At 46.4% G+C, this 127,797-nt stretch overlaps 1 protein-coding gene across 1 annotated transcript; it reads left to right on the top strand.

The window, feature by feature from the left end:
• The first annotated feature begins 9,751 nt into the window (after window positions 1-9,751).
• ULK2 (unc-51 like autophagy activating kinase 2) lies at window positions 9,752-87,781 on the top strand. The gene is made up of 27 exons (XM_004599306.4): window positions 9,752-10,145; window positions 11,456-11,548; window positions 12,604-12,645; window positions 29,690-29,722; window positions 29,998-30,034; window positions 33,042-33,215; window positions 34,312-34,385; window positions 36,688-36,789; window positions 37,928-37,986; window positions 38,779-38,861; window positions 46,608-46,655; window positions 47,000-47,088; window positions 55,410-55,581; window positions 62,224-62,284; window positions 68,323-68,460; window positions 69,920-70,065; window positions 71,777-71,857; window positions 73,932-74,218; window positions 74,545-74,732; window positions 75,101-75,204; window positions 77,454-77,603; window positions 78,869-79,074; window positions 80,686-80,864; window positions 81,598-81,716; window positions 82,030-82,187; window positions 85,251-85,386; window positions 87,435-87,781. The coding sequence occupies exons 1-27, from the start codon at window positions 10,035-10,037 to the stop codon at window positions 87,491-87,493; spliced, it is 3,129 nt and encodes a 1,042-aa protein (XP_004599363.2). The 5' UTR covers window positions 9,752-10,034; the 3' UTR covers window positions 87,494-87,781.
• The last annotated feature ends 40,016 nt before the right edge of the window (window positions 87,782-127,797 follow it).

Raw genomic sequence — 127,797 nt, 5'->3', positions numbered from 1 at the left:
TTTTTTTTTTTTTTTTTTAATTAATATGAGGCTTTTCACCCACCACTTCCAAGAACTTGAGAAGACTCTTCGCAGGCAAGCAGTCTAACTGCAGTAGTGCGGCTCAGCTTGCTCATCTCAGAATCCCTTCAAACTCTGGAAATGCTTGGAGGGTCCCTCTGAGCTTCGCTATATACAGGTTTTGTTTTAAACTCTATGAGAAACTGAAATAGATAAATGTAAAGAATATATTTTATTTAAGATCTATTTGATTTTATTTGAAAGACAGTTACACAGAGAGGGAAATCCTCCATCCACTAATTCACTGCCCAGTTGGCTACAACGGCCGAAGCTGGGTTGATTCAAAGCCAGGAGCCAGGAGCCAGTTGGGTGTAGGGTCCAAACACTTGGACTGTTCTCCGCTGCTTTCCCAGGCCATAAGCAGCCCAAGAATATTTATTTAGTTATTTTTGAGAAATATTTATTTTAAACTCATTTGAGAACAATAAAAAATCCAGGAATGCTAACACAAATGATAGACGAAGAATAAATACGTTTCTCAAAACAATAAGTTGGTAGATGTTGTTTTACGTGGTTGAGACTATTTTTAAGGTATATAATATTATAAGTGAGCTGGATTCTTATATTGTTTTTGCATTTAGTCAGTTTGAATATATTGTTGTAGTTGAAGATCTGGCTGCATAGGTCTCCAGCTAGGAAAATAAGGGGTATTTTAGTAGCCTTGTAGTTATTCTATTATTGCAGCTTTTTTTTTTTTTTTTTTAGGATTTATTTATTGGAAAGGCAGATTTACAAAGAGGAGAGGAGAGACAGAAAAAGATCTTCCATGTGCTAGTCCATTTCCCAAATGGCCACAAAGGCCAGAGCTGAGCCAATCTGAGGCTGGGAGCCAGGAGATTCTCCTTGGTCTCCCATGTGGATGTAGGGCCCCAAGCTTTAGGCCACCTTCCACTGCTTTTCCATGTTGGGGGATAAGGAGTTAATAGTGCTTGTTAAGCTGAGCAGTAACAGCAACTGGACTTGCGGATACAACAGAAGCACAGGCTGAACTGTTGACCCTGCAAAACACCTGGGCTCATTTTCCAGCCTGAGAAGAACTGGACTCAGCTGTATGGACTGAGCAGCATTGGGCCCAGCTGTATGAAATTTTTTTTCACTAAAGGACTTTGGGGGAAAGGTATATAAGGCGAGGTGAAGGAGTATTAAAGAGAGACTTGTACCATCACTGGTCTCCTGTTGATGCTTCGTCCCCAGACTTTTCCCTGTCCATGTTACTGGCTCTGCTAGACAGAGCATTCCAAGGCCATAAGCAGGGAGCTGGATGGCAAGTGGAGCAGCCAGAACACGAATTGGTGCCCATATGGGATGTGGTGCTTGCAGGTGGAGGATTAGCCAGTTGAACCATCATGCTGGCCATTTATTTATCTTTTAATGATTTTTTTTTTCTTTTGAGAGACAGAGAGGTAGGGATGAGAGAGAGAGAGAGAGAGAGACTTTCATTTTCTGGGTCACTCCCCAGATGACCACAATAGGGCTGGGCCAGGCAGAATCCAGGAATCTGGAACTCCATCCAGGACTCCCACATGGGTGGCACTTGGACCGTCTTCCACATATTTACCAATTGCATTAGGAGGAAGCTGAATCGGAACTGGAACAGCGGGGACTTGAACCAGTGCTTCTACATGGGATACTGGTGTTACAGGCAGCAGCTTAACCCAATGTGCCACAAAGTCAGCCCGAACTGGTTGTTTCTAAAAGTTAGTTACAAGTAGAATCCAAGCTTCAACAATAGCATAGTTGTCTTCGTTATAATGTCAATTGTAAAAAATTCACTTTATTATTGAACCACTCTAATTTATAATTTTCATTAAGCACAGTACATTTTTTAACTGATACATTTTTTAAAAACTTTTACTTATTTTATGTATTTGAAAAAAGAAGAAATAGACACACAGACAATCACAGTTCTCTCATTTCTTGGTTTATTCTCCAAATATTTGCAACAGGCCAGACAGAGCTGGACCAGGCTGAAGCCAGGAGTCTGGACATTTGGATGTCCCGTGTGAATAACAGGGACCCAAGTACTTGAGCCATCACTCACTACTTTCCAAAATTGTGCATCAGCAGGAAGCTAGATCCTAAGTAGAGTAGCCAGGACTCAAACCCAACCATTCTAATACGGATTGCAGGCATCCCAGTTGGTAGCTTAAACCATGCTGGCCCCAGTGTGCTTAACTTTTAACCATCCAAGTTTTGGGCACTATTTGTGTCTAACAGTCACCATAATGGCAAAAAAAAAAAAAAAGCCACTCATATTTTGGGTTGAAATTTAGCTGTTTTCATTTTAAAAATGTGAAGTTTAGAGTGATTCTTGCACAACATGGAAAAAATACCCTCTTGTGTCCTCATTTTTCAGAATTGGAAAATTGAAAAATTCCTAGGCTAAGTTTATTATTTATGTGACTTTGCTTATGAATTGGGTTTTTTCGTTATGTTGATTCTAAAAACTTTAATAAATATATCCAAACTTTTCTATTGCTTTTCTCTTAAGGTTATTTAAGGGCATGAGAGAGATACAGAGAGGCAGAGAGAAAGAAAAAGATCTTAACATCCCCTCATTCATTTCCCAATTGTCCACAAAAGCCAGAGCTGGGCCAGGCTGAAATCAGGAGCCTGGGACTTCATGTGGGTCTCCCACAGGCAGGCTGCATCAACAGGAAGCTGGGACAGAAGCAGAGTAAACCAGAATTCAAACCGGACGGACTCTGGTATGCCCCAAGAAGCAGCTTAGGTTGCTGTGCCGCAACACACCAACCCCACTGCCTTATGTGCTTATTTTCCATATTTTATTGTCTGTTCTTGCATCTGTAAGTTTCAGAGTGCTGTGCTTTGCAACCATCTCAAAGCACCAGCAACACGATCAGCGTCGAAACAACAGAATCCAAATGGAAGCAATAGCAAAGATGTGATTTGAAGACAACCATAAACTGTTGATTGAATCTCAGAATACCTCCTCATCTGCTAGAAATATTCCCGCCACTGACGTTCATGGGAGACACTCTACTGCTGGATCATCCTACGCCACTGGGCTGAGAAACTAAAGCTCTTGTGTCAGAACTTCAATTAGCCATTGATTAAACTTCCCATGGCAGTTATCATCATACTATTACTAAGAGTACGGAAACATTTTAATAGTCTCTCGTGATTATACATGCATAAACACACACCTACATATAGCTAATACGACAAATTAAGAACAATGAACAAAGAAACCAAACTGGCAACTTTCGAATTGAATTGAATCATTTCAAAAGCAAACAGTCCTCCTCACCTCCTTTTCTGAAATTACACCCCTAGTAAAATCTTTCTGAGACATTGCTGAAGCCCCTGTTTTGGGGCAACTGGCCCTTTGCTCCAAAACACTTGATAGGGAACAGCTAAAGGAACACGGAGACCCTGCCTTCCTCTGCTCCACTCCCTGGCTTTCGATGCCTGTTCCTTGCCAGACACCTTACCAGAGTTTGTAAGAACTGTCCCTTAAGAATTCCTCTGTCAGAACGCATTCCCTGCAAGTGAGCAGGCAGCTCAGACAGGGCCAAAATATAGTACCCACCTGCATACACGTGGGTCAGGTCTGAGAGCAGGCCAGGCTGGGCCAGTACATAACACCCACTAGCAGATCTGAGAACCAGGATGGGGTGCAACACTAGCCAGTTCATAACGAAACCAGGACTGGGGCAAATCCAGGTTGAGCTAGGCTGCATCACCCACCAGCATGAGCTGGGATTGGGGGCAGACCAGCTGACCCACAGGCAGACGCCAAGCTGGGGCAGGCCATAGCAGACTGGGCCACAGCATCCACCAGCACACATGAGGCCTGGGAAGGGTGAGGGGTTCCATGTTCACTGGTGGGAGCTGCAGCCCATCACAAAGGTATCCACTTCCATCCCAGATCTTGCATTTTCCAAGGGATTCTGCAGTCTAGCTTGACAGGACTTGCCCCAATTCGCAGCAATCGCCAGCTGATGCACTTATTCTGGCTCATGCATACGCCAGTGAGTACAGTCACTCAGCCCAGCCTGGCTCTCAGCCTAACCCAGCTCACATGCAGGTCAACAGGTGTTGTAGCCCTGCCTAGCCTGCCTCTCCCCAGTCTCAGTTCTCATGCTCACCGGCAGGAGCAGTGGCCAGCAGGGAAGTCCTTGCTGATCCCTACCAGGACTTGGGGTGGACTTGGCTGGATAGGCAGTAGCACCTGCCAGCATAAGTGTGGACTAGATAGTGGGGTCGGTTGGGCTGAGCTAGGCTGCAGCACCCACTGGTGTGTACAGAAGCCGAACAGGATGTGGGACAGACCAGACAAGTCTGATGTACATAACACATATGCAGGAACCAGGGCTGTAGATGGGCCTAGTGGGGATTATTGGGAGGGTCACTCCAACCAGGCTGCAGTTCCCACTGGTGTACATGAGGGCCAAGTGTGTGGTAGGTGGGGTTGGGCTGAGCCTCAGCCTCCATTGGTTTGTGTGAAAGATGGGGCTGGAGACAGAACTGACCCAGCAACTGCAACAACCAGAGTGTGTAGGCCGATGTGGGTGATGGACTGAGCTGAACCTTGTATCGGTTAGCACACACAGGAATCAGGTCTGAGGACACTTCGGACAAGGTTTCTTTTAGGGTCCCCCATCTGAATCACTGGACTCAGAACGCCAACCATGGGGAGAACTGTAGGATCTTTGTGCATGTGTCAGAACTGGGTCTCCTCAGCTGCTAAAGATGGTGTAGTGGACAGCATGCCCAGCTGTACATGTCTATGGGGTCCTGCAGAGGACATCTAGTACCATGGCAGAGGATGCAGGGCAGAATAAATTAGACAAGTCTCTCAGCCAAGTGTTGACAGCAAGTATCTGGATGAGTGGAGACACTAAGGTGGATTATGTCAGCCAATGGACCTTGGAAGGATCTCCTCATCCTTGGATCAACAACATCTCTGAACTACTGAAACCACTTGAGCAGAACCCTCTGAGCATGCTCCACATCAGGGACCCAGGGATGACATTGGGTGGCTATCTTCCATCCCTGGGTGCTGATGCAGTATAGCTTCTTCCCTTCTTTTCTCTCACTTTCCCAGATACGAGAGGAAGATAAAGAAAATTGGACACAATGGTCTCATTCACTTTCCTCTAGTCCTTAACCCTTTTCATCCTAATTGGTGGTCCACATGGGGATGCACCCTTCTCAACTATGTAAAAATAATCAACAATAAATCTTAGGGAAAAAAAACAACCTGTCTTAACATTTTTGGTTTAGGGGCTGGCTCTGTGGTGTAGCAGGTAAATCTGCAGCCAAGGAAAGACGTTGTTTTGAGTCCTGGCTGCTCCACTTCCAATGCAGCTCCCTGGTAATACACCTGGGAAAGCAACAGAAGATGATCCAAGTGTTTGGGCCCATGTGGGAGACCCAGGTGAAGCTCCTGGCTCCTCTCTCAACTCCGGTCCTTGTGGCTATTTGGGGAATGAACCAGTAGATGAAGAACCTCTCTCTCTGCTTCTCTCTCTCTCCTTCTCTCTCTCTCTCACTCTCTTCTATGTAATTGTCTTTCAAATAAATACATCTTAAAAAAATTTTTTTTAGGGGCTGGTGCAGTGGCATAGCACACCAATCTGCCTGTGACACCGGCATCTCACACAAGTATAGGTTTGTGTCCTGGCTTCTCCGTTTTTGATCCAGCTCCCTGTTTGTGCCCTGGGAAAGGAGCAGAGGATGGCCCAAGTCCTTGGGTCCCTGCACTCACATGGTAAACCCAGGAGAAACTCCTGCTCCTGGCTTCAGATCAGCCCAACTCTGGCTGTTGTAGCTTTCTGGGGAGTAAACCAACGGATGGGAGATTCTCTTTTTGTCTCTCCTTCTCTTTCTGCAAGTCTGCCTTTCAAACAAAAAAAAAAGTTTTTTTTTTCAAAGTAGGATAACAATGCATGACGACCATTAATCATGGACTTCAAAATAGGTAGCGGAGTGGGATTTAAATCCCAATACTCACACACAAAAAAGATAAATGTTGATGAGATAGGTGTGCCAGGTGCCCTGATCTGATCATCACATTTGATGTTGTGTATTAAAATGTCACACTGAACCCTGTAAGTATATACAGTGACTAGGTGCAAACAACAAATAAATATATGAAGGGAAAGGATTTGGTTGGAGGCTGCTGTTGTGGCCTCAGGGAAGGAGGGCTGATGAGAGGGGAGGACACAGAGATAACGACAGCCTTTGCCTTCGAGGGCCTTCTACTGGCAGCTTGCTGCTTTCTGAAAAAGATATATTTATTTATCTGAAAGAGTCACACAGAGGGACACACACACACACACACACACACACACAATCTTCCACCTGCTGGTTCACACCCCCAGAAGGCCACATGGCCAGGGCGGGACCAGGCCGAAACTGACAGCCAGCAGCTCCATCCAGCTCTCCCATATGGGTGCCAAGGGCCGAAGCACTTGGGCTGTCTTCTGCTGCTTTGCCCAGGCCATTAGCAGAGAGTTGGATGGGATGCTGTTACCAAAGGCAGTGTCTTTATCTGCTATTCCACAATGCGAGCTCCTAGTAGTTTGGTTTTTAGGCCCTAAGTGGGAACCCTGAAACATAACCTGTATTTTATCTGCACTCTATTTTTTTTTCATGTTATCATTATGGACACGGTCCCAAATAAACATTCTCTTAGCAAAGCTCCCACTACCTCCAATATGCCTTCTTAATAATGAGCTTCAAGGTCATATCTCCTTACGTGCAAGTGGCACAGGCTTGACCTGAGAACACAGGACAGGATACACGTCCACACTAGGGAACTGTAGCTGGCTTCTTAAAAACAGCTTCTGGCGGGGGCGGGGGTAGGAAGAGTGGAGCTGTTGCACAGCCAATAAGTAAGGCTATACCAACTTCAATGCTCGCATCCCATATGGGCTTGTTCCTGCTGCTCCACTTCTGATCCGGCTCCCTGTCAATACCCTGGGAGAAGCAGTGGGCATGGCCCAATTGCTTAGGCCTCTGCTCTGCATCTGGGAGATCTGGCTCCTGACTTCAGTTCAGCCCAGCCATGGCTACCGTAGCCCCTTAGGGAGTGAATCAGTGGATGGAAGACCTCTCTCTCTCTCCGTGGGCGTGTGAGTGTGTGTGTCTAAGTCTGATTTTCAAAAAGGTAAATCTTTTTCTTTTAAAGATTCATTTATTTTTATTGCAAAGTCAGATATATACAGAGAGGAGGAGAGAGAGAGGAAGATCTTCCATCTGATGATTCATTCCCCAAGTGATTGTAACTGCTGGTGCTGGCGCTGATCTGAAGCCAGGAGCCAAGAACTTCCTCCAGGTCTCCCACATGGGTGCAGGGTCCCAAGGTTTGGGGCCGTCCTCGACTGCTTTCCCAGGCCACAGGCAGGGAGCTGGATGGGAAACAGGGCTGACAGGATTAGAACCAGCGCCCACATGGGATTCTGGCGTGTTCAAGGCAAGGACTTTAGTTGCTAGGCGACTGCCCCAGAACCCAAATAGGTAAACTTTAAGGAAAAAAAAAAAAAAACAGCTCAGGGGTGGGGTGTTTCCCTTAGCTCTGTTATGACACTTAAGCCTCTTATCAGGGCACTGGTGTGGATAGTTTCTGACTCCAACTTTCCACCAATCAGACCTTTAACAAAAGGGCCTCTGACGACACCCAAAGATCCAGACCACAGCAAGGTGCTTGCAATGGTATCTCACAACAAAAGCATGCAAACGCAGATGGGTGTGCTGGGCTGGATAAGGAAGGGTACCCTTGTCCTCATCTGGACAGAGAGGGGAGCAGCAGCGGGGTCTGGGTGCTGCTCTCTCAGAGTTCTGAAGCCCACCACGGGGTTTTAGTGCACAGCCCCCAAAGCCAGCAACAGTAACCCCTTCTGGGACACCGAGCACGGCTCCTGAACACCCGTGGGGACCGCTGCCAGCCCTGCTCTTGGTCCGTTTTTTTTCCTTGCCCCATTGCCTCCCTGCCCTTCAACAATGTCACACTCCCTGCTTCTGCAAGGGAAGGTTTCTAGGAAGTGAATTCTCCAACATCTGTCGGATAAACTATCTTCAGTGGGTCTAGTGTCTCTGGTCATGGAGTTGAGAAAATTTCTTTCTATTCACCTGAAAATCACCTGTGGACTTGGTGGAAGAGTGGGGGCGAAGAACGCTGATCCAAGAAGACATTCCCTTAGAATTTCGGGACTCACTGCCTCTGGGTTGGATGTGTCAGCCTTGAGGGACTTGTCTGCCAGGTAGGTCAAGAGAGAACCGGAAGAACAAACACCTTTTAAAATAGAAAACTGTTCGGGCCCGGCGGCGTGGCCTAGCGGCTAAGGTCCTCACCTTGAACGCCCCGGGATCCCATATGGGTGCCGGTTCTAATCCCTGCAGCTCCACTTCCCATCCAGCTCTCTGCTTGTGGCCTGGGAAAGCAGTTGAGGATGGCCCAATGCATTGGGACACTGTACCCTTGTGGGAGACCCGGAAGAGGTTCCTGGTTCCCGGCTTCCAATTGGCGCGTACTGGCCCGTTGTGGTTCACTTGGGGAGTGAAACATCGGATGGAAGATCTTCCTCTCTGTCTCTCCTCCTCTCTGTATATCCAGCTTTCCAATAATAAAAAAAAAAAAAAAAAGAAAGAAAACTGTTCAAAAAGCTGAAGTACGGGGACTTGAATTTCCTACAACGCTTTTATGGCATGGTTTCACAGGACTACATCTTGAGCAAAAGTTGGAAAGTTGAACAACTTGAATACACAAAAAAGAAAGTTCTAGAACGCCTCAAACTAGCAGAATACATGAAGTAGAAGCATGGACGCTGAGTCTGTATATAAACAAGCAGCTCTCTGGGAAGAGGGCCCTGAGGATGAAATAGGCTTCTCCCAGAGGAAAGGGGAACCCACAAAACTGCTCCACCACGCCTCAAGAAAATAATAATAATAAAAAATCCCTCTCTCTTCAGGGACCTTGGACGAGAAGGGTCAGAAAAGAACAGAGGTTTGGCAGCCCCTCTGTGACCTCCGGCTTCTGGGGGCGTGGGAAAGGTTGGGCTCTGGGAGTTACTTCTTCGCCCTCCCGGGATCTTGGGGAGCTGGGGCGGATGAGGGGGGCGTCTGTCTGCCATCAGCGACACCCCAAGTCCCTTCTAGGAGCTGCAGTCCAACCCTCGGGGACCCGCCTGAGGGCGTGGCCTGGCTCGGCTTCCCAGTCGGTAGCGCGGCGGTAAAGTAGCAGTGGCCACGGCGGCTCGTCCGACTCCATCTGGGTCTCAGGGGCGACGTTCCGGGGACCCCGTCGGGAGCGCGACCGCGCCCTGAGGGGGGACGCACTCCTTTTCTCGGCGGAGGCAGCGAGCTCGCCGGGGCTTGCTGCGTCCTACAAGACGTGCTGACGTCGCGGAGGGCCGGCAGTCGGCGCGGGAGCGGCCGGCGCGCGCACGCGTGTGTGTGTGTCTGTGTGTGGTGTGCGCGCGCGCTGGCTGCCGCTTGAGGCGGTGGGGCGCGGGCAGCCGGGCTGTGCCGGTCCTAGGGCGGTGACCGCCGCAGCAGCCGGGCAGCTCCAGCGTCCCTCCCCGGGAGAAAAGGGCCTGGGCGGCCGAAACAAGCTAGGGGCTATGGGGAACACCGGACTCTACACCTCTCCCGGCCGCGCGTCTAGCTCCAGGGGCGCACAGTGACGGCGGCGGCGGCGGCGCCCCCGGCCCCTTCCCGGCAGTGCCGAGGCCGCTTCAACCAGAGACCCCCGCGGCCGGCGTCGGGCCGGGCCAGGCCATGAGGAGGGGCCGGGCCAGGCCTCGCTGACACCAGCTCCGCGCGGCGGCCTCTCTCCTCCTGCCCCTCGTTTTCCGCTCCGGCCTCTCAGCATGAGCGTCCTACCGGGCCCGGGGCCGCTGCAGCCCCATTCCCATCGCCCGCGGGCGCATTCCAGGTCCGCGGGTCCCCGGTGCTGATCACCACCAGTACCACCGCACCGTACCGCGCTGCTGCCAGCTCGCTGCATGCCCCCGGGGGGCGCGGCCATGGAGGTGGTGGGAGACTTCGAGTACAGCAAGAGGGACCTCGTGGGACACGGGGCCTTCGCCGTGGTCTTCCGGGGGCGGCATCGCCAGGTGAGCGCTTGCCTGCCCAAGCCGGCCGACCCCGGGGCGGCGAGGCCCAGGGCGCCTGGGCCCACAAGCCCGGACTGGGTGGTTTTTGAAACTCTAAGAAGCTACAGAAGCCTTGATCGCTTTTCCCCTACCCCACCCCAAACTTGGCCGGCGGCCCCGGGCCTGCCATTGTGCGCGCTGTCAGTGCCACGGGGTTTGTTTTGATCTTGGCGAGGGGGATTGTTTTGAGGCCGGAGCCGCTAGGCAGCGCTCCACCTACCGGGCCGGCCGCCGGCCCATTGATGTCCCCTGCTTGTCAAGGGTGCTGGGTAACCAGAGTGCGCCTGGAGATGGGGGCCGGGGAGTTCATCCAGTGTGGAAGTTACCCTGCACCCCAAATGACTGCATAGCTCCTTGCGCACCTCGAGGCTCGAGAGTGGCTGGACCTTTTTTTTTTCCTCCTCCGCCCTGGGCTGCCAGAGGTTGTCACCTGTGAGGTTGACCATTGCACGCCTAGTGGAGAACAGGGCCAGTGTCCCACTCGCCTCAGGCTGTTTCCAGCTAGAAGGAATCTCCCCAAAGTTGGTTGCCCTACAACCCCGACGAGTCCCAACTTCCCCCCCACCCCCCGCCGCCGCTGTTGGGTTGCGGGCTCCCAGTGGAAAAGATGGTGAATTTTTCAGGCCAAGTAAACATGAACACATGTTCAAGCCTTTGAGAAAAAAAAAATATTCTTTTTGCTGTTTCGCAAGTAGGGTCAGCCGAGGTTTTAGAATCTAAAGAATTTGAAAGGCACACCCGGAGTGGAAAATAATCTTAAAGGGCTTGGCAGTGTTGATTGGTGCCAAGGGACGTGTTGAAAGGAGGCTGTCTTTGTTGTTTATTGGATGAGGTGGTAACTGCTTCTCGTTTATGATGGGAATAACTTGGAGAGATTAAGGGACACACAATCCTGCCAGGCTTATTTCCAGTTACACATGTCACCTTCCAGATTCACATCCGCATATTCCTGTACCTTTCAAGTGGTTGTAAACTGTCTCTTCTGGTTGTCATTGAATGCTGGTCTCCCTGTGGTCTTAATGCCCGTTATTTTTACTAGCTGTATTGTGTGTGGAACATTGGCTAGCTACACTGTAATTTAGGAAATCATTGAGGTTCTGTTCCCTTTCCCCCCACCCCAGTGCTGGATGTACATTTATTTGCTAAAACCATCTGTGTGCTTACAGGGTTTTGGGTTTTTTTTTCTTTTGTTTGTCTGTTTTTTGTTTTTCCCCCTGCTGACTTGTTTCTGTGAAATAACTTCCAGGAGTAACTCTGTTTTTCCCTTTCAGAAAACAGACTGGGAGGTAGCTATTAAAAGTATTAATAAAAAGAACTTGTCAAAATCACAGATACTGCTTGGGAAGGAAATTAAAATCTTAAAGGTATGGTACCTTATGTAACATTTCATGTTGGTTTAAACCTTCTTTTAAGTTAAAGCGGTGCGTGATGACGTCCTTTGCAATGTGACAGTTGGTTCCCAGTTGGAGAGATTGAGGCTGCTGTTCATTTTTGGGTGCTCAGTTCATCGAAACATTGAGTCCTCCGAAGCTGGTTTTAAGAATAAATATTTGGCTCTTGGGCCAGATGTTGGAGGGATTCTAAGACTGCTTTTAAGTTTTTCTTTTTTTTTAAATTTTTTTTCTTTCTCCTAGTCTTGTGTTAATGTTTGACAAGAGGCACACACACTTTGTTTAGCTTTTCTATTGATTCTAATTTAAAAAAATTTGGGGGGGGCGGGGAAGATGGAGGACTCATACTCCTTTTTACTAAACTGAAGAAAGATAACTTTCCTTGGGAGTGGTGCTTTTAAATCACTCACAGAATAATCTAAATGAGATGGTTTGAGGGGAAAAACATTTCATGGTGACATAGATTTGAAAGATCCTTTTTAGTAACTACTTCTTTGACAGTCGCAAAACATTTGACTCAAATGACACCAGTCTTGGCGTTCCAGTATTTCCAAATTAATGTAATCCTGGAACCCTCATTTAACCTTTAACTGACTTTCATCAAAGCTCTATGGTGATCTCTTTGATAACAGTTATAGTTCTGAGTTAAGAATTATACTTTGTTTTCTTTTAGCCAGACAATGTGATTTTTAAAAAGTTTGGTATTTTATATCTCTGTTGTTACTAGAAAGTGAATCTTAAAATTAGCAAACTGTTAGAAAAATCAAAACCATGCTATCTATAGGACATAGTTGGTAAACAAATGTACTTAAATTGTTAGGAGTCTAAAAGCTGATGATTGTGCAAAACTGCTCAGGATCTAAGGAGTTAACCAGGCACTATGCTTGTTGTGCTTTAATAGGTTGAATTGTTACAGCCTGGGTCTAGAGGTGTACTGTGCTGTAATTGTGTTTATTTTTTTATTTTAATTTGCATATTGAAATATTAAAATGATTAGACTACAAATATTTTTTCAATTTCCTTAACAGGAACTTCAGCATGAAAATATTGTAGCACTCTATGATGTTCAGGTACCTTATTTTGATTTTTTTTTCAAATTAAAAACTTTGAAAAAATGGTTATTTCATATAGAAACAAATGAATCTTAATAGAAATAAACTACTTAGTTTTTTTGAGCAGACGTACAGCTTGATTTATGTATTTATTAATTACAGGCTTGTTTAAAATAGCACAGGACAGTGGGCTGAAACGATGTGCTGCATGAGTAAACTTACTAACAATTGCTAATGTGGGGGAATTAATGTTTGAGGCTATGTAGAGGAATATTGGTACTGGACCTCGTATTTCTGTGATAAAAGACTATTGTAGGCTCTTGAAAATTAAATAGAGCTTTTTTTCTTGTGCTGAAAGCAATACTTATAAATTGTAGAAATGCTAGAAAAGAAGATGGATAAAAGCAAGGACACTATACGTCCTCGTCACCCCGCTGTTGAGTGGCATTGTTTTCTGGAGGAAGAAGGTCTGGTTCTGTAGTCCTCTGCTGATGTAGAATTCCTCTGTTGTCCAAATAACTTGTGTAAGTCCTCTCAGGAGCCCAACTTTGGACAAAATTTACTATTTCCTGGGTGGAGCACTGCTATTAATTGTTTTAATTGTTTCGTTGCTGTAAAATGAAGTAGGAGGTGCATGGTTAGTGGCTGTAGTGTGCTCAGCAGTTCTCTGTCACATGCGAGAGTCACCCTTGGCTAGGGTGGCGGTCACCACGTGAGACCTGCTCAGGGAACAGCGGATTCATGCTTCCTCCCCAGAACACCAGGGAATGCCAGGGGGCACAACTTCCATGACTTCTTTCCTCTGATCTGACTCATCTGAACGATTGAATTCCAATAAAGGATCACTTTTTGTGATTCTTCTATATGTATTTCTAGCTGACACCTTTGCTCTATTCACTTGATAACTCAGTCCTATCCACTTTGCCAACTTTTGGGTAGCTGCTGTGTGCCCAGGGATTGTTCTGAGTATTGGAAATGAAGCAGTAAATAAAACCAAGTTCGTGCTTTCAGTGTGTCTGACTAGTGGGGTGACACAAAATAGACTAGTTTACATGACCATTTTTAAAATGTATTCAATTTCATGTGCTTTTATCGTAACACAAGCATTCAAGCTCATAAGGTGTTTAGGTTTGTCTCATAACAGACAATGCGTACTTTTTGGGCATATGCTTGCTTGTTTCAAGTTTAATTTCTAAAACTGGAATTAGCAAGTCAAATAGGATGCGCAGTTTTAAAATTTCTGACTGAAGAGTATTAAATTTTACAGAATGTGTGTGTGCTGTGGGGTATGTTTTACTGCTTGTTCAAATAGGTGTGATTCCTTCCTTTGAGAACTATAGGAAAGTTTAGAAAGAAAGGTGAGTGAGTGTTTGGCACAGTGGTTAAGACCACGGCATCCTGTATCTGCATTCCTGGGCTCCACCTCCATTCTGCTTTCGTACTAGTTCACACCTCAGAGGCAGCAGGCTCAAGTACTTGGGGTGCTACCAACCAGCCATGTGGGAGACCTGCAATGAGTTGACTTAAATAGAAAAAGGAAAAGAACTTACATCAAAACGAATCTGTCTGGTAGTCTCTGGTTGAAATGTTTGTTCTTCTTAGAGCTGTTTATGTAATTTGTCTTAGTCTCTCTATATCAAGAGCATCAAATAGTGCAAGTCCGTTCCTAGTACACTATTGTGACATAGGATTAACTTTTAATTTCCCCTTGTTGAGAATACAGAAAACTGACAAAACAGGGTGGATGTTGCTTTTAGGGCAGAAGATAGATTATTTCTATGTAATTGTAAAAATAACATAACCCATGGTGAAAATAAACATTGCAAAAATGATAAATTAAAAGAGAAATGGTGGAGTCAGCAAATTGCTGCCATGTGGGGTGTCTGTATTCCATCTCCGAGTGCCAGTTCAAGTCCTGGCTCCTTGGCTTCTGCTCGTCTTACCGCCAGTGCACTTGGAAGCAGCAAATGAAAGCTTGAGTGCTGGAGCTCCTGCCACTCTTGTAGGAGGCTTGGCTGGAGTTCATGGCTCCTGTCTTCAGCCTGGCTGTTGAATGTTGTGATCATTTGGCAAGTGAACCAGTATGAAAGATTGTCTCTGTCTTGCTGCGCCTTTAAAAAAAAGGAATAGCAGTTCTGTAAGGTAATTGCTATTTGGTGTGTTTCTTTTAGAATTTTGTAAATTAATCTGTAGCCAAATACTTAAATTTTTTTAAAGTTTTAATTTTTATTGGAAAGGCAGCTACACAGAGAGGAGGAGAGACAGAGAGGAAGATCTTCCATCTGATGGTTCAGTCCCCAAGCAGCCGCCACAGCTGGAGCTGAGCCAGTCCGAAGCCAGGAGCCAGGAGCTGCTTCTGGGTCTCCCACACAAGTGCCGGGTTCCAAGGCTTTGGGCTGTCCTCAACTGCTTTCCCAGGCCATAAGCAGGGAGCTGGATGGGAAGTGGGGCTGCCGGGATTAGAACTGGCGTTCATGTGGGATCCCGGGGCATTCAAGGCGAAGACTTCAGGTGCTGTGCTATTGCGCTGGGCCCCCAAATACTTAATTTTAAACTTCTAGTTGTTGTTAATAGTATGTATACGGAAATGCAACTTGTTAAATTAAGCTTAGTGTATCTTGGAAACCCTTTTACAATCAGTATATTAATATAGAGTTAGATGATAATTCATATACTTAAAACCCAAGTGTGGCCGTTCGGATTCTTACTTTTTACTCTTAGAAACAGTGCTTCACAGAAAACTTGTGTCTGAATCTTCCTGTCGTTGTTGAACCTGCTGTATTAGAGCTTCCACTCCTGGTTCTCAGCAGCTGGGGTTGGGCTAGGGCAAAGCCTGGAAGCTGGGACTCAATTTGGGTGTTTTAAATTGGGAGGGACTCAACTACTTCTGTTATCACCTGTTGTCTCCCAGTATGTGCACTGGAAGTAGGAAGCTGGAATCAAGGGGAAAACAGTGACAGGACTTAATCCAGGCACTCCAGTATGTCAATATCTCAACCAACCTCTTGTTTGCTTTTGTTCCTGAAGATTATATTTACATTTATTTGAAAGAGTGATGAAGAGTGGGGGGAAGAGAGATCGATTTTCTATTTGTTCATTCTTCGAGTGGATGCAGTGGTTTGAGCTGGGCCTGGCTTGAGGATGAGAGCTAGCAACTGCATCTGGGTCTCTCCTATGGGTGGCAGGGGCTTCTTCCACTGCTTTTCAAGGTGCATCAGCATGGAGCTGAGTTGGACCCAGGACCTGAACTGGACTCTAATGTGGTCTCCCATGTTGTAGGTTAAGGCTTAGCAATGCCAGTCCTTAGCCAGCTTCAGTTGAATCACTGTGTCAAATGCCTGCCTCTTTTCTTGCTTATAATTCCTGTAGAATAAAGTGCTTGAAGTGAAATTGCTCAGAGATATTACCATATTGCCTTCTAAAAGGTTAAACCAGTTTATTTTGATAATTGCATGGGGGGGAAATCTGAAGGTTTTAACCTTTAGTTTTTTGAATCAGTGCATCCTTTATCTTGTATTTTGCATTTTCATACTTCTTGCATGACTTTCCCATTGCCATTCTGTGATACTTTTGCTGTATTAATCTTTCCTACTAATGTTGTGATTAGTAATTCTTTTTTTTTTTTTTAGATTTATTTATTTTTATTGCAAAGTCAGATATACAGAGAGGAGGAGAGACAGAGAGGAAGATCTTCCATCCGATGTTTCACTCCCCAAGTGAGCCGCAACGGGCCGGTGCGCGCCGATCCGAAGCCGGGAACCAGGAACCTCTTCCGGGTCTCCCACGCGGGTGTAGGGTCCCAAAGCTTTGGGCCGTCCTCGACTGCTTTCCCAGGCCACTAGCAGGGAGCTGGATGGGAAGTGGAGCTTCCGGGATTAGAACCGGCGCCCATATGGGATCCCGGGGTGTGTTCAAGGCGAGGCCTTTAGCCACTAGACTATGCCGCCGGGCCCGTGATTAGTATTTCTTGAGCCAGTTAATAAAATGGTTATAAACCAAAGATGATCTTGCCCTTGTGACACAGTATGTTGGGGAAGACAACATTAAACAATGTGCTAAGCATTCCAAGTGGCGAAAGAAGAGTAATTGGAGAGGTTTGGCGGGCACTTGGGGCCTGGGAGTGGGTGAGTCCAGGGCAGGCTCCCTGAAGAAGTGATGTCTCAGTAGACTTGAGGCAGAACAGAAGAAGGCTTGGCTGGGGTTGGCAGGAGAAGAGCAAGCGAGCTTTCTGAGGTGATGAAGCCACAGGAGAGCTCACTCAGTGTGAGCTCCTGGCAGAAGGTCCCTGTGCCTGGACGCCAGGGGTCAGAGAGCAGGTAGGGTGATGCTATACAGTTTCACAGCGCTCACAGGGATTTTCATTCTGAACACCGTATGTGGCCATGGAAGAGGTCTGCAGTATCCTGACTGTTTTTTTCTTAAGATTTATTAATTTTTATTGGAAAGCCAGATAGAGAGGAGGAGACATAGAAAGGAAGATCTACTGTGCGCTGGTTTACTCCCCAAGTGGCCACAACAGCCAGATCCAAAGCCAGCAGCTTCTTCTGGGTCTCCCATGCGGGTGCAGGGTCCCAAGGCTTTGGGCCGTCCTCAACTGGTTTCTCAGGCCACAAACAGGGAGCTGGATGGAAAGTAGGGAGCTGGGATTAGACCTGGCACCCATATGGGATCCAGGCGCGTTCAAGGCGAGGACTTTAACTGCTATGCTATTGCTGCAGGCCCCTGATTGTTTTTCAAAAGACAGGCTTTCCTTGCATATTCTGGGCAGGAGGTAAATATCTGGTGGGTAAATATCTCCCTCCTGGTAATTTTAGTGCAGCATAAGCAAAATGATTTATTTAAATATGGTGCAGGCCAAACCAAGACATCTGAGAAAAAGTTGAAGCTCTATTTTCATCATTTTCCAAATTAATTTCCAAATGAATGAACGGTTTAAATACATCACATAAATAATAGCCATTTTGTGTAATATTTAGATGACTAAATATAACTCAAAGTATATAGAGACATTTTAAATCAGAATAATAAACCCCAATGCTACAAGATTAAGGACTTAGAAACATAAATTGTTTTATGTCACCATGTAAAACCATGAACATATTGACATGCCAAAAAGAGGCACAGTAGTATGTGTCGTGCTGTGTACGGGCCTCTTGGTGTTCTGTTAGCGAGAGGCCAGTCTGTATTGCTGCTGTGTAGCTGAGGTAGAGCCCGAACTAGCTGCAGTGATAGGAGTCGGGGAAGTGGCAGAGGGTGCCTCTGAGCAGCCGGGGTTGATCACAAGAGGCAGGAAGGAACTTTCAGGGCAGATGGAAATGTTAAACACTTGGATTGGTGGGGTAGATGCGCTGGTCTGTACCTTTGTTACAGCTCACCACGGAGTTGTATGTTTAAATCAATGTCTGTTTATGCAAATTACATCCCAGTAGATGCAAAAAGGGGCAGTTGGCAAATAATAGTTTGAAAAATACCTGCAACAAATAATAGATAGCGCTGAATCACTTAAATCCTCTGATTTTGGTGAGGAAAAGACAGTCAAAAAAGTAAGAAAAGCATGAGAATTGTCAGTTTTCAGAGTAAACATAAAGTAGCTAATAAGTGAACTAGTAGGAAAAGGTAAATTAAGATAACAGTGACACTTTTTGCTCATCTAGTTGGTGAAGGTAGCATTAGCGGATAAGGACACTGCTTGTGATGCTGGTTCCTGTATGGGTGCTGCTGGTTTGGGGCCTGGATGCTTCATTTCCTGTCCAGCACTGGAAAAGGCAGCCAAGGACACCCAAATCCTTAGACCCCTGCGACCCACGTGGGAGACCTGGACAAGACTCCTACCTTTGCCAGACCCAGCCAGCCCCAGCTATTGTAGCCATCTGGGAAGTATACCTCTCTGCCTTTCTCCTCCTCTTTCACTTTTCTTTTTAAATCAAAGCACCAAGGTGTCAGCATTTGCCTAGTTGTCAAAATTCCAATTAGGATGCCCCCATCCCATATCCTATTGCCTGGGATGAAGTACCATTTCTGCCCAGTTCCAGCTTGAGGAGTGAAATAGCAGATGGGCACACTCTCTGCATCTCAGATAAATAGAGCAAAATTTTAAATAAATGACTCCTCTGTTTTTTTAAGAACAGTAATATTTAATGGCAGAATTGGTTGGGATTCCCATGAGTATTGTATTCTGTGTCTGTCACTTGTAGAAATGTGAGTTGTTAAGCCACATCTGGAATACTGTCTGGTAATTCCATTTTCTGCCCTTTTGCTTTATTGTTCTGTAAAAATATTTCCAACTTGCCTCAAGAGGGATCCTGTTGGGGCAGGCCAGCGTGTGCTGCTCCTCCTTCTGGAGCCTTGCAGTGTTCCTCAGTTCTGTCAGAGTAAAAGCCACAGTGCTGTTACTACAGCTCAGCCGGTTCGGCAGGACTTCTCTGGCTGCTTCTGCTCAGACACCTGCCTCCCCATGGTTCCCAGGGCACCCTGGAACCTGGCCCTGTCCCTTCTCCTCCTGGAGTCCTTATCCATGTCCTGTGTTCTCAGGGAGGCCCTCTTGAGCCTGCTCAACATTGCAGTCGCCTCTTCCCGCAGCTGCCCAGCATTCTCTAGCTTTCTTCCATACTTTACCCCAAAGCACTGAGCATCCTCTAACATGCTGTATCTACTTCTTTTGTTGTTAGAATTAAAGCTTCAGGAGAACAGGGCACTTAAATTTCATCATTTATTGCTAACCAATAGCTCCTACCTAGACTAGTGTCTAGTAATATACTAGGTAATTGAAAAATAGTTGAATAAAGAGGAATATCTGTTTCCATTGAAAATGGATATCCCTTTTACTGACCTGCTATGAATTCCTGGCCATGTATTTCATAGAGATCAAAGTATGGGAGCTGTCCAGTAATCATTAGTGCAGCATTACTTAGTGTGTCCATGACTAGAAACAAGTAAATGTCCCTTAGTAAATGAATAGTTGAATAAATAGTGGAATAGCCACATACAGAAATTGAGATTAGCAGATATGGTCTGGAAAAGTTGGGGAGATGTTTAAGAGAATTGATAGGACTTGAATACTCAGGCTGCAGGGGGTGGTGGAGGGGAGCCAAAATGGATAATTCTTTGCTGTCTGTATCAGTATTTTTCTACTTTGGACTTTTTTTTTTGGTTGTTTTAATCTGATTTTAACCTCTTTTTTTTTTTTATAAATGGAATTAAGTATATAGTAAAAATGTAGCCACCTGCTCGTTAATGGCTTGTAGGTTTCTTGTCATTGAAGGACTTCTCCACCCTGCAATTATAAAAATGTCCCCATGGTTTTTTTTTTTTTTTGCTAGCACTTTTGGTTCACTTTTTTTTTAATTTACATGTTTGCTTTCCAGAATTTGTGTTGAAAGGAATGATGTAAGGATTTGACTGTTTTCCAGGAAGCCTGGCTAGTTATCTGAGGCTCTTATTCTGATGATAACTATAGAAGAGCATTTATTCTTCAGGGCTATTGAAGAGTATTTAGGCAATTTGAAGAATTATGGATAAATCAGGTTCAGATTAGGTGGGTACTTGATTATTAGTTAATCTACCTGAGGTCAGTGTGGTACATCTAGACGGTTTGGCAATCTTTGGTGTAATTAGTGCTCTTGACTGTGTATTAAGGAAGAGATTTTTCCACAAACTTTTGCTGTCTTGTGTCAGATCAGTAAGCTAGAACTGACTTTCATAAGATTTTAAGAGCTTTATCTGTAATGATCTGCATGTTTGTGTCTTCCCAGAATTGATGAGTTGACATTACCTCCCCCTCAAGGAGATGGTACTAGGAAGTGTGGTTTGGAGAGTAGAATCCTCACTTGTTGAGTCAGTGCCTTTAGAGCCACCTCACCCCTCCAGTCACTCATCTGCGCTTGGCTGTTACTGAGCAGCTCCCACCAGACACCCACTCTGTGCCTCGATGGACTTCCAGCTTCTCGTTTTGTAAGAAAACAAATTCCTCTTACTGATTTACTTCTCTCAGTGGGTGAGAGATTATGGTCAGAATGAGCGAAGAAATGATCTATGAAGAGTGCTGGGTGGAAATAAAGCTGGGCAAAGAGTGCTTTGGAACAGGCCACTTCTTCCACGTTAATACCTTTCCTCACTAAAGTGGGGATAATTCCAGCTCTGCTTATTTATAGAATGCTCTGAGACTGTCTAGTGCCAAGTAACCCCAAGGGCAATAAACCTGAGGATTTGTTTTTTTCTTTCTTGCGCTTATCTTTTCCTGTGAGATAACCCACAGAAGTTAGATGAATTGGAGATGAATTAAGAAATATAGAAGTGAGATGTAAGGTGGTCGCTCTCAGGAACCAAGAAGTTTTCTTTAGAATCTTTTCCTTGTTACCTCTTTTCTTTTGCTTTGTGTCACACACTTGGTTTTTCCATTTCAGCTTCTAGGCATGTGAATTCTGAAAAGAACCTGCTGACTTGTTTTAATTCATTTTATTGTTTTTGAAATTATAGTAATAGGATCTTAATATAAAGATAGTTCAGATGGCCTACCCATATACAAAGTAAAAAAGAGACGCCCCTTTACCCTTTTTTATTTCTTTTCCCCAGAATAAGCCATTGTTGTATATCCTTTGGGTCTTTGTTTTTTAAAAAAATCTGTATATGCATGTATCCATTGCTGTCAACATTTTTATAAATAAGTGCAGCATTTTTGTTTTAAATTACCTGTTCCTGAGGGCGTGTTCCAAAGCAGGGCTTCCTAGCTATGCTAGTTTTGCATCTGCTGTGCTCCAGTGCCCCGTAAGAGAATAGGCAGAAGGAATGAACATGTCTCATGGCTGTGGTTCCTGCTTGAAGCCTCTTTACTGTTCCTGTGTGTTGAATCAGATCTTGCATGGATTAACTCTAGCACAAGTTTCTGGATCATAGGATGTGTGTAGGCCCAGCCTGCGAGTTGCCTACCAGTAGTTGCTGTGCATTCCTGGCGGCTCCACATCTTTGTTAGTACTTCAGAATTTTAGTTATTCTGGTGAGGAATATAATTGGGATTTTAATTAGTATTTTCCTGATAATGACTGACTTCAGTACATTTTGTAAATTAATTAGCCACTTAAGCTTTTTTTAAATTGCCTTGTGAGTTTTTTGTTTTTCTGTTAATTAGCTTATTTATTTGTTTTTAACTATTTGAAAGGTATAGAGAGGGTAAGAGACAGATTTCCCATCCTTTGGCTTAACTGCAGATGCCTACACAGCTGGGCTGAAGCCAAAGCCTGGACTTCCGTCTGGGTCTCCCACTCAGGTGAGAGGAACTCACGCACTTGAAGTATCGCCTGCTGCTTCCCAAGGTGTGCAATAGAAGAAGCTGGAATTAGGAACTGGAGTGAGGATCTGAACTTAGGTACTCTCAATACTGACACCCAGCATCACCCGCAGGGACTTTTTTTTTTTTAAAGATTTATTCATTTTATTACAAAGTCAGATATACACAGAGGAGGAGAGACAGAGAGGAAGATCTTCCATCCGATGTTTCACTCCCCGAGTGAGCCGCAACGGGCCGCTGCGCGCCGATCCGAAGCCGGGAACCTGGAACCTCTTCCGGGTCTCCCACGCGGGTGCAGTGTTCCAAAGCTTTGGGCCGTCCTCAACTGCTTTCCCAGGCCACAAGCAGGGAGCTGGATGGGAAGTGGAGCTGCAGGGATTAGAACCGGCACCCATATGGGATCCCGGGGCTTTCAAGGCGAGGACTTCAGCTGCTAGGCCACGCTGCCGGGCCCCTGCAGGGACTTTTAAAAATAATTACTTGTTTTTGTATGTTGGTTACCTTTTGTTATTAATGTATTCTTGTATGAATTGTGGACACAGTTCTTTGCAGATACATGTATTGAAAATGATTTATCCCACACAGTTACTTGTCTTTTCATTTCCTTAATGACGTATTTTGATGAGCAGATTTTTTTAAAATAAAAAATGGAGTTTTATTTATTTGAAAGGCAGAATGATAGAAAAGGAGAGATCGGAAGACCTTCTGTCTGCTGGTTCACTTCCCAAATGACTGTACCAGCCAAGTCTGGGTCAGGCTGAAGCCAGGAGCCTGGAACTCCATCTGAGTTTCCTGCATGATGCAGGTGCCCAAGGATTTTAGCTATCAGTCACGTTAGAAAGGTGCTGGATTGGGAGCAGAACAGTGGATTTAAGCCCGAGTTCTGATATGGGATGCCGGTGTTTCAGGTGCTGCTCCTTAACCTGTATACCACAGTACTGACCCCTAAACAGATACTCCTTTTTTTTTCCCCTTAATACATTTATTTTTCGTTTTAAAAGGTTTTATTTCCATTTGAATGGCAGACTATGCAGAGAGAAGAGGCAGAGAGATCCATCCTCTACCTGCTGGTTCACTCCCCAGATGGCTGCTGTGGCTGGAGCTGAGCCACTCTGAAGCCAGGAACCTCCTCCAGGCCACATCACCCGAGCCATCCTCAGCTGCTTTCACAGGCCTCTAGCTGGGTTGCAAGTGGAGCAGCTGTGCCCTTATGGGATGCTGGTGGCAGAGATCAGTCTACTACTACACCATGGCGCTAACCCCAGTGTTTTTTCTTTTTTCTTTTCTTTTCTTTTCTTTTTTTAACATTTCATTCATTAATTTTGGAAATGTACAGAGAAATAGACAGGGACAACTCTCACATACAGTTTCACTCCCCAGATGCCTGCAGCAGTTTGGACTGGGCTAGACCGAGGTCAGGAGTCTAGAGCTCAGACCGAGTCTTTTGCAGAAGTGACAGGGACCATACCACCTGAGCTATTATCTGCTGTCTCCCAGGATGCATGTCAGCAGGAGGCTGGAATCAGAATTAAAAGTGCAGTGGGAACCCAAATTCAGATATTGCAGTATAGGATGCTCGTGTCTCTCACTGCTGTACCAAATGCCCATCCTTTTCCTATGTCCCCCCCCCCCCATTTTTATTGTTGAAAAGCTTTTTGGTTAACTTACATACTTGTACAGGTCACTATATACTTGTACAGGTGTATTAATCTTTCAACACGTGCTTAATTGCAGACTGGTTAAACCAGTGAATTGGTGTCTATCTCCCTACCCTTTGTCCATGTTTGCAGCCTACCAGCTCCTCTTTGAGGTCTTTATGTAGTAAATAGTATGTTATTGTGAAACCCAGTTGCTTCAGTGTGTGGAACACTGGAACCTGGCTTCTGGCTATGTTCTTGGTATCCTTTGATCTCCCCCCAGCTCTCTCCCCAACTTTTCCCAGTCTCTAGTAGCCAGTATTTTAAGTTCAATTTAACTTTGTCTTTAATTTCCACATGGGAGATAGAATATGTAGACAGCTGGCCCATAGTTCTTGTGGTTCATGGCAATCACCAGTTTATTTTCTCCCTCTGAAAAATAAAAAAAAAAATATATTTAAAACATATATGCGCTACAGTATACTTTGGTTTTCACAAAACTTAAATAGGAAAACATACTGTTTCCTCTCTTCCTATATAGGGCAATCATTAGAGCCATTGTCTGCTGAGTATTTAACGTTTACTGAGGCAGTAAATTGGATTTTAACCTCATAAACTTCATGCAAGAGACTGTTATCTTCCTCTGTGAGTAAGGACATTGAAATGCAGAAACCCTGTGTGTCTTCCAAAGTCAAGCACTAGCAAGTTGAGGGACTAAAATTCAATCCCCTGTCAGTCTTATTCAAAAACTTTTGTTGGGCCTTTTCACATTATGTATTTCTTGTCTGTTTTACTAAGTTGTCTTTTCAAAGGATTGTTTATGAGAGACGCAGAGCATCTGCACACCAGAGAGCTGGCCCTCCTGTCTGCTAGGTCTCTTCTGTAAGGCTGCAAGAGCCAGGGTAGGACAAGGCTGAAGCCAGGAGTGTGCAACTCCCTTCAGGTCTGCCCTGTGCGTGGTTGGGACCCAGGCACTCAGCCATCCCAGGGTGTGTGTGCATTAGCAGAAAGCTGGTTCTGAAGGGGAGGTGGGACTCCTTCCAGGCTCCCTTATACCAGATCTGGGCATCCCAAGTGGCAGCTCAACCTGTTGTAACACAGTGCCAACCCCGATAGGTTGTTTTTCTGTTGAACAAATTGTTTGTCAATTCCGTTTTCTTCTGATTCTCACATATTGATACGCAAAGGTTCATAATAGTAATCTTTTATTCTTTTTAGGAGTTAAATTTTTAGCATAGTTTTCAGTAACTTTCGTGAGTTTAAACAAGAAAATGACAAGATGAAATTCCTGTGTCTTTAATTCTGTTGTTGGAAGTGCTGCAGAGGAGGGGAGATGATGATCCTCACATCAGGAAAGGAGCGTGTACATGCATTTAGCTAGGGCAGGCCCATGGTGGTCGGGCTCACACACTACATGGGCTTCCCATCTCAGCCTTTCTAATCCTGTGGGCAACTCTTTTCTGGATTCTTCTCTTGTGCCCTGAGTGCTAGTTGAGTTTTCATTGTCTTTAGGTGACTTCATTCATTCAGTTCAAAGAAAAACACTTTGTTTTGCTAATTCTTTCCTGGCTCCTATAGCTAATCATGCTCCCAAGGATTTAAGTGATTTGTTTTTAATGTTTGAAAAATTTTATTTGTGAGGCAGGGTTAGAGAGAAAAGTGGGGAGGGATGAAGGGAGGAAAGGAGAGGGAGAGAAAAAGAGAAAAAGAGAGAAAGATTGAGAGAGAAAGAAAGAGAGAATCTCTCTCTACTGGTTCACTTCCCAATGGCTGCAGTGGCTGGGGTGGAGCCAGGCTGAAACCAGGACAAGGAGCAAGGAGCTTCTTGCAGGTCTTCCATGTGGATGCAGGGCCTAAACACTTGGGCCCATCTTCCACTGCCTTCCAAGACACACCAGCAGGAAGCTGGATCGAAAGTAAAGCTGGAACCCCCAGCAGGCAGCCACCTTGCTGCCTGCTGGGGGCCTTGGGATGGCCGCGCCTCAAGCCTGGAACACGGTCCTGCTACCACGTACCTGTGGTGAGCGGCTCCCAGACTTGCCGGAACCCTGGCGGCTACCCTTTTTTGGGTGAGTCCTGGGGGTCTGTGTAGCGGGTCTGGGTCTCCCCTACTGCCCGCCAAGTGGCTGGAGCTGGGGGGGAGGAGCCAGGAGGGGCGGGACTGGGGCCTAAGGAGTTGAACCCCTGGCAGGAAGCAAGGTGGCTGCCTGCTGGGGGCCTTGGGATGGCCGCGCCTCAAGCATGGAACACACGGGCCTGCTACCATGTACCTATGGTGAGCGGCTCCCCGGCGGCCAGTACACCATTTGGCGCCAGGCTCTGTCTGCTGGCCGCCCAGCCAGGGAGTTCTGGAATTTTGGTTCTTTGATATGCTGCTTGGGTAGCTCCATCCTGAACCCACAGTGCTTTGTGGACGTGAATGAGTACTAAAGATTCTCAATGGCAGTAGATCTTCCTCTGAAGAACCTGTAATCACTTTATAATGCAGATTACCGAACACCAGTTCATTCAAGAGCCAAAATCTGGACTTGTCCAGCAGGATGTCCCCATTGCCTAACAGGATGAGGGATCAGCAGAGGGGTCATAGTAAGCAGGATCATGACATTTCCTGGCATTCGAGAACCATACCCGGCGGTAGAAGGTGGTCGGGGATGTGTGGGCCAAACCCTGTGGGAACTCTGACCCCACTGGATGGCTTAGGAGGGCCGTTGAAGACAAGGCAGGAGGCGCAACAGGCTATGGGATGTGTGGAGCTGACCCAGAGCAACCGCTGGCATGCTTAATACTGGCCGGGAACTGGCCTGGATGGGGAGCTAGGGGGAGGCCCTGGCTGGGTGGAGTTTCCCACTAAGGGGCGCAGGAGCTGGAAGGGGCTGAGTTCTGGCCGGGTCACAGTTGTAGTCTCCTTTGGCATAAGTGTGGACTGGGACAAGATGCATCGTGCCAGGTTAGACCACAGCACAGTTTGGTGCTCCAGAGGACCAGGGTAGATGTGGGACGGACTCAGCTAGGACTGAGCCATATATGAGCTATATGTGGGTATGGACAAGCCGTGGCTGGGCTGAAACTTCCATCAGCAGGAACCAGAATGGGTTGAAGACCAGTTAAGAAAGGCCGCTGCTCCTGCTGGGGCAAGGGATGGAATGAGTGGTGCTGGCCCGTGGACCTGCTGGTATGCACGAAACCTGACACCAGGAGGGGTCTGATGGAGGAACCTGAACAGTTCCTCTGACAGGACACTGACCCTACAAATAAGTGCAGGAAGCATGGAGGTAAACAACCCAGAAGAGGCTTTGGAAAGTGACCCACTGGCATACATCTGGCTCGGGTTGAGGGCGGACCAGGCTGAGTCAGTTCGCGTCATCCACTGGCAAGTCTGAGCTCTGGAGCTGGGTGGGGGACGGGCCAGGTTCGGTTGTGATAAAAACAGTACACAACACAGAATGCCAAGGCGAGGCTGCCTATGCCTGTTAGGAATGCAGCACCCAACCAGCACACTTCCCACTGGTTTAGGTGAGGGTCGAGTGTGTGATGGGCAGAGCCGGGTCGGACTGCAATACTCATTGGTTCCGGTGGAGGTCGGGGCTGAGAATAGAACCAACCCAGCGGTTGCAACCACCAGCTGATTGGGGTGATGGACTGAAGCAGGCACTGTGCTTGCTAGTACCTATAGGAACCTGATCTGGGAACACCTCAAAGTTTCTTTGGGGTTCCCTTCAATCAAAATGGAGGAATCAGAACATTGACCAAGATGGAAGATGGAGTGGATCGACCAACCACCTCAGCTATGTGTTGATGGCGAAATACTGGGCAAGGGGAGACTCTGTGATGGACTATGTCAATCAGTGGACTCTGCACCAGCCTCATCGTACCTGGATGGTTGCTGATGATATGTTGGAGCTTTTGATTGATCGGGATGATACTCTGCTGGCTCTGCCTTCAGACCAGAGGGGGTCTCCCTAAGAAGCTGTTGAACTTGACTGGACAATAAGATGCTGGACTCTATGTCTGGTGTATGCTTGCAATGAGGGAATCCCAAATGAACTTGAGCTGCGGTTATGCAACGGGGTGGAGGAGTCCACCATGGTGGGAGGGTTTGGGGAGGGGTGGGGAGAATCCCAGTACCTATGAAACTGTGTCACGTAATGCAGTGTAATTCATGAATAAGTTAAAAAAAAAAAAAGTGAAGCAACCAGTACCTGTATGGGATGCCAACACTCCAGGCTGTGGTGTATTATCTAACCTGCAAGTGCTTTATTTAAAAATACATGCACTTGGTCCCGACATGATGCCTCGGTTGGCTAAATCCTCCCCTCGCAGGTGCTGGGATCCCTTATGGGCGCCAGTTCATGTCCCAGCTGCTCTACTTCCCATCTAGCTCCCTTTTATGGCCTGGGAAAGCAGCAGAAAATGGCTGAAAGCCTTGGGTACCTGCACCTACTTGGGAGATCCGTGACAAGTTCCTGGATTCTGGCTTCAGATCAGCTCAGCTCCAACAATTGCAGACATTTGGGAAGTTAACCAGTGGCTGAAAGATATTTCTTCCTGTCTGTGGATCTGCCTTTCCAATAAAAATGAATAAATCTTAGAAGAAAAATACACACTTGTAAAGGGGGCTGAAATGAGAGGATGTTTTAAGAGAAAGAATGTTTGAGTCTTTATTTTCACTGTTTGGAAGTAGACAAAGCAACGTGTGTGATCAAAGTTGTTAAAATATTTCTATTATTTTGTTAAATGAATGAATTAATGAGTAGCTATGTATTTGTCTAAAATTGTGAGTACCTAGATGGGAATTTGATCTCTCTGTTGTGAATAGAAGTCGTTTATGGTGATTAATTCTCCTTTTGTGGATACCTACATTGATCTGTGTCTTGGCAACAATAAGCACATCTCTTTCGTATACTCAGTTCCTTTGGGTATCTGTCCATCATGGGCCTTACGTCAGTTCTGAAGAGCTTCTGTACTGTGATTCGTGTTAACTACCCTAATATACAAGCCCTAATTTACATTCTCACCAACAGTGTAAACTCTTGAGAGTTTGTTCATGTTTCTCTGCATCTTTGATAGCATTGTTCTTTTTTGTTCTTTTTAACAATAACTATTCTAACTGGGGTAAGAAGATGCTTCACTGTGGTTTTGATTTGCATTTCCCTGATGATTAGTGAGGTTGAGCATTTTTTCATGTGCTTGTTGGCGTTTGTTTATCTTTTGAGAAAAGTACAGGTTATTCACCCAGTTTTTCATTATTGTCGAATTCCTTATTTATTCTGGAAACTCATCCATTGTCAGTGAGTAGTTTGTGGATTTTGCTCTCTCAGTTCATAGATTGTCAGTTCACTCTGTTGATTGTTTCCTTTGCTATTCAGAAGCTCTTTTGGTTTGAAGTAATACCATTTGTTAACATTTGCTTTTGTTACCTGTGTTTTGTGGGTCATATTAAAAAAAAAATCTTTCCCTGGATCAGTGTCCTGCAGTAGTTGTGCTCTATTTTCTTTGATTTGCTTACTCAAGAAACAAAGCTGGAGCCATGGGAGTTTGAGAGAATACAGAAAACTCGTCAGCTCAGTTCCTTGAAATCCTGGAGCATGTCTTGGGATCGTGTGAGGAAACATCTTCCCTTTGCCAGCAATCCGCTGCTCATGGGTTGACCGCAGTAAACATAAACACTAGAAAAATAAAAATACCAGATGACCCGGGTCACGTGTTCCAGAAATCAGATTATGCATTTAGAGTGAATAGAGGGAATTAGAAGTCATTTTGTGACTGAGTCATAGGCTTTTCAAAGTGAATGTGCTTGCCTGAGGACAAAAGAACCCTTCTCTTTGAACAAGTAGCAACTGTCCCATACTTTCAGTCTTAAATATTATTTTAGGTCAATTGTAAACAAAAGAGAGATCTCTCTTTAATTCTTTCCACACAGAATTGAACTTTTTCAGGACTTGTATTAGTAATGATCAGAATTTGGGTTGACTTTGAAAAGGAGTTGCTTGAAGCATTGTGTTGGGAATATTAGTTTCACTTTTGAATGGATTTTGTGATTTCATCTTGCTAAATTAATCACATACAAGTGTACTATTGTTTAACTACCATAAATTTTTTTCTTAATTTTTTCTAATCTAAGTGGCATGCATTTACTTTTCAGGAATTACCCAACTCTGTCTTTCTTGTGATGGAGGTATGTAGAATACAAGCTTTTGCTTAATTTATTTTACATTACTTTTGATTAATCTGCACTTTAAAATTGACAGATTATTATATGAAAATATGAATTAATAAAATCAAGTCAGGATCTGATTTTCACTTAAGGAATATAAAATTAAAATTTTTTGATTTTATAATTATATTTTTAGACTAGATTTATGTTATATGCAAATAGATAATTAAAGTGAACTGAGAATGGACTGAGTTAATGTTGAGTCACTGACTATAACTTTTTCTTTTTAATATCAGTATTGCAATGGTGGGGACCTGGCAGATTATTTGCAAGGTAATTTTGTGTGTGTGTCTGTGTGTCTGTGTGTTCAATATAGGTAGTACTTCAGTCTGTTTAATCCACAAAAGTACTTCTGAAATGTGCTGTCCTTGCTTCCTGCACTTTATATAGACATTCAACAACTATTTTTGTATTTGTTTAACATGTAGCCACTTTTTACTAACCAGCAGTTTGCTGTGGTTTTGTTCTTAAATTTACTTGTTTGTAAATACTACCTTTTTGTGTGTGTCTGTCTGACACTGCTTAAGAGATGAATCTGCTGCCCGAGAGGAAAGAAACCAAATTGAATTTCTTCTGTTCTTCAAAAGGCATAATTGAGTTGCCGTTGGGGAACCTTTTATTTCTTCCAGACAGAAAAATCTTAGTGGAAGAATGCATTTATGTGAACATAGCTTGTAATTTAAAAAATCCAGCAACATCAGAAGGCACTAAAGGTGGTACTGAAATTATTCGTGGCTCTGCAGTAGGATTTTAGTGCCAGAAGGTACTTGAAATTCTGAAGGCAGAATGTATATGTTGTAGATTATGAAGCTTCAGATCAAATTGTGTCCCTCTAAAGAATTTTCTTTGATCATATTTAAAAAAAAAATCAAGAGACAGATTTACCGCTTGCTGGCTCACTATGTAGACAGCTGCAGTGTCTGGGTGTGTAGAGAGAACTCCGTCCAGTCTTCCCACATGGATAGCAGGAGCCCATGGCTGGAAGCTTCCTGCTGCCTCCTGAAGTTTGCATTAGCAGGAGCTGGAGCCTGGGTTCTAACCCGGCTCTGCAGTGTGGTATGTGAACATCTTAACTGGTGGCTTACCCTTTAGGCTAACCATTTCATCCTAATGTTTGAAAATAAAACAAATTATTTATTTTCATTTTCTTTGATCAGTTGAGAGAGTGAGTCTTCCATTCACCAGGTTATTCCCCAGGTGTCTGCAACAAGCCAGGGTGTAGCCACGTTGAAGCCAAGAGCCTACAGTTCTGTGGCATCACCTACATGGATGGCAGGAGCCCAAGTACTTAAGCCATTAGCAGGCATGCCTCCAGGGTGTGCATTAACAGGAATCTGGATTGGAAACAGAGTAGCTGGAACTCAGACCAGGCTGTCCCACATAGGATGCAGACATCTTAAGCAGTGACTTAGCCACTGAGCGAGAAGCCCATCCCTGAAAGTTTGTTCAGTCATGGAGATTTATTTTATTTGAAGATGATGAGGGCCCAATGTCATTTGATGTGATTAAGAAGATTTTGAAAGCATAATATTTTGGTTGTTTCAGATATTAATACTATTATTTTTATTTTTAATTACAAATGGAAAGATTATATAAAACACATTATAGTAATTGTATGGACAAAAATATGTTCACAATATTGAATCAAAGATTAAATTTTTCATGTAGATGCAAGGAATTATGTTTGTGATACTTAGATCCATTTTAATAAAAAGTTTATTTTTTAATGCTTACTATATTTGTGTGATTATGTTTCAGGCCTTTTTCTAAAGTTTTTGTTCCAAATGTGCTTTCTTGTTTAATCCTCGTAACACTCTGTCACGTCTCTTACCAGCTTTAAGAGCTGAGAAATTGGGCACGGAAGATTTATCTTCCAGGGTCACATAGCGAGTGGAGGAGCTGGGATTTGAACAAGGACTGCCTAACAATAAATAAAGCTGTGAAACACTCACACTCCAGCACACACAGGAATACTGTAGTATTTACTGACCAGGGACTACCTTCAAACTGTCTCTTTACAGTAGTGGAAGCATTTGCCCTTTAAAGTGTCTTTAGTTGTGACAGGTCCTATGCTGGGACAGGAGTTTGGGGGAAGCAGGGGAGATAAAAAGAAAAAGAGGATGAGCATTTGGCCTAGTGGTTTAAGAGGCACTTGGGACATCCATGGCCCTTGTATCACAGTGCTTGATTCAAGTATTTGTTCTGCCTTTGATTCCAGCTTCTTGTTGATACACACATTGGGAAGCAGCAGGTAGTGGCCTAAGTACTTGAGTTCCTGTCACCCAAATGGGAAACTTGAGTTGGATTCCTTGGCTTTCAACTTGGGCCTGGCCAAGTCCTTGATTGTTGCAGCATTTAGGGAGCCAGTCAGCAGATGGGAGTGCTTACTCTGATTGTCTATTTTCTAGTCTCCGTATCTCTTTCCCTCAAATAAACAAAACTGAAAAGAGAGGAAGATGTGGGAACTCAGATCCTAACAGGTGCAAGCAGCAGTAGCATCAAGTGTCTCTATTCAAAGATTTTCCTGGTTTTTGCTGGTTCGTTTTTAGATTTATTTAATTTACTTGAAAGGCAGAACAATAGAGGCAGAGAGAGATCTTTCATCTTCTGGTTCACCACTCAAATGGCCTTAAAGGCTGATGCTGGGCCAGGTCAAAGCCAGGAGTCGGGACTCCATCCTGGTCTCTGATGTGGGTGCAGGAGCCCAAGCACTTGGGTCCTCTTCTGCTTTCCCAGGTGCTTTAGCAGGAAGCTGGATTGGAACTAGTGCAGTACTCTGATACGGGATGCTGGTGTCATGCTGGCTAAGATTTTGCTTGTTTTTAATTTGTATTTATGTAATTGTTGGAATTAAATATGATACTTGACTACTGAGAAAGGGCAGTACATTTTTTTTTTTTACTTGTGAAAGAGATTCACATTTATTTTACTTAAAATGACAAGTAATGTGGGCACCTTCAGCAGTAAGAATGGAAAGGGCAAAGCCAAAACCACTGGTGAAAACAGAACATGCAAATCAGTTCTTTTTGTAACAGATTGGTTACTTTTTTTTTTTTTTTGAGAAATCTAGTATTTCTTCCTAGACTTCACTTATTAAGTTAAAAACACGAATAAATGTGAATCTGGGTTTCTTATTCTATTCATGCTCTATTTCACAAGTTAGCTCTGCACTTGATCGTAGCCAAAACGCCAAAAGCAATAAGTCAGTTCTGTTGATGGAAAATGTAAAAGATACTTGATTTTATGTGCTTAAATATTTATGTGACTCCTTTCCCATCAGCTAAAGGAACTCTCAGTGAAGACACCATCAGAGTATTTCTTCATCAGATTGCAGCGGCCATGAGGATTCTGCATAGCAAGGGCATCATCCACAGGGATCTCAAACCACAGAACATTTTGCTGTCTTACGCCAACCGCAGAAAATCAAGTGTCAGTGGTATTCGCATCAAAATAGGTAAAGGGATATGCATTCTTCCATGGAAAGGACATTTTAGATAGACTGAGTGTTTCAGATTTGGCTTCATTGATGCAGAGTTGAAATTTTTATTGCGTTCATTGAAGCCTGTTTCGACATGTGAGTCCTTTTTACATTATTGGCATCATACAAGGGCTCTTCAAAACATGTATGAGGACTACATCCTATGAAACACTCTATCCCAAAATAAAGTTTTAATTCCATCTTCTGTGAACCTTTTTCAAGTACCTTTGTATACTAATCTCAGGGCCACACTCAGAATTCAAATCTGAGTTCCAAATCCTGCTTTTCTTGGGCGGGAAGAGGAGGCTGTACAGGGGACTAAAGGAAGCAGGTTAATACCCTGATCCTTACAGTTCAGGGACTTTGATACAAGGATCTGAATCCAGGTCAGCCCTTGGCACTCATGGTCTTGTCTCGTCTTACAGTGTGGGGAAAGACAGTTCAGATTTTACGTCTGGCATTGATACTTGTTGAGAAGTATCTCAGTAAACCATTTAGTAATGTAATTGACATTTTCATTTGCAGAAATTGGTACCCTTGCTTACAAAACTGACAGAGTAGTTACAGAGTTGATGGTTCCTATTTTCTTCTTATTTTTTGAAATTAAGGTGGCTACTTTTTTCCTTTGATGGAGAGTCTTAGTCAATAAGCTGTTCATTTTTCACAATTTTTTTATGGTTTATTTATTTGAAAGGCAGAGCAACAGAGAGAGAGTAAGAGGCAGAAGAAAAGATATTCTGTCTGCTGGCTCTATTGGCTGAGACTGGGTAAAGCTAAAGCCAGGAACCAGAACTACATTTGGGTCTCCCATACCAGTGGCAGGGAACCGAGTTCATGAGCCAGCATCTACTGCTTTCCCAGGCACGTTATCAGGGAACTGGATCAGAAGGCGTAGCTTAGGACTCGAACCGACTCTCCCTATTTGGGATGCTGATGTTGCAAGCAGTGGCTCAACCCGCTTGGTTACAATCTTGACCTATTTTTCATCATTCTTTTGTACTTGCTGTGGTTTATGTTAAGTGTGATCAAAAGTTTAATTTGCTTCTTGATTTTTCTTGTTTCTATGAAATAGCGGATTTTGGTTTTGCTCGTTACCTGCATAGTAATATGATGGCTGCAACACTCTGTGGATCTCCAATGTATATGGTGAGTGACTGTTTGCATCCTATGGTAGTGAAGCATGGCACCATAAGCATAGAAATTGAAGTCCAGTGGTCCCTGCAGATAGCAGGTGATGTGTTCTAGAACTCGCAGGGACTGCGCCAAACTAGATTGTTTGGAGCCCTGTATATCCTAAGTTTTTCCTTTGTGCCCTGCCAGCATTATCACATAGTATCCAAATTAAACTGTCCTTTTAAGTTTAATATCCTAGTGCCTCCTTTGTATTACTGGGCTTGCATTTTTGTCATTAGGATGTAAGATGAGGATTGCTTGAATGTAAGCATTGTGATAAAACAATTTCATCGTTGAGAAGGCTGCTAAGTTGCTTCGGTTTAGGTGGGTAAACTATATGGTGGGTGGAGTAAGACAGTGCAAGATTTTACCTGGGGCCCGGCGGCGTGGCCTAGCGGCTAAAGTCCTCGCCTTGAAAGCCCCGGGATCCCATATCGGCGCCGGTTCTAATCCCGGCAGCTCCACTTCCCATCCAGCTCCCTGCTTGTGGCCTGGGAAAGCAGTTGAGGACGGCCCAATGCATTGGGATACTGCACCCGCGTGGGAGACCCGGAAGAGGTTCCAGGTTCCCGGCTTCGGATCGGCGCAGCACCGGTCCGTTGCGGCTCACTTGGGGAGTGAATCATCGGACGGAAGATCTTCCTCTCTGTCTCTCCTCCTCTGTGTATATCTGGCTGTAATAAAATGAATAAATCTTTAAAAAAAAAAAAAAGATTTCACCATGCTGCTCAGGTGATGCGGTTTAAAACTTTAAAAACTTTGTTTTTGGAATTTTCCTTTTAATATTTTTGGATTACAGTTTATTGTGGACAACTGAAATTGCAGATAAGATGGAACTACTGTTTAATACTGGCTTCCAAGGATGATGTGATTTTATATATAGTCTTATTATTAATGCTGATTATACCATTGATAATGCTGTAATACAGAATCATGTATGTTAATATAGTAGACTGTAAAATTAAGTCATATTTACATATATTTTTAAGGTGAATTATTATATAAATCTATTCAACTGAGTATGAAGGTGCAGTTTGGCTTACTTGATGCATACCATGAGGGATGATTTAAAAGCCGCATTTGGGGTTGCTTCTTCAGCTGTAGGATATGCTCGTTTGTTGTGTGTTGCCTCTTGACAAGATCCTGTACTGTTTTTTTTTTTTTTCTTTACATCAGCCTCACACTTAAAGTAAAAAAATCTTAGCTTTCTTCTTAATCCTTTCGCATACTTTTTTTTGTGTCTGCTAGAATTAGGCAATGAAGTTTTTGAACTAATGTGAAGTGTTAAGCCTGCAAATACCTTAATTCTGAAACCTCAGAGGAATACTTATCCCAGTTCTTAGTTAAAATGACTTAGGTTAGGACGTCCAGTAAAAAGTCAAGTTTGAGATTAAGGACATTAGTAACATTCAAAATTAATTTTTACACCAGATTTACTTGATCATAATTTTACTGCTTATATTGCACATATTTTATAATTCAATCTAATTTTTAATTTTTACTTTTTCTTGATTATGAGATCAATCTTGTGGAGTGTCTTTGCTGATTGTTAAAGGAAGTTAACTCAGCAAGAAATTTACTAGGGACATAAAGAAGAGTGTTAGGCCTAGGAAATAAAATTTCACTATCTTTAAGTATATTTGTCTTTTCTATTTAATATTTTTCTCTGATTGTTTATTTAAAAAGACAACATTTGATGAGAAGTGATTAGAAAATACCTGTAATAGAACAGCAAAGAAATGCCTTTGCTTTTAGGATCACATGTAACAAAATTTATTGTTTATTCATTTGTGAGATAGAGTTTTCCTCTCTCTGGCTCTCTCCTTAAAGTGCTGTAAGAGACGGTGGGTGAGTTGAAGTCAGGACCTTAGAATGAAGTCCAAGTCAGCCAAGGTAGTCTCTTGCTTGTGTCAACCTGCTGCTTTCCCGGGTCTGAGTCCAGAGCTGGAGCCAGGAATCCAACCTGGAGCGGAACAGAGGCATCTTAACTGAGTTCTTGAGCGCTAAGCTACAGGCTAACCCCTTTATTATTATTTTTTAATATTCTTATTGTACTTTATCTGTAATGTATAGAAACATGTGTCTGTAACTTGTAATATAAGGTATTGTTTTTGATGTTTTTAAATAAATTCCAACCATGCAGTTCTAAGTCCACTCTAATGTCATTTGTTTATAGAAATAGCACAGTGTGTTAGGGTTTTATTTATGTTTTTTTGAGTTGTGTATTAGTAACATGTGCAAAGTCTGTCAATAACATGGTGTTTTCTTTGCCTAGGCTCCTGAGGTGATTATGTCCCAACATTATGATGCCAAGGCAGACCTGTGGAGCATAGGAACGGTGATATATCAGTGCCTGGTTGGAAAGCCACCTTTTCAGGTAACCTTTTTCTTACACATTGATTTTTGGGATCTTCTTGTTTTACAGTTGCCATTTGCTCACTAAATGGGAAGTGCTTTGAAAGCAGTGCTTTGGGCTCCTTTGTGAATTACTCTACTGTAGTGAGCTGGAACATTTGTTTGCTTTTTTTTTTTTTTTTTTTTTTAAAGATTTATTTTTATTTTTATTACAAAGTCAGATTTTTTTTTTTAACTTGCCTGTACTTTATAGGTAGTCTGAGTATGACACCTGTTGCAGGGTAATGAAGAAAACAAGTTGGGGTAAGGACTGACAGCTAGTGGGTGATAGGCAGGAGTGATGACTTCAGTGTTTCCACTTCCCCTGGTTGTGGGGTCCTGGGATCCCTGTGAGGGCTGGGGTGGTCTGGAGAGCATGGGACACCATCCAAGTGTCTGTTCATGACACTGTTTGCGGGAAGAGAGGAATTGTTGAAGCTTCATGGAAGTTATTTTGTGTTCCTTTCTTCCTCTCCCTTAGCATCCTTGGGAGAGGTGGAATATGATCATAATGATTTCTCTTCAGTGCTCATTGCTAGGTTATAATTTCTTACTTACGAAATTGTTGAATCTGAAAACTGGAACAAAGTGGAGTTATTTGTCCAAGGTGATCTAAAAAGTCATCAGTAACATGAGCAGGTTAAACACTACTACTTTCCCAGTTTAGTTTGTAGATAGAAGCAGCTTCACTCACTCAACAACTCTTGTAGCTCTACATCGTGCTGCTGTGGAGAAATGGAACAGCAGCAACTCGCTTAGTTCTTTTCCTTGAATCCTTAGAATCTTTTCCTTGATGCTGAGGTAGAATGATCTGGAATGCACACGTGGCCTGGTTGTCTTGCCCACCAAGGTAGTGGTTCTTAGTCTTTGCTCACCTTTTCTGAGTTTCAGGACCCTAGAATCAGTCTGACCTCAGAAGAGCTACATTCTAGTCACAGGCGTAGAATGTGCACACGGTGTCCGGGGTGTTGTAAGTTCCTAGTGCTCAGCTCTGGCTCCTTCAGAGCTTGAGGGCTTTCAGACTCAGAATATGTTCTATAGCAAGAATGCGGTTCCAGTCATATTTGGAAATGTTGCCCCCTTTGTTTACAAAATTAAACTTTTTTTTCTTTTTTTAACAGGCCAATAGTCCTCAAGACCTAAGGATGTTTTATGAAAAAAACAGAAACTTAATGCCCAGGTATGTGTTTAGATTACACTGAGTTTTACTATTTGGGGACACAACATTTTTTTTTATTCAACTCTGTGTTTTATCTACTTCTATTGTTGATGCTTTTTTCAATTGACAGAAATGTGAGTGCATTTGTTATAACAGGAAATTAGAAAATTGCCAGCCCATCATAGGTACTGTACCACTATTCCTTCTTTTTTGAACTGCAAAGCAAATTTAGAAAAAAACAATTAGAAAAGTTACATGTGTGCCTTGCGTAGCAGGGAGAAGCTAGCAGGCTATGCATCACATAGGAAGGAAGTTCTCCCTTAGGCTCTGCAGTATCCATAAAGATAGTAAGAACTTGTTCTGCATTTTTCCAGATTTTTAAATTGAAGCTCTTTATGTATGTTTGAGTGTCCACTTATGTACATATTTATGTATACATATAAATTAAGACAAATTACATCCTGCCATCATGCTTTGTGACTTGTTCTGCAGCTGTTACTCAGAATCTTAGATATTCAGTTGCAGTGTGTAGATAGTCACCACATGCCTTTAAGTGTCTATATGGAATTCCTTAATTAGATGTACCATACTATATTTAATCCATGTTTTCTTTTTTGTTGTTGTTGTTTTCTACGAACAGGCTATAGTGAAATATGTGTACGCTTTTGTGCATTTGTGAAGTACTTCAGAGTGAATTACTAGAAATTATTGGACTGAACAGTATACTCCACAGATAGGGTATCCCTATTAATATAGTAATGTAGTATAGTTATGAACTCAATTTTAAGTTTTTTTTTCCCTTTTCTCCTGCAGTATTCCCAGGGAAACGTCACCTTACTTGGCTAATCTTCTTTTGGGTTTGCTTCAGAGAAATCAGAAAGATAGAATGGACTTTGGTAAGTAATGGTTTCAAACATTTTTATGATTTCTTCATTTTTTTTTAATTTTGAAAAGATTTTTAAAAAGATACTGTAGCAGAAGTAGGCACTTAGCCTAGTGGTTAAGACCTGCACCCTATTGGGAGTGCTAGATTTGTGTCCTGCCTCTGATTCCTGACTCCGGCTTTACCCACTGCAGACCCAGAAAGGCAGCACCCTAACCCTAATCCTAACCCTAATAGGGTTCCTGTCACCCATCCGGGAGCTTTGGATTGCATGCCTCATTCTGCCAGAGCCCTGCCAGTGGGTGAGGGACATATGAAATCACAGACGACAGTTGTATACCATATTAGAAGGTACTGGGCTCCGTGTGGAAGTATAAAGAAGGGAAGACAATGGAAGGATTGAAGTTTTAAGTAAGGTAATGAAGACCTTTCAGAGCTTTTTGTCTAGACAGTGAATAGCTGAGAGCTGGGAGAATGTGCATAAGTTCAAGGGACAGCCAGAAGGCCAAAGTCTTGAACATTTCCACAAAGTGTAATGGGAGCTGTTGAGGAGCTTTGAACTGAGGAAGAGAGACCTGATGTTTTAAGAAAGCCTGGTTGCCTCTTATTTATTCATTTAAGAGACAGAGACAGAGAGAGAGAGAGAGAGCACTCTTCTGTTCGCTCACTCTTCAAATGTCCATGACAGCTGGAGCTGAACCTGGCTTACCTGGGGTCCTGGGACTCAGGCTGAGTGCCCTTGGTGGGTGTTGAACTGTTGCCCATGCCTCTCAAGGTGTGCATTAGCAGGTAGCTGGAATCAGAAGTGGAACATCTGTGCACATGAGAGAGAGAGAGAGAGAAAGAAAGAAAAAGAAAGAAAGAGAAAGGAAGAAGGAAATAAAAGGAGGAGGAGGAAGTCAGAAGCTGGAAGAGCAGTTAGGAGAAATGATGTGGCTTGTATTGGTAGTACCAGTGAAAGTGATGAGAAGTGGATAATGAGTCTTCTGGAGGCGGGGCAGCAGCATCTACTGATGTGGAATGTGGGAAAGAGAAGACTCAAACATAACACTGAACAAATTAAATAATGGAGTTATCATTTATGGAGATTGGAATGATCATGTGGATAGAGCAAATTATGGGGACAAGATGAGGGGTTCAGGCAGGGCATGGTAGATTTAGGGTAACCAGTAGGTATCAAAATTCAGCTGTCAAAAGGACATTTGGATTTCAGAGGTGCTGTCTCGGCTGGGGTTCTATTTGGCAGCTGTGAGCCTATAGGTAATACTAAATAGATGATTTTGTAGTATACTACTTAAATCCTTCACTGCTTTTTCTGCTTAAAAATGGAATTACTGCATTATTTTCTGAATGATTGCTCTAGGATTTACAATATGTGTCTTAACTTACACAAGCTACTTTATGTAAGTATTACTTGAAGTCCAGTAAAATGTAGAAACTTTTTCTCTAATATAGCTCTGTTTCTTTCTGCCTTTGTGTTGTTATTGTGATTTATATGATGTCTCCGTTGTGGACTTGACAGCACACTGTTGCAGTTATTATTTGGTACATGCATTTGTCCTCCAATAAAACTAGAGAAGAAAAGAAGTTAGGCTTATGTTAACCTATGTAGTTACCATTAATGGTACTGTTCAGTTCATGTGGACCAGTGTCCTGCTTAGTGTCATTGTGGAGCTCCAGTATAGAAGCCATTCCTTCCTGCCTCCTCTGTGTCGTCATTGCCCCATGTGTTGACCTTTGTATGTTATAAACCTAGCAATACAATTTGGAGTTAATACTTTATCACTTTGTGTAGTTTAAGTCAGTTAAAAGAAGAAAAAAATGTGGGATATATAAATGATCTTCAACTTGAAATGGTTTAGTCTAAAATTTGTTGATTTTGTAGTAGTGTGAAAATGTACCCATACAACTATTCTCCGTTTTGCTTTCAGTACAATATTTAACATTAAGGAATATACTCAGCACTTTGTTATGAAGTAAGCTTTGTTAAACGTTTTTGCTCAGTTGTAGGCGAATATGTAAGTAAGCATTATTCTGTTTATGGTTGTTCAGTTTAAGCTGTGGTGTTGGTGGATTAGGGTCATTTAGATGGTTTTCAGTCTCTGTTCTCTCCCTCTCATTCCCACAGCACATATGTTGGGCCGCTTGATGGAGTCCACCTTTCTCAGGCGCTGTTCACTTTTCTTTATTACATTTTTTTCTGTTTCTTAGATCTGCTCATTTTAATTATTCCCTATCTAGGTTTGCTAATTATTTTTTTTTCTCATTGTTCAAGTCTGCCTTTAAATTTCTCTGGTGCATTTTTGAAATGTCAGTGATTGTATCTTAGATCTTTGAAGTTTCAGATTTTCTATCGCTGTTGATAAAAACCATTTATAAACATGTAGTTTCCTTGACTTTCTTTGTACTTTCTTTTAGTTTTTTAAACACCCTTTATCTGAAAATCCTTCTTGGGGCCAGCCTGGGGACTCAGCTGACTTGCGATGCCAGCATCCTCTATGGACATACTGGTTTGAGGCCTAGTTACTATTTGTCTCTCTCTAAGTCTCCCTTTCCCACCGTCTTGCTCTTTCATCCCCTTCTCTTTGTCACTCTTTCTTTAACATCAGTAAAACATCCTTTTATTTATGTATTCTTATTGCAAAGGCAGATTTACAGAGAGATGGAGATACAGAGAGAAAGATCTTTTGTCTGCTGGTTCATTTCCTAAGTGGCCTCAATGGCCAGAGCTGAGTTGATCTAAAGCCAGGAGCCAGGAGCTTTCTCCGGATTTCCCATGCAGGTGCAGGGTCCCAAGGCCTTGGACCATCCTCCCCTGCTTCGTAGCCCACAGACAGGGAGCTGGCTTGGAAGTGGAGCAGCCAAGACCAGAACCAGTGCCCATATGGGAGTCTGGCACATTCGGGGTGAGAATTTAGCCACCGAGCCATCTCGCCAGCTCCCCTGCCCCGATGCCCCGCAAAAAAAAAAAAAAGTCTTTTAAAGAAATAGTCTTGGAGAAGTCTGCCTTCAAGTCTTTTACAGTTTCTCCATGGGTTGTATTTTCCTCTTATCTATTTGAAAGGCAGAGTTGGGCCTGGTGCCATGGCCTAGTGGCTAAAGTTCTCACCTTGAATGCACCGGGATCCCATATGGGTGCCGGTTCTAATCCCGGCAGCTCCACTTCCCATCCAGCTCCCTGCTTGTGGCCTGGAAAAGCTGTTGAGGATGGCCCAAAGCTTTGGGACCCTGCACTTGCGTGGGAAACCCGGAAGAGGATCTGGGCTCCTGGCTTCAGACTGGCACAGCACCAGCTGTTGCTCTCACTTGGGGAGTGAATCATTGGATGGAAGATCTTCCTCTCTGTCTCTTCTCCTCTATATATCTGACTTTGCAATAAAAATAAATAGATCTTTAAAAAAAAAAAAAGGAAAGGCAGAGTTACAGAGAGAGTCAGACAGACACACACACACACACACACACACACACACCCTACAGTGAGGAAGAAAGAATCTTTTGTTGCTGGCTTACTCCTCAAATGGAAGCAACAGCCAGGGATGGGTCTGGCTAAAGCCAGAAACTTCCTCCATTTCTCCCACATTGATTGAAGGTCCCAAGCAGTTGGGCCATTTTCACTGCTTTCCTAGGCACATAGTGGGAAGTTGGGTCATAAGTGGGGCAACCTGGACACTAATCAGTGCTCATATGCCAAGCTGGTGTTGAAGGCATTGGCTTAACCTGCTATGCCACAATGCCACTCCTATATTCTCCTCTTTATTTGTAATGCCTTGTGATCTTGGTTGAAAATTGGACATTCAAACATAATACGGTAGTTAACACAAGTTGTATACTTGCGCTTTCCCAGGGTTTACTTTTTTATGTTGCTGTTCTTGTTTTTTAAGTTGTTATAGTCTGTTTCTGTGCCAAGAATCAGCCTGAGGAATAGAATTAAAGTATCTAGAAGTCTTTTCTGAGCTTACACATTTCTCTGGGCAGGATTTTCCTCTGTATATGCAGCTGCTTTTGAGTGTTACAGTCTTGCCTGGTTCCTGTGAAGGGAAAAATAAAGAAATGAAAGAGAGGGTATTTGTTATACATTGGTTAAGATGCCCGTGTCTCATATTGGAATGCCTGGGTTTGAGTCTGGACTGCTGAACTCATCTTTCTGCTATAGCAGAACCTGGGAGGAAGGGTAGTGGCTCAAGTCATTGAATCCTTGCCACCCAGATGGGAGTCCTGGATTGAGCTCTCACTCCCATGCAGCTTTGACCTGATTGCAGGCATTTAGGGAATGAACCAGTGGATGGGACTGCTCTGGTTATCTTTCTGTTAGTGTGCGCATCTAAAAAAAAAAAGTACAGTGGACCTTTAAATTCCTGGAAGTCACTTTAGCTCTTGGAGGAGGGAAGGGAGCTTACAACACTGGCCACCTGCTTCTTTGCACCTTTGGCATTACAAGTAGCAATTAACAGACTAACAGACCACCGTTGAGTAATGAGGACAAGGTCCTTTGGCTTACCCTGACCTCTGCAAGCTGTGTGCAGGGTTGCTTCAGGAACAGGTGTGTAGCTGCCTGCTGGCAAGCTGGATAGCTGGATCGCTGCCACTGTACCAAGGGCTGAAATTTACAGAAATTAGCTGTAGTTTGCTTTCCAAACTTTCCTTTAGATGTTGCAAGCTTTTAGTAGACTCCAGAGTCCCCAACAATGACATCTGACCGACTTCTGCCAATGCCGTCTTCTTGCCTGCTTTATTCTCTGCCATCTGGTCAGAATCCTCCTCATGGTCACTTCTTGTTTATAATATATTTCATCATTTTGATATGTTTCCTTTCCTTATTCCATTATATGTATAGATAAGTGGTCAGAAACAAGAAAATACCTTTATGAGAATGGAAGACATTTCTTGAACCATTATGAAATGGGAAAGTCACTTTTCTTAGTGTTGAATCAATTTGTGTGAGACATTTGCTCTTTCGTTTTATCTTTAAGATTTACTTCATTTGAAATACAGAATGACAAAGGTAGGGGAGTTGGGGGTTGAGAGCAAGAGTGTAATTCCGTCTGCTGATTCACTGCCCAGATGCCTGTTTCAGCTGGGACTGGCCCAGGCTGAAACCAGGAGCCTTAAACTCCTGCGTGGGCGGCAGGGGCCCATGTGCTTGGAGCATCTCCTGCTTTCCCAGGTGTGTTAGTAGGGAGCTTGTTGAAAGTGTGGAGGGACCGAGATTTCACGTTGGTGTGTTACTTCAGTGTGACATGCTGGGAATTGCAGGCAGCGACCTAACCCGTGCTGCAGTGACGCCCCCGTTTGCTCTTCTATGATTTTGGAATTAGAAAGATTCGAATGTCTACACCAGTGCCAGGAACAGTGCTGCCAGTGATCATGCTGTCCTAGAAGGTGACTTTTTAGCAAACTTTGGAGCAAGGACAAAGTGGGTAGTTTGCCCATGTCCAGATTCCTGATTGATTTTTCAGGGAAAGTTCTCAGCTTCTCAGGCTGTCTTTGACTATTAAAATGTTTGGGAGGGAAGCAAAGAGAACACCCCAGAATCCTTTCAGGAAGGGGTAGTTCTCTGTATGGTGACCTTTTATAAGTATACACTCTGTGGCCGCCCAGCTGTCCCCAGGGCTTTGGGAGAGCAACTGTGGATGCCTTGGCATGACCTATCGTCATGATGCACCTTTCTTAGATTTTTGATTTTTAAAAATGGGTACCTTGTTTTTTTTTTTAAGATTTATTTATTTTATTGGAAAGGCAGATGTACAGAGAGGAGGAAAGACAGAGAAGAAGATCTTCCATCCGATGATTCACTCCCCAAGTGGCCACAACGGCGGGTGCTGCGCCGATCTGAAGCGGGGAACCAAGAACTTCTTTCCGGGTCTCCCACACAGGTTCAGGGTCCCAAGGCTTTGGGCCGTCCTCGACTGCTTTCCCAGGCCACAAGCAGGGAGCTGGATGGGAAGTGGAGCTGCGGGAATTAGAACCGGTGCCCATATGGAATCCCGGCACGTTCAAGGCAAGGACCTTAACCATTATACTATCGTGCCGGGCCCGGTACCTTGTTTTTTTAAATTAAATTTAAAGCTGAGAATTTTTCTCTAAGAACATCGACTTATCACAATCTGTCTTTAAACATTTTTACTATTTTACATGTAATGAAAGAACCTGGGATTTGTTTCTAAGGTTTATCTTGTTCTTGATTCTGAAAAGCATTTACTCCTGAAATTGTTACAATCTCAATTCCTTTTGAGGAAAAATTCATTGTTTTGTTCTTGTCAATCTTATGTGGATAATGAAAGATTATTGTTTTACGGGGTGGCATTGTGGCACAGTGTGTTAAGCTACTGCCTCAGAAGCTGTCGTGCCATGTGAGCACTGACCAAATGCAGACTGTTGCCTTTCAGATCTGGCTCCTCGTTCCTCCTGTTCCTGGGGGAACAGCAGGGTGACCTGGGTGGAGTTCCAGGCTCTAGTTGTGTTCTCATGAGGGAGTGAGGCAGCAGATGAAACATCTCCCACTCTCTCCCTGTTTCATTATAGATTATGTGAAAAATTTGCATACTTTTAATGGCGTAGTAATTGGCTTAGAAAATGGTTTCATTGTCAGTGCAATGACTAGTTTCTTTGTATGTATCTCATTCCTGTTACATCCATTGTAAAAATCTTAAATGTCAAATTGGAATTTTTGTTTGTGTAGATGTGTAAATTTTTGTTCTAAAAATATCTAAGAATTTATCTTTCTCTTTAAAGCCTTTCAGACAGGCATTCTGTAGTAAGGCTTAATATTGTTATTTATTCTAAGGGGCTTTGAGTATTTATTTCAACAAAACTAATGAGACCCTTTAAATAATTTAGAGTAAACAAAGTTAAGCTTATTCTTGATCTTGCCTTGCTTGATTCAACTCTCTCCATGTTGGAATGATGCTATTCTCCTAGCCTACTCTGATGGTAGTCACATACACAGTTAATATCATAAATGTTTGAGATGTTAAAATGAGATTATTTTGTGATATTTAAAAGAATTATTGGGCTCGGCAGCGTGGCCTAGTGGCTAAGGTCCTCGCCTTGATCCCATATGGCCGCTGGTTCTAATCCCGGCGCTCCACTTCCTCTCTGTCTCTCCTCCTCTCAGTATATCTGACTTTGTAATAAAAAATAAAATAAATCTTAAAAAAAAAAAAGAATTATTGAAATGCTTTAAACACACAGGAAAGTGAAGTAATGAATTTCTGTCTTTACCTGTTTATCTTTTTCTAGTTAGCAGGCTAATATTATGTAGGTTTTAACCTTGGTGAATATTTGTAGAAATGAAATAACAGTTTTTCAAAAGTCAAGCCAGCTGTAGAAGTATGATGTTTGGACTGCAGGGGGTGTTTATGTACAAATGAGCTGCCTTGACTTCCTCTTAGGACAATAGGCAGCAGCCATGTTTCGTAGCTGTGTGTGGGCCGCAGGGGAAGGCGATGGCAGCTTTCCTGTGACCTGGCCACTGGAGGGACACACTCTGAAGAACATAGCTTCTAGAGTAGCCTCCAGGATACTGGGTTAGTAATGGATATTTTTGAGAACTAATACTCAGTTTTTTAAATTAAGAATTGCAGTAATTTTTGTATAATATAAAAACAATTCACTTTTACGTTTAAAGAAAATGGAAGTTATGTAAAGAAGTTGATAATTACTCAGGCTCTAGAAAGACCTTACGTTTACCATGACGAGAAGATTAGCCTGCCCATCAGTCAGTGGCTGTTTAAAGTTGCATTCTGATTTTTCATTACAGAGTCGTTTTTTAGCCATCCTTTTCTTGAGCAAGTTCCAGTAAAAAAATGTAAGTATTCATGTTTTGCATTTTTTTAAATGAAGGCAGATTTACAGGAGAAATTAAAATTTTGTGTTAGAAAGTTTTTATTGTGCCTCTCAAGATTTCATTGAGGTTCTCTTAGATACCTATAATTATGTTTATTTAATAATGGTTCTCTTTTTTCCTTCATTACCAAGTTGAAAATTTCAGTAACTGCTGCATTTTTAGTTTGATTTGTGGAAGCTATAATAAGTAGATATGTATCAGTTTTGGTCCACACAAAGGTATAGTTGTTGTGCTGGATTTTCTATGAGCTGATGTAAGTGCACTTTACAGAAGAGATGTAGCTGTTGAACTTTGTCTGCCCCCAGCTTGCCCAGTTCCAGTGCCTGTGTATGCTGGCTCCGTCTCTGGAAGCTCCTGTGGCAGCTCTCCGTCCTGTCGTTTTGCCTCTCCACCAGTAAGTTGCAGTCTTATTAAAGTACTTTTAGCCTGGTGCTATTGCATCTGTTTACAAACGGACTTCTGATACATTGTGGAAAGTGGTAAGCATGAAGTGTTCGCTAGTGCAGCTGGGGTGTAGGAGAAAGCATTGTATTAATGTTAGGTCAGACCCGACCCTGCCCTTACTTACTTGTGTCTGCTTCAGGAAGAAGGAAACGTCACCTCTGTGGACAGTGAGTGCAGTGCTGCTACTTTTTCATGCCCCCTGGGCTCTGGGCAGAGGATGGTAATTGGAAGGCCAGCCTACCCATAAGAGGTGGATGGGCAGTGAGTAATTTACCCGTAGCTGCCAGTGTCTGAGTACTGAGTACTGATTGCATGGGTGTGGGTTCATTGGTTGAAATTACTGTCCCTAAGGGTGTGTCCTTTCAGATTTCTTCCTTCCCTAAAGTTTTTTTTTTTTTAAGGTTTATTTTATTTTTACTGGAAAGTCAGTTATGTAGAGAGGAGGAGCAACAGAGAGGAAAGATCTTCCATCCACTGATTCACTCCCCAAGCCACCGCAACAGCCAGAGCTTAGCCAATCCAAAATGAGGAGCCAGGAGACTTCTCCAGGTCTCCCACGCAGGTGCAGGATCCGAAGGCTTTGGGCCGTCCTCGACTGCTTTCCCAGGCCACAAGCAGGGAGCTAGATAGGAAGCGGAGCCGCTGGGATAAGAACCGGCGCCCATATGGGATCCCAGCACTTGCAAGATGAGAACTTTAGCCACTAGGCTGCCACGCCAGGCCAGTTCCCTTAAGTTCTACACCATTTCCCTCAAGGCCGTGTTCCTTCCCAGTTCAGTTCTTCCTGAACTTGAGAGCTTCTGGTAACTTCGTCTTCTTACCCTACTCTCCCAGGGTCTTACACTGACCTTGTCTCTAGTCTGTTGCAGCCTTGTGACCTTAAAGCTCTTTCAGAGGCAGGTGCTCCTGGGCTCCTGTGTTGGGAGTTCTGTTTAAATGTGAGTTGTTTAAATGCTGTCCCTGAAGACTAGGAAGTCAAAGGGAGGCAGTTGTATGCTAACTGTGGTTGAGGCAACTTAGAGTTACATGGAAGAGCATGGGGCTTGGGAGGTTGCACTTCCTTTTCTAAGTGACAGTCTCTCAGCCCATTTCCTCATTTGTGAAGTGTGGTACATCTACTTGATGGGGTTCTCTCAGAGTTAGTGAGCACAAGCAGTTACGTAGTACCTGACACACTGTGAGTACTCAGACAAGAGCAACTCCTCTGATTCTCCAGAAAAACCTCATACTCACAGTCAGAGCAGATGTGGAAGCACCTCCTGTAAGCAGAGGAGTCTTACAGCTGTCAGAAACTAACCAGAACCACAGCAGAAAACCTTTCTTGGACAGTCCTGCAAATTCAAACCAAATAGAAAAATTGGTGTGTTAAGACTTAATGTTACATTCCTGTGAATTGAAGGAAGGAAGTTTCCACCTTTGTAATTTTACTGTGTAAGTCTGGAATACCCCTCTGGTTTTGGTGCTTGCTGGGGAGGGATGTTTTGAAGTTTGGGAGCCGGCCTACTCGACTGGTCTCAGTCCTGACCTGCCTACTTGGTAACTTGGAGGAAGCCACTTAGAGCCGCGATCACAGGGTCCTCAGCTGGAACCTAGGCATGGTCATCTTAGCTCTTCTTGCACTGTAGCTGCTGTTATGAAGCTTCCGTCTTCTTGATATGTTGTGAAATACAACATGAAGAGCAAAGCTGTGCCTCAGAAAGGAATCACAGGGAGGGAACTGATTGCGAGACAGCACGAGTAAAGGAGCCTGTGTGATGGTGGAGACCAAGGACACCGAGCAGAGGGCAGCGGGCTGCACACTGAGTTGGCAATCTGCTTTGACTGACAGGGCATCATGAGCTCCTCACTGAGTGTGACAGCGCTGAAAGGGGAGAATGAAGCAAGAGTGAGCAAGAGTAAGGCCGGGGTTGCCGGGAGAGTGGGATGGAGCAGGATCACACAGGGGGCAGAGGGACCGAAGGGAGTGGGAAGGTGTATTTGAATGCTACCAACTTTGGTGGAAAACTGTATTTAGGAGCTAAGGCCGTAATTAGAAGGTTATTGTTTGAAATGGCAGTAAAAAGCAGAAACATTTATCTTTTCCAATTGTTAATACTAGTAAAAGGATGGTGAGAAAAAAGATAGACATTATAGTTAATAGAATCTGCTAAAAGTGAGAGGAGTTTTTCCAGGAATCCGCTTCCTTCCTAGGGCCACTGTAGACTCATATTAAGGGTTGACACAGACATGTAATATAATATTTTTTATGTTTTCATGCAGATTTTTAGTTGATTTTTTTATTTTATAAAAATTTATGGAAAATAAAAATATAATGAATAACAACAAAATAACTAAAACTCTTCTAGTTTTCGTACTGTGAGTTAAATGATGTTTAGATGATGCAAATTGTAGAAAGTCTATTTCTTGTTCCCTAATATTTGTTGAGTGCCTGCTTTGTGTCAGCTTTGGTTTATACTAATGAATGACATGACCAGATCCCTGAATTAGGGTATTTTTAGTTAACCAGAGGTAGTAACTCAATCGCTATTAGCAGTGTCTGTCTTCAGGGATGAGGGTAAGGGGCACTAGACCAAGGACTCAGGGCACTCAGAGTGGAGGATGAGCTGAGTTTTAAAGAAAAGAGTTAGCAAGGGGAAGTAGTAAAAATGTGGTATTTCAGGCAGAGAAATCCCTGCACATGCAGTCACAGAAAAAAACCACCCCCAGAAAGAACTCTCCTCACCCCCTCGAGACATTTGCATTAAATTTGCCAGAATTAAGTTCTTTGGTCTCATGAACTGCATTGCAGGTGCTCAGTAGCTTGTGGCTGTTATATTACACTGCTCAGATATAGAACATTTCTTTCATTACAAAAAGGACAGGGCTGCTTTAAGTAGTACAGTCTGGTGGATATAGAGAGCTTTGGTAATGTGAGAGAAAGATAAAGCCAAGATTTGACTACTGAGCCAGAGGGTTTAAGCTGTATCCTTCATGTTGGGGCCAACCATCCGGATGCTTTTAGATGGAGAAGCAATATGAATCTATGTGTTAACGCTAGATTCTTCCAAAGCTAAGGACTACATCTCTCCTGGAGGAGTGAGAACAGCCCGAGGTGGCTGTGATGGTGACGATGATTTTGAGCATGAGGGGCTGAACTAAGATGGCAGTAAAAGATAAGAGAAGGGGCCATGAGTCTTTTTTTTTGTTTGTTTATTTAAATTATTAACTATTTTTATTTTTGATGATTTCTACATAGTTGATTAGGGTCAAGGGCTACAGAAAGTGAGTGAGATCACCATTTCCACATTCTCTTTTTTTCCTTCCTGTATCTGGAGGAAGGCGGGGAGACAAGGAGAGAAGCCACACCCAGCCTCCCAAATGCCTCTGCACCCTGGAATGGAGGATAGCCACCCGACACCACCACCCCAGGTTCCCTGATGTGGGGCACGCTCTGAGGGTCTGTCTCATCAGGTTTTGATAGTTCAACAGTTCTGAATTACTGTCAATCTCACCACTCCAAGCATGATTAAATCTCTCTAGAATCCACTGGTTGACATAGTCGACCTTTGAGTCTCCATTTGCCCAGTTATTCACTGCCAACACTTGGCTGGGATAGTTGATCAATTTGTTCTGTCTTCTGTCCTGTGTTGTGGTACCAGGTGTCCTCTGCAGACTCCAAGATACTGCCATATTCTCCATGTGCACCTGGCTGTGCTGTCCACTGTTCCGTCTGAGCCACTGAGGAGGCCCAGCTCTGATACATGCACTCCATGGTTAGACCATGGAACCTGCAATTCTGTCCATGGTTGGGGTTCTGAGTCCAGCAATTCAGTTGGGGGGATCCCCATAGAATCCTCATCTGAGGAGATCCCAGACTTGATTCTTGTGTGTGCTTGCCAGTACAGGGTCCTCCACAGTCTATTGCCCCAGCCAGCTTGTGCACATGCTGGTGGTTGCAATTGCTGGATCAGTTCTGTCTCTAGCCCTGTCTTTTACATAAACCAGTGGGTGTTGCAGCCCAGCCTGATCCTGCCCACCACACACTCAGCCTTCACGTACACTAGTGGGAGCTTGTAGCCTAGTCAGAGCGACCCACAATAACCCCCACCAGGCCTGCTCCTTGCCCTGGTTCCATTGCTTGCCAGTATGTATAGCTGACTGGTCCAATCTGCCCCACATCCCATTCAGCTCTCATACATACATGTCAGTGGGCATTTAAGCCTAGTTCAACCCAACCAGTCCCACCATCCAGCCCACACACGTGCTAGTGGGTGCCACTCTCTGTCTAGCCACACCTGTCCCATTCCTGGTTCTCATGCTCACCAGACGGAGTGGCAACCCAGGAGGGAGGTGCCCACTGTTTCCCTACTGGGCCCACTCCCACTCCCAGATCATGCACTCTCCAGGTGGTTCTGCAGTTTCACTTGACAGAATTTGCTCCCCATGCCCCCAATGCCAGCTGATGCTGCGTCAAAGCCCTTCCATCCCACACTCACTCTGACTTATGCATGCACCAGTAGGAACAGTCAGCCCAGCCTGGTTTTCCCCTGATCCAGCTCACATGAGGCCAACAGGTGTTTATCCCTACCCAGCCTGGTCTGCCCTCATCCCAACTTATGCTCTCCAGTGGGAGTAGTGGTCCATCACGGGAGCCCTTCACAGCCCCTTACCGGCTTTGCCCCCTCCCCACACCAGATCTCACGTGTGCTGGTTGCGTGTTGCAGCCCAGTCTAGCATGGCCCACCTCACCTCAGCATTTGCCAGTGGGCGCTGTTGCCTGGCTGGGCCCAGTCCACCCCCAATTCTAACTCATGCTGGTGAGGGCTGTAGCCTAGTCCAGCCCATCTAGATCCCAGTCCTGGCCCTCATGTGAACTGGGTTGTATTGCTACCCAACCCGGCCAGACTCACACTCATTCTAGTGCTCGGATTCACCAACAGATGATGTGAACTGGCCCAGCCTGGCTTGCCCCAGACCTGAAACAGAGGTAAGCCTATGGATACTGTTCCCTGGCCCGATCTAGGCTGCTCCCTAATATGGTTCTTGTGCTCACCTGCAGGGACTGTGTCCTGACAGAGGAGTTGCCCAAGCTCCTCCATTAGAACCTCCCCCAGTGCCAGATCTCACACACACTGATGGGTCCATGGGCTAGCCCTACTTAGTCCATCTCCTGTACTAGCAGAAACAGTGGCCTTTCCTGACTGGGCTTCAACCCGTTACGATTCTTACTGTTGGGTGTTACAGCCCAGCCAATCATGGTTCACACCCAGACATAGCTCACACATGACTCAGCAGGGGCAGAGACCTAGCCTAGCTCATTCTGTACCCACCCTGGTTCTCATGAACAACAATGGATGCTGGAGTCTAGCCCAGGTGAATGCACCCCAGACCCAGTCCACACTTGTGCCGAGGGACACTGCAGCCACGTCCAGACTAAGCAGCAGTCCCCACTCGCCTTCACATTCACCAGTGGGAACCACAACCCAGCCAGGGTGTCCCCTTAGCTCTCCAACCAGGCCTGTTCCCAGCTATAGATCTTGTGTGTGCCAGTGGTTGCTCTGACCCAGCTTGGCATAGTCCCTCCCCAATCTTGGCCTTTGCCTTAGATGCTGTCGCCTAGCCTGACCCGGCCTGCCCCTAGTCCCAACTTTCACTGGCAGATGCTGCCACCTATCCCTACTCAGTCTGCTGCCATCCCTGGCTCATGTAAACCGGTAGGTGTGACAGCCTAGCCCAGTATGACCTGTGCTCCAACCTGGTTTCTGCACTTCTGTCCTTTAATTGGGTGACTGATTAAGTCACTCATCAAGAGAACATGGGAGCAAGGCTTTGCAGCGTAATAGTGCTGAGTTAGTGAGATTCAGGCATGGCATGTTGTCTGTATAAATGATCACTGGTCTAGAGCTTACCAAAGGGAAATTGAAGAGGACTGATTACTGAACATGTAGTAAAGATCAGGGAGGGTTAGAGGAAGGATATAGAGTAGATTGCCCAGTATGGCATCCTGGAGAATTCAGTTTGTACCATCATCTCCTTCAGTTTAAGGAGCAAATGAAAAATTTGTACCCACAAATGACAATACAAATGAGTCTCAGGAAGAAGGATGAAAAAAACATGAGTGGTGGCTCTGGATGAAGGGAAAGATTGTCAAGGGAAAGAATGGTCCATGGTGCAGATGTGGCAGAGAATTGAAGCCCCCGTGGATGCAGAAAATATCTGCTGGATGTGGAGATCGGGAGTCATTTGTGAGTTCTTCTGTTGGAGGGTCAACGGTCGGAAGAGGACTGTGATGGGTTAAGGGGGCTACAGGAAGTGAGGAATGAGTGAAGACTGTCAGTGTCAAAACAACAACAACAACAACAACAACATTGTATGAGGTAATGGTCAGAGAGGACTGTGGGGATTTCAGATGTGAGACGTTGTAACGTGCTTATGAGGCAGATGGGGTGGTAGCGATCCGGCCCTGAGGCTGGAGAGGAGGGGCTGCGGAGTGTCTCACTCAGGTCAAAAAGGAAGACCAGGATGCAGATAGCTTTCTGGAGAGCAGGGAAGAAATTGAGAAAGCCCCTGCCTAAACTAAAGACACTGTCGTTTAGGTATTTGGAATCACATTTCAGCTTGGTTACTTTCTAATTGTGTGACCCCTGCCCAATAACCTGCCCATCTGAGCTTTTTTTGTGCCTGTATTTCTTTGGTGCATAAAAATTTCCTGAAAAAGTGATGCGAGGATTTTGGAGTGAGTGTTGTGGCACTCAGGTTAAGCTGCTACTTGGGATGCCTGTATCCTGTATCAGAGTTTTGGTTCAGTTCTGGCTTCTCCACTTCTGATCCAGTTTCCTCTAATGCTTTCTGGGAGGCAGCAGAATGCTTTGGCCCTGCTGCCCGTGTAGGGGACCTGGTGGAGTTTCGGCCTCCTGAGTTGGCTTTATCCAGCTTTGTCTGTTGCGGACATTTGAAGAATGAATAGCAAGTGAAAAATCCGTCTCTCGGGAGCTGTCTCTGTCATGCTGCTTTTCAAATATGACAAGTGAAAAAAAATTTCAAAGAGTGGTTGGGAGATTTTAGGTTATGTCTCTCTCTCACACAAAGTGGTTTGAGATTACTGTTGCACAGTAACAGCCAGGAATCAACAGCGCAGAGTAGGGTGTTGAAGACTTTCAAGAGCACTCTGTGGTGTTTTCCTTTTCGTAAATAGAGCCAGTGATTTCACAGAGTTTGGGAACTGAAGGTGTTGTTTCAGAAAATCATTGTGTACTCATTAGAGTGTCCACTAGAGTCCTCAAACTGGGCAGGTGCCACGAGACATGTAGCTGGCTTCTGCCTGTTCACCAGTGCCGTTCTTCCCTGCGTGTCCTCTCCCCCCAGACAGCTCCTTCCTCTAGCAAAGCAAAATCGAGAGAAAAATCCTCATAGCCATCAGAGTTTCCAGATCTTTCTGTGAGTGTAAATAGCATTCTAGTCTAAAGCTCAGGTAGCCTAAGTGATTTTTTTCTCTACTCTTTAACATTAGGTGGCGGTGGTTTTCTATTTACAGTATTTTATTCATTGTAGATTTAAAATAGTTTTTTTTTGTGTGTGTGTGTAGTAGCATGGTATTAAAGTTCCTGGATATTTTAGTTGTTTTCTTGATTGTGATCTGGAGAGGGGGCCTGGGATGGTAAAAAACCCACCTTGAAGAGAGGCAGAAAAAATGTACATATGATAAGTGTTACGATGTCTTTTAATGTGTCATTTTGGAAAATATGTTAGAAGTATTTATGTGAACATTTTAAAACTGCTTTTCTTTTCTTTTCTTTTTTCTTTTAAAGATTTATTTATTTTATTACAAAGTCAGATATACAGAGAGGAGGAAAGACAGAGAGGAAGATCTTCCATCCAATGATTCACTCCCCAAGTGAGCCGCAACGGGCTGGTGCGCGCCGATCCCAAGCCGGGAACCTGGAACCTCTTCCAGGTCTCCCACGCAGGTGCAGGGTCCCAATGCATTGGGCCGTCCTCAACTGCTTTCCCAGGCCACAAGCAGGGAGCTGGATGGGAAGTGGAGCTGCCGGGATTAGAACCGGCGCCCATATGGGATCCCGGTGCGTTCAAGGCGAGGACTTTAGCCGCTAGGCCACGCCGCCGTGCCCTAAAACTGCTTTTCTAAAGGAATGATTTTCTACAGGGACTTTTTGAAATCTTAGATGGAATTAAACTTTATCCCAGTTTCATGAAATAAAACATTTCTTCGTTTAGTGACTATCTGAACTTGAATTTATTAAGCCACTTTTAATTTTATGTTGTTGCTTTTAGTCCCTTCCAGATATGCAGCATATTCAGGAAGAAAACCTGTCTTCCCCACCATTGGGTCCTCCCAACTATCTACAGGTGTCCAAAGATTCTGCCAGCACCAGTAGCAAGAACTCTTCTGGGGACACGGACGACTTTGTCTTGGTGCCACATAACATCTCATCAGACCACTCATGTGAGACTCTTTCCCGCTTGCATACATTTTATTGTTAATTTACTAAGCGAGTGCTTTAAAAAAAAAAAAAACCCTTGTATCACACTTTCTTGTGTAGGGCATCTTTTCCAATGGATGTTTCATTTAATTTTAATTATCAGAATTTTAAATCTCTCTTTCTGAAATCTGCTCGATCGCATTTTATTATAAAACGGTAATTTTGGTTTCTGAAGTTACTTGAAAAGCTTCATTGGGAGCAGTCCCCAGTTGTGTCTGTAAGCAAGCTGAAAGGAACAGAGGTGCTTGAAGAAAGCTGCAGGTAGGAGGGTGCCCAAGCTCAGACCCAAGCACCCTGCTGTGGCATGTGGACGTGTAACTTCCCTGCCAGATGCCTACCCCTCCGGTCACTTCCTGAAGCCCCTTACTCTCTTTTTAATTTCGCCTTGACAAATCCCCAAAAATAATTTTGAGATTTAGTGGTAATTCTATTGATTCTTTTTTTTTTTTTTTTTTAAAGATTTATTCATTTTATTACAGCCAGATATATACAGAGGAGAGACAGAGAGGAAGATCTTCCATCCAATGATTCACTCCCCAAGTGAGCCGCAACGGGCCGGTGCGCGCCGATCCGAAGCCGGGAACCTGGAACCTCTTCCGGGTCTCCCACGCGGGTGCAGGGTCCCAATGCATTGGGCCGTCCTCAACTGCTTTCCCAGGCCACAAGCAGGGAGCTGGATGGGAAGTGGAGCTGCCGGAATTAGAACCGGCGCCCATATGGGATCCCGGTGCGTTCAAGGCAAGGACTTTAGCCGCTAGGCCACGCCGCCGGGCCCAATTCTATTGATTCTATAGACTTAGTCATATTGAAAGATAGTCAGGATCTCTACAAAATTAACTGGTCCAATCAGGATATAAGTGTATTTCTTCACATTCTGAGGATTTCTAAAATGTATCAATACAGTTTTATATTTTCTAAATAAAATGCAATCCTGTGTTTTTTTATTTTATTTTAGTTACTTGTGCTTTTTTGTGCTGGTGTAAATTTTTCAGGATTGTTTATATCAAGGTCTTTGGGCTTCCAAACTGTGTGGTCTGTTCTAATCCTTGTTTTGGTATTTGTTACAGCTGGCCACATCCTTATTGTTAATTACTATAATGTTACTTTGAGTTATATGAGATTTTTAAAATATCTGTAGTTTAAAAGAATGTGTAGCAAATACCTAAGTACCCTTCTACTTTTCTTATCCTTTTTTGTCTGGTTTTCTGTCTTTTTGTCTTAATTCTCTAGTTTTAAGGAGGTTTCCTTAATGTTTTTGTGTCAGCTTTGTCAAAGAACGTAATTATGACATTTGAGGATGGCCTTTAATGTAGTAGTTAGATGCTGCTTGGGACACTGCATCTCAGAGTAGAGTGCCTGGGTTCTGGTCTTGGATACATTTCCCCACTGCAGCTTATGGTTAATGTACTCCAGTGGAAACAGCAGGTAATGGTGGGTGGTTGGGTCTCTGCCACACACACGAGTGGTCCATATCAGGATCTCAGCACGTGATTTAAAGTGACTCACTTGGGCCCAGCATAATAGCCTAATGACTAAATCCTTATATTGCAACCACCGAGATCCCATATGGGCAACTGGTTCATATCCCAGCTGCTCCACTTCCCTTCCAGCTCCCTGCTGTGGCCTGGGAAAACAGTAGAGGATGGCCCAAAGCCTTGGGACCCAGCACCAGCAGGGAGATCTAGAAGAAGCTCCTGGCTTAAGATTGGCTCAGCTGCAGCTGTTCTGGTCACTTGGGGAGTAAACCAGTGGATGGAAGATCTTTTTATCTTGCCCTCTCTGTAAATCTGCCTTTCCAACAAAAATAGATCTTCAAAGTGGCCTACTCTCGGTTGTTGTGGGCATTTGGAGAATTAGCCAGTGGATGGGAGATCTCTGTCTAACTGCCTATCTGCCTGTCTCTCTTGTGCTTTGCCTTTCAAATAAATGTTATTTAAAAATAAAGTACGTTAAGACCATTAAACAAAATTTTTACGGTTTTTAAAAATTATTTATTTATTTGAAAAGCAGAGAGAGAAAATGAATGAATAAATGTTCCATCTTCTGGTTCACTCTTCAGATGGTTGCTACAGCCAGGGCTGGACCAGGCTCAGGCCATGAGGCAGGAGCTTCATCTTGGTCTCTCATGTGGACACAGGGCCCCTCTTCTGCTGCTTTCCCAGGTGCAATAGCAGGGAGCTGGATTGAAAACAGAAGGGGCAGGACTCGTTTGGAATGCCAGTGTCACAAATGGCAGCTTTATTTGTTATGCCATGATGCTGGTTCCTTGTAATTGTTTTTAAAAAAATCGCTTATTTGAAAGGCAGAGGGAGAGACAGAAGCAGACCTAGTGGTATTTTTAAAAAATTTTTTCTTTAATATTATTTACATAGCTTGAGAGAGATACATGACCATGTGGACCTTCTATCAGAGTGGGGAGGGTTAAGGCATGAAGGAAGGTGAGTGGGACAAATGTTTCAATTATTTTTTCTCCTATGTCTGCAGGAGTGAAGGGGAGGGGCCACTCCTTGTCATCAAACTGTATTGGCACCCAAAGATGGGGGCGGTCCTTTGATGACACCTTAGAAACCCCGATGTGGGAAGGTGTTCCAAGGGTACTTGAGTGATTTTGATAATTCTGAGATGTCATTAGCTTTTTTGCAGCAGGGTTAAGAAAATCCTTCCAAGGTCTGTTGGCTGACCAGGCACACCTTAATGCATCCCCAAGCCCAGGAACATGCTGCAAAGCTTGGCCATGAGAGTGGTCCAACCTGTTTTGTTTTTCATCCTCTAATGAGGCATTTGACGTCCTCTGCTGGCTTAGATTAAGTTGTCTGTCTGGGCATGCTGTCCAGTGCACAGGCATCAGCAACTGAGGAGGCTCAGTCCTGACACATGCACTCCAGTGTTGGACCACATATTGTGTGATTTTTTTTCCCTGTGGCCAGGGTTTGAGTCCAGCCATCTCGCTGGGAAGTTCCCCAAGAAACCTAGCCTGAGGTGACCTCAGACTTGACTGTTGTGTGCACTAGCCATTGCAGGGTCAGATTCGGTTTGCACCATCCAGTGCACATTCATATAGATGCAACTGCCTGGCCAGTTCTGCCCCAGACCCATCTCTCACATGAATTAATGGAGGCTGTTGCCAAGCCCAGCCCAGCCTGGCACAGGCCAGGTTTTCAAGCACACCAGTGAGTACCACAACCTGTTTGGGACAACCCTCAGTAACCTCTACCAGACCCAGGTTTCATACACATTGGCATGTGCTTTGGCCTAGCCTGGTCTGTCCTGCATGCCATCTGGCTCTTGTGTACACCCATGATTACTACAGTTTAGCTGAGCTTAACCCACCCACAGACCTGGCCCATACGTATGCCAGTGGGTGTTGCTGCCTTGACCAGCCTGGCCAGTCCCAGCTCTGGCTCTCATGATCATCAGCAGGAGCTGAAGCCCAGCAGGGGAGTTCCTACAGGTCTCCTATCAAACCTGTTTCCAACCCTGAATCTTGTGCCTGCCAAGATCTAGGTACTGCAGTCCAACCTGACATGACTTGCACCCAGTCCTGCCACTTGCCAGTGGGTGCTGCAGCCTAGCCCAGCTGGCCAGCACCCATCCTGGCTCTTGTGTGTGCAGCCTAGCCCAGCCTGGCCTGCCCCTGTTCCCAGCTCTCACGTTCACCAGTGGAAGCTGTGTCCCAGCAAGAAAATCCCCAAAGTTCCCCTAACAGGCCCGCTGCCAGCCCTGGGCCTTACATTGCCAGTGGATGCTGCACTGTAATCTGAGAAGATGGCTTAGCCCAACCTGCCCCCAGTTCCAGCTCTTGTTGCAGCAGCCTAGCCCAGCCTGATTCACCCCCAGCCCTCATGTGATTTGATGGGTGTTGAGGTTTGACCCGGTCTGGCCTGCTCCCAGTCCTGACTCTCGTCCATGCCAGGGTATGCTGTGGACTGACCTTGCTTGGCCCCAGACTGGTTCACACATATGCTCATGGGTGGTACAGCCCAGGTTGACCTGGCTGCTCCCAGCCCCTAGCCCCTAGCCCTGATTTTGCAGTCACCAGCGGGACAGCAGCAGCAGGAGAGTTTTCCAAGTTCCCCTACCAGGCCTACCCCAGGCCTACTCCTGGATCTTAGAGTGTCAGTGGATACTAAACAATGCCTTTTAACTGCTCTATCAGACACCCATATGGACTGTATTTTGGGTTTTGGAATTGGGCAATACTTCATTCCTTAAAGTAGGATAAACATTCTAATGAGCCAGAGAGGGGTGTTTTAAAACAAACAAACAAACAAACAAACAAAAACAAACCTAAAGATAGCATTCTGGTATCTAAAAAGCGTTATCATTTCAAAGTTACTTTCCTTCTAAGATGGAACAAGGGGACAGAAAAATAGAAAAGTAACTGGATAACAACAGGTTACTTTAGGTTACCTTTTTTTGGTGAAAGGATTAAGCAAACAGAATTTTATTATCAGGCCAACCAAAACTGAACAGTTTGGGCAATTTATTATCTCTCTAATTGTAACTCTTAGAAAATCAGATGAACAGTTTTGTTTCATCTTGTTAATGAGTGACTCCATTTTAATCTTTAGCCTATTGACCTGGGGCCTGGAGCATAGTCTAAAACAGTGACTTCTTGTATTTTTTGTTTAACATTTTCCTGTTGGGCTTTTACAGTGTTATGATTATTATTATTTTTTTTAAGATTTATTCATTTTATCACAGCCAGATATACACAGAGGAGGAGAGACAGAGAGGAAGATCTTCCGTACGATGATTCACTCCCCAAGTGAGCCGCAACGGCCAGTACGCGCCGATCCGAAGCCGGGAACCAGGAACCTCTTCCAGGTCTCCCACGCGGGTGCAGGGTCCCAACGCATTGGGCCATCCTCAACTGCTTTCCCAGGCCACAAGCAGGGAGCTGGATGGGAAGTGGAGCTGCCAGGATTAGAACTGGCGCCCATATGGGATCCCGGGGCTTTCAAGGTGAGGACTTTAGCCGCTAGGCCACGCCGCTGGGCCCAATAACTCCGGTTCTAATCCAGCTTCCTGCTAATGCATCCTTGGAGGCAACAGAGGATGCTGCAAGAATCCGAGTTGCTAGCACGCCCATGGGATACCTGAATGAAGTGCTGGGCTCCTGCTCTGGCCTGACTCAGCCCTAACTGCTGGAAACACTGAGATATGAACCAGCAGGTGGAAGACTGTTCTTTCTGTTGCTCTGACTATTCAAGTCGATAAAAATAAATGAATGAACATGAAAGAACAAAAACTGGATTCTGTTTCCAAGTAGACTTTCAGATAATAAACTCAGAGAGTTTATGTGGAAGGATGGAGTTTCTAGTGTTAGATTAAACTAGAGTTTGTTACATGGTTAGTTCTATTATAGTACTATATATGTGCTCTGTGGGTGGGCTACAAAAAGTTCATGGAAAATATACTTTATAAAAACATTATTCATGTATTTCAAAACGTTTTGTACCTAAAGAAGCTTCCATTTTAGTTCCATTTTTCCCATAAACTTTTTTTGAAGTATCTTTATGTGCAAAATCATCCATGGAAATCTGCAAAACTTACGGGCACAAAAAGATAAGGAGCAAAACACCCAAAACTTTGGAGGTGTCTGGCACAGTGGTTAAGCCACATTTGGGATGCTTGAATTTCAGGTCCTAGGAAGCAGTCCTAGGTCTGCTTCCAATCCAACTTGTGGCTAGTATGTACTCTAGGAGACAGTTGGGCGATGGCTCAAGAATGTGGTTACCTGACATCTGCATGGGAGACTTAGACTGAATTCCAGGTTTGACCTGGCTCAGCCCTGGCTGTTGCAGGCATTTGGGGAGAGGACCAATGAATTGAACATCTCTCTCTCTCTTTATTTCTCTGTCTCTCTTTTACTGTGCCTTTCAAGTAAAATTGAAATTAAAAATTAGAAAAGTGGAATAATACAAGTAAGTTATACCAAAGAGCTTAAAACTTACTCTTTGCCAATGAGAAATGAAAAATCTGATAAAAAATGGTAGCACAGCTTGTTTTTTTAAGATTTGATTTTATTTGAAAGGCAAAGTTACACAGAGAGGGGAGAACGAGGTCTTCCATCCACTTGCTCGTTCCCCAAATGGCTGCAAAGGCCAGAGCTTAGCTGAACCAAAGTCAGGAGCTTCCTCCTGGCCTCTTGTGTCGGCGCAGGGGCCCCAGCACTTGAGCCATCCTTTGCTGCTTTCCCAGGCTTCCGACAGGGAGCTGGATAGGATGTGGAGCAGCTGGCACATGAAGCAGTGCTCACATGGGATGCCTGGTCTTCTGTGCCACCATGCCAGCCTCAGGACAGCTGTGTTCAGTGATGATGGAATGCGTCAATGCTGCAGTAAACATGGCACTTTACTGTGAAGGCTCCAATGTGTGCGTTGTTGCTTTTACAGAAGTGTTGGCCTTGGAAGCATTGCCGGCTGTGTGCTGAGCTGGATGCGCTCTCTGTATCCCTCTGTTCTTTCTCATGGATGAAATCACAACATAAGCAAATAGTATATGCATGCTGTGCTCAGATTGTCTCCCGACAATTCAGAACAAGTCTGGGGTTTTGAAAGCAGTTGGTCTGACAGGACTGATCGTGTTTGTTTCTCCTTTAGATGATATGCCAACAGGAGCTGCTGGGAGACGGGCTTCCAACGAGTTCTTGGTGTGTGCATGGTATGTGACTATATTGTCTACTAAGCAGTTTTTTGTAGTTTACTCTTTTGAATGAAGATTACAGAACTTTGTATTCTCAGTATCTGTGGTTATGTAATTTCTTATCTTTTTAAAAATTAAAAAAAACTATGAAAATCTACCATTTTAACTGTTTAAAAAAAGCAATTTGTATTTATTTTATTTATTTCACAGACAAGACTAACAGACAGAGGGTATGCTGGCTCATTCTCCAGAAGCCTGCTTGGGGCCAGGGCCACTGAGGCTGAAGCTGAATGGGAGGAGCTCGGTGCAGGTCTCCCATGTGAGCTGCAGGAGCTCAGCTAGCAGAACCATCCCTGCTGCCCTCTAAGGTCTGCTGGACTTAAGAGCCAGAGCTGGGAGTCAAACCCTCACACTCCAGTGTGAGACATGGGGGTCTTAATTGCCAGGCTAAATGCCTGCCCCTCCTTGATTTCTTTGTCTGTATTTTGTGAACTTTTGAAAATCCTGCATTTGGTGGAATAGCTGCCTCTTTGATTCTACGTACTAGCTTTGTGCAGGCGAAGGCTTAACATCTGTCACCTCCTTAGGGGTTCTGGGACATTTCTATTCTTTTCTGGAGTGTGCCTTCTTTGGAAATGCATCTTTGCTTGTATTTAGATATACACAGGTGCTTCTGAGTGTGTCAATTTCTTGTTCTCAGAAGTTCTCTCAAATTCCTTTGTGCTTACTCTGTTGCTCCCCCTGGTGCCTGCTATCAGAAACACAGTGTCTGTGCTGACATTGTGTTGAGGAATTCACTGCTGTTTTCCTTGAGCTCCAGTCTGGTTTCCATTGCATTCTAGTCCGATTATGCCAGTCGAGTCAAGTCCAGTACAGTCTCTATTCCTGCTCCTGCCATGAGCCCAACAGTACAGAAAACAGTTCCGTGGGCAAACCCTGCACAAACTGTAATGCTGGTATAAGTTCTGCTGGATTCCTTTGTCCCAAGGAAAGTGATATTCTTCTGACCCTGCCTTGCTAATAAGCCTGATGGGAAGAGGGGCTAGGGAAAAGGAACTCCTTTACTCCACTTGGTGCATTTCCTTGTGCCTGGGTATTACATTCCCGTGACTAGTTCCTGGAGTCCCTGGAAAGATGCTTTGGTGCGCAGAGTGCTGTTAAGCCAGTGTCTGCATGGGCAGAGAAGGACCTGTGGCTTTCCTAGGCCTGCATCTTGCTTACATCATGTGTTTTCATTCTTCTATATATGACATTGGGCGTCGTGGTGCAGCAGGTGAACTGCTGTTTGGGACACCCGTGTCCTGTATTAGTGAGCTGGGACTCACATCCTGGCTCTGCTTCCAAGCCAGGCGATGCCTGAAATATGGGGCTTTAAGCTCCCCCTGTGGGGGACCCAGCTGGAGTTCCAGGCTCTTGGCTTCAGCCTGTCCCAACCCTGGCTGTTGTAGGAATTTGTGAATTGAACCAGTAAATGAAAGAGAAGCTCTCTCTCTTCCTGTTTCTCTCTCTTTGTTGTTCTGCTTTTCAATTTGAAACAAAAAAAATTAATGGGCTGTTTGGAAGAAGTATAAAGACTAGCTAATAGTTGTTACCTGTATGCTCATTCTCTAAATTGTGTTAAGTCCTTGTAGTTTTGTCTTTTTAAAAAGGTTTGTTTCTTTTTATTGGAAAGTCAGATATACAGAGAGAGAAGGAGAGACAGAGAGGAAGATCTTCCATCTGCTGATTCATTCCCTGAGTGGCTGCAACAGCTGGAGCTGAGCCAGTCTGAAGCCAGGAGTCAGGAGCTCTTTCGGGTCTCCCACATGGGTGCAGGGTCCCAAGGCTTTGGGCCGTCCTCAACTGCTTTCCCAGGCCACAAGCAGGGAGCTGGATGGGAATCGGGGTCCATATGGGATCCCGGCGCATGCAAGGTGAGGACTTTAGCCACTAGGCTACCACATGGGGCCCAGAGTTTTGTCTTATAACTGTCACAGAGAAGAGGAGAGAGAATGAGAGAGAGAGGTTTTTCATTGCTGTTTCACTCCTCAAATGGTTGTAGGTCCAGGGCTGGGCCAGGAAACTCCATCTGAATCTTTGATATGGGTGACAGGGGGCCCAAGTACTCTGGCCATCTTACACTGATTCTCTAGGCACATTAGCAGGGAGTTGAATCAGTTGTGGAGAAGGTGGGACTTGAACTGGCGCTCTCTTGGGGTGCTGCTGTTCAGGTAGTGGTTTAACCCACCGTGTCACAGTGCTGGCCCTCTCACACTTACCAAAAGAAGCCAAATATAAGGTCACACTTACATGTCTGTACTATTTGTAAGCAATATGTAATGTTTTTACTTATGTAAGTGAGATAATACATGCTTTATTTTTTAAAAAAGTGTTTTTAGTTAACAAAGAAGTGTTAGAAAGTTAAGCTAAGGACTTAAATGTCCTGGACTGCAATGATGAAGTTAAGAGAGAATATCTAGACAGGAGAGATGTGAATATGGTTAAGATAGAGGCCACCCCCTTTCCCTTTTTAATCTTTTTATAGTTGGGGGAATCTTAGAGGTGATGTTACTTGGCTTTCTCAAATTCAATGCTATGGTGACAAGCATTTGCAAAATGTCAGTAGTCTTAGAACAAGGGTTTGTTTCTTATGTCACTGCTGCTGGCTGTGGATCGGTTACAGCTCTGCTTCACGTGTTGTATTTTGCTGGTTTGCAGAGTGGACGAGCAGCTCTGATTTGGGACGTGCTTTCTCGAGGGAAAGGGACCAAGAGTGATGGCAGGACGACACTCGCGCTGAAAGCCCGTGCCTGCCTTGCTTGTCCGGCCTTCCGCACTGGGAATAGCAAGTCCCTGCCGAGAGCTGTCCTTCCACACTTCCCCTTCAACTCCATTTTTCCCTTGGGCTTTGAAAGTCCCTCTTAAATTTCTAGGTTTTTATTTTCTTTTTTCCCCCTGCCTATTCTTTTTCATGAGATATCTTTGGCCCCTCTTTTCTTCTTTTCCTGTCATATATTTAACTTTTCTTTGCTTCACTGATGAGTGCATTTTTACCTAAAGAACCATTTCTTGGTAATGATTTCCTCATTCCCTGTGTTACAGTCTATAGTCTAAGTAGGGAGTGTAAAATCTATGTTTCATGCATCCCGGAAAAATGTAGGCACAGACACATTTATGTCCAGAGTTTTAAAGGTTGATTTTTACCAGCCATTGCTGAAGGCCAACCACAAACACAGCCTGTGGTGCATCAGAGATAATCACCTCTGCTTGGATTCCCCCTTTCCTGGGGGGATGTCTGCATGGGTCCTCCCTTCCCTCCCCTTTGTCTGCTGGGTTACATTCATTCTAGCTTAATCCTTGCTGTCTCCATTGCTTGCTAACTCCATGTATTTGCTCCTGGAGTGTTCCTAAAACAAAGAGATAGTTGGGTAAAGACCCTGAATTTGAAGAGGCAGTCGTCACCTACTCTTTATCCTTTGTCAGCATTCTAGGAGGTGGCATGACCTGCCGTTGTGCTGTTGTGCTGCCAGACTGCTCAGCCTTGGTAGTGCCCCTGTGGGGCAGAGATGGCAGCCCACAAGGAGCATCCTCCGATGGTGGTGAGGAGCCTATGCCGGACAACTTTAACTCAGGGAATCAAGTGATGGGTAAATATTGATTTCAGCATAAAGCAGATAGAAAAAAAAAAGATTACAACTGCCTTAAGTGGTTGAGGACGGGGAATTTGTCCACGGAAGACTTTCTAGGGCCTGATCCTGTTTGCAGAGCCAGTGCAAAGACTAAGCGAGATGACATTGATGGGGCACTGTCTGCATGCTGGGAAAGGAGGAACCAGACAGAGTTAGCGAGAACGAGGGACAGGGAGAGTTATGAAGCTGCTAGAGTTACTTCTTGGGGTACCTTGATCTAGGCTTTCAGTTTTCCTTTGAAGATGAAAAGGTGTTAGAACTCAACGATGTGCAAGTTGAAAGAAAGTCTCTGGTATACGTCACCCAGGGCTGAAGGCTCCCACAGCTTTCTGCTTCCTTCTGAAAGGAAACCTGGAGGATGGCAGTTATCCCCTCACATGCTGATCCTTCTGTCTGCTGGTTGGTTGGTGCTTTGGGCTTGGGCATGCGTTGATTTTACAGGCACTAGGGTTGGTTGAGGAAGTCCTTTCAAGTGGTTTCAGTTTTGAATGGTAGAAGCTTTATTTTGTTTTTAGGATTGAGGTAAAGTGAAAAATCAAATGTGTGATGTTAAGAACAGAAATCATTGTGTTAAGAATACCTAATGGAAATACATAAATGAAAAGTGGCGCATTAAAGCATGTTAAATGGTTAAATTCCCTTGTCTGTGTGCCGACTATGGTGTGAAGTTTTCTCCTGTTAACACCAGTCAGGATAAACATTATCTCCAGTCCTCTTCTCTTGTCTTTGTGCTTCTAAGATAGATAGATAGATAGGTAGATAGATACAGAGAGAGAGATAGATAGATACTGATTTTCTGTCCATTAATTCACTCCCTAAATACCTGCAGTATCCTGGGCTGGGCAAGGCCCAAGCAGGAGCCTCGAACTCCCTTGGAGTGTCTCATATAGGAGAGGCCTAAGAACCGGAGCCACCGCCTGCTGCCTCCTGGGGAAGGGGAGGCAGGCTTGGTCCTGGGCAGTCTGGTACAGGATGTGGGCCTCCCAAACAGCAGCCTTACCTGCTGCTCCAGGTCATGTTTCTTAACACCTAGCCTCATTCCTTGTATATTTCTTTTTTTTTTTTTTAAAGATTTATTCATTTTATTACAGCCAGATATACACAGAGGAGGAGAAACAGAGAGGAAGATTGTAGGAGGACATTGTGACCGTAGGTCAGCAACCATAGTCAGCGAGCACAGGATTACAGTTGATGGGACAATATTTGTATGATAAACAACTGAATGGATGTCTTGTGTGTGACTGATTGGATATCCTTTGCATGAGAACAACTGTATGGCTACCTTTTGTATACCTGATGAGGTATCATTTGTATAAGAACAGTTGAGTGGGAAGTAATATACAAGGCAAAAGGACTTCCAAACTAAGGCATAGAAACAGTTGATGGTTCTGTTGATGAACCAAGTATCTCTACCCTAATCCTGTATGACCCTCAGCATATAAAGTCTGTTGGCCCTAATAAATTTTGGCTATTGATCATCAGTCAGTAGTCCAAGCGTGTTATTATCGGCTCCGTGCACCAAATCCATCGCTGCAGGACAGCGACAGAAGATCTTCCGTCCAATGATTCAGTCCCCAAGTGAGCCGCAACGGGCCGGTGCTGTGCCGATCCGAAGCCGGGAACCTGGAACCTCTTCCAGGTCTCCCACGCGGGTACAGTGTCCCAATGCATTGGGCCATCCTCAACTGCTTTCCCAGGCTACAAGCAGGGAGCTGGATGGGAAGTGGAGCTGCCGGAATTAGAACCGGCGCCCATATGGGATCCCGGGGCTTTCAAGGCGAGGACTTTAGCTGCTAGGCCACGTCGCCGGCCCGTTCCTTGTATATTTCAAGAAATGTTTTCTAAGATGAAATGAAAGTCATGCTAGGAATGCTGATTCTGAAGTGATAAAAATTCAAGAAAGAAGCGTATTAAAGAAAGCAAATACAGACACTTCAGAAAATGCACTCTGTATTTTCAAGTCACATTTCCTTGGGAACACTAACTGCCGTGAAGATTTTTTGTAAACATCCCACTCATCCTTGCTCTTAAACTTCCCGCTCTTTTACCTAGAATATTTTCCTAAGGATATTTTTGCCTCTCATATAGAAATGAGCAGTAGAGTATGAGTGGATGAAACAGTTTGTTTTGCTGTAGACTTTTTCTGTTATTGTAGAGGAACTTTTTATTTCAGGTTATTGTTGCAGCTCTTTTTTTTTATTAATTGAGGTGTCACAACTATTAACTGTTATTATACTATGAATGTTAGAAAGGCTCTTTAGCTAACAAATATAATTTTTTTTTGCTTTTATGAAGTTTCTTACCTTTTCTCTCATCCTCATTAATGGGCCAAACAAAAGAAAAATCTTACTGATATTTCTTTTCTTTCTCACTAAATTACGGTTGCAGGCAGTGTCAGCCTACAGTGTCACCTCATAGCGAAACAGCACCAATTCCAGTTCCTACTCAGATAAGGAATTACCAGCGCATTGAGCAGAACCTTACATCCACTGCCAGCTCGGGTACCAATCCACATGGTTCTCCAAGGTAAGCTGGCATTTCTCCTTTCTTCTAGAATTTGTTTTGAGAATGTTGTTACTGAAAGATTTGTGATTTTTCATGGCCGGCTTAGTCTCTGTCATATATGTGTATAATGGAAACATACAAAATTGAATGATAAATCAGACTTTATAATTGATCCATTTAAATTATGTTTGTGCTTAGCTGGATAAAACAATAGGGTACTTCAAAGAGTTTGTGGGAGGGCCCAGCATGGTAGCCTAGTGGCTAAAAAGTCCTGGATTTTAACGTGCCTGGGATCCCATATGGGCGCTAGTTCTGATCCCGGCAGCCCCACTTCCCATCCAGCTCCCTGCTTGTGGCCTGGGAAAGCAGTTGAGGAGGGGCCCAGTGCCTTGGGACCCTGCGCCCGTGTGGGAGACCTGGAAGAAGCTCCTGGCTCCTGACTATGTATTGGCTCAGATCTAGCCATTGCGGCTGCTTGGGTGTGAACCAGAGGATGAAAAGTCTTCCTCTCTGTCTCTCCTGCTCTCTGTATATCTGACTTTACAATAAAAATAAATAAGTATTTTTAAAGAAAGTTTGTGGGAAATAGTGTTAAAAGATACAACAATTTTTTAAATTCCTGCGTGATTTTTACATAATACACATTTTTGAAGTATTCTTTTGTGTGTATATGTTTGTTCATACATATAATTGTAAGAATTGTATAAGAACTTGCTTTTTTAAAAATGAATTATTAATATTTATTTTCATTCTTACGTTGAGACCACAATAACATGTTAGTGGAGTAATAGCACTTCATCTTGGTCAACAGCCCAAGAAGCGATAGGTTGCAGGGACCCTTCTTGTGCATTCCTGGGCATGCTTGGCAGGGAGCTGGATCAGCAGAAGAGTGCTCAGGACTTGAACTGGCATCCATACAGGATACCAGCATCACAGGCAATAGCAGTAACTTGACCTTCTATGCCACCGTCTCAGCCCTAGTAAATAAAACTTTAAGAAATAAAATAATGATACTCTTTTTATTTATTTGAGAGGCAGAGACAGAATCTCTCATCTGCTGGTTCACTTCCCCAAATGTCTGCAAAGCCAGGGATAGGCCCAGCTGAAGCCAGGATCCAGGAACTCAGGGAGACCCAAGTACTTAAGCTGTCACCTGCTGCCTCCTAGAATCTGGGTGGGCTGGGGCTTGACCCTGAGTACTCTGATACGGGATGTAGGCGTCCAGCCCCAGCAGCATTCTATTGAATGGGATTTGGGGAACATTTGGAATTAGGAAGATAGAGTAGAGAAAGACATCACTCTTCATGATGTTATACTTATTTACGTTTTACATGCATGTTTTATATTTGTTCCATATGACTATGTTACATATTTTTAAAAGATCTGCTCCATGGGTTATTGTTAGGAAGTTTCAGAAAAAGACAAAAAATGAAGAGACCTAAGAGCTTTCAGAGGGAATAATCCTTTCTTCCCTTTCTAGATCTGCAGTGGTTCGGAGGTCTAACACCAGCCCCATGGGCTTCCTGCGTGTGGGCTCCTGCTCCCCGGCGCCGGGAGACACAGTACAGACAGTTGGACGGAGACTCTCTACTGGGTCTTCCCGGCCTTATTCTCCCTCCCCTTTGGGTGAGAAGCATTCAGAGCAGCTGTTTCCAACCTTTCTTTCACTGAAACAAATCTGACATGATGTACTCTGTGTAGGAGCAGTGGCTTTTGATGGCACCAGGTCTCAGCTGATGGAAGAGGCCTCAGTCATCTCTCCAGCCCTACCTCATTCTCAACAGTTTTCTTAAGAATCTCTGCATAGGCCTGTTAGGATCACTGTGGGAAAGATACAGTATAAATGGACTTCATGTCTAGAGAGAGATTCATAGGGATTGAATTCTGATTTCAAGATCAGAAACTTTTAATTTGAATTGCATAATGCGCCCACCCTCATCACTCAGGTTTATGGGGATTAAAGCATGGCAGCTCCTGTCACGTTGACCAGAAACCTTCCAGCTGCAGCAGGAACGTGGTGGCGGCTTTGTTGCAGAGCCTCTCACTTCTTCGGGAAGTCATATGCAGTGACGAGCACAATGCTAAAACAAACTACACAAGCCTATCCAACAGAAAAAACAGACCACAAAGTACATGTTCAGTACAACTAAAAGGAAGGACCATTTGAGCTCTAGGATATATGTAAGAAATGCTAAAGCCACTGAGATTACAGCTTTAATGGTGGGAAGAACAGGTAATACAGAGAGGGCCTGCTGGTGGCTGATGCCAAAACTTAAAAAGTGATTTCCAAAAAGAGAGGGACCTTCCTCTGTCAGAACTGCTTGGATAGAGCCAAGATGGCACAGGAAGACATTTTGGAAGGAGATAGACTAGGGTTGCGGGTAGTCCCCAGGAGCCCTACTGTTTTTAAAATCTAAGACCCGGAGGGGCAACTTAAAAACTTTGAATTGTACATCACTGTTGCAGTTATTTTGAAGATATTTTTAGCTGGAAAATGTTCAAACAATCTTGGCCTTCTCTCATTTTGCAGCAGCCCTTGAGGCGCTCTAAGATCTTCAAGGCAAGGCCTAAACCTTACTGTTCCACATCGGAAAAGGCACTTCCTTGAGATCTAGTCTCTGCGTGCCACCGACGCATTTGGGCATCATCCCCTCTTGATATAGACCTAGGTCCCTTGTCTTTGTAAAATTCCAGAAGTCTTCCCCAGTGTTCCCTTTGTGTCAGTTTGAGGTCTGGAGAAGATAGATACAAAAATTGTGTTAAATGTTTAAGAGACTGGTTACGGGAAACACCTCTGAAGGAGAGCATGGGTAGGAGGAGGCAAGGAGGACCCTCAGAGCAAAGTGCTGGGAAAGAAGGGAGGGAGGGAAAACTGGCTTTAGCCAAACTGAGGGAGTAGCTTAAACACTGAGTTTATTGGAAGAATTCTGTGTGTGTCAACACTCTGAATGCAATGCTTGCTGGGAGCAGGGACTGAATCCATTGTGGTGGACCCAGAGCAGCAGTAGCTCTACTGTCAGTCAGCTGAGCCCACCAGATAACTTTTCACAAACTCTTGACTTCTACAAACATATACATCCCTGCTACAGGCATTAGCTTGCTCATGAAACTTTATTCCTTGACGCTCTTGTTTCAAAGCAAATTATATGGTACTTTCGGTCTTAGTGGGCCCAGTGCCCGGTACGTTTGTTGTTTGATAAATGTTTGTTGAACTAAATTTTTGCCAATTAAAAGTCTGTTAGCTAAAATATTCTGAACAACCTACGTATGCATTACTGGTTTCCATCCTTTACTGATTTGGAATCATTTCTTCTTTTTCCCATCTCCCTCTTTATAGTCGGGACCATTCCTGAGCAGTTCAGTCAGTGCTGCTGTGCGCATCCTCAGGGCCATGAGTCCAGGAGCAGAAACTCCTCAGGTGGGAGGTTTATTTGGTAAATGAATGATTTAGCTTATGCGATGAGTGTATTGGCATTTAGTATTTCTAGTCCTGTTCATAGAGCAAAGCTGATATGAAGTATTTCCTGTGCTATCTTGGTTTTAGAATATTGGTCTAATATGTTTACGCAGAAACTCTCAAGATTGTGTAACTGGAGCGCAAGGCTAGCTGCCAGGGACGTGGTGTGTGCAGGGGTAGGGGACTGTATCTCCCTTAGGGATCAAGAACATGTGTTGACCAGTGTTTTGTTCACAGAAAATGTAGATATGCAGGTTTTAAACGTGTCACTAATGAGATTGACAAAATACACGACATACTCTATGCCTTTTATTTTTGGGTAGTAAAATTCTGGAAAAGTCTGTTAGCTTTATGATTTTCCTTTCTGCTTTTTTATTTGAAAGGCAGACAGAGAAAAGGGGAGAGAAAGAGAACGCTGTGTTTGCTGATTCACTCCCCACATGCCTGCAGTGGCTCACCAGGGTGGGTCAGGCCAGAGCCAGCAACCAGCAGCTGCATCTTAGTCGCCCACACGGGTGCAAAGGGAACAGATGCTTGTGCCATCTTCCACTGCCTTCCTTCCCAAACGCATTAGAAGGAAGCCAGAGTTTAAGTGGAGAAATTGGGAGTTGAAGTGGCACTCTGTATGGGATCCCCGCAGCACATTTGTTAATTTAACCCTCTGTTCCACAACTTTGGCCCCTCTTTTCTGCATTTTTATAGTTTACTTGTTTGGAAGGGAAAGAGAGTAAGAAGTAGGGGAGAGAGGAAAAAAGATCTCCAGATCTTTGTCTGCTGGTAGACACTCTCAACTGGCCACAATAACCAGATTGGGCCAGGCCAGGCTAGGAGCCAGGGAATGAATTCGGGGGCCATTATCTGCTGCCTCCAGTGTACATCAAGAGGAAGTTGGATTGAAAGTGGAGGCGAGGGCCCGGCGGCGTGGCCTAGCGGCTAAAGTCCTCGCTTTGAAAGCCCCGGGATCCCATATGGGCGCCGGTTCTAATCCCGGCAGCTCCACTTCCCATCCAGCTCCCTGCTTGTGGCCTGGGAAAGCAGGAGAGGACAGCCCAAGGCTTTGGGACCCTGCACCCGTGTGGGAGACCCGGAAGAGGTTCCTGGTTCCCGGCATCGGATTGGCGCGTACCGGCCCGTTGCGGCTCACTTGGGGAGTGAAACATCGGATGGAAGATCTTCCTCTCTGTCTCTCCTCCTCTCTGTATATCCGGCTTTCCAATAATAATAAAATCTTTAAAAAAAAAAAAAAAAAAAAAAAGAAAGTGGAGGCGATACCTTGTAGCCAGACATTCTGTTATCGGATGTCGGCATCCCAAGCAGTGGTTTCACTGCTCCACCACAATGCTTTTCTCTACTTGTTTGTTTTAAAGATTTATTCTGTTTTTGTTGGAAAGGCAGATTTACACTATTAATTATCATAGAGTTTCCTGTGGTACTAATTGACCTAGAATTAACCTGAGTTATTTGCCAGCTGTTAATAAAAGCAAACATGGGGTGGACATTTGGCACAGTGGGTTTGACACTTGTTACCCACAGCCTGTGTTAGAGAGCTTGGCTCAAATCTTAGTCCTGCACTTCTGACCCAGATTTCTACTAATGCACACCCTGCAGACAGTGGGTGATGGCTCAGGTCCTTTGGTCCTGCCACCCATGTGGACACCTGGACCAAGAACCTGGTTCCTGACTTTGGCCTGGCCCAGCTCTGGCTGTCAGGGAAGTCTGCAGAGTAAACTAGTGGATGCTTTTCTCTCTTCCTTGCAACTAAAATGTAAAATGTAATAAACAAAATATTTTAAAAAGTAGGTCATCTGCCCATCACTGAATTCTGTCTCCTGAGACAACTAGTCACATTGCTTTGTAAATGATGCCAGAAGATATAGTGCCAACCAAGCAATTTTTAGAATATTTCATGAAAAACAAGACATTCATCAAAATTCTCATCTAACAGTTGTCTTGTTAATTTCCAGCTTTGCCCTGTGTTTCTTCACACTGGTTAACACTGCAGTACCATAATATTGTTGTTGTATTTTCTTGGTAGGCTCTCCAGTGCCACCGGCCCAGTCTCCGCAGCCTCTCTTCCTGGGTGCAAGACTGCAGAGTGCACCCACTCTCACCGACATCTATCAGAACAAACAGAAACTCAGAAAGCAGCACTCTGACCCGGTGTGCCCATCCCACTCCGGGGCTGGGTACAGCTACTCACCTCAGCCCAGCCGGCCTGGCAGCCTTGGAACCTCTCCCACTAAGCACATGGGATCATCCCCACGGAGTTCTGATTGGTTCTTTAAAACGCCTTTGCCAACAATCATTGGCTCTCCTACTAAGGTGTGTTTATTAAACTCTTCTGCTCATTAACTGATAAAATATTTATGGAGAGTGTTCATGACAAAAACAGTATAATTCAATGAGCACTCCCTCTGTGCTAGGCCGTGTTGGTACTTGCCAGATACTTTCTGTGTGTGATCCTATTTAATCCTCAGAAAAGGAAATGGAGGCTTGGGAGCTGCAGTGAGCTCTCGGAGGTCACACAGGCTGTAAATGGAAGAGCCGGTATTGGCATCCAGGTCTGACTGAGTCCTGGTTACTGTGCTGTGCACCCTGCTGATTCCAGAGGCTTCCTGCATCATGTTAACTAGCCTCTGTTTCTTTAGACCACAGCTCCTTTCAAAATCCCTAAAACGCAAGCGTCTTCCAACTTGTTAGCCTTGGTGACTCGTCATGGGCCTACCGAAGGGCAGTCCAAAGAAGGGAGTGACCCACGGGAATGCTCCCACTGCCTGTTAGTCCAAGGAAGTGAGAGGCAGCGACCTGAACAGCAGAGCAAGGCCGTGTTTGGCAGGTAAAAGACTGTTTTCTTTTCTCCTGCTTTAAACATAAGAACTGTAATAGCAAAATAAATACGTTTTGTCATAAATAATATGTAAATAAAACAGCTGTCATGTCACATTAGTTTAGTAGCTAGTTTATATGATATAATTATGAGTATGTATTGTATACATTTAGAATCTCTGAAAATTGCTTCTGTAGCTATGAAGTACAGAGTTCTTCCTGAACTTCTTGAATATTCTGTTTTTGTCTGCTGTGTTGGCTGTGGAAGTTTGTGTCTTCCATAAATTATTTGGTATCTGAGTTTTTGCTTCCTTGTTCTAACTGCTCATTAACCCTTTTAAAAATGTGTACTTTTCCATGATTGACTATTCTTTCTAGATCTGTCAGTGCTGGGAAATTATCAGATCAACAAGGAAAGACACCATTAGGCGGATATCAGGGCAGCACAGACAGTTTAAATACAGAACGACCAATGGATATAGGTAAGAAAATAAATCGGATTTCTTTTTAGGTAGATACTTCTTTTAGGTATTGCTTTCTTATTCCTGTCGTGTCAAATTACCAGATACTTGGTGTCAAATTACCAGATACTTAGTAACTTATAATAGCTCACATGTGGGGCTAATGTGTTACACAGTAGTTAAACCACGGCCTGTAATGCCACACATCCCATCTGAGCTCCACTGCAAGTCCCAGCTGTTCCGCTTTCCATCCTCCTCCCTGTTATTGTGCGTGGGAAAGCAGTACAAGAGGGTCCAGGTCCCTGGACACCTATTTTACTTCACTGTTAATTTGCATATATTAGAATTCTTCAGTTGAAAATTAGACATTTTACATAGTATTTGACAGCAGTTGTAGATGTAGATCTCCCCTCACCAAAGGTGTTAAAAGATTTTCGAAATTTTTGTTTTGTCTTGGTGAACTATTTCAGTGAAGTTTTGTGGCATATGCCATTCCTTACGAAAATGAAACCGTGGTTACCTGGTAGTCACCCTGGTGTGACAGTAGTTTCAGGGGAACTCTGAATGTGTTTGAAAGAGCTGTCTCTGTTGGTGTCACACCCAGCTGTTAACCTCACTTCCTTGCCAGGCGGAAGGTGTGTTGTGCAGTTTGCTTCAAGATGAGCTAACTTGACTCCCTTGTAGAAGTGGTCTCTGAGGACAGTCTTCAAGCCTGGCTTGGACTACAGGAAGGTTCTTCCCAACTGTCTTTTCTGAGTTCTCTGACACACTTGCAGGTGGCATGTTGCTGACCTTGTTTCTGTCTTGGGTCTGCCAGCCTCCTTTTATTTGCTTACTGCCAGCATCTTCATCATTTGGACAGCTCCCTTAGGTGTGAAGATTGGACACCTTTTTCAGATAGTTTCCTTGGGGGACAACTTCAAAATTTTCTGTTTTCTGCCTTGCCCACTACCAAGGAAAAACCTCTTCACACTGCTGTGGCGCTGGCAGTCAGACAGAGCGGTCCTCTTTCTCCTGGAGAGACATCGTGGTTCAGTGCGTGAGCCATTCTTTGGTATGCTTTGTCCCTAGAACTCACTGGGGCTTAGGACAGTGTTTGAAGACAGCGTTCCTGGATGACCATAATGTGTCTTTATTTTTAAACCTTAGGAAGCTGACTAGTTCTACATGGGCGTTTAAGGCTAGGTGAATGGATTGCAGCATTTAGGCGTGAGAATACATCCTTGTGGTCCTTTCTTCATTTTTGTCTTTCGCATGTTGTTGTCTTTCTTATTATTCGAATTTACAAATTTTGCTTTCTAATTATGGAGATGTAGTTTCTGGAAATTAAGAATGTTGTTAATGGGAAAAGCTTAAAATCTTAGGTTAAAAGAAGTTGGGGTCAGTATATCTTAAATATTCCCTTGAACATACTTAAATAACTTTGTAATTGCTAAAATAAAATCTTGAATACATTGCATAGAGATAATATTATTTTATATATCTTCTGTAGCAGTGAATTCCTTTAATTATTTTTTAAGTTTTTGTGCTCTCTAGAGAATTTTTAGGACCTCCTTCATTTGTTAATTCTATGCTTTCAGTTGCATCAAGTTATAGATAAAATGAACAGAAAGGTAATTTTTCAGTAGTTTTTTTTTTTTTTTTTTTTACTATTTCCAGTAATATCTATTCTTTTGTAGAAGTAGTTATTTTTAAAAATTTATGGTTTGGTAGAGGTTGCCTCCTGCTTCCATTCTGTGGTTCTGGAAATGTAACGCTTCTCACATGCCTGAGTGTGGGAAAGCTCTGAATAGCTCTCATTGATTTTGCTTGGCTCAGTGAATAGGAGATTTTTCACCTGCCTTTCCTGTAACCAAAGCTGAGCACACTGTCCAACGCTTGTCCTATTTCCCTTCTTTCCTGACAGAGGGAGGGTGTGACTCTAAGGCCTGTGTGTCTGCGTCTTCCTACAGCTTTTATTCCCAGTTCTTAGTTTATACTTTTTTCAAGTTGTCCTCAATGTATATGACTTGCATTTTAGATATTTTGAAAATATTCAGAAGTAATGCAACTTTGTGGTGAAGATTCCTACAGCTGTGAAGAGATTACTCCAAAATGTCTGTAATAGAAATGTAATACCAGATTTTCTGATTTTGAGAGAAATGCTTTGTGTTAAAACGAAACAAAACAAAACCCTCCTAGTGTACCTAGTGTAGTTTCCCTGTGTGGCCCTGCCCCGGGGATGAGCACTCTCAAGGCGGTAACAGCGTGCTGTCCCTGCTTGATTGCAGCTCCCGCAGGAGCCTGTGGTGTTGTCCTGGCACCTCCCACAGGAGTGGCAGCAAGTTCGAAGGCTGTGCTCTTCACTGTGGGGTCTCCTCCACACAGTGCCACGGCCCCTGCTTGTACCCACATGGTCCTCCGAGCAAGAACCACTTCAGGTGAGGCGCGTTGGTGCTGTGAGGACCTCTGGCTGGTGTGTGGAGTGCAGTGCTCAGATAGTGACGTGGTGCCAGAGCAGACCTGTCATTCGGCTTCTCTGGTCTTCAGTGTCTGTAGAAATGGGGATAACCTTAAAGATATAAGAAGTAAATGAAAACCTTCATAAGGTAAATGCTGTGCTATTTAAATAACACGTAGTTGTAAATATGTGCTTATAAATTAAAAATAATATAAATGTGATTTCTCCATAAAGAAGCAGCTGTGTATATATACCACTTAGGTTATACATTGAGGGCTTATTTTTATAGGCCTTATAAGTTATTTGAAAATGATAGGTTATTTGTTTCTGTTTTGTTTTTTTAGAAGTTTAGGGTTTCATTTTTTTATGGACATGTTAGATCTTTGGGACTTCAGTCTTTGAACTGCATTTAGACAATCAGATAAAGCTGTTTCCATGTTTTTATTGTACTAAGTGGCTATAAATATGAAAAAATTAAGATAAAAGTACTTAGATTGGACTTGAAATAAACAGTTAGATATAATGTATATATTGGACCTTATGTAAGTTCTTTTTCTCAGAATAAAGTACTAGTCACAACTAGAAGTAGATGAGAGAGGAAGAATAGACTCAAGTATTGATATCGAGATTACTAAAAATCTTAAATACTAAGTTATCATCTAAAGTTTCAACAGTTAACACTCCAGCAGTTTTTAAAGTATTATACTTGATGTTGAAGTGAGTGGGATCTGTGTGCTTACATCTGTTTTACAAGTTAATGTAGCAGTTCTTAGGAACGGCTGTGAAAATATTGTGTATAGTAACAGTTCCTGTATGTAATTCCACTTGGGACGATTTCATCACAGCAAAAGCATTTAAAAGAAGGAAACACTGTATGTTTCATCTGTAATGTGACAAAATCAGAAACACATAAATTGACTCCATTTATAAAGTTAGGGAATGGCTAAGCATCTGTTGAGCTTTCTAATTGTAAACAAGGGGAAATGTTTATGATATATATTTGTGTAAAACATAATAAACTAGCTATGATGATGTCTATAAAATATACATCTAGAGAAGGAATAAGAATGAACATGGAGAACTAAAAGCTCAAACAGGATAGGGGCTGGGTGACTTACCTTTTAACATCTCCTCTCTTGCTTCAATAGGTTTTGTTGAGTACGTAAGAGTAGCAGTGGGCGTGCCAGCTCTTTCTCTGGGACCTAACTCTGGGCGCGGGGCCTTGTGTGCTGTGCTTCCTTGCAGTGGGGTCCAGCAGCTCGGGAGGCTCCTTGTGCTCCGCAAGTGGCCGCGTGTGTGTGGGCTCCCCGCCTGGGCCCTTGGGCTCTTCCCCTCCGGGAGCAGAGGCAGCTCCCAGCCTGAGATACGTGCCTTACGGTGCTTCACCCCCTAGCCTAGAGGGGCTCGTCACCTTTGAAGCCCCTGAACTGCCGGAGGAGACCCTGATGGAGGTAGAGGAGAGGCTGTAGTGGCATGTGAATGCGATGTGTGAACGGTCTGGTCCGTGCGGTAGTCCTGAAGTCATGCTCTTCTCTCTACCTGACCTTTTCTGTTCTGTTTGGAAAACATGGCTGACACACTCTCAGGATCATGTTGCCAGTGACACTCACCCATGGCAAGGTTCACTGGAGGGACACATACAAATTTGTGTGGATTTTGTTTACTACTTATGGATCTTAAAATAATAGTATTTGTCCTATAACGATAGCATTCCATTCTCAAAGTATGCTTTTCTTCCCAAATTAAAAACGATTATATAACATCAGTCTAGGTTTACAGAACTGATAAACTCTGATGCCGGATTAGTCATTGATACTGCTAGAGAATACCTTCTATGCTGGTGTTTGTCGATGAGCTGCATGCCCCTGGAGACTGTTCTCCTGGGAGAGATACATTGTATTTTGAGTTGCTGGACACAAGTCCAGAATGGAAGTTTGTCTTAAGAGTCCAAAGGATAGTGTATAATTCTGTTTGAACTCAAAACACCACTGAGTGAAGTAAGCTCTCTCAGTCAGGAGTACACTGCTAAGGTAGCCTGAGTTTTAATTATAATTGTCAGCTGAGTAAAGAATACCTTTTCCAGACTGCTGCTGCTTTTATTTAACATAAATAAGAGTAAATATTTCACATAAAATTTACAAAAATTACAAGAATAGTGGTTTTGTAATTTAGTAATAATCTAATGATCTAAAATTGTAAAACCAACAAACAAAAAAGAACAGTTCTGTCTTTCCCTCTCCATCAAACAAGATAAAAATTATTTTCTAGTATGTGTCCTGGTGCATTGAAAATACAGCCCATTGTACCGTCAAGAGACAAGAGACTTGAACCGGTGTTAACTTAAGCTGTGTCTAGGAAAGTGACTCTTCAAAACAAAAGGAGAGCAAGAAACGTTGAATCTTATTTAAGATTTTAAAATACATTTGTCATTAAATCTCAACACAGTGTCAATTCCAAAATGTGCTTATAGCAGATCTCAAGGCAGTGTTGATTTCAGAAGCCTCAGCTTTCAGGAACACTCCTTCTGATACAGTTATGGCTGCCTGTGCTTCTCTGTTCATGCAAAAAAAAAAAAAAAAATCGCAAATTTAGAACTTTGCTATTACAAGACCCTGCTACTGAAAAGCCATCAGACATTCAGAAAGGCATTTTCTAAATGAAAAGAAACTAGTACAGTCCTCTGATGCGTAAAGAAGTGTGATTTAGTATGTGAAGTATACTTGCAATCTTGACAACTGTTCTGTCATGTTTTTGTGTTATGCATATTGGTGCGTGTGTTCAGTTTGTATTTTCTTCTGATGAAAGCACAGTGACCTCTCTTTGGAGCTTACCTGTGTGGAGGCTCTGATACATACATACAAGGCCCTGCCCCTACCTACAGTTAGCTTCTTTTGTGTTTTTCTTACCAACTTTCTGAAATTTATAAAAAATATCGGTCTCTTGTTCATTCTGATACTCATAAGTGTAGAAAAGCATTAACGGCAGCCCAGGTTTATGTACCTAAGTAAGTCTTGACCTATTCGTAACCTGAAATTATCTGTGTCTCGTTGACTCTGCTGCAGCGGGAACACACAGATACCTTACGCCATCTGAACATGATGCTGATGTTCACTGAGTGTGTGCTGGACCTGACGGCCCTGCGAGGGGACAATCCTGAGCTGTGCACATCTGCCGTGTCCTTGTACCAGATCCAGGAGAGCGTTGTCGTGGACCAAATCAGCCAGCTGAGCAAAGACTGGGGGTAGGTGCCCGTTCTGTTGTTCGTTTCTAGGTCCTTCGTGCATTCTGTAAACTTGTGTCTCAGATACAGGCATTATCATCCACTGAAAATTGGGTCTCAGTATTAGAAACTCCAAGGGACTCTCTGAATTGCTCATGAGACACAACCTCAGTGTGTGTGCCGACAGCTAAGGTTGTGCAGTTTTGGCATTCCCCTTTCCTTGTAAATGATACAGTGAAGGAGCTTGTTTTATTTGAGGAAATCCAGTGTGTTCAAAGTATACACATCTTTTTTCATGCCAAGCCTTCTCCCTTTAGGAATTATTTGCACTCAAGACAATCAAGGAGAGGGCAGGTGTTTGGCATAGCAGTTAAGATACTCCTCCGAATGACTGCATCCCATGTCAGAATGCCTGGGTTTGAGTCCTGGCCACTCCTGAGTCGAGGTTTCTGATATCGTGATCACTTGAGGTGATGCCTCAAGTACTTGGGTTCCTGCCATTCACATTGGAGATCCGACTTATTTCAGCCTGGATTAGTCCTGTGGGCATTTGGGGAGTAAACAAACAACCAGATGAGGTATCTCTCTCTCTTTTCTTCCTCCCCCTCTTCGCTTCCATTCAACTAAAATCTACCAGTCATTCAAGCAGGAGGATATACTTGAGAAAGACCTTTAAGTGGTGTGCTAATGTGTTGGTCACTGAATCTGGTCAGTGGTTCAAAGGTAACGCTCTGCTCCTGTCTTCTGAGTCCAGGCGCGTGGAGCAGTTGGTGTTGTACATGAAAGCTGCACAGCTGCTTGCGGCTTCCCTGCATCTTGCCAAAGCCCAGATCAAGTCCGGTAAACTGAGCCCATCCACAGCTGTGAAACAAGGTATGGGAGCAGACTGCAGTGTGTGGCACCTGGGCCTGAGTTGCCCTGTCCCATCCTTGCTCAACATTCTTAACTGGGAAGAATGCTGTCGTGGTTTGTTTGTACTTTAAACCATGTAATCACTGTAGAGACAGACAAAAGTGTTCTCAATCTTTCCTACTGCAAGGCAGAGTATAGGATGTCATGGTCAGGCTTTTCTTTCCCCGAAGGTCATTTAGTGTTATGTTCCTTATATCCTCAGGAAAGGTATGCGTTACTGTGAGTTTGTTTTTGGAGAAAAATTAAAGTCAGTTCCATCTCTGCTTTTCTTCAGTTGTCAAGAACCTGAATGAGCGATATAAATTCTGCATCACCATGTGTAAGAAGCTTACAGAAAAGCTGAATCGCTTCTTCTCGGACAAGCAGAGATTTATTGATGAGATCAACAGTGTGACTGCAGAGAAGCTCATCTATGACTGTGCTGTGGAGATGGTAACCCTCTTCAAGACTGGCTCTACCCTTAGACTGTTGCGAAGTATCTTTTTAAAAAGAGTTTATGCCCTGTCCCTCTTAAAGGCTAAGTGTTGTGATTTCTGAGGAGTATTTTTAATTAATTAATTAATTTATTTATTTATTTTTTAAACATATTTTTATTGCATTTTATTTTTTTAAAACTAATTACATTGCATTATGTGATACATTTTTTATGCACTGGGATTCCCCCAGCCCCTCCCCACACCCTCCCCCCACGGCGGATTGCTCCACCTTGTTGCCCTTCCATAGTTCAAATTCAGTTGACATTCTTTCATTGGAGGTATTTACTAAGCATAAAGTCCAGCATCTTATTGTCCTGGTAAGTTCAATGGTTTCTTGGTGAGACCATCTCTGGTCTGAAGGTAGAGCTGGCAGAGTATCATCCCAATCAATTAAAAGCCCCAACATAATATTTCCAACCATTTACAACATTGTGGCATTATTGACATGGTATTGATTAACCAATATGTTAATAGAAAAATGCAGGTTCTCAACCACAACCTGTGACTTCTTCATAGACATTTCAATTTTGGTTTATATTCAACCATGTTCTATATACCTTAAAATGGCTTAGATTGCTATTCAGCTGTCTCATGCCTATTTTAATTTTAGTCTTTAGCAGTTTATAGCATTGAAGCATGTGTCCCACCCAGTGAGTTATCAGTGTATCCCCGCTGACCGTTTCCTGTCTGGTTCTAAGCTTTCCTTGTTGTTCTCTGTCTATCTATTCTAGTTTTGTTTGTTTGTTTGTTATGAGGGGTTTCTGGAGCATTCCTGATGGTTATTACGAGAGGGGGTGGGGTCCCAAAATTGGAAGCAGGCAAGGACCAGAGAAAGCTCCTCTCCCTAGTCCCGAAGGAAGTTTACTGTTCTTCTGTTTCTGTGGACTGCTCAGGGATCCTGGTTGTTGTTCCAATGACCTTGGATCCTGCAAGGCAGGATTTGGGCTTCTTCCATCCCATGTGGTAGATCCAATTGGGTGTGGGTGACCTTAGAGTTCTTGGCCTCCAAAGGCACTCTGTTTCCCCGTGGTCTCCTTGGCAGTAGGGATGTAGTCCTCGGAGCTCATACTGATAGTCCTTGGTGAGGATCTAGGAGTCTTCAGGTTTGGGGTAAAAGCCTCTGAGGAGTATTAATCAACATTTTACTAATAGTGTAATTTATTACTCTGGTTACCACATTTGGTAAAACATTACTATGCCTTTTGTTATCAAACATTGCTAACGCTGGACAGAACCTGATCATTTTATAGTTGGCATCTAAAAGTATTGGCTGGATCTATTTTTGTATTTTCTAATTTTCAAGAAAATATGATGTGATGAAAATGTTAGGAAAAATACCTCTTTATCAACCCATTCTACAAAAGTTCATATGAGGGCCCAGCGCCATGGCCTAGTGGCCAAAGTCCTCACCCTGAACACGCTGGGATCCCATATGAGCACCAGTTCTAAGCCCAGCAGCTCCACTTCCCATCCAGCCCCCTGCTTGTGGCCTGGAAAAGCAGTCGAGGACAGCACAAAGCCTTGGGACCCTGCGCCCGTGTGGGAGACCCGGAAAGAGCTCCTGATTCCTGGCTTTGGATTGGCACAGTACCGACTGTTGTGGTCACGTGGGGAGTGAATCATCAGATGAAAGATCTTCCTCTCTGTCTCTCCTCCTCTCTGTATATCTGACTTTGCAATTAAATAAATAAATAAACAACTTGTTTGAAAAAAAGTTCATATGATCACTTCTCACTGATTTAGTACTTTGAGTCACACTGCTATTCTAGCCTTGTTTTGAAAACCATTAAATAAAGAGTCTTATAAAATGTGAAAAACAAATATCGAGACCAAAAAACATCATGTTGTTCTATACTACTGGCATAAATAATATGCATTAATCTATACTGAGTTAAGACTTCATATGATAATTTTTTTTTTAGTTTTGTGCCAGGAAAAATGTCCTCTTAAAAGAAAATGCAATTCTTCTGCAGTAAGTCTTTCTTTTCTGATAATACAAGCCATGTAATTTCATTAAGTTACTCCTTTCACCATGGCTGCTTAGAGGTGTCAGCACTTTGGCTTAGTTATTCCTTTTTCCTTTTCTTTCAATGGCCTTGGTTTTCTGTATCCATTATATATACTTTGTGGTAAATGGCTTTACATTAGTTTTTCAAAGAGGCACAGCGTCTTAACAAGTAAGCCAGAATGCTGGATTACTGACTGAGAGTTCTGGCATTTAGTGATTCAAGAGAAAATCAGAATACTGTTGGCCGAGCCCTGCGAACACCATGACAGAGCCCCCTCCCTGCCGTCTAGCTCCCTCCTGCTCCTCCCTTATCACTAGCCCTACATGGGATCCGGGATGGGCTTTCCCACCGCCTGCTTCCATGGTCTAGGTTAGAGGCACCTCCTGTGTGCACTGTACCACCCTGGTCCTCCTGCAGTAGTATAGGTTCCGTGGAATTCCAGTGGAGTGTTTGCCGGCCCCTGTCTCCTTCCAGACAGTGAGCTCTCCTTTTGTAGGCCTAGTACCTGGCACTTCGTAATGCTCAGTAAGCATCCATGAAGGTCTGAATAACTACACTCCAAAATTCTTTGACTAGAAAAAGCTGATAAATGACTTTTTAACATCATCTAATCGTATTATCGTAAACAAAAATCTACTTTAATGAATTGCCACATTACTCTAACGTAAAAGTGAATGTAAAATAAACTGCATATAGTGCAGTCATGGGGGAACCAATGGAACAGGTTCCAGTTTCCAACTGCATGTTACATAGTGCGTATGTTTATAGAAGCATTACATATTACCCCATAAAAATGTAGTGTTTAGATGCCAGTATACATCTCTGAGTCCTGGAATCATGTAAGTTTTATTTCTTTGTTTTAAAATGGTGTAAGCTTTATGTAGTTGAGCAGATTATTTCATCATATGTGTTCATTTTAGGCATATTTCACTTAAGGCTACACTGCCCAAGTGAATTTGTATTTTCGTGGAAAAGCTGAGACTCCTTTTGTCTTTGCTGCCTCGTTCCAGGTTCAGTCGGCTGCGCTGGATGAGATGTTTCAGCAGACTGAAGATACTGTTTATCGCTATCACAAGGCAGCCCTTCTGTTGGAAGGCCTCACCAAGATTCTCCAGGATCCCGCAGATATTGAAAACGTGCATAAATGTGAGTTGATGTTCGCTGGTAGGTTGAAGTTTGTCACCTACAGGAGTGGTGGCTTGGAATGGAATCACACTGCCTTAGTTTGCATTTTGGATTTCCAGTCCTGGGCCAATCACTAAGCTTTTCAGAGGTCTCAAATTCTGGTTGATGGAGCTGACTGATAGTCCCTGTCTTACAGAGTGGTTAGGAAGATTAGAGAAAATACAAGTTATTTCTACTATATAATTTTATTTAAGTATGTATACATATCTCTAATATAGAAATAGAACTATTTTAATACACTCATATATTTACATTAATGGAAGTCAAATACTAGTATGTTATTTTACATTAAAATATTAAAATAAAGGTACTTTAGAAAGTTGATGAAAAATGAAATTGAAAGTGTGAGTTTATTTTAGGGTAGATACTTTTTGGAAATCCATGCTTAGTGTTTATAATACACATTTAAAAAATTTTTTGGAACAACATTTATTGCGCTGAGCAAAATATTTACACCAGAATAAAATCATGCTTTTAATTCCATTTTTCAATGAACTTAAGTTATATATGTATATTAATGCATTTACTATAATTAACATGTAAATAGATATATTTAATAAGAAGAGGAACTTTGATGTTATACTTAAGCGCAGTTGAGATCAGCATTCTAGTGCAGCATGTTAAGTCACTTCTTGGGGTGCCTGCGTCCGACATCAGAGAGCCTCTGCTTCTGCTCCGGGGTCCTACTGATGCACCCCTGGGAATGCAGCAGATGATGGAGCCCGCTGTCCAGGTGGGAGACGGAGTTCCCTGGCTCCTGGTTTTGGCCTGGCATAGCCCTGTTGTGGGCATTTGTGTGTTTGAACCGGTGGATAGAAGATCTGTTTTCTATTATCTCAGACATACCTTTCAAATAAATAAAAATAAGATGAGCTTTTCAGTGATTGCAGACTACTATGACGATTCTGTGTAGTACAGATTTTTTTAGCAGAGTGGTGAACAGCAGGGTATTGGGATGAGATAGTAACTTATTTTTAAAAAGTTCATTTATTTGAAAGGCAAAGTGAGAGACAAAAAGAGAGAGCGAGCTGGTGATTCACTTCCCAAGTATCTGCAACAGCCAGGATTGGCCAGGTTAGCAGCCAGGAACTTCGTCTGGGCTTCCCACATGGGTATCAGGGGCCCGAGTACCTGGGCTGCCTTCTGCTGCCTTTCCAGGCACATTAGCAGAAAACTAGATAGGAAGTGGAATAGTCAGTACTTGAACTGCCCACTCTAGTTTGGAACATGGGCATCCCAAATGGCAGCTTAACATAGCTGGACCATGGTGCTAACCTCCAGATGTTGTTAGTTTTCAGATGCAAGCTCAGGCTGGTACTTTACCTAATTATTAAGACACTTGCATTTTTATCAGAATACCTGGTTTGAGTTCCAGCTCCAGCTCCCAACTCCAGCTTCCTATTATAGACTCTGGAGGGTACATACTTATACTACATTTTGAATGGCAGTTTTTAAATTATTTGCAATTGTGACAAGCCAACTCTTAAAAGCTGAATGTTCTTTGTATGATGCATTTATCTAAATTTCAGCAATGTGCTGTTCTAAGGTAGAAATTATATCAGACTATTACAAGGCAGACAGAAGCATTCACAACTGTTAACTTTGGGGCAAAGAACAGAAAACGGAGTAGAGTGATTGTGTGTTTTTTTTAAGCTTTATTTATTTGTATTGGAAAGTCAGATATACAGAGAGGAAGAGAGACAGGAAGATCTTCCATCCACTGGTTCACTCCCCAAACGGTCAGGGCTGCGCTGATCCGAAGCCAGGAGCGAGAAGCCTCTTCTGGGTCTCCTGTGCAGGTGCAGGGTTCCAAGGCTTTGGGCTGTCCTCGACTGCTTTCCCAGGCCACAAGCAGGGAGCTGGATAGGAAGTGGAGCAGCCGGGACATGAACTGGTGCCCATATGGGATCCCAGCACATGCAAGGCAAGGACTTTAGCCACTGGGCCCCTTGGTTGGTTTTGAAAAATTTTTTTTCTTCTGAACTTCACTTTAAATATTTTATTTTCAGATAAATCTAGTATTGAAAGAAGATTGTCAGCACTCTGTTATAGTACCGCAACTGTGTGAACAGCAGCCATTCTGAGAACCGACCGTGGGGACATGAAACGATCCGTTCGGAATGCGGCGTGTGCTCTGCCACCCCATACCCAGGAAACTGTGGTTTCTTATCTGGTGACTACCAAAGAATGAGCAATGATTTCAAAAAGGAAAAGCAATCCAAAAACTACTTATTTGTAGAAAACCTGCCTTATCGGAGAAGTCACCCCTTCCCTTTTTCTTTGTAAAAGCAGAAGCAAGACTATTCCACTTGGCTCCCAGTTTGAACTTGGTAAATAAATGTACCTTAGAACTAGACCTACCAGTACAGTTATTCTTAAGGATAATTACAAATGAAACAGACTGAGTGATTCCCCACTCAGTTCATCAGAGTAGTGTGTGAAATTCCATGTGTTTGCTGAGGTATACAAGTAAATAATAATAGTAATAATAATAAAACTACATCCCATCCAGGCAGTTGGATATTTGGAATAAGTTTCTCAATATCTGAGCATGCATCCTCAGACAGCTCAGGAAGAAATAGCTTAAGAAACGAAAGATGACTCTTGAGGAAGTTCTGAAATCTTCCATTTGATCTTAAATGGACATGTTAATCTTCCAAAACTCTTTCATATTGCACTAATTTATTAAAACAATTGCATATTGGATTTTGCGATTTAAGACTAACCGAGGCACAATGAACTTGTTTAAAATATTTTACTTGATTACGTACATATACCCTTTCCAGGTTTCACATGTAATCGCTAGTGAACTTCTAAGTGGTTACAACTTGTGTTCATGGGAACCTTTGCATTTTTTTAACTACTCATCGACACATACAGATTTTCTCAGTAATATTTTGAGTTCTGATTATTTGCTTTTGGTTGCATGCAGAATGTGCATTGATGCCTGTGACCTTAGATTTCTGAAAGGCACTAGGTATATCTGGGCAGTATTAAAAAGAAATGTCTCATGAATCAAGTTTGGAGAATTTTAGTAGAGCCAAAACACAGTTGAAGATGTAAAGGCTTGTTAGTAATGTGGATTTTCTACATGAAGTCAGTGAAAAGTGAAGTTTGTTTTGTGTTAGGAAAATGGGCAGCTCTCTCCAGCCTAATGTGTGTTTTTTCATGTTAATCCTGACAGTTCACCCAGTAGCTTGTCATGGAGAATGCAGGCAGTTGACACCCCCTTCCACAATTGGCCCCTACTATATTATCTTGTTTCTTTTACTTACTTGCTTGAATACTTGAATAAACTATTCACCAGTTGAAATCCTTTTATTTTAGTCTTTTTACATAGAATAATCTGAACTCTGACAGATTGCACAGATGCTCCTTGGCATTAACCTGATTTTAGTGTACTGATAAAACAAGTATAATTTTCCCTTAATTTTACAAAGTAATGTAATTTTTACCTTATTTATCTATATGAAATTCTAGCAATTAATTTGAACATTTATTTATATATTTGTATTTTTAAGTCTTTAATACCGTGTTTCTACCTCTCATTTGTAACTGCATGCATTGTCCTTGAAACTAGGTAAAATTCACTGAATTGTGTAATAAATAGCCTTTTTATTATTGCCTGTACAAATGTATATTAAGGTAAAATAAAACTGACCAGTGTTTCTAGGTTACAGTTGGGTCCATATTAAGTGGCTTGTCAAGCCAGATACTTCCTTTTTGTGTTTGAAGATCTGGTTATAAAAATCCTTTGTTAGACTTTCTAACCCATTTCATTCATGTTTTCTTAGTTACCACCTGTGTAACTTCAAGTGGATAGATGTGTTCCATCCCCTCCCTTCTCTCCCTGCTGTGTTATTTTTAACATAGGATGAAGAGCACTCCAAAGGTTAGAGTGGGTAAGTCATTGGACTGAAATCAGGAACTGGGTCTGTGCTCACACCATGCTTTGTGACTTCCGTGTTTGACCTTTTCTTGCATAATAAAGGTCTTATGGTAGTATAGTCTCAATAGCAGTCGAGGCTGACTGGTTTAAGAGATTTTTACCTTGATTGTAGCAATAATAAACATACTTTGTTTCCATGAGTCTGTTTTTAGATTTCAAGGCCAGGCAGGATGGTTGAATTCCCAGCCTTGCAACTGTCGGGATCTCATACTGGCACCAGTTTGTGTCCTGGTTGTTCTGCTTCCCATGCAGCTCCGTGCTGATGGCCTTGGAAAGCAGTGGAGAATGGCTCCAAGTCTTAGGACCCCACACCCTCACAGGAGATCCAGAAGAAGCTCCTGGATCCTGGTTCCTGGCTTCAGATCAGCTCAGCTCTGGCCATCGTGGCCATTTGAAGAGTGAACCAGCAGATGAAAGATCTTTCTCTCTTTCTGTAAATCTACCTTTCCAATAAAAATAAATGGATCTTTTAAAAAATAGATTTCATATTGTGTGTCTCATAAATGGGAATGGTCCAGTCCCACATTTATGTATTGATACCTGTATTTGAACTGTAACCTGAAAAAGTATTGACCACACAAATGGAAAATAGAAGGATGATCTATGAATAGCTAATTGGCTTTAATTGTTCCCTTTAGCAGACTAAAGGTCCATGCTCTAAGCCATTTTCCCCCATAGTCCCCTGCTCTCTTCTCTCCACTGATGGAAATGCCCAGAGCAGTATGTTTTGTCCTTGGTAGAGTCAGGTACAGAAACTAGGGAGGAGATTGTTGTTAGGGCTGAGCTCCTCAGTCCCCAAGGACCATAAGGTCAACACTGAGTTGGAGGCAGTGGATGTGAGAACATGGAGTTGGCACCCCAGATCTGTACATCTTTGTAATCTAGTCCCAGCACTCTGCAGCTGTCCCACAACCGTGGCCTTCCAGAGGGCGACCTGCCTTCTTCTAGCTCACCCTTCTGCTGAGTCTTCCTTCTGTATTCAACTAGATGTTCACAGCAGCTTTTTACTGATGCTGATATGGGAATATCACATCTAAATATCATGTCACCCTTTTTTAATTTTAGTGGAAGCAACATTCAGTCCTAGTCCCCATCAAGAGAAATTGTTCTGTCCTTTCCAGGGTTATGTATTTGAGCTGAGGAGGAGGTTACTGTTAGGGCTGGGCCGTCTTGGTCTGCGAGAGTAACAAGGCACCAGTTGAGCCACTGGACGCGAGGACTTTGGCTCAGATATCTGAAAAACCCTTGTGAAGATAGTAGTGATGTAAGCATTGCTTTGGCGGAAGAACCACGCATTGTATCGATGCTCCCTCCGCTTAGTGATTTGTGTAGACCATGGTTTTTTTTTTTTTTAAAGATTTTATTATTATTGGAAAGCCAGATATACAGAGAGGAGGAGAGACAGAGAGGAAGATCTTTCACCCGATGTTTCACTCCCCAAGTGAGCCGCAACGGGCCGGTGCGCGCCGATCCGAAGCCGGGAACCTGGAACCTCTTCCAGGTCTCCCACGCGGGTGTAGGGTCCCAAAGCTTTGGGCCATCCTCAACTGCTTTCCCAGGCCACAAGCAGGGATCTGGATGGGAAGTGGAGCTGCCGGGATTAGAACCGGCACCCATATGGGATCCCGGGGCGTTCAAGGCGAGGACTTTAGGCGCTAGGCCACGCCGCCGGGCCCCATGTGTAGATCATGTTTTAAAAACCAGCATATTTGAAAAGCAAAGTTCCAGAAAGAAGATCAGACAGAAAGAACTTCCATCTTCTGGTTCACTCCCCAAATGGCCAAAAAGGCCAGGCCTGGACCATCTTGCGGTGTTTTCCCAAGTGCATTAACAGGGAGTTGGATTGCCAGTAGGACAGCCAATAATTAAAACAGATCCCATGTGGGATGCCAGCGGTGTGTCAGGTGGTGGCTTAACCTATTGCTCCAACACAGAAAGTGAAGTTGAGGCACGTTTCTCCAGGAGGATGACGACCAGGAGTAGTCACTGGCTTTGTGTTGCCGTTCATAGTCCCGCTCTGGAGCAGCTGTACTTCCTGGACCTGGCGTCCAAAGCCATCAAAGCTGCTGGGTCCCTCTCCTGTTTCTTGTTTATTGGAGCCTTTGTGAAGGTTCCTTCTTTTGGAGAGAAGTCGAAGTGTTGTTTTCCTTACCTGGAGCAGGAAGCAGCCTCAGGGCCAATGGACTTTAGGACTGGCAACTGGGACAGCCAACCCAAAATTGTAGCATTTGTGCAGGAGGAGAAACCAAACTGGTAAAGGACCTTGAGAATTCTGTGATCACTCTAGTGCATGGGGATGGAACAGAGGTGACTGAACCGGGGGTCTAGGATGCCACTAGGCTGTGCCTCCAGCCCTGGGATCTGGGCTGTCCTGGACAGGCTGCCTGGGTGAGCCGACCTGGCACTGCTCTGTGCTGTGTGCCCTCCTCTATGATAATTTGCTTATTTAGAGTTCTCTGCCTCTTCAAGTTTTCCAATTGATCTCCAGTTGCTGTTGCATCCTGTACAATTACATGTCTTTGGGCACATTCCTTCACCTCTCCAGATCCCTTGGATGGCAGAAGAGCATGTAGAGGTGGTAAAAGTAAGTTAAGGCGTATGAACAGCACAGGATACACAGAATGCCAGGGAAGGAGGAACAGCTTGATTCCCTTTGGTACCCACCTGTGTCCTGCTGGACCCATCTTCTGGTGGAGGACAGCAGAAGCCTGAGAAGCTCATGAGGGTAATGATGTGTGCAACCCTCATGCGCCTGGAGCTTGAGCCTGCTGGCGCTAGGCACTGCAAACCAGAGCCTCCCAAGTGGAAAGGGTTTCTGTGACGTGAATGAACTCAACCACGGAATGACCCGTTGGCAACATGTCCTGCTTGTTTGCCTCAGTGTGAGGTAGAAGGAGCCTCCACAGGCACTGCCCCAACCTGAGACCAGTTCCTCCACTGGTGCCAGTAGACAAAGCCCCCTTCTCTAGGAGTGCCCTGTGGGCTGGTGCTGTAAGTGGGCACGCTCCCGTTCTCAGCTCGGTCCTGGCCCCTGAGCTCAGGAGGAGGGAGGGAGACATGTACAACTAGTGAGTCTTTCCTTCGCGGTTCAAGTCATTGTGTCTACCCAGTCTTTCTTCTACTCATAGTTCCCTTGTCAGTCCTCTGCACTGGAGGGCTCTTTTGCCGCCAGTGTGGGTCTACTACAGTGTCTATTCAGGTGGGGACCCCCAACCTCCTGCTGCAAGGACGGGCCAGCAGAGAAGGAAGTGGCCTGTGGCTGGCCACACCTGCAGAAGCCCTTTTCCAAGTCGTTCTATGGCCGATTGAGTCCCTTGTGCCTGGCACGTTGATACCGTGGGAGAACAGCAACAGGAAGCCTGCAGCCACCTGAGCAGAGGCCCTTGCTCTGTCCCTCCCAGAGCATTTCAGAAAAGATTAAGGTGAACTGATTGTGTTCTCTGGGAATAAATTAGGAATTCCCATCAGGAGCAGAAACAGCAGGACTGACATGGCTTTGATAGCCAGTACCTGACATGGAGCTGGAAAGTAGACTGACGTTTCTGGCAGTATTTTGCACATGGGTCTTGCTGTTTCTTAGATCTCTTTTCCACCCTGGGAGGAAACAACAACCCTGTGTACCTGTCCTTGGGGGAGAACTTCTCTAAAATACCATGAAAAAGTGCCCGGGGGGGGGGGGCCAGCGAGGTCCCCTGACCTGGAGGCAGTGTGGGCTTCCTCTCTACCTTTGCTCTCCAGCTGCAGAGAGAGAGATCAACCGGGCTGGAAGAGGTGGAAACGGAGGGAAACCAAGCAAGACCTCAGAGATTGTGCGTAGGAGGCTGGGTCTGTGAGTCTGGGGGCCTGGATTGCTATCAGCTCCTGCCGAAAAGCAGAAACACAAACACTGTGACTTGGTACCCCCTGCCAACAGCTCAAGAAGCTGTCCTTTTTATTTACTCAGATACATCACAAGCCTCTGCACAACATTTGATTGTTCTGATTTTGACTTCATGACCAAGCCAGCATGCACAGATGTTCAGTTAAATTAATTTTTTACTTCATAGTCAACCAGGTGCTCTTAAAAAAATAGTTCTGTAAGTTACTATAATCACTTCCTTCAAAGCAAGCCATCATTCAGTCTTCAGTAGTACCCATTAGGTGACAGCCAGGACTCCAAGGCCCAGGCACATGCGTTTACCCACTAATTAGTAATACATTCCCCCTACATTTCTGTTTCTACAACCTATCTATCACTTAATGGGAGAAATACAATAAAAGGGAAAGAACAAAGATCCAAGACAGAAGTTTCAAATATTAAATTCCCCTACAACTACAGGCTCTAAAACCCCATAAACAGTCAAGCGATAATTAAAAGCATATCTGTATGATATTAATAAAAGCACCCTATAATTCCTCTAGCCAAAAAATTACAAAAACGACTAAAACAGATATGTTTTCTATGCTCCAAAACGTTGCAAGGACAGGCTAACATTTAAGATCACAGTAACTGTATTTATTGCCATAGCAGTTTCAGCTCATACTCCCATCAGGACACCAGGACACCGCCTGCAGGCCCTGCCCCACAGCTTCCAGCTGTACGGCAGGGTCTGGCGGAGGTCTCTCCAACCACCTCTGTGCAATTTCACTCCCTTTTTGCATGGACACTCAAGCACCCCACTAGGAATTCTGAAATCTATTGAGGCGTTGTTGTTTGCCCCTGTGGGGTGGGTTTTGCAAATGATGTGAGCTTGGGAGTTAATGTTTCTGACAATGTCTTGGTGAGTGGGCCTTTAATAATTTACACACAGGAGTGCAATTAAGCCCAGGCCATTTCTGGACACTTTATTGTGTGCCTACCCATTGCCCTGGAATCTGGCCCAGACACGTAGCACACCTTCTGGGAAATGGCTTGATAAGTATCCTCAAAATTAATGGAAGTGATGGGAGTATGTTTGCTTTGTGAGTTTATTTCCCGAATAGTGCATTTCAGGACGACACGCTCAAATCAGTTCTGCCTTTGCTAAGCGTGTTTTCCTACGATGTGTTTTATTGGATAGAAAATGTGAAAATCAACTGGTAGTAGGTGATGATAATTTAATGTCAAAGCTAGCAGAGGCCTGGTGAGGGACGTGGCTGCTCTTGCGTCTCCTCCTGTGTGGTCCAAGCTCCTGATGGCTTGGGAAGCTCCAGCTCCTCCAGGTTCAAGGACTCCGCATTGCAGGTGTCAGAGGAGCTAAGGTCATCTGTAGGAAAGGCATGGGAGCAGGGGTCAGTGGGGAGGACAGGGAGGAGGCAGCGAGCGGGTAATGGGACGGGTGTGCATGACTGAGAGGCTCCTGTGGCCTGGAAGGTGATCCAGAGTCCTGCTCTCCATGGCAGTCAAGGTTGGGGGTCACAGGGGCCCAATGTCTGGTGGCACCTAATTCCTACAAGAATGAATCTCCCTGGGCATCCACCTGAGCTCCTTCAAGGATCTGGTCCCATAGGCAGTGAACCTGATGCATCTTGGCCACTGGGAGGAGCAGGAGGTCTGATGACAACACAGGGCAGGAGGGACACTCCTGTCCCGTCCCCCCAGGACCCAGGCCTGTGAACTGCACGGTTATCACCAACAACCTCCAGGAGTTCTGGGGTTTTCTTCCCTAATGCTGTAGCACTTTCTAACTTCTTGATAGGATTTGTCTCAAGGATATTATTGTAAAATGACTATTTTGTGGCATGGAACCCGATCATTATTGCTTTAGTACCTTTCATCAACCTTTAAAGGGCCATGAAATTGATGTGAACGTGATTTAAATGTAGGATTAGGACACAAGCGAAGAGTACTTGGGGAGGGGGGCTCGTAGCCTTCACTCCTCACACTGCTTAGAGTGAGCTTTTCTCTGAATTGCTGTCACTTGTTTATGTTTGATTTTGACAGATGCACTAAGAATTTTATACTCACAGATAAGAACAATTTAAACAAAAGCACCTTTGTAGTCAGCCACTGTGACAGGGGTCTGAGGATGCCCTAAACTTGGACAAATCCCCACACAGCTCTTGTGTTCTCTGCTGGCCACTGAGTGGTGTCAAGATGGATTGAGTGCCCACAGACATGCTAAGGTCAGTACAGTGAGCTGTTCTCCTGGACAAGAGGCCCCAAGGGGCCTCTCTCTCTGTCACTCTAATCATCCTGAGATGGACAAGGTCAAGGACGACCCCCAGTGTCTTGCCATGCCTGTAGATTTTCCTTGTTGATTTCAGGGTTGTGCAGAGGGACATGTGCATAGGGAGGTGCTAGCGGCTCTGATGGGTTCTCCCCACAAACAACACAACTAATGGTCCGCTCAGATGGCACTTCAATGCCAGTCCTATCAGCACCCACAGCCTCCCCTTCAGATGAAAGCAGCTGTAGGGGCACCCAGCCTGGCAGCCCTAGCAGCTGCCAGGGAAATGGGATGGGTCCCGTGGGACCACCTCAGGGTGCACCTTCACTTGCCCGTGTGGATCCTGCACAGCCATTCATCTCCACTCTCCAGGTCAGGCTCAGCAGTGGCCTTTCCTCTTCCGGGCTCCACTCTGTTGGCTTCCCTGGGGGGAAACAGAGAATGTGAAACAGTGGAGGCCACGGGCACTTCCCTTACCCTCACCCACCCTCACACTCACATCCCCTGCTCTTCGTTGAAGTCCTGCAAGTCCCGAATGCTCCCTGGGTAATTCACCTCAAGGGACCACGTGGACAGCTGCAGGGAAGAGACAGCGTGAGTTTCTCAAAACAGCCATTGCAGGAGAAGCTGTGCCTTGGGGTGGGGTGCACCAAGGCCACAGTCAGAGTTCACTGGGTCCTCCCTCCCACTGGGATCAGGACCTGGTCCCAGCCCAGCTCCCCGTGGGGGCCAGTCGGCTCGCCCAGCACCATCTCACAGTGCAGTCTGGGGTCAGGAAGGAGGACAAGGCTGGCCAAGTGGGAGAGGAGGGCTGCGCAGAGGTTGGACGAGCGTCCGCGGTGCGAGTGTCCCTACTGCCTGGGTGACACCAGGTCGCTGAGCATGAGGCTCGTCAACCATGGGAAAGTGGACGTGGGGGAGAAGCAGGAACAGGAGCTTGTGAGCCAGAAAGCCAGAGGACCGAGAGGGACTGAGCAGGAGGAGATCAGTTACCCCCAGGGGGCTGCCCATGTTGCCTTGGAATTCACAGGAGCAGGGAGAGTGAGGAGGTTGGGAGGGGAAGGAAAAGGGAGAGTTAGGGCCTGGCGGCGTGGCCTAGCAGCTAAAGTCCTCGCCTTGGAGGCCCCGGGATCCCATATGGGCGCCTGTTCTTATCCTGGCAGCTCCATTTCCCATCCAGCTCCCTGCTTGTGGCCTGGGAAAGCAGTCTAGGACGGCCCAATGCATTGGGAACCTGCACCCGCGTGGGAGACCCAGAAGAGGTTCCTGGCTCCTGGCTTTGGATCGGCGTGCACCGGCCCGTTGCGGCTCACTTGGGGAGTGAATCATCGGACGGAGGATCTTCCTCTCTGTCTCTCCTCCTCTGTGTATATCTGGCTGTAATAAAATGAATAAATCTTTAAAAAAAAAAAAAAGAAAGAAAGAAAAAGGAGAGTTAGCCTGGAGGTGAGGACTCAGGAGGGCTGCATGACCTAGCCCAGCCTTGGGATGCTGTGGACCCCCACCCTGCCCTGTGCTGCCCCAGGGCGTGGCTGGCTTCACTTCTGTAATGAGCAAGAGCCCCTGCGGTCTTGCACCTCTCCTTCCAGCCCTCGGATCCTGTAACTGTGACCAGGAAGTGACGCTTGTGTCGTCTTGCTCCCTGCCCCCCCGCCCAGGTGACCACAGTCCCTTTTTTGATCTGTGTAACATGCTGTTTTCCATCTCTCTTATTTCCCCTGCTCTGTTCTGTGTCCTAATTATTGCCCATTTCCTTTGTCCTTGTCAGGCTCCACCAATCACATTGTTTTGTGCTGTTGGAGCTCTGCAGGCCCAGTTAGAGCTACACTGACCCCTGGCTAAGGCACGGTGGTGAGGCACGCTAGATTACCACCTGTGAGTGCATTCCATAGGATCACAGGGTCGTGTCCCTGGCTCCTCACTTCCACTTTCCTGCTCATGTGCCTGGGAAAGCAGCATGAGATGGCTGAAGTGCTTGGGCCGCAGCAAAATGGACTAATAGCTAGTACAAAACTCAAGAACCTCTTGTGCTCCATTCTCAGGCAGTTCTATCCCAGCACAATGCAGTAGGTTTTATCTCAATGACAAAGCCAGGGGTGATAAGCATTAGAAAAATGAAAAGGTTGAAGTTAAAAAAATGCCATTATAAATGCAACTTGCTGCAATCCCATGGACATTAACACCTCTTGCCATCCCTCTTCCCACAGCAGGAAAAGAACAAGTCAGACTTCTGAATACGCTGCCCTCTGCCCCTCCAGATTTCTGTGTCCTCTGAGCAGTCCAAAGCAGCAGGTGCCATCCAGGGGTTCCCCTAGTTTTAACCCTGAGTTCTTCGGGGTGTTGCACCCTACCTGAAAAAGCTCCATCCTCACTGTTGGACTCAGAAACGTTCTGCAGCACCCAATCTTGAAAGACACAAACAGAGACACTCGGTGTTCATGTGAGACTCGCCCAGGCCTCTCCTCAGCCCAGAGCACATCCTGCATTGCCAACACGACCCTGCTGCTTCCTGGGCTCTGTGGACCACAGCCTCAGTGCTTCCACTGAGGGAGAGGAGCTAAAGGCATCACTTCTCTGCCTAATGCACTGCATGGAGATGGCTGTAGCCTCCATCTGAAAGCCCCAGTTCCTAACTGTGGAGTGCATGCTCTGAGTGGAGTGAGCTGGAGAATGGGCGCTCTGCCAGGCTGAGAGAGAGAGAGAGAGAGAGAGAGAGAGAGAGAGAGAGAGACTGGAGCTGAGTGGGGGAAAAACTCTTTCTCAGGAGCTCGTGCTCATTCCTGCCTGACTTGGTTTTGAGAGTGGGCAGGCACTTGGCTTGGCCCATGTGTGTTCCCACAGATGGCACGTGGTGAGGAGTGACCCTCTCCTGCCCCGCTGAAGTTCTAAGATCACAGATATTTTTCTCATGTGCCCACGGGACTGCAGGAGGGCATCTGGGATCCCGGTTGTAGGATGGCACCATCTGAGGCAGACAAACCAGCCCTGGCCAGACTTCCTATTCAGAGCAGTGGGAGGATGTGGATGGACGTGGACCATGGGTCCTTTGCAGTGCAGCCAGAACACACATGCCTTTGTGCCATACAAGGGGCAGCACTTGGACTGTGGGAGTAAGCCCGCCACTGCCCTGAGCTTGCCTGTGCTGGAGCCCAGGCCCCTCCTTACCTGCCCTGTTACCGCAGTGTGCTGCAGCCATGCTGGGTGGCCCCTCCAGTTTCCCTGTGTCTTTGCCCTGACACCGCTTAGAGGATAGTCTGAGGCCCTGACACCGCCATATGAGGATAGTCTGAGGCCCCAAAGGATCAGACCTGAGATCCTCTCTGTAACTCGCCTGAACCAACTCGCCTGAACCAGGCGTCCGTCTGCTGGGGCACGTGCTGCCAGTCTGGTCCAGGAAATGGAGATCTGCCTCCTGCTCTCTTCCTCACCAAGCTCTCCTGGTGTCCTTGCCACCGTGAAACAGGAAGGTGGAGGGTATGTGGCACTGCAGGGACCTCCTCTCCCCAGGCAACCTGGGAGACGGCCAGACAGTGCTCAGCCAGGCTCCGAGGGTGTGTGCTATTCATTTTCTCTCAGAATTCGGGAACCTTTCTGTTTCCATTTGCTGTCGAACTGATTCACCTGGTCATACATCTTGGGCTTGATTCCCTGCCCCTCCTGGCCATGGGCTGTGTCCCCTGTGTCCTCCTTCTGCTTCTAAACCTGTCCCCTGCTAGGGACCAGCCGCTGCCCGTGCCCTGCTGCTCCCTGGGAAGCTGCCCCTGAGGCAGCGCAGGCCCAGTGTTGGCCCTCCCAGCAGTGGGACCCTTTAGAGGCACAGGGACACAGTGGACTAGAGATGAAGTGTTTAGGGAAATGTCGGAGTAACTGACGTGTGGGGACACCATGTTGTTGTTGTCAGAGGAGCAATCTCAGTGGCTTTGTTTTGTGGAAACACTTAATTCGATGGAAATGTGTCCCCCAGGATGCATGCTCCCCAGAACCCACAGTGCCTACAGGACCACAGGCAGGCCTCCACTTCCTCTTGTGTTCATGCGGACTTCACACAATGATCCTGGAATTGTTTCCTTGGAAACTCTAGAAGAAATCAAGAAACTGTTTCAACTGGGAGGTCAGCAGGAATGTTGTGGGCCCTCCAGGCCCATGACGGAGTTGGCATTTTCCCACCTGGCAGTGCACAACCGCCCATGGATCCTCCTAAAAAGAGCCAGGCGTCTTCTTTGGTACTCAAATCTCACCCCAAACTCATTTCTCTCTGTGTTTTGCAGTGCTGTTTGCCTAGCACAAGGGTGTTCTGGCTAGGCTAACGGATGGGATCTTAGCAGCGTGATGTGAAGACCAGTGTCAGACTTCAGTGTACTGTGTTACAGAAAAATCCTCCCAATGTGTCTGAAGACTGCTTTCCCCGTTTGCAACCGGAGCTGGATGTTGTTCCTACACCAGGGCTCACTGCCAAGGAAGGAGCGCTTCCCAGCGTCCACGCTCCCAATGGCGAGATTAACTCAGTTATTTCCCCCAGAGAAGACTTGTGAAGACCAACTCAGTGACACGAGGAAGGAGGCAAACTGAGGGTCAGGAGTCATGACTGCCTCCAGTTGCTGCTGAGCCGTTCACTGGGATTCTGAAGCACCATTTTGTCCTTTGGCACTCCTTGGTGACCATTGTCCTGGCTGTGCTGGCTTGTTTGTCCCAGGAAAACCAAGGTAAGTGGTCCAGATCTGTTAGCATAGGTCTATTAGGGCTGTGTGTGTGTGTGTGTAACCGTATGACAATACCTATGCAATTGCTTTCTTACTGAAATATTGGCAGTAGGTTTTGAGAAACAGAAGAGCTAGAGTAACACACACAGACTACCAGACTCATATCCAGACTCACACTGAATGGGTACACACATAGACACACTCCACACCCATGCACATAAAACGTTGTCTTCCAGGGACCCGAGAAAATGAACAGTACCCTTCAATGGGAAATTCATTTCCTACCACCACACCCCAAGTCCTCTGTCCACAGCAAGGGAGTGATTTTAGAAAACATACCATCTTGTGTTTTGATTGATATCACCTGCAATTAGAGAGAACATGGCAGCATGAGGATCGGCTCATTCTGTGTGTCCTTCACACAGCTCTTTCATTCACTTGGTAACATTGGGAATTCAAGTATTAAAAAATGGTCACGCGGCCAGAACCCAAAGCCAACACCAGAGTTACCATATCCCATAATAAGAGCCACAAGCTCTTTGCGGAGGATGTGTCTCTCCAGTTCTCTCTGGTTGAAAGTCATGAAATGATTTTGCAAGGAAGGGCAAATGCGGCTGAGGGGAAGCTTGCTGCGGTCCAGCCCTGACAGTCGTTTCTCTCCCTGTGTCCCGAGTCAGCTGTCAGTTGGTACGTGCTTGCCCTTGCTGTTGCCCTCACCAGGCACAGGGCAGAAGCCATGGACTCTCTCCATGTGCCAACGTTCATTCTCTTTGTCCAAGTGGAAACGAGAGCACCAAGTGAAGGAGCATTCCTGTTTGTCGAAGTCAGGTGACCTCACCTCAGTATACTCTGGGGATTCTTCATCTGTCACATCACCAGGAAGCTCCTCCCACGCATCCTCAAGGGACACTGAAATTACACAGGGGGCTGTCAGGACGCCGGAGGGGCTGCCCATCAGCACATCGGGGCTCACGGATGGACATGGCGTGGATGAGGATTAAGGCAAGGAGGACAGGAAGGAAGAGAGAAGCCGAGCCTTTGGCTTTCTAGCTCAAGACAGCTTCATTCACAGGAAATATCTGGGGTCAGTTCCACCATGGTCGAGTCGGGGCTGCTCAGGCTCACTGGCCAAACTAACTGTGGGATTGCTCATCCAGGAAGTCACCTGTGATGGACAATGGTGTCTGCCACCATCCTGCCTAGGGGGTTGTGACGGGGTGATGAGGACAGGACTGACCACCCCTCAAGGAGTGTGCTGCTCGACTTGAGCGTTTATTTCCAAGATTTGTGTTGATCTTCTGTTGAATCCAATAAATGATTGCCCTTCTTCTTGTCTGTTTTGGCCAGGTGCTGAGGAAGAACTGTGGACTTGACTAACGTTGACCTTCAGGGTCCTGCTTGGTGCTACACACCGCTCAGAGTTGGTGAGTTGACAGTGTTGCATGCTGTGTTGCATGCCGATGATGCCAGCCCTACAGTTTGATGTGCCTGTTGATACTCGGGCCATGTGATCGCAGAAGTCAGCTTGTATTTGTGTACAGCGTCTGGGGTCTCTTGGCACATCATGACGGAATTCCTCTGCCTGGTTGTGCTAGTTAGCCCGTGGCTGGGAGTTCACTGCAGATCGGTGGCCGACAGGATCAACAGTGAGACTCAGGCCACGGTCACTGTTTGCCTTTCACTTGGACATCAAGATCCTTGGGGTGTTTGTCTCTGTATTATGTGCCTCTAGGCTGTGGAAATGTAACTTACCTTTCAGACACTGTGTGGGGGAGGGTTGAATGAATTTATTTACATATAAGGTATAGAGGTGATCAGCTTCTTTTTAGAGAACTGAAACTTGAGCTGTACATGGGAATGCATTTTCTGGGGGAAATACCAGCACTTTCTTTCTTTTTTTTTTTTTTTAAAGATTTATTCATTTTATTACAGCCAGATATACACAGAGGAGGAGAGACAGAGAGGAAGATCTTCCGTACGATGATTCACTCCCCAAGTGAGCCGCAATGGGCTGATGCGCACCGATCCGAAGCCGGGAACCTGGAACCTCTTCCAGGTCTCCCACGCAGGTGCAGGGTCCCAAGGCCTTGGGCCGTCCTCGACTGCTTTCCCAGGCCACAAGCAGGGAGCTGGATGGGAAGTGGAGCTGCTGGGATAAGAACCGGCGCCCATATGGGATCCCGGGGCATTCAAGGCGAGGACTTTAGCCGCTAGGCCACGCCGCTGGGCCCCAAAATGAATAAATCTTAAAAAAAAAAAAAAGAAGAAAGAAAGAAAATGTGCTACATACACATAAGGAGATATGACTCAGCCACTAAAAAACTGACATTCTATCTTTTACAACAAAATGGATGCAACTGTGAGCTATCACACTTCGCAAAATACTCTAGACCCCAAGAGACAAAAATATATTTTCTCCAATGGGTTGTAGCTAATATACAGAGAGCGCAAAAACCTTAATGTAAATCAAGCTGAATGTATCTTCGGGTGTGATTGTTGTCTGCAACTCTTGACTTTACCCTTGTGGAACAGTGATCTATGTACATGTTAGTTGTAGATATCTCTGGTTAAAGGAGCTTTGAGCCTGGGATTACAAAGTACGTTTAAAGTATTTTATGCTAAAATTAAAAGAAAAGAGCAGTGAAGAAAGGAAGGAGGGAGGGATGAGATTTAAAATTTTATCTATGAAATTGATGAACTCTGTTCTCTATAAGTTGATAAAATCACCATAAAAACTTAGAAAGGAAATATTTAAGCAACAAACCTGAACTCGAAAGTGGACACTGAGTAACAGATCCCACCAGGTTTATGTATCTGTAGGCACAATGAATGGGATGGGGTATTTAAGTTCCCTGAGGAAAGCCTCTCTGGCAGAAGTTACGTGGCCAGTGGGAGAATCCGCCTTCGGAAGGTCAGCGTGCCTACCTGCTACTTTTTGCATCAGAGATTGCCCATCTCTGTCCTGACTCGAGCTATGCCTCTCGGTCGCTCAGCTCTGCCGCACCGGCTCCGCTGCACTCAGATCCCAACCTCTCAGCTCGGAGAGTGACAGTTGGAATGGTGGGATGATGTCACCCCCTTCCCGTGATGACTGGATGCCACGGAATTTTCAGCGCCCGTGCCACACTGGAGGTGACGCTGTGCTGTCTGCCCAAGTGTACTTTTCCATGTCCAAGTGTATCATTTGAGGATCCAAGATTTTCCTAAAACCGACTCCAGACACACATCTTACCATTTTCTTCTATGACGATAAATGACTGAACTGATCTGTTTTCAGTTAGGTTGAATGTGACCTCCACAGAGTGAGGTATAACATAGTAAACATGTTAGAAATAGAAAGGTTTCCATTCTTTCTTCATGATACAGTTCCATAGGCTCAGGGGTTTCCCCTTCCACCGCCCCATCCCCCTCCTCCCCACTGACTTCCCCTATATTGTTACAATGGTGTAGTCCTTCAGCAACAGTCACAAGTCCATCATTCTGCTCTTCAAGTGTATCATGACCTTGTAGGTGAAGATAACGGTAGAAAGTCCAGCATCCTATTGTCAGGATATATTTAACAGTTTCTTTTGGAGTTCATCTTTTAATTGGGGGTAGAGATGCATACTGCAATGTATCTTCACTTCTTGGTATGCTGGTCTCCATTATATAGCTCCTCTAAATGAATATATATATATATACATATATATATATATATATATATATATATACATATATATATATATATATATGTCTTGTATATTCGTATCTTGATCTTGTATTTTGCATGAAGGTTACCTTATTTCAGAATATGTATTTTGGGATTGGCTTATTTCACTGCACAGAATGGTCTCTAGTTGGGAGCATTTTGTTGCAAATGGTAGAACTTCAATCTTTTTTCATAGCTGAGTAGTATTCATTGGAACAGATGTACCAAGTTCCTTTATGCATTCCTCCCTCCATGCGCATCTTGGATATTTCCAGTATGGAGAGTGCTAAGGCAACTGAAACTTGATCTACTGTATGACCCAGCTGTCCCACTTCTGGGAACACATCCAAAGGAAATGAACTCTGCATATGAGAAAGTGACCTGCAATCCTCTAGTTACAGCACAATAGTCTGCAAGAGTAAAGACATGGAAACCACCCATTCTTGGTTTGAAATGCCATTCTTACCCTCTGACCTTTTTCTAAGCCACCAGGTATTTCTACATAAAACAATGTAATTGAATTAAATAAAAGTTTGAATTCTTACCTCAGCTGTAGGCAACTGCGTAAGTTGCCTTGTATCTAGGCAAGTGTTACAGTGCTAGGAGCAAGACAACCAATAGCTGGCTGACATTCTAGGCCTGGCTCATGTCGGTGTGCCAGCACAGATCCCTAATCTTTACTGTTAAATCTGCAAGAGGGGCGGAACAAGCAGATGTCTGCCACATGCTGCCAGGGTCCTTGGGCTGAGTGCAGGACACTGAGGGCTGTCAGTGTGGACAGAACTGCAGCCATGGGCCTCCCCATGCCAGATCATCACACTCACTGCTGTGTGAGAGCCAGGGCTGGGGGCAGGAGGGTAGGAGGACCTGGAGGACAAGTGCTGTGGGCCTCCTTGGGCCAGACAGCTGAACTGCTGGTGGGTAAAAGCTGGGGCTGGAAACAGGTAAGGCAGGGCTCCTAGAAGTCCTCTACAGGGGTTGGGGTGGGGCAGGCAAGGAGGTAGAGAAAGCCTTCCCAGGCCAGGCTGCTGTGCCCACTAGCATGTATGAGCACTAGGGCTGGGGCTGGGCCAGGCAGGGGATTCTAGAGGGCCTCTCTGGGCCAGGCTGCTGCATCTGTCAACCTGTCAGCACGTTGGAGAGCCAGGACTGGTGACATGCTCTCCTAGCCACAGAATCCACTGGTGCACACTTGATTCAGGACTAGGGATGGGCACACCATCCCTGGCACACCAGGGTTTCCTGGCCAGGATGCTGCATCTGCTGTGGTGTGGGTTCCAGGCCAAAGCCTAGAACCAGGAACTTCACCTGGGCATTCCACCTGGATGACAGGGGCCCAAGTGTCCAGGCCATGTTCTGCTGCTTTTTCCCAGGGTATTAGCAAGTAGCTGGATCAGAAGTGCAGCAGTGTTTGTTTTAGCTGTTTTTGTTGTCACTATTGTCTGTGAGTGCCAAAGCTTTTCTGGTCTGCAGTAGTTTGTGGAGATGGTGGTATAACTAAGAAGTAAACATGAAGCTTCCATGAGGTTTGGAAGCCAAGTATCTCCCATCCCAGGAAGGTCAGGTGTCAGCCACAACAGAGTTTGTGAGTGATGGTTGTAGCCACGTTCCTGGTGCTGCGGGACACAGAGGAAGCTGTCTCCTTGTCGCACCAAGCAAGCCTGCCCCATGGTGTCACTTATGGTGCCAACAGCTGTGACCTGTGTGTTGTGTGATGTGACTGAGACCTTTCCGGTGTCCTGCTGGGTGACCGGAAAAGTCCCATAGTCACATAGTCCCATGAGCTCTAGCTCCATCACTGTGGATGTGAAAGGGATCCTGCCCCGGCTACAGGGCAGGGACAGGGGGTTCCGTGGGGTAAGCACTGGCACGTGTGGGTCTGCAGCAGTGGGCTGCAGGTGGGATCTACCCCGGGTCCTTCGGGGAAAGTTGCGGTGACACTGAGGCATGGTGGCCCCCATCCTGCAGCTTCAGGAGCCACTGGAGTCCTTCCCAGCTCTCGGAGGACCAGTACTGCTTGCTCTGGGGATTGGTAGCATCAGTATCAACAATCTCGAGCTCCAGGGCACAGGGTGGCCTTTGCCAATCCCTGCATTGCATAAGAGCGTTGTTCTGAGGTTGGCGTCCTGGCTGCCCAGCACGTTGTGTGAAGAGCTGCAGAAGGGACTTCCTCGGGTCTGTGGGAAGCTGAGCGGGATTCTCTGCATCCACAGTACCCGGGAGCCTCGTTCCAGGGCCTTTGCCCTGATCTGCTGCGAGTTTGAGAGGGGCCTGACTTGTGCCCTGGAACTGCCCTTGCCCTGTGTCTGTGAGCCCTGGATAGGGACAGGGCTGCTACCGTCCTTGGAGACAGAGTGGAATCCAGCAGCTTGGTAGCAGCAGCTTGGGTCTTGTGCACTGGGGAGGGAAGGAGGCAACTTGGGCTCCTCTGGAAGCAAAACAATCCCTGAGGTCGAGTGCACTTTCCAGACCGAATGAAACTTCCATGAAGACTCGGGGACTCCTGTAGCGGCAGCTGCCGTCGGGGTGAGATGGAGCTCTCCTGCCTCTCACTTGCCCTTTCCCAGGAAGGGCCGTTCCCTGTGCCTGGATCGCAGACATGCGCTGTGGCAGGCTTTGCTCCTCCTGGCTTGGCAGTCTCTGTGCTGGTTGCAGTCCTGGTCGCTTCTTTACTGAAGTTCGCCCTCAGAGGGCATCTTGGAAAGCAGCTCTTCCATTGTGGTAAAACTTTCCAAGGCCGAAGTGAGTTCCGTTCCTCTCTGTTCAGCCATCTTGACCCCCTCTATGTTTAGCCCGATTCTTGAAAGCAATGTAATTTGTTTTACATTTTTGAATTGTCATTTTTATGTTGTTGATAGATGACAATAAGGTAATTGATGCAGAGTCTATGGATTGTACGTGAATGTGTAATTTCAGTATTGCTACAATGGCTGTATGGGTTGGTGTTATAATGATTTTTAGTTCGTTCTTGGATAATGATCCTTTGTGGTAGAAATCCTATGAAGGGGCCCAGCGCAATAGCCTAGCTGCTGAAGTCCTCGCCTTGCATGTGCCAGGATCCCATATGGCTGCCAGTTCTAATCTTGGCAGCTCCACTTCCCATCCAGCTCCCTGCTTGTGGCCTGGGAAAGCAGTCGAGGACGGCCCAAATCCTTGGGACCCTACACCTGCATGGGAGACCTGGAAGAAGCTCCTGGCCTCTGGCTCCTGGCTCCTGACTTTGGATCAACTCTGCTCCATTCATTGCGGCTACTTGGGGAGTGAAACAATGGACGGAAGCTCTTCCTTTCTATCCCTCCCCCTCTCTGTATATCTGACACTCCACTAAAAATTAAATAAATCTTAGAAAGAAGGAAAGAAAGCAAAGCAATCCTATGCAGGTGGTGCACTCTTCTGGTAACAGCGTTATAGCGGCTGATGGTCAGTGCGGCTCAGTCTTTGTATCGGATGCTTTGGGGCTCGGGTTTGGGATCCATGTGATAGATATGGCAATGGTTACTAAGACATAAGACGGTGTTCTATCATTTGAGCAGGTTGTGGACAAGGATTTGCTGCTAGTCCTCCAGGAGGTACAACTGAGGACAGTGGCAGGGTTTTCCTAAATGTATGTGAGCTCTCCCTAGCTTCCTGCTGATGTACTGGCCCTGGTGGTGAGGACGGATATCATGTCAGCCCAGCCCCAGCTACTGCAGCCATGTGGGGAGTGAACCAGACGGTGGAGGATCGTCCTCTCTGTGAGTAACTCTGCCTTTCAAATAAATAAACAATTTTTAAAGATTTATTAATCTTTATTGAAAAGGTAGGTTTACAGAGAGGAGAGACAGAAAAATTTTTCACCCACTGATTCACTCCCCAAGTGGCCACAATGGCCACTGCTGAGCTGATCCAAGAAAAGCAGTGTAATTGTCATTGGGTGGACATTCAGCCCAATGGTTGCAGTGCTGCTGCTGCGACCCCTTTAGGGGTGTGGGTATGAGTCCTGGGTCCTGCTCACACACCCTGGGAAGCGCCAGAGGCTGCTCAGGTGGCCGGGGCCAGCCAAGTACCAGGCCATCAGTAGAATGTTCTGTCAGTCCAGCCAGTGCTATTACAGCCCTGGGAAGCAGTGAGCCAGTGGATGGAAGGTCTCCCTCGAACTTTCAGTCTATCGCCTCCTTCAAATTACTTTCCCATCCTCTCTCCTTTCCTTTCTTCTTCCATCAAGTAGAAGTGAAACACACATAAGGCTTTTAAAGGAGAGAGAAATGGCTGGGATTGCAAATCGGCGTTTTCCAATAGTAGTTCTGCCTCCTAGGTGGTGGGGGACTGTCACTCTGAGGTCCCCACTGCTGAGGTCCCCTCCCTCGGGCTCCCTGAAGCCCTCACTGCTGAGACCCCCCACTGCTGAGGCCCTCCACTGCTGAGACCCCCCCACTGCTGAGACCCCCCACTGCTGAGACCCCCCACTGCTGAGACCCCCTCACTACTGAGACCCCCCACTGCTGAGACCCCCCACTGCTGAGACCCCCCACTGCTGAGACCCCCCCCACTGCTGAGACTGCCAGAGGCCTCCCACTGTTGAGGCCCCCACTGCTGAGGGCCCCACTGCTGAGAAGCCCCCACTGCTCCCTCCCCAAGTGCCCATCAGCTCCCCTAGACCCCAGAAGCTGCAGTGGAAGCAAAGGCAGGACTGGGAACTCGGGAGCTTCTGATGTGGGCCGCATGATGAGCTGTCCCAGTATCTTTGTCATTCAGCAATCTTTACATGATAAACATACACTCTCGTTATGACAAAGGAAGACTTGTAGCATGCATCTTTATTCAACATTTCATTAATGATGTTTTCCTGGTTAAAGACAAGCTGCCCAGTGATAAACCTTGTCTTTCCACTGGAATTTATTTAAGTGGCTGATCCTACACAGTCTGTTTTCCCCTCATCTTGTGGTTTTTGGCTTTTGCACTGATACTGAAATTAACATTACTTTTTATAAACATTTTATTTAAATTTTTCAGAGTGGCTGGGCTTGTGGTGCAGTACATCAAGACACCACTGCAATGCTGGCATCCCTTACGGCATCAGTTCAAGTCCTAGCAGTGCCACTTCTGATCCAACTCCCTGCTGATGTTCTGAGACAAGCAGAGGGAGAGGACCCAAGTGCTTGGGGCTCTGACACCCCTGTGGGAGACCTGAGGAGGCTCCTAGCTCCTGGGTGTGGACGGGGCTAGCCTTGACTGTAGCAGCCACCTGGGAAGTGAACCTGCGGCCAGAAGATCTCTCTCTCGGGGCTGCTGTGGTGGTGCCACGGGCTCATCCTGTGTCTGCAAGTGCTAGCATCCCTGTGGGCGCTGGTTCGTGTCCCAGCGGCTCCACTTCCCAATCCAGCTCCCTATTGATGACCGGAGAAAGCAGTGGAGGATGGCTCAATGCCCTGGGCCCCTGCACCCACATGGGAGCCCTGAAAGAAGCTCCTGACTTCAGATCAGCTCAGCTCTGGCCATTATGGTCATTTGGGGAGTGAGTCAGTGGAAAATGCTGTCTCTCCTTCTCTCTCTGTAAACTCTGCCTTTCAAAGAAAGATAAGTTTTAAGAAGAAGACTCTCTTCTTTGCGTCTCCCTTTGTAACTGTTTCAAATAAATAAATAAATCTTTAAAAGAATCATAAAATAAGGAAAAACCCACATACAAATTTGTCTTAAGTAACGGGCAACCAAAATCCTTCCCGCAGTCACTGGAATGAGCGTTCCCCTCGATCGATTCTTTCTATTTTACTTGTGGATTTTGTTTGAACTTCGTGTGGTCAAGGTTATCTGTCGTGCCCTGCCTTATTTAAGCCTGAAATGCCTTCTGCGGTCCATCCTGACGCCTCGCGATGCGTGTGCCAGTCCCCCAGCCCTGGCTCCGCAGCTCACGCCTCCTGCCGGCACAGAGTTTGGTCCAGGACTCCGCGTGGCCCTGGGCTCCCGGGACATCTGACATGTCCCATCACCCAGACCTGGGTGTGAGTCCACGCGTCTGAGGTCGCGTCGGAGATGGCCCCTTGGGGGAGTCGGCCCTCCTGCTGCCAGGGACGGCTTTGCAGGCGGGTGGACTTGCCGGGATGAGGTGGGATGCCCTCGCCCTGCCAGGGGAGCTGGGCCTGGAAGGGGCTGGGCAGGCAGCGGCAGCTGTGCGCCCTGGTGCTGCGCGCGTTCCAACCGGTTGTCGGGCGCCCCCGTCAGTCCAACGAGGGCGAGCGATGGGGGTCCGGAGGGGAAGGGCGTGGGGGTGGGGGCTAACGGTCGCTCAGACTGTTACAGTTGAGGCCGTTTGGTAGGAATTAGCGCTTGGCTGGGTGAGAAAGGTAAGAGGCTTGAGGTGATAAAATAATGCTTACTGTAATTTAGCTTATATTGGAGTTATAACTTTCAATGCTATACAGATATTAATGTGTTATCACAGATCCAGGATGTGTTCAACACATGTAGCATACATGTACATAAATATGATTATTTGTAATGATTGTAATTGTTACAGATATTAAAAACCCACAGAGGCAGAATTTGCAACCATGGTGAGCAGGCTGTGTCTAAAAGCTGTGACCCGCACTGAGCAGGTAAGCTTAACTCATTCCATCCACCGCAAACACCATTTGATTCTGAGTGTTTGATGGAAACCGTGCGGGAAATAAGGCCACCCGAGACCACGTACCCACCCAAGGATGGACTCGGGAGCATGAAACAAGCAGAATGCGAGGCATTCACTGGCCCCTGGCCTGGAGGCTGTGGCCGGCAGGTGGACCAGGCAGCGTCCTCAGACCTGCCCCACCTTCCATCCCTGCCACCAGAGCTCCCTGCCGGGCTCCTCGGTGATGGGAAAACTTGGGAGGCGTGACCTAAGCGTGCCGTGTGCCCAAGGCCGGGTGGGTGGTGATGGAGGAGAGCTGCTGGGCAGACGGACGGGGAGAGCAAGGCCATGGGAACTGAGCATCCGGAGCACTTTGTAAAGAGCACATGGAGGTGACAGTGGATGAAGGCTGCCAAGGTGACCCGTGGTGCGAGGTTACCGCACAGTGCTGGGTGCTGCTGAGGCCTCGGGTCCCAGCCGCACTCGGGCTGGGGGAAGACCCATGGGGAGCACACGTGGACGTTTCTGACGGCGGTGGGGTGACTTGTGCTCCCACTGGGAGACCTGCAGCTCCTGCTCCTTGCCTCCCTGCAGGGCCGGGCTGTCCACACCGGGCTGAGCTGCTTCCCTGGGGCACCCAGGAGGCACGAGATTCAAAGCACACCATCAGAATGAAGAGATGTATTTTCCTTCTGCCCGTTAAGGTCTGTCGTGAGTGAAATTTTGTGTACTTTAGGTGTCTCTGAAATAAAAGGATTTATGGAGTCTTAACTGTATTTAATAAACACATATTAATTTGCAGGGAGTTAGACACATCCTCTTCCTAGCCCCTGAAGCATTCATACACCCATCAGTGGGTAATAGGTAAGGATGTGTCCAAATGGTTACTTCTCAGTACGGCCGGCACGCAGGCCTCAGGCTCTCACTGATGGACCTGGAACCCTCACTGGGCTGACGTCAGAGTCCCGTGGCTGACCATCGCTCTGGACGTGTGTCCAGTTCCTGGCGTATGCACGGGAAGTCACCTCCTGACCCTGTCCGGCATCTGGGAATGCCCTGCTTGCCCAGCAGTGGAGGGCTCCTCATTAGACACCTGCCTGCATCTGTGCGGGCTGGCCACACTCGGCCTCTGAGCCGGGGAGGGGGCTTCTCCCACGCTGGGCTGTCCAGAAGGGCTGGGGAGCCCCTCTGAGTGCAGACCACCTTCCGGGCTGTGACAGGAGGGGCCTGTGGTGTTCAGGGTTTGTCCTGCACACCAAGGAGGTGTAAATGCGTCCCCATAGGATGAGGGTGTGTCAGCCGGACTCAGCTCCCTGGCCCTGGGTGACACACAGGCTCAGGGGAGTTTCCCTGTCCCCGGGAAGCTCCCCACACACTCCCCCTGGTCCTGGCATTGCAGGGCTGCCTGGCTGCCTGTGGCTGTCTCCTCTTTTGCCTGTGTGCTTTGCTTCTGGGGCAACCTCAGGGCTCGCACCGAGGGGATGGTCCCAGGGCCCGGCCCCGCCCAGCCTCCCTGTGTGCACTGGGGTTCTGAGTATGGCTTTTTCTTCTGTTGGATGTTTCTGGAAAGAATGGCCAGCTACCTACTGAAAGAGAGGTCCTTGTTGCCACAGCTGGGTCGCTGAGGTGGCCTTGGACAAGGGCCAGCGGCCCCTGGACCTGAAGGCAAAGGAGGCCCTGATGTCTCTGACCCCTCCCTGGCCATGGGGGAGGGGCAGGCCCAGTGCACACAGTGATGTCTGTGTGGTGGGTTGGGGGTATTTCCCTGTGTGTGAACACGACACACTTCATTGCACTTGCACACTTTCCTCTTAGAGGCTCGTGTATGTGGGAGTCACGGGTTGGTGTGTATATTGTCTTGTGATGTGTATATTTCAGTGTAAGTAGACATACTTACGGATGTTTGTGTGTAAACATTTCGGGGTGTGACAACAGTCGCCGTTCAACCCTCTTAGCCGGTGGCAGCTTCGCAGGTGCCCAGACGCAGCACACGGGCACAGGCGACCTGGTCACAGCTCCCTTCCATCCGTGAGTATCTGTGTGGTTACGAGCCTGTCCTTGGAGGCTCAGTCAGTGCTGGCTGACACTCCCCAGGTGGATGTCAGCAGGTGCTTGGCCAAGATTGTTATTTTTGCTCTGGACACAACATAAGCCTTGACTCCCCAGCCCCTCTGAGGAACCATGGCTGGCCTGAGGGAGTGGAAGCTGGTGACTGACGGGCCCCTTGCCCGGCCGGTCCAGAGATGGACAGGTAGTCTGTGCATAGGTAGTTTGCAGCCACAGCTTTCCCCCGTGGTGGAGACACACCTCCGTCCACGCGTGGAGAGCCTGCATTAGCCATACCTCCTGCACGCCTGTGGGGAGCTGGGCACTTGGCCGTGACCTGGTGATGTGTGCTGTATGCTGTGTTTCCCAGGAGGCCTGGAATTCCAGGTGCACACAGTATCAGTGAAACAACCCAGAGAAGTTTGGGGTTGTCCCCCAGATATCAGGGTGAGGAGGGGGCAGTGATGTTTTCATACTCGGTTACACATCATGCAAGTTGCCTAGCTTTGGGGGACTTTTCTTTAGCATATTTTTACTAGATACTAACCGTTTGTGTGCGGCCTGGTGATTTGGGAGCAGGTGAGTGCCAACAGTGCTTTGCTGGTGTGGAGCACGTCTGCGCACGTGGCCCTAACAATGTCCTTGCTGCTTCTGTCCTCCACCCCATCAGGCACACAGGAGACGCCGCGCCCCCGGAAGTCAGGGGCCAAGTCTGTGAACGGTGATGGGCAGCGAGGTGTCCGGCGTCCAGCAGGAGGCAGCAGGCACTGGGAGTGTCCTGCACAGCGGGCAAGAGGCGGAGAGGTGGTGGCCAAAAGCCCCCGGCTGCCTGGCTGCTGACGCACGCACGGGTTTGCAGCCTCCTTCCACTGCACCTGCGGGGCGACAGGAAGCCACATCCATGGCGGTGAACGGCTCCTGACTGTAGCCCTGACGCCCGAGGAGGGACCTGGCTGCACAGATGCTCTTATTTTCTGGAATGTTCCCAGGTGGGTGACTGGCCACTTCCTCTCTCTGTGTTTTAGCCATCCTTGAGGGGTGTAACAGGTGGACATGAGCTCACGCCGTGGTGGTGTTATGGATCCAGAGTTGTGTCAGGGAGGAATCCTGCCAGACTCGGAGAGGGCAGGCGCAGCAGCAGAGTGCCCAGAGCCCACTGGACCTGCAGTCCTGAGCTGGGGACAGGCCACCGCTCCCAGATCCCTGAGTGCCTCTTTGATTCAGGGGTAAATGGTTTGTTTCCCATCAACGTTGAAGTAGCTGTGGACAGCGTCCTGGCAGGGGCTCTCTGTACACTGTGGCTTCCCACTAATGCACCGAGCACTCTTCCTGTCTGTGTGCTGGCCACGTCCACGCTGACACACAGGTTTCCGTCTTCTGTTGCTACAGATTCCGCACGGAAGGCATCTGGTACAGGCAGCCGAGCCCGGGGCCCAGCGCAGCTCCTGGAGGGCCCCGTGGAGTGTTCTCCATGTCTCCCAAGGCCACCACCACTGCTACAGCCCCTGCTGCCTTCCCATGTGGACCTGCTGCTCCCAGACTGTCCCCACGACGCACGGGTCACCAGGAGACCAGGGCAATGTCTCCACCGCATGCCCTGCCTGCGTTTTCAGGTACTCAGCCCGTCATTGTGAGTCCTGCCACCTTCGCTGGACGGTTCTGAGACAGGTCGGCGGCCCGAGGCAGGCCTGAAGGGCTTGTGTGCCCCTTCTCTTGCTGAGCAGCAATGCCAGGAGGATCCTGGAGATGCAGCCGTGATCCCGGTTGCTCAGCTGTCCACCAGGGGGCGTCACCGGCCCGTGAGCAGCAGGGCAACCCTGCAAATGTTCAAAGAAAAGATTTTTTTTCACATTTGTGAGAAATAGTAAACTAGGAAAACAACCAGAGGAAACCCGAGGCACAAATGAGGTCCCTGGAGGGAGTTGGGGGGCAGGGGCAGAGTGCAGAAACAAAGGCAATATCTAAAGTAAGAATTCTGTCTTTTCTGTCAAAGAAAATATACTTTGGATTCCTTTCTACAGAGAATCTGGGCGCCCAGACTAGAAGCAGCAGACAAGGGTGTGTGTTGGCAGGAAGCTGGATTGGAAGCAGAGGAGCTTAGACTCAAACCCCGTCTGCAGGTGGTCTTGGACCAGGACTGTTCCAGGTCCTTCTCTCCACACACGAGCAGTTTCGGTGTGGCGGGATGCAGAGGAAAGCAGGGTTTATTTAACACACAGGAGGAAGTGCACATTGACGAGCTTAGGGCAGCTCAAGAGTGCATGGTCAAAAAGACAAAACGGAAAAAAAGACTTCTGCATTGAGAAAAACCCCCCCCAAGGCTCAGCCACCCTTTTCCGCTAATGTTAGGCGAGGGACGTGGTCTGGGCTGAAAACTTGAGTGTGGAAATGTCAGATTATCTTAGCATCAGTTGTCACGAGGACGACAGTGCTGGCCACGGGAAATGGGATACAGCGGGTTTCTCGTCATGGAGACACATCCTGCAGCCATATTGGATATTTCCGGCTAGTACTGCTTCTACATCCGCTACGAAGTGGAACTTGCATGGGGTTTTGTTTTGTTTTGTTTGCTACCTGGAAGCTTGTGGGACTAGTACTACCTGGAAGGCAGGTGTGGATCCTGCCCGGAAAGGGAGTTCCGGGGTCCCCACCAGGCAGTCAGTGGGCTGTGCCGGGGTCACACATGGGTCAGCAGCAGCAGCTGTCACCCAGGAAGTCCCATGCCTGGGGCTGTCCCCTGATGCGCTGGGCCAGAGCTGTTATGGAGTGGCCGGCACTGCTCTGTGTATTGGCTGGAGCTGCCCATGGCGACCCACAATACCATGTGGCTTGACCGGGGCTGTCAAGCCTCAGCTCGTCCCCCTCGTTGCCCCTTCCCACATCAGGACGGGCACTGGGAAGGGGGTGGGCCTCCCGGGGACTGGCTTACCTGCCGCATTCAACTCCTACTGAGTTTTGGCTGGTGGAGAGACTGCCCACCGGGGTGACTGCCTTAAGATTCTTTAGGTTGTACCTGGGCTCAGAGGGCCTTCCCTTCAATTGTTTTATTCAACAAACAAAAGCAACTGGTACCAGATGACTCATTTAGTGTAAAAAGACTCCGATATTACACATGAAACAGACTCAGCTAGGTAAGAGGTCTGGTTGTAACCTAGGGCTGGGTCTGTGCGATTGCCACGCTAGGCGACAGGGAGGACTGTATTTTGTGGGGGAGGACTGGTGAGGAGTGGGGGAGGCTGCCGTGTGTCTCCTCCTGTGCTGCTCAAGCTGCCGGTGGCTTGGGACGCCCCGGCTCCTCTGGGTTCCAGGACTTCACGTGGATAACTTCCAAGGAAGGTAGAGCGAGGGTTCTGGAACCAGACACAGGAGCAGAATCTCCAGCAGAGCTGAGAGGAAGCAGGAGGAACTCGCAGGGAGAGGGGTGTGCTGGGGGACCCCTGTGGCCCTGGGGGGGGGCAAGTGTGGGTCCTGACTTTCCCGGCGGCTCAGGTCCACAGTCACCAGCAGAATGAACAAGTGTCCTTCCCGGGGCAGTGACTAAGACACAGAGGAAAGGACAGCCTGCAGGGCCCTGAGCGGGAGAGCCGAGGCGCACTCCCCTGGGCTGTGGAGGAGTGGGTCTGTTGACACTTTGCAGGCCCCCTGCGCCAGCCTGCTCCGTGCTTAACCCCGTGGCATCCCGGCACGGGAGACACCAACCAACCCCTAGGAACAACTCCTCGGAGCTCTTTGCCTCCGGAAACCGTTTCTGTGCACCCCCTGCCCCCCGAGCTCACCGCCGTCCTTAGTATGGAGAACTTGTTTTTCAGGATTTCCATATTTCCATGTGTTTCAGCACAGACAGACACTCTTGTAAAAGAGTGATGAAGCCAGTGGCATTAATGTTGTTTCAGTATAAGATTAGAAAACGAAGAAACATAACTAACCCATGCGCCCACTCCTGTATTAGTATTAATCCTTGTCCAGTGTTAGAAGTGAATTTGACAGAGGAATAAACCTTAGTCGCACAAAAAGTAAAAAACAAAACTTTAGAGACTCAAAAAGTCCTTGATCTTCAACTTAAACATGCCACAAGGCAAGCCCGGACCCTCCCAGGGATGCACAGGGGGCTCAGGGCGCCCAGGTCCTAGGCAGTCCCACTGGGTTCTGTGTTCTGTCACGTCCCCTGTGGCATGTCGGGCCCTACTCGGTGCCCACAGGGCTGCAGACTGCGGCCCCACAGGCAGTGCCGTGTGTGTGACACAGAGCGCTAGAGGGCCTCTCCGGGCCCCATACTCTTCCCAAGCAGAAGTCAGGGACATCCTGCCACGTCACAGAAGCTCTAATGATGACCTGGCGCAGGTCACGCTGATTTAGGGAGTGGGCAGGGGGCGTCAGCTGCAGACTGGGACCCTGGAGAAGCCCACCTGCGTCTCCCCTCCCCCACAGCTCGGGGATGACCCCCCACTGTCAGACAATTGCAGATGCAACCCTGACCTTCAGACCCTTCTAGCTAAAGCAACTCCTGGAGCCTCAGCCCAGCAGCCTTAGGGCTGCCCAGACGGGATTCTTCCCTGGGGCCGTGTCAGGGCACAAGCCTGCCTCGCCTGCCCAGATCCTGTACAACCACTCATCGATGCTTGCTAGTTTGAGCACGAAAACCACTGTTCTGGTTAGAGGCTCCTTGATGTGCCAAAAAGCAAGTGAAGCAGTGGCGTCCCCACAGCATTCCCCCACCACCGCTACCTGCCTGCTTCCTACTTAACGTTCCCTCTCTCCTCTGGACAGGGTCAGCTGTGTCCCCTCATACTTTTAGCATGGTTGACCTCAGAAAACATGGGGACGTCTGGGGACAAAGAATGATCTTTTTTTGCATGCCCCAAATATTGAAGTGCAGGATGAACCCTGTCTGTGGCCACCAAGGTCAGCATCACACTGCCCTGGGTTCCTGCGTCCCAGGCTCCCTGCAGGGGCCAGTCAGGTTCCTCAACGTGATGTCACAGTGCCACCTGAGCATCAGAAGTGAGGGTGAGGTGACCAGGTGAGAGAGGAGGGCCGCAGTTTGGATTTGAAGACGCCTGAATTTGAAGGACACACAGAAAATTGTATATTCTCAAAACAAAACAATCTGAACAGATAAGAAAGCCTCAGTCCTCACCCTCCAGGAAAGGGGGGCTGAGGACCCCCTAATGTTGGAGAAATCCGCACAGCTCTTGTGTTCTGTGCCGGCCCCTGTGTGTTACCAGGATGGGTGGGTGCCCACGGGAATGCAAAGGTCAGTACAGTGAGCTGTTCTGGGGTGAAAAGGAGCCCCAAAAGGGGCCTCTCTGGGTCCTATGCACTTTATAATCAGCCTGAGATGAATGTTGTCAGGGACAACCCCAAGTCTCCCTGTTGACTTCCTGGTTGGGCAGCAGGGACAAACCTGTATAAGAAGATGTCCCATATTCTTAGACAGCCCTGGAAACAAACTAATGCTCCCCTCTGACGGCACTTCAATGCCAGTCCTATCAGCACCCACAGCCTCTCCTTCAGATGATAGCAGCTGTGGGGGCATCAGCCTGGCAGCCCTAGCAGCTGCCAGGGAGATAGGATGGGTCCTGTGGGACCACCTCAGGGTGCACCTTCACTTGCCCGTGTGGATCCTGCACAGCCATTCATCTCCACTCTCCAGGTCAGGCTCAGCAGTGGCCTTTCCTCTTCCGGGCTCCACTCTGTTGGCTTCCCTGGGGGGAAACAGAGAATGTGAAACAGTGGAGGCCACGGGCACTTCCCTTACCCTCACCCACCCTCATACTCACATCCCCTGCTCTTCGTTGAAGTCCTGCAAGTCCCGAATGCTCCCTGGGCAATTCACCTCAAGGGACCACGTGGACAGCTGCAGGGAAGAGACAGCGTGAGTTTCTCAAAACAGCCATTGCAGGAGAAGCTGTGCCTTGGGGTGGGGTGCACCGAGGCCACAGTCAGAGTTCACTGGGTCCTCCCTCCCACTGGGATCAGGACCTGGTCCCAGCCCAGCTCCCCGTGGAGGCCAGTTGGGTCGCCCAGCACCATCTCATAGTGCAGTCTGGGGTCAGGAAGGAGGGTGAGGCTGGCCAAGTGGGAGAGGAGGGCTGCGCAGAGGTTGGACGAGCGTCCACGGTGCGAGTGTCCCCACTGCCTGGGTGACACCAGGTTGAGACTCGTCAACCATGGGAAAGAGAACGTGGGGGAGAAGCAGGAACAGGAGCTTGTGAGCCAGAAAGCAAGAGGACCGAGAGGGATGGAGGAGGAAATCAGTTGCCCCCAGGTGGCTGCTCATGTTGCCTTGGAGTTCACAGGAGCAGGGAGAGTGAGGAGGTTGGGAGGGGAAGGAAAAGGGAGAGTTAGCCTGGAAGTGAGGACTCGGGAGGGCTGGACCACCTAGCCCAGCCTCCCGCCTGTCTCCCCTGTGCTGCCCCAGGGCCTGGCTGGCTTCACCTCTGTAATGAGCAAGAGCCCCTGTGGTTTGCACCTCTTCTTCCAGCCCTCGGATCCCGTAGCTGTGACCGGAAGCATCCCCTACATCATCTCTCTAGCTGACCTTGCCCTCATAGGAGCGTGCTGTTTTTCGTTCCGTCCTCCATGTTTCCCTTCTATTCTGTCTCCTGATTATTGCCCAGTCCCTTTGTCCGTCCCTCTGCCACATGCATTGCTCTCTAACTGCTCACCTGGGAGGACACAGACTCGCCATCCCCTGCACCCGTCAGTCAGTTCACTCCTTTTGACCGCAGGAGCGTGTGTCACGAACCTGGACCTGTTTCGGGCCCTGTGGAATCTAACAACAACCAAACCCCACACTTTGTGACTGAGATGAGAGGAGCCATCTCTTGTCTCCGCTGTCAGTCTGCAAATGAGTTAACAGGGACTCGGCAGCGGTGGGCTTACTGGTCTATACCCCGAGCAGGGTGAGGACTGAGGGAGGACACTGCAGGACAGGGCAGGGAGGGCCTGGGCAGGAGTGGCTGGAGAATGGGGAGCTCTGAGTGGCTGGAGCAGTGTCTCCAAGAGAAGCAGGGAGCCAGGCCTGAGGCCCAGAGGCACTGACTTGACCCTGGTCTGTTCCGGGCAGTTAGGTGGGCAGAGCTGGGAGAGCTGCAGTGTGCCCCAGAGGCATTGACCTGACCCTAATCTGTTCCGGGCAGTTAGGTGGGCAGAGCTGGGAGAGCTGCAGTGTGCCCCAGAGGCACAGACCTGACCCTGGTCTGTTCCGGGCAGTTAGGTGGGCAGAGCTGGGAGAGATGCAGTGTGCCCCAGAGGCACAGACCTGACCCTGGTCTGTTCCGGGCAGTTAGGTGGGTAGAGCTGGGAGAGCTGCAGCGTGCTGCCAGCCCCGCACACCTACACCGGAATCCCCGGGATCCCCGACACAGCCACCAAGGGTCTCCAGGGGAAATTGGACACGGGGCTTTCAAACAGATGCCAGTTCAGACACCAGGTGTGGGGGTGGGTGGATATACATTGGATTCCACAGGAAATGCTAACACTTCCCACTGTGGGAGGGCATGGTGAGCCAGGAGACAGGGCAGAGCCCAGAGGTGCTGCTCCAAGTCCTGGACATTTAGGGTGGGGCCCAGAGGTGCTGCTGCAAGTCCTGGATATGCAAGGAAGGGCCCACTGCTCCTTACTGCCCAGCACCTGCTGCAAACAAGATGTGGCTCCCAGCAGGTGGCTGTGGGTAGGTGCCAGCCTGGTCGCCTACATAGCCGTCCTCTCCCATGTGAATTAAGCATGTAGGAAGAGGCCTCCCTAGCCCAGCTGTCTGCACTGTGGTCTGGGACTCAACCTGCAGAATTGTGAGAAATTCATTTCTGTCCCAAAGAGTGACTGAGTCTCGGGGGGCTGGGGAGTGCAGATTATCACGCACTATGCCAAGCCCAAGCAAGTCTCCAGGGGCTGCTGGGCAGAACCCAAGGAGCTGGTACTTGCTGTAGCAAACTCAGGAATGACCTGGGCTCATAGAAGGGTAAATCCACAAATACCAGAGCCAGAAGAGATCGTGGAAAATGTCATGACATAAAACCTTTCGATTGCTTTATCACTAACAGAAGAAGCAGGGCTGGCATTGTAGCACAGAGGGGTAAGCCACCTCTCGGTCAACAGCGCCCCACCGTGGAGAGTCTGGGCGGCAGTCCTCCTTCCCCTCTGACCCAGCTTCTGCAAACACACAGTGATAGGCAGCTAAAGGTTTTGACTCCCCTGTTTGGGTCACTTCCTGTTCCAGGCTTTCTGTTCATTCGGGGTGGGAACAAGGAGAATCCAGGAAGACCTGGGTTCAATTCCCAGCTGTGACAGTCATTTAGGGAGTGAGCAAGCAGATAGGAGATATCTCTCTTGCTTGCTGTCTGTCTCAAATGACATGAGAATAAGTGAGTGAATTAAGGAATGAATAATTTGAAAGATATCCTTGACCATACAAATGCACACCGAGAAGCCCTGGGCTGTGGGCTGAGCCCCATTGCTGAGCTGAGTTCCTGGTGCCGAGCCCACGCCCTGCCCTACAACGGCAGTGTTCCCACTGCACGGGTCCCAGCTCCACCTCTGATCCCAGCTTCCTGCTAGCACACACCTTGGGGGCAGCAGATGGCGGCTCCTACACTTGTGCCCTTGCCATGCCCAGGCCAGGCAGTTTGGTTTCTGGTGCCCCTCTGGCTTGCCAAGCACCAGCTCTTGTGAGCAGCTGTGGAGGGAAGATGAAGGAAGGTCTAGTTGTCTTTCTAGGAGTCTCTAAGGAATGGGATTGTGGGCAGGGGTGGGATGAGTTCATTTCTGTAAATGCACATAGTGATGGGGGTTATCTTTATAAAATGGAGAGTCGCACTGTGCGTTGGGGAGCATGTTTCTGGAAAATGCATTTTCCTGAGCAATTTCCCAGTCAGTGTGCACGGATGCCTCGCTCGTGGAGTGCTCCCGACACCGACGCAGGCACTCCTCCCGCGCCCCGTACACGCACACGCACATCAGAACGGCATAGCTCATGCAGGGGCTGCCCGGAACACCCACAGCTCTTTGCCACACTGTCCATTTCTTTCACCACATCCCCAGTCCTTTGTGCAGTGGGAATAACACTGCTCTTCAGCAGGAAGCAGGCATTGAAGTCCCCTTTCGCAAACTTAGGCTGTTCTCCAGTCATACAGGACTTGCAGAGCACTTCAGACTGTGTATGGCAGTTATTTGCGCTTTCCAAGGTAATCAGGGAACAGGGAATCAACAGGCAACCTGAGTCACGGCTGTTGAGGTCTTTAATCTGTTGGTGACTGGAAGACCTGATGGGCACACGGCTGAGATGGCTGTCCCCGTGGGAAGCACAGAGCTCTAGCACCCAAGGCACGAGCTTGTCACAGTGTAGCTCCCCATCTTCGTTGGCAAATTCAAGGTTCATTTTCAGGAATGAAAATCTTTTACTGAGGAAAATGCTGATTATCACGCAGATGGGAACTGATGCGTCCTCTTTGATTAATACGTGGCGGCTGGCTCAGTGGGTGCCATGTGCCGGGACTCCCCGTCCCTCCAGGGGAAGACACGGGCTGTCTGAGATGTGCGTGGGCATGTTTCCATAGGTGGAGAAGAACAGAAAAGGAAATCATGTTTCCATCCCTGACAAAGAGAGGCGACCTTGCCAGGAGATGTGACTTCTCACCTGGCCTGTCGCTTGGTTTCCCAGCCAGCAGGTCCTTGGGGACCGCCAGGAGAACACAGGGTCACTGCCAGGGAGTTGGTTCTGTGGGCAGCGATGGAGTTGTTTCTGTGGCCCCGGGACTCGACCGGGTGCAGGTGGTCAGTGAGCCCTCCGAGCCTCGGCCACTACTGGGCCTTCCTCCTGGGTGTGTTCCCAACGGCCCGGGGAGGGCCGCGGGAGGGCCGGGGAGAGGTGAGGTGTGGAGTCTGGATTTGCTGCTGAAGACAAGCCGACCAACGGGAAGCCGTTGGGAGTGCTCCTGTGCACTGGTGGCATGGGAGGGCGTCTGCCACCGCCCCTGCCCATTTAGCTTGTGTGAATCTACGTAAACTGCTACCACATTGGCTGTCTCTTCTGTTGGGTATCATGTAATTGCTATGGTAAATGGCTTGTAACGTTTACTGTTCTGTCATCAATAAGTGTACATTTCAAGGACATTGATTACACAGACATGCAGGACCCATCCTCACGGTATGCCCTAATGTTTTCATCACACTCAACATGAACTCTGAATTAAGAGACAACTCTGCCTTCCTCGCTCCTTCCATGCCTGGGTCATCTTTCTATTCCTTTCAATTTGCCTGGAGTGGGAGTTTCATTTTCACAGAAACATGTACTGTTTGACTTCCTGCCTCATTTCAGTAAGTATGTTTTAATGTGCCCATCCCTATTGTAATATAAATAAAAATTTAATTCATTTTTTATGTTTCATGAGTATTCTGTTGCGTTTATATACCATGTGTGCATTATTCATTCATTGACTAATTGTGGGGAAATTACAGTTTTTAGGTTGACTCCAACTTCCACCTGCTCTGAACCTCAGCAACAGATTCCTGTTGAAGTCTCTGACTTGGATTAATACAGACTTGCTTGCATATCCATCCACATACGCACATATCCTGCAAAGGGAAAAATGACCTAAATGGGAGCAAAGATGAACAATTTGTATAATATATATACTTTTTGTGTGACAAAAATATAATTTATGATGTTGTTCTACTTCACCCTAAAATGGACTGTATTTTGACTCTGAAAGGACTACATGCATACATAAACGGTGAAAACATGCGAGAAGATGCCCAACACTATAAACTGTGAAGGAAGCGAGATGAAAGTGAGAAATGACTTCACCTGTTGTTGGATCTTTTTGGTTTTCTTGAATTCTTATTTTTAATGATGAGTACATGATTGATCAGGGTGGGAAGGATTGAAGGCTAGGGAAAAGTGAGTGAAATCATTGTTTCCAAATCCTCTATTTCTCCTTGTCTCTGGGTGAATGGGAGAGATAATACGGGAAGCCACACCCAGCCTCCCAAATGAACCAGTGATGGGACGGGGAGCCGTCACCCAGTATCAACCCAGGGTCCTGATGTGGTGCGTGTTCCGAGGGTTCTGAGCGACTGGTCTGGATAGTTCTGAAATGCTGTCGATCTCGCCGATCCAAGGGTGAGGCAACCCTCTCAATGTCCATTGGCTGACACAATCAACTTCAAGTCTCCATTCACCCAAGTTTCTGCTGTCATCATTGGCTGGGGTGGTTGTCCAATCTGTTCTGTTCTCCTTCCTCTGCTATGGTACCAAACGGGCTGCCATGTTCTCCAAGTGCATCAGGGTCTGGGTCCACTGCTCTGCCTATTTCACTCACAGGCAGGTCCAAGGACCAGGGCCAGGTGACCCGAACTCTGCCAGATCCCCCACCCCTGGGAGTCATGAAACTGGCACACCCCTTGCAGATGGGCCCCAGGACCCAGGCCAGGAGACCTAAGCCATGCCAAATCCCCCACCATTAGGGCTCATGAACCCAGTACCCATCACTCAGGTGGACCAAGAGGCAAGGGCCAGGTGACTAGAGCCCTGCTGGATCCTCCATCGCCGGGGTTCACAAACCCAGCACCACCTCACAGATGGGCCCTGGACCCAGGCCAGGGGACCCAAGTCTTGCTGGATTCCCCCACCCCCAAGGCTCACAAATCTGGAACCCGCCAAGCAGGTGGGTCCCAGAACCCGGGCCAGGTGACCCAAGCTCCACCAGTTCCACACCTGGGGCCCACAACCCTGGCACCCACTGACCCCAGCCTGGCATGGCTCACCTCACCTCACCTCAGCATCCATTATTGCATTACACAGCCTGGCTCAGTCCAGTTCCTGCTGGTGTGTGCTGCAGCCTAGCCAGATCCCTGTCCCGGCCCCAGTGTGAACTGGCTGGTATTGTGGCCTAAGCTGGCCCCTCCTGCACCCTGTCCTGGTTCTCAGATCTGCCAGTTGATGTTATGAACTGGCCCAGCCTGGTCTGTCCCCAGACCTGAGCCACAGTATGCAAGCGAGTACAATAGCCTTGCCTTGGTTCTTGTGCTCACCTGCAGGGACTGCATCCCGATGAAAGAGTTTCCCAGGCTCCTCTGTCAGGTCTCTTCCCAGTGGCAGATCTCACATGCACCAATGGGTCCTTGGCCCAGGTTGACTTTGTCCACCTCTTGTCCTGACAGGAGCAGTGGCCTTGCTCAACCGGCCTACACCATTGGTTCTTACTGTTGGATGTTGTAGCCCAGCTACACCTGGCCCACACTCAGACACAGCTTTCATGTGGTTCTGCAGGAGTCAAGACCTAACCCAACCCGTTCTACACCCACCTGGCACTCATGAGTACCAGTGGGTGCTGGAGTGTAGCCTAGTCTGTCACTCCCCAGACCCAGTCCTCATCCGCACCACAGGAGGCTATAGCCATGTCCAGCCCAGCATGCTGCCCTCAATCCGGCTCTTATGCACACTGGAGGGAGTCCCCACATAGCTGAGGCACCCGTTAACTCCCCAACCAAACCTGATCCCATCCACAGTTCTTGGGCATGCCAATGGAGATTGTAGCTCCACAGGGGTGAGCCTACAAAGCCTCCACAGATTCTGCCACAAGACCCAATTCTCTCACGTGCTAGTAATTATCATGGCCCTTCCTAACTTCATCCTTCCCTGATCCCACTCTCACTGGTGGTTACTGTGACCTTTCCCTGCCAGGTAGGACCCCGGCCTTGGCTTTAGTGTGTGCCAGTGAGTGGTGCTCGGGGATGGTCGATGTTAACTCCCCAGCTCAGGTCTCCCAGGTGTGCGGGTGTTTCACACTGACCTTTCCAGGAATTCACGTTTTCCCCTCCAAACTACTCGGGCTCAGCACCCTCGCTTACCTAAAAGTCCAGTGGCCTTGTCCATTGATGTCCCTCAGTAGTCATTCCTCTCCAGAACATGAACTCTGAGGTCCCCGTTCAGCCTCATTTGTACCATAACCCATACCCCATGTAAGCCCACACGTCCCAAGTCCCTAGAGTGTGTTGCCATCAAGTGGCCCAAGGGCTTCACCCAGTGCCAATGGCACCCAGGCTGCCCAACCTGGAGTCATCTCTGCCATGGCCAGCTGAATGGGAGCAAGAAGACCCCAAGCCTGCCTGCTGAAGTCACCCACTGCTCCTATGGACTTAGCAGGATCAAGGTGACTCCAGGCAGCCCCAATTGTAGTTGGATGTTTAACATCCAGCAAGTAGAAGGCAGCCAGTTTGGGTTGAGGACTTTAAGTGGAAGTGAGCCTCTGGACCAGTTCCTCGGCTGCCCAAGGACCCCAGAACTCATACACTCTCAGCAGACTTAGTGCTAGCAGGAAGCAGACACTCTGCATGGGACTGTGGCTGCCTGGCTGGCCAAGCACGGCTGAGGATGAGCGGCACCTCCTGTGCCTCATTATTTGTAGCCAAGTGTATCCCTGTCCTCAGTTAATTGGTTTGATTGTTGGAATCTGTTCCTGAAAAACATGTTTACTCCTTTGAGCTATGGTGATTGTTACTTCATTTCCTTGTAGGCTATCTTTAGAGGGGCGGTCTGTGGTTGCCTAGGTAACCTGCCTATTGCCTTGCACCCCCTGTGTCCTGATCTTTCCCGGAGTGGTCGGCACACCTCAGTTCCCAATCTCCAGAGAGGGATCATCCACGGATGTGGAGCAACTTTGCCAGCCTGCGTGGCTGCTGGGAGTGGAGAGCGGAGCTCCATCTGCGGGAAAATGGGCACCAAAAAGAGGACGCTGAGGGAGCTTCTACCCAGGCATGAATTCACTGAAGGACCCATTGAGAAGCAGTTCCACTGGTAGCAACATCCACCATCGTCGCATACTTGGAATTAACCTTGACACTACTGAAGTGAAATTTAAATATTGAAAACCATGAAGCATCTTAGAAAGAAATGGAAGAAGGTCTAGCTGGAACCCGTGAGAAGACATCCCATGTTTGTGGTTTTCAGTACATTTTATTGGTAAGACTGTGAATTGGTTCAGACACTTTGGAAATCTGCTTGGCCATTCCTCCAACAGTGCAACACAAACGTCATCCCACACCTCAGAACCCGCGCCAGCAGGTCTACAGCCAAGAACACTGCAAACTTCCATTCACACAGAGACTGGGAGCAAGTGTTCACAGCATTGTTTATAGGAGCCCAAAGGGAGAAGCAAGGCAGACCTGGTGGGGGTGCTCAAAGAAACTGGGGTGCAGAGAGAGATTCTCTGTATACACACTGCCCACATGCCGTTCAAAAGGGAAGTGGGCCTTGATTCCTGCAAGAGTGTGGATGAACCCTGCAATCCTGGAGGAAGTTGTACACAAGAGGTCACTGTGCTGTGATTCTGTCTCCACGAGGCGCACACTGTCAGCAGACTGAGACGGAGCCCCTTCGTGGCTGCCTGGGCTGCGGCTGAAGTGCATAAAGTGGATTGTGATGGGTGTTAGGTCTCCCATGGGTGATGAACAGGTTGGAAAGCTGGGAGACCTCTGCACATCCAGGTGAATAGAGTTAACACTCTTACCCTTGTCTAACAGGTGGCTTTCAGGGGAAAATTATTTCTTGGTCCATAAAATAACACAGACTAGTCAGCGTGCCAGGTTTTGCTGAAAGAGGCCCAGGTTCACCCCTGGCGTCCTCACAAGGACCTCGCTGAGCACTGGAGCTCCAAGATGGCCGCCCTGCAGCTTGTGCCTCCAAACATCCGGTGCTGCCATCCACAGCTGAGATGCACTTAGCTGGATCGCGTCACTGGTGGGAGGGCCTCAGTAGCCATCGGGACGGTCTGCAGAAGCTGCAGGTGCACTAGTTTCGGGATGCCTCACGCTGTGATGGGGTTAACCCCCAGAATCCCATCAGATTATCAGGGAGGAGAGGAACACCTCAGAGTAGAGGCAAAGCACCCACTTGGAGATATTCGGGGAGCGGGGCAGGGAGATGGGGTAGGAGGCGGTAGCAACCACTCTGCAGCACTCCCAGGGTGTTCCCCCATCCCAAAGCCATGGCCCTGGGGAATCTGGACCACTGTCCTGGGTCTGCTTTTGCTGTCTTAAATAAGGAGAGGAAGCATACACAAAGAACCCTAAAGAGTGAGTGCAGGGTTTCGTCACAAGAGTATAGAAAATGTTCGTTCCCCAGGCAGAAGCAGAAGTCTCAGACTCAGTCCCTGTGGTGTGGGATGCACAGAGCCCAGGCAGCATGTTAACCACTGCGCCACAGGCCCAGGCCAGGAGGGAAACTGACGCACACCGCATGGGGGACAAGCCTTAAAGCTCTGACCACGGGCAAGTCA

The sequence above is a fragment of the Ochotona princeps genome, chromosome 17 (assembly GCF_030435755.1).
Source record: "Ochotona princeps isolate mOchPri1 chromosome 17, mOchPri1.hap1, whole genome shotgun sequence".
NCBI lineage: Eukaryota > Metazoa > Chordata > Mammalia > Lagomorpha > Ochotonidae > Ochotona > Ochotona princeps.
This window is presented reverse-complemented; position numbering and strand designations above follow the sequence as displayed.

Coding starts and splice junctions, on each gene's coding strand:
- ULK2 (XM_004599306.4), top strand. CDS start 10,035: ATGCCCCCGGGGGGCGCGGCCATGGAGGTGGTGGGAGACTTCGAGTAC. Junction 10,146..11,455: donor TCCGGGGGCGGCATCGCCAG/GTGAGCGCTTGC, acceptor TTTCCCTTTCAG/AAAACAGACTGGGAGGTAGC. Junction 55,582..62,223: donor CATCTCATCAGACCACTCAT/GTGAGACTCTTT, acceptor TTTCTCCTTTAG/ATGATATGCCAACAGGAGCT.